We start from the raw sequence: 144179 nt of genomic DNA, 5'->3' as shown, positions 1-144179 counted from the left end.
AACTCATTACTTCTTAAACATTTTCTATCCTAAACATTAATCAGCTAGATCTCATCAACTTTGAACACAACGCTTTCACAAATACAACCTCATTTCAACTACAATAATAACAGTAAACTGGTTCATTTCAAGAGAAACTCTCAACAGTGGTATAACTGTATGAAACATTAAACACAAGATGCATGAAACATCAAACAATTTCAATGATCGGCCACCTGAAAAAAATCATTCAATTGATGTAACAATGATAACAATGAAAATTTATCAAATACTCCACCAAATTTAAAAAAGCAAATTGGCAGGAAAATCAAGTGGTCCAAATCTTGAATATAATTTTCCGCATTTCTCTAAAACTCCCCTGCACATATACTTGTTTTTTCAAAGAAAAAAAAACATTAATCAAAAAGACTAAAATATACCTGATCTTCCTTTAGATAGAGGATAATTTTGGTCCCCCTTCCAAGATTTTCACCAGAGACATCCCTGGTAACCATAAATGAGCCACCCGCTTGAGACTCCCAAATATACTGCTCATCATCATTATGTTTGGTGATGACAATCACCTTCTCAGCAACCAAGTAAGCAGAGTAGAAACCGACACCAAATTGACCAATCATGCTGACATCAGCTCCAGCCTGCAGTGCTTCCATAAACTCTTTTGTCCCCGACCTTGCAATTGTTCCCAAATTGTTTACCAAGTCTGAAATAATTAAATTTATGTCAATGAAAAGGAAACAAAATTAAAAAATTATGCAAGACCGCTAAAATAAAGAAAATAAACCAAATGGATTTTTACCAGATTTTGTCATGCCAATTCCACTATCAATTATGGTTAGGGTCTTGTTGACCTTGTCAGGAACCAGCCGGATGAACAGTTCAGGCTGACCATCCAGCTTGCTCTTATCTGTCAGGCTCTCGAATCTGATCTTATCCAACGCCTAAAATAATATAAGATCACATCAGCTACTTGAAGATTATACCACTATCTTCATCAAGTCACGTGATGCATGTGTAGCAACCAAAGTAGTGGAGGTTGAATATTTAATATTGCAAAATCAATATGAACAAACTACCAGGATCATACAAAATCAGTAGAAAAAAATGATAGAAACTGTTCAATAGATATTATACATATGGAATGATGTTCAATGGAGGATATACAACACGGACAAAACTTTGTATTCACAAAAATGTGGACAGTTCCTAGAACACAAAAGAATTCTATTAAAAGAATAAGTATGGTAAACATCATTTACGAGAAACACATAATTGAAGCCAAGAAACATGTTCAGAACTCGGTTGGATACTCATGTGAGAGCAACTTAACATGGATAAAATGGGTATTTTACAACATTACACAAATTAAGATTTTTCAAAAAGAAATAAAAAGAATAACACGATAGTAGAAACCATTTAAGGAAAACTTGAGGGTTAGTAAACATACCACAGCAAATTAGAGGTTACACAAAATTAGAGGTATACTTCCATTAGAGGATAGACAATCTCAAAACACAGTAACGGTAACACTATACCTGTATCATACATATTTTATATTTTGGGATCTCAATTTTGTGTAACCTCTAATTTATGGGGGTGACAAATAATCTATAGTTGAGATCCCAAAATATAAAATATGTATGGGTATTTTTCAACAAGTTACATCAGTTGCCTAGAAAGAAAGAAAACCACCCAGGAAGGAGAAGGAGCGGAAAATCAGTTTCTCCAAACCTTATTACTTCTGGAATAGACAAAACCAACCAAACTCGAAAAACGACCAATCCAAAAACAAGTTTTAGAATATGGGTACGGAAAGACACTCGATAACAACGAGGATCTCACATCATACAACAATGCAGTTCAAGTCCAGCACAGAGGGAAAGGACTAAAACCAAGAAACTCAAACACTTGGCCAGCACGGAAACAATTTCATTGTCGTTAACCTATTCCGATCGTCCAGAATATGAAACAAAGTATTCAACAACATAAGAGACGATTCCTTCAACGAAGAGACTCAAATAACATCTAAGAATCAATTTCAAGATCGCTAACGCATTCCGGTTGTTGAGAACATAAAACAAAGTACCCAAACATCACAAAAAACCGTATCTTCAATATGCGTAGAAATAGAAACATTAAAAAAAAAAAAACATATATTCACCATCAAAAAAGAAAAAAGTTCAACCCTTTAAGAACACAAGATCAAACGTTCCGATGTTGGACGATCAAGCCAGGATGTTGGTAACAACCAAAATAGAGGAAAAGCATACACCTAACACTGAACAAACATAGACTCTTTCCTTAAAAGAAACATAGGCTTTCAAGTTTCGCGTTGCGGGTAGCGACTAAAATCAAAGATCCAAAACGAAACAGCACAGAGTGAAAGGTAGGTGTTGATTGAAACAGCAAAAGAAGGGAGGCGCTCACATCGGAGGAGTTGCTGATGAGTTCACGAAGGAAGATCTCCTTGTTGCTGTAGAATGTGTTGATGATGAGGCTGAGAAGCTGGTTGATCTCCGCCTGGAAAGCGAACGTCTCGGCCTCACCAGCTCCAATCTGAACGTCCGCCATTGATGAAATCCACCAACAAAGAAGAAGAAAGATGGGCTTCGGAATCGCAGAAAGGAAGCGACGCCAGAGCCTTTTTCTTAACGTGCTAGGTTAGGGTTTGCGCGAGAAGGGTATTTATATTCAAAAGGGAACTTCTAGAGACTTCTATAACAAATTTCCACCTCTCTCTCTCTCTCTCTCTCTTCAGTCTCTTGCGTTCCCCATTTTCGTTACCTGTTTTTCCCCGTAACATAACATAAGAATGGCAATTTTCTTTTTTCTTTTTGAGCAAAACAAAAATGGCAATTACCGCACCCATTATAAAGTCCAATTTATTATATCGCCCTTACAAAAATATATACATAATTTTTATTACCTTCAATAAAATTTATTTTAAATTTAAAAGTACCAAATATTCATTATTCTTGAGGGTCCAAGATTGCTAGAGCGAAACAAGATTTGTATGAAATTTAAAAGTTGTGAGTGTTTATTTTGAATATTTTTTTATGCTCTGTCGTCTATCCTCGGCCACGAACCCCTCAATTACGCTCTTCTTATTGTTCAGCAATCGCATTATTTACTTTTTGAAAAAACAAAACAAAAAAACACCCGCAACTTTTTTGTTTATTTACAAACACGAACATAATTTTTAAGATATTATAAACACACGCCTAACTTTTGAGAATTGTCTTGTTAACTTGTAAGTAGGCCAAAAGTTAGGCACATAGTTGCCAGAAAGAAACAAGCACGAAACTGGTAAAGACATGACTTCAATATGTATAACACGCTAAGGATGTGACTGTCCAGAACAGAGAGCAGGTCACGAAACTAACAACCAGTGTTGTGAGATCGTACTCCTCAGAGCACGCTCAAGGTACTGAGGCATTGCTGTGATGCCCTCCTCATCAACCTCCGACCAGTTGTGACCAGTGACCACCGGATTTGCTGTGCTGCAGCTGCTGCTCAGTCTTCTCTGACCACCGGACGACCGGCATATCCCTCACTTCCGTACCAGCTGGGCGTGTGGTCCTTCTCTTACTGCCTCTCCTCCCACCGCGTACGCCTCAGTACTTGAGGCGTACGCCTCAGAGGCGAAGCGCAGGCTCAACGCCTCGCTTCGCCTCATCGCATTTAACAACCTTGCTAACAAGGAATCAAGATTCTAAGCATGCAATATCGGTTCTTAAACATGTTACTTGTCACAAGCTTCACCAAGGCTCATAAGTTTAGTTTTATATTGTAGAGGAGACAAAGAAGTGTCCTCAAGGGAGGCCACCCCTTGAGGCCAATAAGAAGCCTTCATTTAAAAGGCTTGTCCTATTCTTCTCTTGGTTAGCTAACGAAGAGCCACAAAAGAAGAATGGACCGATAGTCTCGGGCGGCACCTCTACTACGTCTCAATGAGCCTTGAGGGAAGGTGGCCAGCCATGGTTGGGGGCAAGGTGTCTAGCTATGGTTGCCACCTTCCTCAAGAACCAATCACATATATCCATTTGTTAAGTATCTCTCTCATAATTCAATTCAGATCTATATTTCAAAAAAATAAAATATACCCTTAGACCCATTTGAAAGTTTATTGGATACTAAAACTATCTGGATTGGATTCGACTCTTATCAAAAAATAAAAATAAAATAAAAATAATACAATATTATTTGAGGTTTCAAAACTCAAAAAATAAGAACCAAATATCAAAAATAATTTTTTTAGGATATATTACACAAAATTTATCATATGTAAAAGTATCAAAATACCCTTAAATCTCGAATTGGCCCAAATGAATCGGATCTATGTTTTGAATTAGAATTTTGAATTTGGATTTTGCTCCCACTTCTCGCATACAACTCCCTGATACACCTAAATCAAGGAGTTTCTAAACCATTGATATGAAGTATATATTTTTATAATGAAAATTTGTGGATCTTAATCGAGTCGTACTAAGGTCGTATGAAATTTCATAAACCATATTTGAATCCATATATTAATCAAACTCTTTGAGTCTGACCATATTCTAATTGAACCCTCGTGTTTATCGTCAAACCCTGGTATGGTACCGGTCGGGTCCAGGTCAAACCCAACTCATTGACAACCCTACCCTTGGGGCATGGCTTCTAGATGGTTCTAAGAAAATGAGTTTTTTTTTTTTCAGTTTTTTTAGAGAAAGTTTTAGGAAGTTTATTTTGGGTGAAGGTCATTGATTTAAAAAAAAAAACTTTGAAATTTGACTTGCCATGTTTACAGCTTTACTAATATTTTTTTTTTAGAACACCTTAAGACAATTCTCCAACCGCTACTTGGTTGTGTGAATGGTTTAGGCCTTGACAACGTCTCGGAGGTTCTTTTCAACAAGTTTTGAGACTACACAGTCTTCCCTCCAACCAGCTTTAGACTCTCCTGTCTACCGATTGGATTTTATCCCGGATCAGACCAAATCCAAATCTCTTTAGTCGAATTAACGTACGTAAACTAAAACCATTTCCAAATATAACCAATTTTGGACATGGTTTTGATATTTGCTACCAAATCAGGTGGATATCCAATTGCATGGTTTTTTTTAATCGGATTTTAATCTGGTTTGGATGTTTGCTCCCAAACCTTATCGATATCCAAATTTAATGGATAATATTCTAATCCAATTGCAGTTAATTTTCTTCATCCAAATTTGTTTAGCTAATGTCTAATTACTCAGATCTAGTATCAGTTACATAACCCAAACTTTGGCATCCTTGCTTGCTGCTAGGGATGCACACTAGCCAAGCTTGGCATGTACAAACTCAGCTTGCCCAAGGTCCTGCATGTACAGGCTCAGTTCGAGTTTTACCCGAGCTTGAGCCACTACTGCTCAGGCTCAACTCGTGCCGAGTCCGGCTCGTTTAGCTCATCCTGAGTGAAACGGGCTGAGCCAAGCCTGGCTCATTTAGCTCATCCTGAGTGAAACGGGCCAAGCTGGCCCGGGCTCAGCCCAGACTCAGTCTGTTTAGAATGTTGTATACCATTTCACTTAAATGTGTTTCATCCTTTCTAAAAAATGAGAGAGGGAGGGAGTCAACATGCCCGGGCTCGAGCCATACTAGAAACTTCAAAAATAAAGAATTACTGTAATCAAGCTCAATTGAAACCTCAGTTAGAAACTCTGTAATGCAGCTAACCTTTTACTCTAAAAATAAAAAAATGAAACAACAGGACGGATATGATAAATCCAAGCTCAAATGGACACCTTCAACAACTACAGGTTCGATTTGATAAGTCATCCTCCATATCAGACCATGAATCTCGTGTTTTTGGGCCACTCATCAAAGAAAGGGCCAGAGAGGCTGGGTTTTAGGCTCTCTGATTACTTTTACAGATTCTACAGGTCCAAAATTGAGATTTCCTTTCAACAGGTTTATTAAGACATGGGTCCCTCCAGATTCTAATTGGTGCCCAGCACAACAAAATGGCTTGACTCAAGTGAAGCGTAAGCCTCAAGCAGGTTTGCAACCAATCTTGTTGAAATTTAAGTCGAAGCCACCATTGTAACCCATCGATAACCGAATATTATAGCCTTTGGGATCGACCAATTTTTTTTCAAAATGTTGGTCCATAATATGCAAGTAACATGGCACAAGAGAAGTAAATGCATGTTACTTTCTTCCCCAACGCAACAAAGAGGACACCTATTAACCAGAGGAATGCCATTACTCGAGGTCGCTCGAGCTCCAATGTTCCAATCTAACATTCCAAAATTTTTCTGGAATGAGGCCATAGCTTCAGCGTGTCACTTGATCAATCGTATACCTAGTCGGAGGTTAGAAAAATCAGCACCATTGGAAGTTCTTCATGGGCAAAAATTCAGTCTTGAGCACCTGTGTGTATTTGGTTGCATTGTACATGTTTGGGTTGTGCCCTTCAAGCGTGATAAACTAAGCCCAAGAGCACTCAGGTGTGTGTTTCTTGGGTACAACACTAAGAGCAAAGGATATCGTTGTTATCATCTTGAAACTGATAAATTCTACGTTTCTCGTGATGTTAATTTTAATGAAAAGGCATATTTTTACAGTGAAATGCAGGGACGTGCAGGTCAGGGGGAGAATGCTCAATCAACTGCCGATATTCTTGACACATTCTTTCAAATCCGAATACATGATGATCAGTTGATCAATAACAAAATAGAAAATTTGAGAAATGATGACTTGATGATTGAGAATGAAGCCCAAGAAAATTGTGAACCTCAACCAATTTAAAATGAAGAGATCCCGGTAAGAATATCAAGGAGAGTCCTTCATCCACCTGTTCAACTACAGGACTATATTACTTATAATACTTTGGTCTATCCCATAGAAAAGTATGTTAACTACTTACAGGTTTCTCTCAAGCATGCACTCTTTGTTAGAAGTGTTGATAAACATCATGAGCCAACCTCTTATAAAGAAGCCAAAGAGCTGACTTAGTGGAGGGAAGCCATGCGTGAGGAACTGGAGGCCTTGAGAAGAAATCATACGTGGGAAGTTGTTTTCCTTCCTAAGGGGCAGCGTGTAGGGTGTAAATGGCACTATAAAATAAAGTTCAAAAGTAATGGTGACTTTGAGAGATATAAAGCCTGGCTGGTTACTAAAGGATTTACACAGACACATGGAGTGGACTATTATGAAACCTTTGCCCCTGTTGCATAGATGAATACCTTAAGAATTGTCACTACAAGAAAATTGACAATTAGCGACGGATATTGGCGACGATTTTTTTTTTGTCTCAACGTTGCGGCAGATTAGCGAGAGAAACTAATTTGTCGCTAAGTCGCAACACACGGGACTGTTAGCGACGGATTTGGAGACGAAAGTTTTTTCGTCGCTACGTAGCGACGACGTTAGTGATGGAAATATTTTGTCGCTAACTGGTCATGTAAATTTACGATGGAGTTGCGTCGGGATGAGGCCGTCGCCAAATTCGTCGCTAATTTTCCTATAAATCCCTAATCAGAGACCTTTTTTATCTTTCTTGTTTCGTCTCTTACACCCGCGCGATGCACTTCTCCGCCACTCGACGCACTTTCTGGATCGCCGCCCGCCGCCCGACCCGTCGCCCCCCGATCCGCCGCCCCCCGCCTACCGCCCGGCATCTCCCAGGTAAATCCCTCTTCTTCTTCTTTTCGGCAGGGGAGGCGCCTGCCCCTTTTATTTTTTCTGGCAGGGGGGGCGACCCCCTACCGCGTTTTGTTTTTTCCGGTAGGGGGTGACTCCTCTGCCTTGTTGTTTTATTCGGGTTGGGGGTCGCCCCCTGCTTTTCCGACAGGGGTCCCCCCCTGCCTCGTTTGTTTTTTCTGGCAGGGGGGGGGACCCCTGTCGCGTTTTGTTTTTTCCGACAAGGGGGCGACCCCCCTACCTCGTTGTTTTATTCGGGCAGGGGGTCGCCCCCCCTGCCACTTTTTTTTTTCAGGGGGGGGACCCCTGCCTCGTTGTTTTATTCGGGCAGGGGGTCCCCCCCCCCCCCACCCTACCTCGTTTGTTTTTTCCGACAGGGGGGCGACCCCCTGCCTCATTTTTTTTTCGATAGGGGGTCGCCCCCCTGCCTCATTTTTTTATTCGGGCAGGGGGTCGCCTCCCTACTTTTCTGGCAGAGGATCGCCCCCGTGCCTCTCTTTTTTCGGCAAGGGGGGCGACCCCTGCCTCATTTGTTTTTTCTGGCAGGGGGTCACCCCCTGCCTCGTTTTTTTATTCGGGCAGGGGGTCGCCTCCCTACTTTTCTGGCAGAGGATCGCCCCCGTGCCTCTCTTTTTTCGGCAAGGGGGGCGACCCCTGCCTCATTTGTTTTTTCTGGCAAGGGGTCACCCCCTGCCTCGTTTTTTTATTCGGGCAGGGGGTCGCCCCCCTGCTTTTTCGGTAGGGGGAGGGGGGCGACCCTGCCTCATTTTTTTTTCGGCACGGGGGCCGACAACTCGGGTGGCGCCCGGCGATCGTCGGGTTCATGAACCATGACATCACCCCGTGCCTGCCGCTCTGGGGGACTATCACTGCCTCTGGAGATCTTATGTTGTTGTCGTACATCGTTGGCCTACTGACTGGCTGGCTGCACTCGAGGGCGGTTTGGCCGAACGAAGAGGTGGTCGACGCCCAAGAGGCATTCCGCCTCACCAAAATCCCGACCGACTTCGATATTTATTCTAAATTTTTTCCTTTCGGCAGAGAGTGACTTCATTTTAACACAGTGTCTCTTGCAGATTTCTCAACGGATCTCGCTTGTGCCCTGCCACCCGTGATAAGTAAGTGACAAAATCAATGCAAATCGGGTAAATACTTGTGGCGAGTAAGTGATGCAAGCGCATCACATGTTATTTAATTTATTGGATGCAATACTTTACTGTTCACACACTCACTTAGTTGTTAATATCTAGGACTGCTTTTTTCGAGTTTGGAGATCATGCTGAGGATGATTTTAATGTATGAGAATAAAAGTGTTCTTATTTTTGGAGTACGGATTTCATGCTAGGCATGATAGTAGTTAGCGGGATATTGGAGTGTGTTTGTTGCAGGTACATGTTTGATATTTTTTTTATATGAATGATTTCGATGTATTGCAATATTTGATGTGATTGTATCCATGCTTGCATCTAGTTACTTGCAATTTGATTATGACTTATATGTGAAATTGTATAATGAAAACATGATTCAAATGAATGTATTGTGTTATGAATAGTTTGCACATGAAAATATTAAGTTATCAATGCATGCGTCATAATTCTTGTGCTTGTATGACATTATATATTGCATGATAAATTTGATATTTTCTTCATCATAGCATTCTGATGATTCTCTTTTAACTGGTTAGGATACTATTTGTAACATCATACGACAAAATGACTGCAAACTGTGAATGGATGTATCGTAGGATACTTGACAATGAGTTATCGCATGAATATATGGATGGTGTTGAAAGTTTTATTGAATGTATTGCAATACTTGATGTGATTGATTTGAATTATTTGAATGTATTGCAATACTTGATGTAAATGATTTGAATGTATTACAATGCTTGATGTGAATGATTTGAATATATTGTAATAATGTGAATGATTTGTAGGTATTCCAATGATTTGAATGTATTGCAATACTTGATTTGAATTATTTGAATGTATTGAAATGTATTGCATTGATGTGAATAATTTAAAACAATTTGAATGTATTGCATGACATTTTTTATTTGTTAGAATATGGTTCATGGAGCTTACAGTGGTCGTTCATCCAGTAGTAGTCAGGCTCAGCCTTCGTCTTCACGGGTTACTTTGATAGGTATATCATTTAACTAATTGGATGCTTGATTAGTTGAAATGCGCATTGTGAGAATTTCTAATGTATTTTTTTACAGATGATGTATCACCTGTACATGACCCACCTACACCAGTTGGTCATACAAGTCAAGAGCCAACAGAGGATGCAGAGTCTTCTCAGTCTGGCACAAGAAGACTCATTCGAATAATGTATATCGATAATCGACCGTAAGTATTTCATTTTCACTTATTTCATATCTTATAAATATTGTATATTGATATTTACTGTGTACCAATTCATGTGCAGCACGAGGTTTGAGTCACAAGAAGTAGTATGCGATATTAGGAATCCACTACTTCAACATCTACCAGGATCGGTCGCTCAATGGAAAGAGTATCCAAAAGAGGTGATAGACAGATTATGGTCGTCATTCATGGTATACGGTTGTTTGTCATAGTTAATGTGTTTCATATTTAATTTTTTTTATAGTCATGTCTACTAACTTTCTGAAAATATATATAGGCTTTGAATCGCTCCGCGACTATGATGGAGGAACATGATGCATGGAGGGTGTGACAGAAAGTGGTTGTCAATCGATTTGCAAACATGCTGATAATATGATGACTGCAGCAAAAAAAATATCTGACGGAATAAATGATCCAGTACAGTGGAAGGGCCATGTCCCTATTATTATCAGAAGAGATTATTGGGAGGGAATGTGCGATAAGTGGGCGGGGGATGCATTTTGAAACTGCTCAGCAAAAGCTGCACAAAATCGAGAGAAAATGCCTGAAGCCCATCTACACACAGGTGGATCTTGGACTTTTGGGAGCCACTTGAAGAAAATGGTAACTCATCAATATATATATATATATATATATATATATATATATATATATATATATATATATATATATATATATATATATATTGTCAATTTTATAAGTATTGTTGTAAACCAGTTAACTAAATCATTTATCATTTCACTTTGCAGGAAGCAGAAAAAGGAGGCATTGTGTCATACAAGGATATGTTTGTTGAAACACATAAATGTGAGACCACAGGAGAGTTCGTATCAGAGAAAGTGAGAACGACAACGATATATATTTATTGTATTAATAATCATTGTAATATATAAGTTATCATAAATATTATAATTCTTAATTATTAATGCATACTGTAAACATCATTTTGTAGGAGGCATATAAGCAACAGATGGTAGAGCGATATGTCGATGACTCTCTTCAGCATCCATCATTTTATCATGCAATATGGGTGACTGCAGCAGGTGAACCCAAAATGGGTCGTGTGTTCGGGTTTGTGAGTAATATGAACACCTCATCAGTCGTTGCTTCCTCCAGTCACGACTCACAGACTTCTCCCGTCAACATCAGCTCCAAGCATCATATTTTTTCTGATGATGATGTACGCCAGATCGTTAAGGACACAATGTGTGACTACTTCTATGAAACAATTGCCGACGTTCTCTAGGATGAGATCAACAGTTTTTTGCAGAATAGGGGAGCTTCGATTGCAGGTGCCTCTCAGGTATGAAAGTTTCATGTGATATATTGCATGTCATTACATTTCATATAACTTTGATTGCCTTAACTTAGGTGCATTGGATATAATTTATTTCAGTATATTTTGTTTATCAATACTGACCTTTTATATAATAACTTTGATTGTTTTTTTACTGCCTTAGAGCACATATGAGCATGGTAGAATCACATATACAGTTTCTTGACTACCTTAGAGCACATATGAGCACGATAAAATCACATATACAGTTTTTTAACTGCCTTAGAACATATATGAGCATGGTAGAATCACATATACAGCTTTTTGACTGCCTTAGAGCACATATGAGCATGGTAGAATTACATATACAGTTTTTTTACTGCCTTAAAGCACATATGAGCATGATAGAATCACATATAAAGTTTTTTTACTGCCTTTGAGCACATATGAGCATAATAGAATCACAAAAACATTTTTTTTACTGCCTTTAGAATACATATGAGCATGATTGAATCACATATAAAGATTTTTAACTGCCTTACATGGTAGAATCACATATACATTTTTTTGACTGCCTTAGAGCACATATGAGCATGGTAGAATCACATATACATTTTTTTGACTGCCTTAGAGCACATATGAACATGATAAAATCACATATACAATTTTTTGACTACCTTAGAACACATATGAGCATGATAGAATCACATATACAGTTATTTTGACTACTTTAGAGCACATATGTGTATGATATAATCACATATACAGTTTTTTTCCTGCCTTAGAACACATATGAGCATGATAGAATCATATATACAATTTTTTGACTGCCTTAGACTATATATGAGCATGATAGAATCACATATGCAGTTTTTTTTATTGCCTTAGAACACATATGAGCATGATATAATCACAAGTACAGTTTTTTGCCTGCCTTAGAACACATATGAGCATGATAGAATCACATATAAAGCTTTTTGACTGGCTTAGAGCACATATGAGCATGATAGAATCACATATAAAGTTTTTTTGATTGCCTTAGAACATATATGAGCATGATATAATCACATATACAGTTTTTTGTCTGCCTTAAAACATATATGAGCATGATAGAATCACATATACAGTTTTTTGACTGCCTTAGAGCACCTATGAGCATGGTAGAATCACATATAGAGTTTTTTTGACTGCCTTAGAACACATATGAGCATGATATAATCACATATATAGTTTTTTGTCTGCCTTAGAACACATATGAGCATGATAGAATCACATATAAATTTTTTTGACTACCTTAGAGCACATATGAGCATGATAGAATCACATATATAGTTTTTTTGACTGCCTTACAACACATATGAGCATGATATAATCACATATATAGTTTTTTGCCTACCTTAGAACACATATGAGCATGATAGAATCACATTTAAAGTTTTTTTACTGCCTTAGAACACATATGAGCATTGTAGAATCACATATATAGTTTTTTTACAGCACATATGAGCATGGTAGAATCTCATATAAAGTTTTTTTACTGCCTTTAGAACACATATGAGCATGATTGAATCACATATAAAGTTTTTTTACTGCCTTAGAACACATATAAGCATGATAGAATCACATATACATTTTTTTTACAGCCTTAGAGCACATATGAGCATGATTGAATCACATACAAGTTTTTTTTACTACCTTAAGAACACATATGAGCATGATAGAATCGCATATACAGTTTTTTTACTGCCTTAGAACACATATGAGCATGATACAATCACATATACAGTTTGTTTACTGCCTTAGAACACATATGAGCATGATAGAATCACATATAGAGTATAATTTATTTCAGTATATTTTGTTTATCAATACTGACCTTTCTTTTCTCGTGTAGGTTGCTGGCGATAATCAGCGTAGTGGAGCTGAAGGGACAAATCAAGACAATAAACAAGAGGATGCACGAAATCTTGGCGATGATTAGATTCATGTGGTGAATTTGTTTTACCTTCTTTTTGTTTCAAAAATGTAAATGTTGAATTGTAAATAATTAGAACTTGTGATTTTTACCGTGGATCGATTAATTGTTTTAGTTTCCTTTTATATGTATTTTGATGTGTATTTTGTTTTTTATTCATAGGAAATATAAATTTTATCACGAGAATTTTTTTCTCGATATTTAATGTAATAACCACAATTTCTCCATTAAAATTTTTAATATTTTAGGCGTAATATGGGCGGATTTGGGAACGGATCCAAGTTTCGGATCCAGAACCCATGCCTAAGTACTACCTCTTATACATATAAACCTATTAAATATATGTATATATATACATAAATAGAAAATAAATAAAATATATATATCATTAGGTAGGGTTTTGGATCCAACTATGGATCCACATTTTTAAATAAGACCCGGATCCAACACATTGTTGGATCCCGAGTGCGGGTCGCGGGTTTCGGCCCTCAAACTGGGTCGCGTGATGAGTAGCGATAAAGAAGAAAAAAATTGGGGTTCGGGTTCTGAAAGAACCCTAACACGATTTTGGCAAAAAAGGGGGGGGGGGGGGGGTGAAGCCGCCAAGAGAAAAAAAAATAGGTTCTCCCTCCTTCCTTTTTGGAAGGAGGGGGAAGGGGTCGCTCATCTTCAAAAGGGGGGGGGGGGGTCTTGCCTCTCGTCGGCCCTTTGCATCTCTCACAGCCTCTCATCTCGTTGCACCTCTCCCGCTCGGTCTTCACCTCCCCCTCGACTCCTCTTTACCCTTCGGATCGATCTCCAAGCTCCGGCCTGCAACTCGAAGCCTTGCCGGAGACGCCGATCTTCCCTCGTGGTTGCCGCAACCTCTTCGCCGGAAAATGGTAGGATTCTGTACCTTTGCTTTCGGGTGATTGAGTGGGCACGTATGGGTGTGGGAGTCCAAGAACCTCAAATCAGATGAAAGTCCTTTTTCTTTCTATTCTTCAGATTGAGATACCGATGAAGGGTGCCGGTAAACCCTAAACCGAAAACCCCAGACCCATGATTTGGGGGTTTAGGATTTTTAATACACCCTAAATTGAAAACCCCAAACCCATGATTTGGGGGTTTCAGATTCTTAATACAGTGTTGTCAAACCCTAAACCGAAAACCCCAAGTTCATGATTTGGGGGTTTCAGATCTTTGATATGGAGAGGGGGGGGGGGGGTAAGTTCTTCTTTTCATGTTGTAGGTCTTACTGCCATTTTTATTTGTTTTGTGTATTAAGTGTGTTCGAGTAGTCGATGTGGGTTTGCCGAAAATCCCAGACCTTCGATTTGGGGATTTCAGACTTCGGTTAGTAGGGTTAACCTTTGAATTAGTTGGCGTTAATGATGTTTGAAAAAAAACAAAACAAAAGGGGGTCTTGGGCAAGCTAATCCTACCTAGCAGAGCCTTTAGGGCTTAAGTTACAACCAATTTGAATGATGATTAGTCTTAATGATATTGGTGCTAACATCACTTGTAATATGGTGGTTAACTCTCATTTAATTTCCTTTAGAATTATAGCAGTGTTTAAGGATGTCCTTGACCAGTCGTTCTGTTCTGTTAGCCCTGGTGGTCATACAGTGAAGTCAGGAATCCTATTACTGCTTTCAAAATGTTTTGCTATTATTTGAGATGCACTAGAAACCTTTGTATTTTATTTATTAATATGGTTAGCAATTGATATTGTATCCAATTTGATGGTAGAAAGTAGAACGTTGATAACAATAGTTACTTGCTCTGGAATGCATCAAAAAAAATTGTGTCCAATCTTCAATTGTATCCATATTGTATTGCTGCAGTACACACTTAGTTGGTATGCATTTTGTTGCACACATTATTGTGCACCCACAAAAATATGTATATGTTTTCTGTTGCGACATTAGTAACAGAATGGACTCCCTCTTTGATATGTTCTGCTACATATACATAGATAATTAAATATGTGCTTTCCCATTGTTGTCATGACTATACATGTGCCCATACCATGCGCATGGGAGCCGAACCCTTTCTCAGGAAGCTGACCCATAGTGCATTATGTCATACCTGAAAGACCAGAGAGTCGACCTTGGCATAACATGAGTCAGTCCTTGGTTGCCCGTGTTTTGGCATTGTGCTTATAGCTGAAACTGGGTGATATTATACATCAGTGAAAAACTGTGTTTAGATCTTTACTGCCATTAAGAATTTTGATTCACTATGAAAATTGCATATGAGCATTCTACTCGTAGTTACAAATACGTGATGCTACCCATTTGTGAAACACTATGTTTTAATTGTAACTTGATATAGAAATGGGTGTAGGTGCAATTTGGTTATATCTAAAATTTTGTCATGTAAACTGCTGACATTCAAATCTGGAAATGTCTGAGTTTTGACTGCTTTCTATAGAAGAGCTATAAGACATATTATTGAAATGTCATTTATTGAAATTGTTTGTTGCATGCAGTCAAGTTATGTGAATTGCTTTCCTTTGTCCACTGTGAATTCAAAATGAATGATAGGGAGTTTGGTAATCTGGCCTAATTGGGCAATATAAATTGGGTACCTCATGCAGGTACTTTGGTTAATGAGCTTGCACTCAATGTCAATAACACTGGTGAGAAAATTTAAGGTTAATTTTGTGTATTTGACTGGTTTAAAGGCACCGGAGCACTCTGAGTGGGTTTATGCAATAAATATGAAAAAAAAATGGATGTATGTGTACCTTGGCAAAATGACTAAGGTTGAGAACTTACTACTATGGTAGTAGGAGGTAGATGGGGAAACGCCCTATACTTCGGGAAAATAATTAAATGAAAGAATTAACTCACTCAGATTCGGGCTTACCTTGGAGAGGGTAGGTGGTACAAAACTCTGGGGACGTGTTTTCCTGATTCGAGCTAAAATGACTGTTGATCCCCAGTCCTCGGAGTTGGGGGGGACTCGGACTACCAATATGTCCTAGGTGATAGCTCTTTGTTCTTCTGCAGAAGTTAGGGATGCATCTTGTTTTGGTTTTGGCCTTTGGTAGGTTCTCTCGGTCACTGGCCGCTCTCTTGGGATTTCAGTCTCAGTTAGAATGTTTGAGTTAATAAAACACCCTTGAATAATATACCCCCGAACGTTCTCTTCTGTGATGGTCACCTTGGCCCGCGAGTACCCGCGGGATAAATAAAGATAAACATTAATTAACACAATTTAGGTATCACACTAAGTAGTATGATTGAAACTTGTAGTTACAGTTCAATATCTCTTCCTGAATGTAGTTCTTTACCTGCAATATACTTTAGAAATTGTAATATGTGAGATGTTTGAATCTTGTTGATGTGTAGCTAAATGTTATCCCTGCAAATGTTGTAGTTGTTGGTTAAATGAAATACATGTTGCTATTGTTGTATAATTTCTTTATTTGATCCTGTATATGCTGAAAAATCACTCACAACACCACATCACATACTTGACACATGATATATCTGAAAGAAAAGTTATAAGAATTCCTACTTAGACGTGGTAGTCTATTTCCTATAATTTTTATCATTTTCAGGAGAAGAGTAGAGTTTATGAGCGACTGCGGGATGAGGCATCGATCGAGGCTTGATTTACTTGTTCTTGGGAGGTCCTACTTACTTTTCGATGTGATTTTGTTTGAGACTTATAATGTGGAAACTCTGATGATTGATTCTATTATTACTGAAATAATAATAAATGATGTGGTTTGCTTTTTACCTTCCTGTATCGTTCCGAAATGTTTAACCTTGGAATTATTATTTTTCGCGGTTATATATATATATAAAAGTTCTCAAAATTTGGGTTAAAATTTCGGGGCGTTATATTTAATTTTTAAATATTTTTTAAAATTTTTTTACTTGTCAGTGTAGGATTAGCGACGGATATATCCGTCGCTAATTACTATTAGCATTGAATATAGCGATGAATTAGCGACGACTATACATTCGTCGCAAAACCAAAGTCGTCGTATTGTAACGACGACCTTGCTATGGATGTTGACATTCGTTATTCCGTCGCAACTTAGCGACAGAACTGGCGACAAATACAGTTCGTCGTTACTTAGCGACGGAATGGGCGACAGATATATTCCGTCGCTAATTAGCATCGAAAAATTCGTGATAAAATGCTAAGCTGTTTAGCGACGGATTAGCATCAGATTAGTGATGGATTTAGGTCATCGCTAATCCATAGGTTTCTTGTGGTGTGTTCTATCTATGGCATGCAATTTCAAGTGGTCTCTCCATCAACTTGATGTCAAAAATGTTTTCTTACAAGGAGAATTGAATGAGGAGGTGTACTTGGAATTGTCTCCTGGTCATTCTGATGAAGGAAAAGGAAGTGTTTGTAGACTTAATAAGGCTATTTATGGGCTTAAGCAGTCTCTAAGAGCCTGTTATGCCAAACTAAGTCAAGCTCTTGAAAAATGGTACTTCATAAGGTGTAAGTCTGACAATACTCTGTTTGTAAAGAAAAATGGTAAAGATATTACCATTGTGCTTGTCTATGTGGATGACTTAGTTATTACAGGCAATAGTTCACATGAAATTGATAGGTTAAAAAGACATTTATATGCCACCTTGATATAAAAGATCTTGGTCATCTGAAATACTTTTTAGGTATAGAGATTGCTCAATCCTATAAAGGTCTCTACTTAAGCCAAAGGAAGTATGCTCTCGATTTGTTAAAAGAGACTGAAAAGTTGGCATTTAAACCTGTTGAAACTCCTCTTGAAGCCAACCATAAAACCGATGCATCAGAAGAAAATCCTAAGGTTGACAAGGGCAGATTTCAAAGGTTAGTAGGAAAACTCATATATCTTACTGTCACTCGTCCTGACATTGCTTTTGCTGTTAGCTTGGTAAGCAGATACATGAATGAACCCAAGGAATCTCATTTAAGGATGGTGGATCGAATTCTCAGATATATTAAAGGTCATTTCAGTCAAGGTATATGGTTTAAAAGCCATAGAAATATCAAAATTGAAGGATATTGTGATGCTGATTGGGCTGGGGATATTAGTGACAGAAGATCTACATCGGGATATTATATATTTGTAGGAGGTAATCTTGTGGCTTGGAAAAGTAAGAAGCAGGGAGTTGTGGCTCGATCCCGTGCTGAGGCAGAGTATAGAGCAATGGCGTCTGCAATCAACGAATTAGTATGGACAAGGAGTGTACTTTGCGAGTTGGGCTTTGAGACTCAAAATGACATTAATCTTCACTGCGACAACAAAGCTGCAATATATATTGCTGCTAATCCTGTTTTTTATGAGAGGACAAAACATATAGAGATTTATCTCCATTATGTCCGAGAAAAAGTCACTGCTGGTGAAATCTGCACTCCTTACATCAAGAGTGATATTCAAATAGTAGACGGATTTATAAAGGGAATCTCCAAAGCACAACTTCAATCATCTCTATCCAAGTGGGAATGTCTTGATCTGTATACCCCACTTAAGGAGGAGTGTTGAAAAGGAAATCTCAAGTTTTTAGGAAAACACGGGTGTCTTTCCTATTCATGCTTATCCATTGCTCTCGCTTATCCTTGTTATATCTTCCCTATATCTTTTGGATAGAGTTACCCTCTTTATCAAGGATATCATTGGAGATCTGTTATGATTATCTTCTTATGCCTATATAAGGCCCTGATCATGTTGTTTAGAAAGTAGAAAATATGTGTGCTGAATAAGAATTGCTCCCTTTGTTTTCCCGTGGATGTAGACCCTCATGGTTGAACCACGTTAATCATTGTTTTTCTTATCTTCTTGCTGTGCAAAATTCATCAAAACCCTTCTTCTTGCGTATATGCTTCAGTTGATTCATGATGCAGGGTTCTGAATCGGGGTGCACTCCACCAACAAATCTTGTCTTGATCATATGAAGGGCATTTAGAAGGCCAAATCAGGCTTTAGGGCAATGCTTCTCAATTGAAATCCAAATTAGATCATTGCAAGTTTAGATTTAGGGATCCTGATTTAATGGTGTGTTTGCTTTTGAATTTTATTTTGAAAGATAGGGACTATGTTATATGGAAAGATAAGCCACCTTATTGGTACTTTGTTTCTCAACCACTGTAGGTCATGTCTACTAGGTACAGGAGGGAAGCTTTAATCTCCCATCTTGATTATAAAATAATACCTATGAGATCGTCATCGTTGCGTGTAGGCCAACTAAAGGAAAACCCTTGACTTACATTTCTCAATCTGAGAGGTACGGCGATAAGGAGAGATCGTTAACTTCATTGTCTTTTTATTTCCCTTCTTCATTTCCCTTGCATATATCATTGACCTACTTTGCAGCAAGCACGGTGAAAAACGCACTAGGGATGAAGTCCTTCAATAGGAGCCTCCTCAAGGATGAAAGCTCATATGAGAGGAAGGTAACACCATCCGTGATGCTCCCACTGAGCCCGAGACCATGGACATGTGTGATCGACCTACCTGTCCCTCACACACACACACACACATTTGTCTAGCATTTTCTCACTATGTTATTCTCATAATACACAAACATGCAGAAAATTTTCATTTGGAAAGGTTATTATATCAAAACTTATAATACTCAAACTTTTCTTTTCTTATGAGATTTTTTCTTGCTTCCAAACCTGCTCTTTAGTTTGTTATAACATGGTATCCTTTGTCACTTTCCTTGGAGAATCAATACAAAGCGACGTGATTAAAACACGACAATAATGCCCACATTTTTCTCAAGCCATTTAATCTTTTCTTGCCTTTTCACCAGCAAAATATCACTAATAAAAAATAAAAAACAATTTTAATAAATTACAATTGAAATGTTTCTATAAAATAATCTTTGTTGACATTTAAATTTTTATAACCTAGATGAAGTATTGTGTTTCTTTATTAAAAAAAGGCTTGAAAACATCTCACAAAAAAAAATTAAAGTTTGTTTCAAATATATAGAATATATATATGAAAAAATATATGGTGGTTTTTTACCATGATACCATTCTGTGGTGCACACTCTTATTTTGTATAGACCTATCTACAGAATGGTAAATCTAACTGTATGTATGCGTTTAGTATAGATTATTTACTATATCAAAATGTTATATCACGTCTAATACACCATAGGATTCTATTTTTGAGATGGTGAAATCAAACGTTCACAATTCATAAAAGGGTGGTTTAAATTAAGCCAATATTAACACATGAACATTATACATAAAACATGTTAAACAATATTCAATAGTTAGATTTTGTATTTGAAGCGTAGATCTATGTAAATCAAGTGGGGACCACTATAGGCTATGACATTATAGTACCACCATAAAAGTACTATATATACGTAGTAGTAGGACTGAGAGTGTTTTTTAGTTTCATTAGGGGTCTTTATGTGTGATGACTTGTAAATCAAATAATATAAATGAAGGCAATGGTGAGAGTGAGAAAGAGAGGAAAATTTTTCTCATGTCCATTTTAGTTTGTTATAACATGGAATCCTATGCCACTTTCCTTGGAGAATCAATACAGAGTGACATATTCTTAAAACACGGCAATAATGCCCACCTTTTCTCAAGTCATTGATTTTTTTTTCTCAATTTTTCATCAGCAAAATATTGCAATAAAATTAATAAAAAAATACAAATTATATAAAAAGAATTCTGAGATATAATATTTGTCGATGTTTACATTTTTATAACCTAGATAAAGGATTGTGTTTCTTTACCTAAAAAAAAACTTGAAAACATCTCACAATAAATTTAAATCTTGTTCTAAAAATTTAGAATATATATGGAAAAATATATGGTGGTTTTCTATCATGATACCATACGGTGGTACACTCTTATTTGTATAAATCTGGCTACCGAATGGTAAATCTGACTATACATATATGATTACCATGGTTTATTTACTATATCAAAATATTGTTATATCATGTCTAATACACTATAAGATTCTATTTTTGAGATAGTGAAAATCAACGGTTCACAATTCATGAAAGTCAACTTTGAACATAATAAATAAAACGTGCTAAACAAGATCCGATGGCTATATTATATGTTTGGAGCTTATATTTATGTAAATCAAGTAGGTATCATTATAAGCTATGCATTACAATACCACCATAAAAGCACTATATATGGGAGCAGAAAGTGGGTGTTTTTTGGTTTCTTTGAGGGTCTTTATGTGTGATGGATTGTAAATCAAATAATATAAATGAAGACAATGACAAACAAGAAAGTGAGAAATTCTTGTCATATCCATTTTAGTCTCTTATAACATGGTATCCTTTGCCACTTCCACCGGAGAATCAATGCATAGTGACATGTTTAAAGCACGACAATAATGCTCATCATTTTCTCAAGTCACTGATTTTTTTTCACCTTTTCACCAATACAATATCACCAATAAATTTAATAAAAAATAAAAATGTATTTTTTTAAAATAAAAATAAAATGTTTTTGGAAAATAATCATTTTTGATGTTTAAATTTTTATAACCTAAATGAAGTATCGTGTTTCTTTGTTAAAAAAAACTTGAAAACATCTCACAATAAATTTAAATTTGTTTCAAAAATCTAAAGTATATATATGGAAAATTATATAGTGGTTTTGTACCATGATAACATAAGGTGTAAATACTCTTATTTATATAGATCTAGTTATGGAATGATAAATCTAACTGTATAGATGTGTTTAGCATGGCTTATTTAGTATATTAAAATGTTATATCATGTCTCATACACCATAATATTCTATTTTGAGATAGTGAAAATCAACGGTTCACAATTCATGAAAATAAGGGTGGTTTAAAAATGATATAAAACATCATATTCAAGTCAACTTTAACTAACGGATGAACATCATAAATAGAACATGTTAAACAATATCCAATGGTTATATTTTGTGTTTGGATCTTAGATCTATGTAAATCAAGTGGATACCACTATAAGTTATTGTTGTACAGTACCATCATAGAAACACTATATATATATATATATATATATATGAGAGAGTGTTTTCCGGTTTCTTCAGAGTTCTTTATGCATGATGGCTCTTAAATCAAATAATATGAATGGAGACAATGGCGAGCAATAAAGATAGAGAGGGAACTTCTTTTCATGTCCATTTTAATTTGTCATAACATGGTATGCTTTGCCACTTCCCTCAGAGAATCAATGTAGAGTGACATATGGTTAAAATGTGACAATAATGGCCACATTTTTCTCAAGCCATTGATTTGTTTTCTCGCCTTTTTATCATTAAAATTTTGCCAGTAAAATTAATAAAAAAATTGACATAAATATTTTAAAAAATTAGAATGTTTGTGGAAAACAATCTTTGTTGACGTTTAAATTTTTATAACCTAAATAAAGTATCATGTTTATTTATTTAAAAAGAGGGCTTAAAAACATCTCCTAATAAATTTAAATTTTGTTTGAAAAAATTAGAATATATATGTGGGAAAATATATGGTGGTTCTATACCATGATAAGTTGCAGTGGTACGCACTCTTATTTGTATAGATCTAGCAACAGAATAAGGGTCCTTACGTGTGATGGATCGCAAATCAAGTAATATAAATGAAGACAATGACGAGCATGAAAGAGAGAGAGAAATTTGTCTCATGTCCATTTTATTTTGTTATAACATGGTATACTATTCCATTTCCCTGGAGAATGAATGCAAAGTTGTTATAACATGGTATATTATCTTAAAACATGATAATAATGGCCACCTTTTCCTCAAGTCGTTGATTTTTTTTCTCACTTTTCATCAACAAACTATCTCCAATAAAATCAATAAATTTTTTTTTTTAAATAAAAATATTATTTTTTTGAAAAATAGCCTTTTTTAATGTTTAAATTTTTATAATCTAAATAAATTATTGTGTTTCTTTGTTTAAAACAAATCTTGAAAACATCTCACAATAAAAAAAAAATTGTTTAAACAATTTAGAATATATATGGATGGTGGTCCACACTCTTATTTGTATCGATTTAGCTACCAAATGATAAATCTGACAATACAAATGTGTTTATCATGGTTTATTTACTTTATCATGTCTAATACACCATGAGATTCTATTTTATAGATATTGCAAATCAACGGTTCATAATTCATGAAAATAAGGGTGGTTTAAAAATAATATAAAACATCATGCTCAAGTCAACTTTAACTCATCAACATAATAAATGAAACATGCTAAACAAGATCTAATGATTATTTTCTATGTTTGGAGCTTAGATCAATGTAAATCAAATAGGTACCACTATAAACTATGACATTACATTACCATAGGAGCAAGAGTCAGTGTTTTTGGGTTTCTTTAGGGGTCTTTATGTGTGATAACTCGTAAATCAAATAATATAAACTAAGGCAATGACAAGCAGGAAAGAGAGAGAGAGGGAAATTTTTGTCATGCCATTTTAGTTTGTTGTAACATGTTATCCTTTGTTGTTTGTGCAAAATAATAAAAAATAAAAATAGATATTTTAAAATAAAAAATAAGTTGTTCATGGAAATAATCTTTGTTGACATTTAAATGTTTATAAACAAAATAAAGTATTGTGTTTCTTTATTTAAAAAAAAAATAAAAACATATCACAATAAATTTAAATGTTGTTAAAAAAAATTAGAATATAAATGTGGGAAAATATATGATGGTTTTGTGCCATGATACCATAGGATGGTACATACTCTTATTTGTATAGATCTAGTACATTTGTGTTTAGCATAATTTATTTATTATATCAAAATGTTATATCATGTCTAATACAATATACATTTATATTTTTGAGATAGTGAAAATCGACAGTTCATAATTCATGAAAAATAGTCATGGTTTAAAAATGGTATAAACATCATATTCAAGTCAACTTTAACACATGAACATAATATATAGAATAAACAAGATCCAATGGTTAGATTTTGTGTTTGGAGCTTAGATCTATGAGAATCAAGTGGGTACCACTGTAACCTATAGTAGCACATTATTACCATACAAGCACTATATATATAGAAATAGAAACCAACAAAATGGGCATGATGCTAAATGAAATATTCTATTTATTTTTCAATGTTTTTTTTTAAATTTCAATCCTATAGATGCATTATGCATAATTCATTTACAAGAAACCAACACTTGGATCTTGCATTTTGAATAAAAAAAAGGTATTTGGAGTCTCACAAATTTATGAAAATTGTAGGCCATTGATTTTTGAAACCTTATAAAAACCTATTCATGCCTCATAATCAAATACTCCAATAAGTGATTCATATAAAAACAAGCATACAGATGCAGTCAAAATTTATAAAAAACACCAAAATTTCAATAGCATGTTTTATTTAGCACCATGCCCATTTTGTAGTTTTTCACACACACACACACATATATATATATATATATATATATATACACACACAAAGAGTATTAGCTGTGAACCCTTAGATCCACAACTACCAATGGACTCACATTGGCCGTCCATCACGGTCTTGATGGATGGTTACTGGGAAAAAATGCGAAACATCCTGAAAAACAAGGTTTTTTTGCTTTTTTAGTCTCTAGGTTTTTTTACCATCACTAAAGATGCTAAAACATGCAAAAACATGTTTTAGCTTTTTTTTTAAACTTTTTGTGTTGGTCGTCCATCAAGGCTGCGATGGATGGCTAGCTTGAGTCCGCTAGTAGTTCCACACCTAAAGGTTGCGTAGCTACCACTTTTTCTCTCTTTCTATATATAAATAGCGAGAAATGGATGTGTGCTAAGTGAAACATGCTAAATGGGTTTTTCTGCTCTTTCAATATATTTTTTTGCAGTTTTGACCCCATAAATGTGTTGGGCATGGTCCATTTACGTGGAATCCACACCTGGATTATGTGTTTTCGATGAAAAAAATATATTTGTTGCCTCAAAATTTTACAGAGATTTTGGACCATTGATTTTTTGAATGTTATAAAAACCCACCCATGTGTCACAATCAAACACTTCAAGAGCTGATCCCTATAAAATCAAGCACATAGATCACGTCTGTATAGTTAGAATTTAAAAATAAAACAAAAAACCCCTGAAAAACACATTTACCATGTTTCAGTTAACATATTTCATTTATCACTAACCCATATAGAGAAATGGGTCCGTGTGAAATGACATGCTAAATTAAACGTGATAAATGGGTTTTCTACTTTTTCACTATTTTTTTCAGTTCTGACCCGGTAAATGTGGTGGGCATGGTCGATTTACGAGGAATCCACACTTGGATCATGTGTTTTTGATGAAAAAAATTATATTTAGAGCCTAAAAATTTTACCAACGTTATAAAAACTCACCCATGTGTTGGAATCAAAGAGTCCCTATAATATCAAGTACATATATCACATCTGTACGGTTGAAATTTAAAAATAGAATGAAAAAAACTTGAAAACTAATTTAGCATGTTTTATTTAACACAAACTCATTACTCCCCCCATTAGTCTCTCTAAAGAGAGAGTGATGCGGAGCTGCTTACTTAGGTGCTCAAAAGGAACTCACTCATGATGACCATCTATTGCATGACATGATGGGCACTCAATGGCTTTTTTGCATAAAAAGACTTACTGATGCTAAAATAATGACAGTAAAAGTCTAAAAGTGTCTTGCTTAGACTTTTACTATTTTAGTGTCAGTAAAAGTGTTTTTTCACAAAAAAAGATGTTAAGCGTCTCAACGCATGATGAATGCTCAAAGTGACTGACCTTCTTTTGAGCACCTTACAAGTGAGCAGCACATGCTCTCTCTCTCTCTCTCTCTCTCTATATATATATATATATATATATATATATATATATATATATATATAGAGAGAGAGAGAGAGAGAGTAATCGGTATCTGCTAAATGAAATATGCTAAATGGGTTTTTTCTGCTCTTTTGGTATTTTTTCATAGTTCTGACCCCATAAATGTGTCGTGCATGATCAATTTACAAGGAATCCACACTTGGATCATGTGTTTTTTATGAAAAATGATATTTGGAGCCCAAAAATTTTACAAACATTTTGAACCGTAGATTTTTTAAATGTTATAAAAACTCACCTGTGTGTCAAAATCAAACACTTCTACAGCTGATCCCTATAAAATCAAATACATATATCACATCTGTACGATCATAATTTAAAAATAAAATGAAAAAACCTAAAAAATTCATTTAGCATGTTTCATTTAAATTATTTCATTTAACATGTACCCATTTATATATATATATATAGAGAGAGAGAGAGAGAGGAATGGGTAGGTGTCTGGTGCTTTTTATGCTACTGCATGCCTACCGATAGGGGTTTTCAGGTTGTTTTTCAAAAATCTGAACCTATAAATGTGTTCAAAATGATTAATTTGCTAGGAAATCACAATCACACTTGGAACATGTATTTTTACAAAAAAGGATGTTTTTTAAGCAATGGATTTTTTTTAAAATTTTAAACCACTAATTTTTGAATCTTATAAAAACCTAACTTGGTGTTGGAATCAGACAATCCATAAGTCAATTCCCACAAAATCACGCATGTAGATCACATCTGTATGGTCAAATTTTAGACAAGATAGAAATAATATTTCCAAAGTTTGATAGGCATGCGATAGGCACAAAAAGCATCAAGCACCTACCCATTTCCCTCTCTCTCTATATATAGAGAAAAAGTGGAAGCTGCCTACTTTTGAGCCTGATCGTCAGCCTACTATCAATGAATAGGGATGTCTTGAGCATGATTGATTTACTAAGAAATGACACTTAGATCATGTTTTTTTGATAAAAAAGGATGATTTTTTAAGCATTAAATATTTTTGAAACTGGTAGGCCGTTGATTTCTAGATCTTATAAAAACTTAACTAGGTGTCGTAATTGGATGATCCAAGAGTGGATTCGTATAGAATCAAGAATGTAAATCACATTTGTATGGTTAGATTTTAGACTAAATAAGAAAAATCCTTCCAAAGCTTATAGTCTCAAAAGTGATCAAGTAGCTACCACTCACTATATATATACAAATACGAAAATGTGTACGTGCATGATCACTTTCGAACAAGACCAGAATGAACTCACGTTGCACGCAATGGATGTTCAATGTGAGTTTACGTCAAATAACACCTTTATCAATGACTTTTGTCACTGCTAAAGGTCTTTGTTGAGACTTTTAGTGGTGACAAAAGTCGTTGCTAAAGGCCCCAGACCTTTAGCGTTGACTTTTGTCACAACAAAAGGTCTTTTTGTGGACACAGTGTCACGCAAGTTTGTTTTGGTCATGTTCGAAAGTGATCATGCACCTACGCACTACTCTCTCTCTCTCTCTCTCTCTATATATATATATATATATATATATATATATATATATATATATATATATATATATATATTTGAGAGAGAGAGAAATGTGTCTATGCTAAATAAAATATGTTAAACATGTTTTTAGATTTTTTCTCATTTTATTTTAAAATTATAACCATACAGATGTGATATATGTACTTGATTTTATAGAGATCAGCTCTTATAGTGTTTGATTCTGACACATGGGTGGGTTTTTATAACGTTCAAAAAATCAATGGTCTGACATCTTTGTAACATTTAGAGGCTCCAAATATCATTTTTTTATCGAAAACACATGATCCAAGTGTGGATTCCTCATAAATCGACCATGTCAGACACATTTATGGGTCAAAACTGCAAAAAAAAAATATCAAAAGGGCAAAAAACCATTTAGTACGTGTATCACTTGTAATTAAAAAAAAAGGGTTTGGATCCAGGTTGGAACCGAGTCCAGCAAACACCCCCCCCCATTCTATTTAAACCTCGGGGGGGGGGGGGCTCTATTTATCGCAAACTCGCATCCCCCTACGATATCTCTCCCCCGACGCACTCTCCTCCCCCAACACTCTCTCTCGTCTCTCAACCCTTCTATCTCCCTTTGCTCGTCGAACCCCCTACACCCCCCCCCCCCACAGGATCCTCCCTCTCTTTGCCCAACCTCTGACCCCTGACTTTCTCGCTGGAGGCCCTGCTCGACGTCGACGGTACCTGAACCCACAGGTACGTGCTGCCTCTCCCCGCTCTTTTTCTCTGTTTGCTTAGCAGTGGAGGGGTGCCGCCCCTCTCTGCTCTCTTTTCTCTCTGGGGATCTCAGGCAAGAGTGTTGACACTCATGCCCTCCCCCTCATCTCGTTGTTAGCTTGGGCAGGAGCGTCGACGTTCATGCCCTCTCTCTTGTCTCCCAGTAGCGCTCCTGCCTCCCCCCCTCTCTCTTACTGGTTACGCAAACTGGGTTTTCATAGTGGGTCTGAATATGAATAAGATCTAGATTCAGTCTTATTGATCAAGAAAAAATTTTGATTCTGTTAGGTTTAAACTATAGTTTAGTTGTAGTTAGGTACTAACTAATTTCTAACTAACCCTATTGCCTTTTCTAAAATGCCATTTACCTTAAATGAATACTTTTAAGTTTAAGAAATGAGGTTTTTCAGAAGTAGATATTGCCAAAAATAATTTTATAAAGTTAACTAGGCTTGGTCAACAAGGGCATGGATGAAGTTGACCCTCAGGTCACTACGATTCCTGAAAACCACTGGAATTATCTATGCCCTTGGAACTTGTTGAGCATGTTTCAAATGCATTTCAACTCTGATTTTGATGAAATTAAAATCATTTTTCTTGGATTTTTGATACAAATGCAATCATGTGTTCAAGAATTATAAAATAGACTTTCAAAATTATGATTTTGCCCTTGGTATTGTTGGGCATGATTTGAGTTTGTATAAAATCCGATTTCAACAAAATAGCTTTTGTTTTCTTTAAACTTTCAATGTGAATGCTATTGTATTCTTGAATAACATAAATTATGGTTTTGCCTTTACTCAAGAATATGAAAAATAATAATTTAGTAGTTCCTTCGATACTTAGATTTCTCTTGAAAAATTTTAGATAAAAATAAATGTTGTCATATATATGAGATTTAATGATCCAATAACTTTAGTAAATACCAAAATATTATTGATAAATAATTCGATAATAATAGTTAATCATAATTAATATTATTAATTTAATTATGCTAAAATAGTTTATTTATAATCCTAAAACATTTATGGGCATTACACTCTCTCCTTTTTTTCTTTTTGTTCTTTTCTCCGATTGATTCATGTGAGGACCAAACCCCAAGGGTTGGTCGGTCACCTTGTCCAAAGAGTCCAAGCTCTTGATGATGAGGTCATAAAGTCTTGCTTCTTTGACGAACTGACTAATGTTTTCTTACTGCGGGTCATGTGTCAGCACTCCAGAACATGTGAGACACCTTCTCAACCTAGTACATACATGTAAGTGCACCATAACACTTGATCTCAGCCATAGCCTAGCCCTTACCAACTTTTTGGGTCTGAAAACCCGAAATTGCACTCTACCATTAGATCGGCCTACCCGATTGGACAGATCCAATAACTCTAGATTGTCAATAGCATTCTCAACATCTAAGCACCTATCAAGACCCTCTATACACATCTCTAGACCTACCTAAACCCCTTAGACTAAGTCCTATAAGTTTTGGACTTATATCATAACCAAACCTCTCACTGAATCCCAAACCGCACCTACTCAACTAACTGTTTGACCTAACCTTTCTGTATCTCCTCTCCTACAACCACGAGAAACCTACAACCTCTTTCCCATCGTGTCAACAAGGGTGTTGATCCTAAGACATGTAACCCATAGGCTCCAAGGCCTAAGACCCACATGTTTGATCTGCTTAAGCCTGTAGGACTCTAATTGAAGTACATGTCTATTGCAAACTTGGATCTCCCAATCGGTGCATCTAACACGAGCCCAAAAAATTTAGAGGGTACAACTGAAGACCACAATAGGGACTAAGTTCAAAACTTTGCTGCATAGTTTTTTAGATTGTCTAAATCTTGCTCACACTAAGTAAAAGTTTAAACCAAAAAGGCAACTTCATTTACACATATGAGCTTCACGTGCAACTTCAAGTTTTCCTTGCTATAATATTGACTCATGTAGGGTTGTCATTGTTTTGACTCGAAATTATTTGCTTTTGGACCAAGCATATGGGCCAAAAACTCTTCTTTTTTCCTAAGTTTTTGAGAAATGATTTTTAGAGGGAAAAGTTTACTTTATAAAAGTTCTTTACTCCCACATTGGTCTTTTTTGAGAGATCCCTTTGGGAGCATATCAATTGAACATTGAAATTTGGAGTTTGGTCTTTGGACTAAGATTTGACTTTGGACATAGATTTGTATTTGGTTTTGGCCTCAGACTTCGACCTGGACTTTGATTTGGCTTTGGACGTGGATTTAGCCCGACTCCACCTAGCCTGACTCCACCTGTTAGGTTGGGTCTTGGTCTTGATTTGACTTTAACTATTATTTTTTTCAATCTCTTTTTTAACTGCTTTAAACCTCATAAACTATTTTACATAACCAAAATGTTTTTAGTGTTTGACCAAAAGAGTCAAGGGACATATTTGACCTTTCTAGGGTGTGGTGCCTAGTCTAATGATTAGCTTCAATGTCCTTAGTATGGTGGGATAGTTAGTGGGTGCATTAGCCCATTTTAAGTGGCTGTTTGAGCCTTCATGGATGCATGCTATCCGATTGAGCCTTAATGGGTGCAAGCCAAATGGACCTATTGACTATTCAGCTAGGGTCTATATAAACCCTAACTGTCTTTGGTCTCTCATTAGTCAAATGCAGTCGTCTTCCTCTCTCTCATATTTTTGAAGTTGATCAAGGTTGTATTGTGGTGGCCGGCCTTTTTAGTGCTAGGAGTCGTCAACTTTGCTGCATAGTCAAATGCAGTCCCCATGCTTATCTTTTGCTAGTCATCGAGCAAACTAGAAAAATACAAGAAATTCAAACTATCAACTAACTCACTTTCGTAGGAATTACGGTTGCATTTAGCACATGCAACAAGCCCTTTCAATCTCTGGGTTACCCCAGTGGACGAGTGAGGTCTCGTGAGGGTTTGCAGTGATGCTACCCACAAACATGAGGACTTGGCTGTATCTCAAAAGTGAAGTTGTATACAACTCTTTTACACCTTTACACCTAAGTTCATACAGCAGAACAACTATTATTTTTAAGAATGCACCATTATTGTGCACCTCCAAGATCCTAAGGTTCCACTTAACATGAATTTTGAACATGTTCATTTGTTCTCAATAAACTAAAATTTCATATCAATGTCATTTGGTGGAAGATGATATTGTAAAAAGAAAGATTATGTGAAGAATAATTCCAACGAAAGTTGACAAATTTCTAACAATTTTTTATTATAAAAAAGTATTATTGCTACAAATATAATGTAGATGTCATTATTTTATTCATTTTTTTACATTTTCACTATTTATTGACTTGTAGTATGGCATAATGCTCATGGTTTGATGGACAACTCAAGTTGAAACATGAGGCACTGCAAAAGATTTGCACAACCATCATCATCATGGCCAAGGCGGTCCACACGTTTCTTTTTATGGTCCTTAAGAAGTGCACGACAAATTATGTTATTTATGCGATCTTCTCTGTTAATCATAAAATCGTAAATACCTTAGTAAAATCATATATTTTATACCAAAGTCATGAAAAACCATACAAACATCTTTTCTCTTTTCTTTAATTGTCACTTAAATATATGTTCATACCGATTTTTTGCGATCTTCACCAAGCGTGCAAAAAAATGTTTTGCAAACCTGCTTATGATCATAACTTTGCAAATACCTTAAGAAATTCATATATTTTATACCAAAGTCACTAGAGACCGTGAAAACCTCCTTTCTCTTTTCTTTAACCATCACTTAAACACATATTCACACTTTTTTTTACAGTCTTCAGGAAGAGCACAAATATAACTTATGTGAACCTTATTTAATCGTAACTTCATAAATAATGGAGTAAAATTGCATCTTTTATAAGAAGATTACATATCTAATTGTGCGAAGAGGAACACATATGTTACTAACTATACAAATATTGTAATTCTAAATATGCAATGTTCTTTCATGTTTGTTGTTTTCCTACTAGAATAAATGTCTCTTTGAGGATATAAAAAGTGATTGTCGGCATCCTAAGGCTATTTTCACACATTCCAGGGTTTTTTTGTGGTCACCAACTTTCTTGATCTTTCCCAAAAAAATCTGACAACTTTTTCAACAACTATTTTCAACCAATTTTTTGTTGATTCATCAATGATACTTAGTCGTTGAGTTTTTCAGATTCATCGACGACAAGTTTTTTGGTAAGTATATTCTTAACGATAGGTTTTTTCGGTAAGCACAATATTTTTGATGAGTTTTTCAGTAACCTTTTTCTCAATGTTTATAAAATATTGAGAACGTCGAGCCTACATGTTTCAACCTTTTTCTATATTGTTGCATCTTTGCTCTTGTACCTTTCTTTATCCTTTACATAAAAAATATAATCAATATATTGAAAAATGTAAGAAACTATACCTTCCTAAACGTTGGGTTTTATTGACACAATTGAATAGTGGTTTGACTGCTTGGTTTAATAATTTGAGGTTCTTGCTTTTAAGTGAGACTACGAGTTAAGTACACCTTGGTTTAAAGACTTGAGGCATTGCAAATATTTTTCTTGTTATTTGATACAATTAAACATTATTTGATGCTTTTTAAGCATGATTTTTAGTTTAGCTTTTTTGAAATGCTTAATTTTCTTTTAGTTGTTTTTGTATGCAGTGGTGTTGTTGCTAGTGTAGTAATGGAAGCTACAACTAATAATTTATTTTCATTGATGAATAAATTTTGTGCTTCTTAGTGTTGTGTATACTTTAATATCAAAGGTTAAATTTTGTGTTTCTTAGTGTTGAGTTTGCAGAGTTTGACACAATATGATGATTAAAAAGTCTTTTTCTGAGGAGCCCACACCCATATCGTCTGCTAGTGTTGGAGCATAACAAAGACTGCTAAAGAATAAAAACTCTATACTTGGTCATTCTATGTATTATGATGTATGCAATAAGCTTGACATGTGGATGGAGAGGGAGCTTGCATTGTAGCAAAAATACTAGTTATGCAACAATTACCACAAAAAATGCAAGCTCAATTATCAGTCACCCCAAAGGAGTAGCAAAAAATACTTGAAATATTTTTCAAATTACAATTAACAACTCTTGCATGGTGCAAAACTGAAACAAAATATGCAAAAATGGATGAAGAGTTTGTTTTCACAATCATCTCCCATTCTGAAAGTATCTAAGGAAGGGGAGGTAGAGGGGGACTCAATGAACAAGAACTTTGACTCATACACTCACTCTGACATTATTGCTAACCTCAATGAGTAGATAGATGAAGTTGGAGATATGACTAGGAATAATGTGGATGATAAGAGGGGCGGAGGAGGCACCTCAACAAGGAGAATGAGATGACGCATTGTTATTCTGTATATAATGTTTGTAAGATGTTTGCAATAATTTTTTATTTTACATTTTATTATTTATTAAATTATCACATGTATATTATAGGAGTCGTAAGGCGAGGAGAGTGATCGTACAAGCCGCATGCACATGTTCTATTGATTCTAGGCACAATAATGATTCCTATCTCTATTAGAGGATGCAAATGACATACTTGATTATATGTATTTTAAAAAATTCTTGGATCTCACACCATGAAACATCAATAGCCCCCTCATAGAGGCCATTGTGCAGTTTTGGAATGTGTCAACCAACACATTCCAGTTCAGAGATATTGAGATAACTATAACGTTGGAGGTCATGACACGAATCACTAGATTTAAGTGTCATAGGGAGCTAGTGAGTGGACACCAGTGGTAAAATTTGAAGCACGTGTGTGATATTTATTTGAGAGCGAAGGATGATGCGTTCTTATGAGAAAGGTTGCAATTATCATGGTTGAGGAATCACTTTGACCCCAGCAGGGTGAGGAGAATAAAGAAAAAACTATCACGTATTGGAGGAAAGGCTAGTAATATCTTGAAAAGGGATCTAAGAGAATTCTTGCTCTAATTCTTGGGCACATACTTATCCATTGATAGTGACGGAAATATTGAATTGGTGAGAGACTTGGATTGCGTCAAGCAATACACATGGGAAGCAATCACACTTGCACACCTCTACGCATGTCTGAGTAGCGTGAGAACTCTAAGAATGAACATCATCGACATGGTGTTGTTGGAGGTAGTTATTCCTTCGTTCATACCTAAATTATTGATTTAAACTAAAATATTTTTTACATTTTTTATGAAATATATTTGTATTAATATGTGTTAATTTGTGTATAAATCTTTGCAAGTTTGGATATGAGAGTACATATTTATTAAAATGCCTCCACGAGGTCACATTATTGAATTTTCACGTGTTGCAATGTGGAATCGGTTAAGCATAAAAAAGAGGACCAATCAAAGAGAGTCTGGTCATCACATGGCCAATGATCATTTCTTAAATTTATTGCGAACAATAACTAGGGCAATTGTAAGTATTTTTTATAATATTTAATAGTTGTTTGTGAAAGCTAATGTTTTTTAGGACTACTAAAGATATCTAGCTACGATCATCAGTAGTAGTATAGTTTAACAAATATTGAAGGCATCTTTAACTACCTACACATAAAACAAATATGCATTACACCAACACAGTCAACCCTAACCCTATTACACCAACACATAAACACTAGAAATTAAATAAAGGATAAGCAAAAATAGATAAATCATATACAACACAATATATATATATATATATATATATATATATATATATATATATATATATATATATATAAAGCCTTAAAAGTAGTAAACCTTAAACTATAAATCATGAGAAAAAGATTAAATAAAACACAGGACAAGAAAACAATCAGACACAAGTATGCGTGAGCCTAGATGGTACTCATTTCTATAAAAAATGAAAAAGTTTAGAATGAAAATAAAACAATATACATATATAGATTGTTTGTATGAAACTTACTTTCGACCTAGAATAATGCTGCAACCTTGTCAAAATGCAACGATGAAGTGTCATTGATGAATCACTAAAAAAGAGTGGATGAAAAAGTCACCATTCTTTTTGTGAAAGATCAACCAAGTTGGGGGCCACAAAGAAACCCTAGAAAATAGCATTGAGGTGCAAGCAATCACTTTTTATACCACAAAAAAGTGCAAACATAAAAAGAATATCACATTCGATAGGTAAAAGATATATGCAAATTTCCTAAGGTATTTGTGATGTTACGATCAAAAGGAGATTCACAAAACTTGTTTTTACAAGCTTCATGAAGACCACAAAAAAACATATACAAACATACATTTAAGTGATGGTTACATAAAGGAGTAGGGATGTTCACACGGTTTCTCGTGACTTCAGTACAAAATATGCGATTTTACTAAGTTATTTGCGGTTTTATGATTAATAGAGAAGATATCATAAAGAACATAACTTTTTGTGCACTTCTTGAAGACTCCAAAAAGATGTGTGAACATCCTCTTAAGCGAAAGTTTGCGATACCTGACAAGTGGAGCGCTATATCACACGAACTTCGTGAGTTTCACACATATGAAGTGTAAAAAGGTTCTAACGTAATTGGCTACTTGTGGTTTTGATCATTGAATTTTTTTTGACAAATTGTGGGTTTTTTTAGAGAATTGTGTGAGCATTCCATGAGCAACAAATGGTGTTTGATGACCAGGGCAGACTGGTTAACATATTATTTTTATGGTACAACATAGTCATTTCGTAAATTTATTCTGTCCGGTATGATCCATTTAAAAAATGAGTCTATGTATGAATGATCCAATGTATCATATTGGATTGTATATATATGCATGGACCCAAGTGGAGCACATATATTCAGTTAACTAAAGTAGATCAGCAAAAAATATGTGGGAAGATACATTTAAGTGATGGTTAAATAGAGGAGAAAGAATGTTCACACTGATTCTCTTAACTTTAGTATAAAATATGCGATTTTACCATTAACAGAGAAGATCTCATAACAAACATAATTTTTTGTTCACTTCTTGATGACCGCAAAAAGAAGTTTCTATTAAGCGAGAGTGTGCGATACTTGCCACGCAATGGTAAAAAGGTTTTAATACACTGGCTATTTGTAGTTTTGATCATCAAACAAATTTTGGCAAATTGTGGGGTTTTTTAGAGAATTATGTGAGCACTCATGAGCAACAAATGGCGTCTGATGATCATTAGGTTAGGCTTGTTAACACATTCTTTTTACCGTACAACACAGTCTTTCCGTATATTTATTCTGTCCGGTATGATCCGTTTAAAAAATGAGTCTGTATGAAAGATCCAATGTATTATATTGGACTGCATAGAACTGAATGGACCCAAGTGGAACACATGTATTCAGACTAAAATAGATTCAGTCAATCATATTGGACTTAGTAGACGTAAAATAACCTTGTCGGCCCGTAATGGATTCAGCAAAGCAAATTAGTTATTGAATCAAGTTAACCAAATTAGATACAGTAGATCATATCAAACTCCTAAATGGACTGGTTTGAATTACAGTGGATTTGCTTGGATCCACTCAACTAAACAGATCCAGTCAATATATATTGGAATAAGTAGACCTGAATTGGCCCAACTGAACCAGATTAGATCCAGTTAACAAAACTTGATTCAGTCAATCATATTAGATTCCTAATTGAACCAGTTTGACAAAATAAGATACACTTACTCATAGTGGACTCCTGAATGGACCCAACCGAACTATATTGGATACAAATGGATCCAGTTAACCAATGAGATTCAGTGAAACATATTTGACTCAATAAACTTGCATGGACCCGTATCAATCATATTGGACTCTTGAATGGATCCAGTTAAACTACAATGAATAAGATTGGATCCAGCAAACCGTTCCCCAACTCCAATTTGAGGAATGCAATATCCGCCCATTCTTATATAGTTTTATCTGCCCCCCTCTCTCTCTCTCTCTTGCTTTTTAGTGCAACGGACCGGCACATTACTTAGTTGGTTTTCAAGTCTAAACCTAATTTCTCAAACGATGCCAAGCCCCATGACGTACGAGGAGATTTTAGGAAGAAGCTGTCTATAGAATCATAGAAGGCATCAAAAGACAGAAGTGCTTACTTTTTAAGTGTTTTTGAGGTTCATGGAGCATAGCCAGCAAAACAGCCGTGCCGTTGCTGACGTTCTGCAGGTGGAGGGCAACGCCCATTTCGTCGGGGCTGCGACCCTTCGCTCTCGGAGCAGTTATTGCCGTTAGGCAGGAGAGCTCCACTCTCCGCCCTTTCGCTTGCCGCTAAAGCCGTTCCCGGAGAATTAATTAAAAAAAAAGGGAAACCCACTATTTGAGCTCTCGTCTCGCACACTGTACGACGCCATGAATATCTCAGGTTCGTTCTGGCAGATACCTGAGAAAGATGACCCCAATTCCTTTTCTTCTCTCTGAATTCTTTGATTGATTCTTTTTTGTTTTTCCGCTCTTTTCTTGCGTCCTCTTCTTTGTGTTATTATACTCGCAGCGTTGAGGAGGATGGCGGATGCTTGTTGGCTGAAGCACGGCATCTCACTCAGGTGCCCTCAGCATCAGTTTCGCGGCGGGTTATCCAAGCAGGGGACGTCTTTGGGGTTTGAGAGGCCCGCAAGGACGTTTTCCGTTTCGGCGTCCTTCGCCAACGAGAATCGTGAGTGAGTGTTTTCGATCGACTCTTAAATATGTGCTGTTGTTGTTGTTCTGTTTCTTCTTCTTCTTCTTCTCATTTTGTGGGTTTGGTGATTCGTTCGAATTGCGCCGTGGATTTAGGTTTGTGATCGTCGGAGGCGGTAACTCAGCGGGCTACGCTGCTCGGACGTTTGTGGAGCATGGAATGGCCGATGGGAGACTATGCATTGTCTCCAAGGAGGTATATAACACCTCTCTCTCTCTCTCTCTTCCATTAAACCTCAATATTGATTTGATGTATTGCACCTCACTTTTATTAGTTATTCTTATAGCCAAATCTGTGCTTCTTGAATGCTTAATGTTTTTTTCCCTTCCTTTTTAAGCCTTAATTACCCATATTGATGATCTTGGTTGTTTATTTATTGACCACAAACAAGTTTTTATGGTTCTGATTGTCTCTTGTACTGAACTTAGTTATTGAAATTGATGATTAGTTTTAAACATATCAGATATTATAAGCTACCCATTTTGATTCTTTTATCTAGTTAAGCCCATCAGTACCTCCTCTTCTTATTTATTAACCATAAGCTACCAACTTTACTTATTGGATAACAAATCATGGCTACTAGAAGCTCCTACATATTCGTACAAGTTCTTATGCTAACGATCCACTTCAGAAATTGGAAGCTAAATGCTCATGAAGCTCGTTTCTTGCATCACATGAAGCATACTTCTAAAGGCATGGGAATTATGCTTATTAAAAGGCATTGTGATCATAAAATTAACAACATATGATATCTATAGGAACAGAATCCCAGTTTACTTAGGCTCTGTTGGGTAACTGGTACTGGGATTGGAGTTTATGCATTTGGTAAGAGCCTTAGTCAAACTACCCTGATGATGGCTGTTTGGGAGAATGACCTTAAGGAGAAAGTTTATGCATCTGGGAAAAGAGGTGAAGTGGCCTCCCCTCTCTATTTGCACTAAAAACTGTATTTGGTAACTAACACCTATTAGAGGTGGTAGCTGCCAAATCCAGGAACTTGCCACTGCTACTTTTCCAAATGCATAAATTCCCTCCAACTACCAGTTCTCAATAGAGCCTTATTTATACTAGTACTATGCTGATGCTATGCACCAAAACAAAGGAATGGCAGTGGTTAATAAATTTATTCCTCAACAGAAATGATATGATAGCCTAAAATCACATAATAACCTTGCTTTGGTTCTATGCTAGTTTAGATAACACCAGAGATGAAGGTATTGTCACCACAGTAGAGTTTAACCACCAAGTTCGGGATGGATTGGTGTGGTTCCTCTACACCTAGGGCACGAAAATATCGAACCATGAACGAAGAAAGGCTGATTCAGTTGATAATAATGGCATTTGAGTTCTTTGTACAATACTATACATAATAACGGATTTGGTCCCTTTTTTTCTAACTATCTTTTATCGCGGTTGAGAGTGACTTGCCTATTCATCTCTCAAGTGGTTGCTGTAGCTCACTGATTTTGAAGCATCAACTGTATAATAGTTTTCTGGAAAGGTGCTAATTACCTATCATGTCTTCCTTTTAGCCATTAAACTATGTCTAACACTATCTAAGCTATTATTATACTAAAAAGAGCAAAAACATGGTGATGACTCGAGTGTGTCCAATGAAACCATTCTCATGGCTGAGTATACCTGTTGTTTCCACACTCCAGTTGGTTGCAAGCTAAGGTGATAAATCCATCAGTCTCTTGTTTACTTAGATCCTCCTTCATGAAACAAACTGGCCTATCTGACCACTGAACATCAAGTGACTTTCATATTAGGCGTTCCATTTCCTGAAAGTAAAAAAAGTTTATGCATCTTCTATTGTCAGTTGGTTTCTTGACAAACTCTGATTTGTTTTTCTGTTTCTCTGCAGGCAGTTGCACCCTATGAGCGCCCAGCACTGACAAAAGGTTATTTGTTTCCTTTGGATAAAAAACCAGCACGACTTCCTGTAAGAACTGTGAATTTTGTGTGCATAATTAGTTTAAAAATTTCTTTATGTATAATTGTCATTGGTTAAGACTATTGAGATATGTATTTAAACAATTTCCATGTGTCTATGTTGCACTAAAGTCCCCTTTCACTGCATATCCATTCTATTGACCCATGTTTGACACACGAGTTTTTTTTTTTAAAAGGGCATGAGGACATGAAGTTTTAAAAATTTAATCAATAAAAACTATTTTGTGACATTTTAATATATAAAATGCATTTCTTATTGATGTAATGCAATGCGTTGTCCATGTTGGAACACACACACACACATATATATATATAAAGAGAGAGAGAGAGAGAGAGAGAGAGAGAGAGAGAGAGAGAGTAACGGTGGACGCCCACGTCAGACGAAAGGGCCTTTAGTGGTGGTCGTGACCACCGCTAAAGGCCTTTTGAGTGGACGTGCGGTGCACAACTGTGGCCCTCTCATTTGATGTTTACACTTCGTGTATATATATATATATACTAATCAGTCCTAAGTAGCTTCAAAGGGACATAGTTTTGCTGTTTGCTTAATCCATACTCATCAATGTATTCTCTATAGCTTAGTAGAAAACAAAGATTAGATTAGGCATTTTTTGTGTTTAGATGCTTATTTGGAGCGATTGAAAATTGGCAACTCATATTGCACCAAAACTTGGTGAAATAGATATCGAGTTTTCTCATCAATTCAATTCGATCCAAAGCATGGTTTTCAGTGAATAAGCAATGATGAATGCATCTACAGGTTAGCATTAAGGAAAAAATGCGCGCAACTATGTTCTTTGAAAGCTTTAAGGACATGAACCGTTTAGGAGCTATTCTGTAATCAAATACAAAAAAGAGTAATATAGTGCCTCTTATGGGTTTTACAAACTGTAAAATCCGTGATTTTTTTGGGTTTTCAGAAATGATACAAGATTATTCTTAGTACTTTTATGAAAAAATCATCGACCGTGATTGGATTGATGAACTTTTGCATGTTTGTCAGGTTTTATCGCTTAGACAACACCATCCGGATCTGGATCTCGATGGGGGATCCAATCGAGGCCCAAAATGGGTCTCACATAAGATAACTGGGGGTTTGGGTCCATTTGGACCCAACCCAACCAAGAACACAACCTAATTCCATTAAGACTAGATTTGGATCCAATCCAATCTTAATCCCTCACAATCTACCTTAAAATAAGGTTTTTGTGAAGAATTTGGATCTTTGAGATTCAAATGCAAACCCAATATATATATATATATATATATATATATTTGGATCAGTGTTATCAAAAACGCGCCTAAAGGTGCAAAAGGCGTGCCTCAAGGTGCCAGCCTGAGGCACACAAAAAATAAAAACAGAGAAGAAGAAGAAGAAGAAGATATACTTTTTATGAGTTAGTTTCTTTATTTATTTACTTTTTATTAGTTTCTTTATTTATTTACTTTTTATTAGTTTCTTTACTTTTATATATTATATTTATTAGTTTCTTTTAGTTTCTTTACTTTTTATATGTTAATCTCATATGTTTTAACTTCTATTAATCACTTTCAGTTTCTTAGTTACTTTTATATGTTATATTTATTAGTTTTTTTTTTATTTACTTTTTATTAGTTTCTTTACTTTTATATGTTTTATTTATTAGTTTCTTTATTCATTTACTTTTTAGAGGTTAATCTCATACTTTTTAGTGCTTATTTGAGCTTTTCTATTGCTTATTGGTTGTTGCTTTACAAGACATTATATTTTTCAATTATATAATTAGTTTTCTAGTTATGTAATCAGTTTCTTAGTTAGTTTTATATGTTAATCTCATATTTTTTAATACTTATTTGAGATTTTCTATTTCTTATTGGTTGTTACTTCATCAATAAAGCATTTCTTTATTTATTTGTATTTTAAATTTTTTTTTATAATTTTTTTAAAGTTTTTAATTTTTTTTTATAACTTACGCTTTATGCCTCGCCTCGGTTTTTGGTGGAGCGCCTCGCTATGCCTCAATGCTTTTTACAACACAGGTATCTCTCATTTTTTATCCACTATCTCCTAAATAGGATTATATCGTGTTTCCTCGTGCTTCAAGTTTACCTATCAAGTAATATGAGTCAGAATCACAAATCAATGCATAAAAAAATCAATGAAATTGATTCAATAAATTCAATAACTTATAAATTGCAACATACCTTTATCTGCTCTTTTGCACGGTCCATCTTCTCATATATATATATATATATATCCCATGGCCGGCCTTTCATTGGTATCAACCAAGCGAAACACCTAAACTAAAGGACCCATTATTCTGCAAGCTGACTTCTCTTTTTTTGATTCATGCAAGCTTTGAAGAATAAAAAATCTAGTAGCAAAACGCGTTATGACTGACCTATATAGCTCTCTTTTTTATACATTCTCATCAAATGCAATGATTGGCCATGAGCATATATAAATAGCACGAACTCCTTTGCTTTTTTGAAAACACCTTTTAGTTTAGGTAATTCTCCTATATCCTTTAGCATCAAATCAATGCAATGTGCTGCGCATGAAGTCCAATACAAATGAGGGAACTCATTCATCAACATCTTATCTGCCTTAACATAATTCGAGGCATTGTCTGTAATGACTTGAACTATATCATACAATAACTTGTATACTAAGTTTGCATCTTTTACATGTTTAGATGCATCCACTAACCTCAAAAACATCATCCCTTAAGGACAATGAACAAGAAAATTGATGCGTGTCCTTTCCTTTGTGTCGGTCCACCCATCTGACATTATGGAACACCCATATTTAGCCCAATGTTGCTTGTATGATGTTAAAAAATCATTTGTTCTTATTACTTCCTTCTCTAATAATGGCTCTCATAGCTCATGATATGTTGTTGCCTTCATTTTAGGGCCAAATTGCCCTATTGCTTGAACCATTGTCTGAAAATTTGACAATCTTGCAGCATTGAATGCAATCCCAGCTTGGTAAAACCACCTACTGATGTACTCACATGTATGTTCTCTTTCTTCCGTATACCGATTTTCTATCATCGTTTGCTTTGTCCCTGTAATCCTTGTTGATTGCTTTTTCTTCTCTAGATCGGTTCAAAAATATCCATCTAGTGGTCCTTTAGTGTAATATCTCATAATTTTTTCATAATTTTTAAGCTTAATAATTTAATTTTAAATTAAATATTTATATTTATTATGACAAAATTATGAAAAATGTTTAAATATGGGCTGACGTCAACATGGGCCTAGACATAGTCCAAGGCTCACTGACAAGATCTATAAATGTTAAGAAAAAATCTGTGAATTTATTTATTTTTAACCTTTAAATTTGAACGAAATTCAGGTTAAATTTAGGAAAAATTTAGGAGCGAAACAGATTTAAGACCATAGTTAGATCCGTTTCGGAACGTAGATCTCGTAGGGGATCTATTTTATCAAATTCGGATATCGGCTGTTTCAAAAATGCATTTTTCTAAATTGACCAGCCTCTATTTTTTTAGTCTTTTTCAATTTGGATCATACTCGACCCGATCCATTGGATCGATGTTAATATGGATTTGGACCCAGTTCAGGATCTATATTAACTAGTACCTTGTCTTTGAGTTCCAATTGGAATTAGATATGGATTTGGATCATGGGTCTAACCTAAACCTATAATTCATCCATGCTCTTTTTAAAGCCAATATAAATTTAAAAATTTAAAAACATGAATTTAAAGAGAAAGGATGAGGTAGAGTTCAACCTGGGGTAGACCTCTGTTAAATTATGTAATCGAATCTTGTAATCCAATATATATTATATATATAAGGTAATACATATACATATATATAATATATGTATATTTATCTACCTATTATATATATAAAATATATTATTTATTATTAGCCGTAGGGGTAGTTCTGTCTTTTCACACATTTTACGTATATTCAATTCTTGTATATGCTTTTTGTAATTTCCTTTTTCTTTTCTTTATTTTTCCCATTTTTCTTTTTTCTTTTCAATGTATTCAAGTACCTTCGGGGGCCCACCACTAGACGTAGGCCCGACTCCAACGACTATGTGGGAGCCCCTTCAAGGGTCTTCCCTTGCCCTATATAAAAGGCCTCCCTCTATTATATTCAGGAATGCTTTGGGTCAAAGCCCAAATGATTAAGAGTTCTTATTGTGCATGTCTGCACGTGTTTATCATCAAGAATATTAAGGTCTTGATCATAGTATCTTGTTGAAGATACTTTTACATGGTATCAAAGCGAGGTTGGAGAAAGAAAGATCGTGTGGATTCTCACATTTATTCGGTGCTTCGAAAAACATGCCCTCAAATATTTGGTGATTGGGGTGGATCCTTTCGTTCATCCAATACTTTAGAAGATTCTTCCACCAAGAAAGATCTAAAAATCTCTTAAGGTACATATCTTTTTTCCTCATTTCTCCTCTCCAATGGGTGAAAAAGACTCCCATTTCTCTCTCGGCTTTAAACTTAATGGCTCCAACTATCACGTTTGGGCCAGAAATATGGAGGCGCATATTAAAGGAAAAGGGTTTTGGGGCTATATCCAAGGTTCGATTCCCGAACCGGAGCCTAAGATCACCTTAATGGAGAGAGGAGAAATAAAAATTCTTGAAGGAGAAGAAAGAGCCAAGACTCTTGAAGATTATAGCAAAAAACATGAAGAATGGGAGATGAAAAACTTCAAAATTTTCTCATGGATTTTCTCGTTCGTGGAGACAAGAATCAATGCCAACATTATAAAGTTCAAGAAAGCTTCTCAAGCGTGGGAATACCTTGAAAAAATGTACACTTCAAGGGATTTGTCTCACAAATACTATCTTCAAAAAAGGGCCTTGACCCTTCAACAAAACAAAATGACTATTAGAGAGTATTTCACGGAGTTGTCTTCCATTTGGGATGATCTTGCCATGTTTGAACCCAAATGGAGCGGAGATGCTATTGAGCTTAGGCACGAGCAATTAGAAGATTGTTTTTTCAATTTTTTGAATGGGCTTAGGCCCGAATTTGAACAAATCTGATCGTCTCTCCTATCTGCCTTCACTTCCCCTCTCTTGAAGATGTAATTACTAAACTAAGTGGGAAAGAGACACATATGGGTATAAGTAAGAATAATCCAAGTGTTCTAGCAACACCTTTCAATAATGAAGAAAATGAAGGTGTTAATGTCGTTTCAAGACCAATGAGTAATTTAAGGACCTACAAGCCTCCTCATTTCAAGAATCAAAACCAAAGTTCAAGCTGTCAAGGAGGAAAGAGGGATTATAGCAAGCTCTTGTGCCACTTTTGTAAGGAACCGGGGCAAATCAAGCCAATATGTCAAAAATGAAAGAAGTTAGCCATGACTACCACATCCCAACCTCAAAATCAAAAGGAAGAGTGCTCATCATCTTCAAATGGAGCTCTCTCATTGCAACAAATTGTGGATGCTCTTCAACCTTTTCTCAAAGGGGCTATTTCCGAAGCCGCCATGTCAACCTCTTCTCTTCCTGGTAAGACATCGTGGCTTTTAGATTCGGGTGCTTCATTTCACATGACCCCAAGTATGAGTTTTTTTTTTCGATTGCAATAATCGCTCCCCATCCTTTGTTTCAACCGCGGATGAAACATCTTTTGAAGTAAAAAGAATTGAAAATTTTGAAAAACAAGGGTTTTTTATTCCAAAAATTAGATTTATACCTAAATTAAACTTAAATTTACTTTCGGTTTCTCAACTCTCGGATCATGGGTGTGATATAAAATTTTCATCTAACAAATGTTGGATACAGGATCGCTGGTTCGGGAGGTTGATTGAGGAAGGCTCTAGGAAGGGTGATCTTTACTACGTCGATTCTCTTCAAATTCCAAAGAACCCATTTTGTAATGTTGTCCAACAAAAAGATATTAATGTGTGACACAAAAGACTTGGACATCCAAATATTATAAAGATTTCACATTTACCTTTTGTTAAAAGTCTATGTAAAAGTGATTTCAATTGTAACGATTGGATACTTGGAAAAATTAAAAAATTACCTTTTTGTCAAAGATCTATGTTTATAACAAGACCTTTCGAAATTGTCCATTCGGATGTATGGGGATCGACACCTGTTTTGTCAAAAGGAGGTTTTGCATATTATGTCATTTTTATTGACGACTATACGAGATATTGTTGGATTTATTTTCTTAAACACAAATATGAAGTTTTTTTGACTTTTAAATCCTATCATATGATGATTAAAAATCAATTCAATGGGGATCTAAAATTTTTTAGAATCGACTCTGGTAGAGAATACCTTTTAAGTGAATTAAAAAATTATCTTGAAAGTCATGGTATTCTTCTCCAAAGATCTTGTCTGAAAACCCCTCAACAAAATGGATTAGCCGAAAGAAAGCATAGACACATAATAGAGATAACTCGAACTCTACTTATTTCTTAAAACATTTCAAAAGGTTTTTGGGTTGAAGCTGCTTTAGCGTCTGTCTATCTAATAAATCGGCCTTCGAAAAACTTAAACAATATCTCGCATTTTGAAATGTTGTATACCAAAGAACCCGACTATAGTCGGTTGAGAATTTTCGGTTGCAAATGCTTTGTTCTTACTGACAAGAACAACAAGCTTTCACCGAAAGCCATTGTCCGCGCCTTTCTTGGATATTTGGAAACCCAAAAAGGGTTTCGTTGTTATGATATTAAGAATGATAAATTATATGTTTCCAGAAGTGTGAGTTTTCTGAAAAATGTTAATGGTTTTGAAAGAAGTAAACATTTTAAAGAAAACATGGATTACTCATTTTTATTTGAATTATTAGCTCATGATGATGATAGTGATGATGAACTCATTCCTAATGACGCCAATGATAAAGAAGACAAAGAAGATATTCCCTTCTATTCTCCTATCTCCCAACATAGTGATGAAGGGGCATCAAGAGACCCTATAACATATACCCATAGAGACAAAAACAATTTTAGGAGTGCGATTGAAAAATACACCTAGTGGTTCCAATTCAACAAATGATGAAAATCTACGAAGAACTGAGAGAAATAGAAAGATGCCTTCTAGGTTTATCTCATATGATTCCTTTACTCCTAAACATAGAGCCTGTCTTAGCGCCATTCATTCCTATATAGAACCCAAAAACTTCAAAGAAGCCAAAAAGAATGATAAGTGGCTGAAAGCAATGGAATGTGAGCTTTCAGCTTTCAACAGGGCAAAAACTTGGGAATTTCAAGTTCTTCCCAAGGGTAAGAAAACAATAGGGTGCAGATGGGTATTTAAGGTAAAGACTAAGAGCGATAGATCTCTTGAGAGATATAAAGCTCGGTTAGTTGTAAAGAGATATAGTCAAAAACACGGGATTGACTATGAAGAAACGTTTGCCCCTGTGGCCTGAATGGTCATTGTCCGATGCCTCATCACCGTTGCCTCAACTAACAAATAAAACATCTATCAAATGGATGTAAAAGACAAATTCTTCCATTCATTAAAAGTCAAGGTCTTTCTGGACATTTAAATGGATCAATTTCAGCCCCTCCAGAATTTGTCATACAAGAAACTAAGGATGGAAACGAGGCTGATCCTATACAACGAATACCAAATCCCCAATATGAAAATTGGATGAAACGTGATCAAGCTGCAGTTGCTTTCCTTATCTCCACTATCTCTCAAGAAGTATTGGTGGGAATTCCAGATGAGTGCTCAACAAAAGAATTATGGGACCGGCTAGTGAAGACATATTCTCAGATTTCAGAGGCTAGGATTTCCTTTCTTCAGCGTGAATTTCAACTCCTCGCTAAGGGTTCCATCTCTGTCATGGAATACTTGAACAAGGTCAAGAACATAAGCGATCAACTGGCTGTTGTCGGATATGAAGTTACAGACAAAGATAAAGTCAGGCAAGCCTTGAATGGATTAGGATCGGAATTCCATGTTCTTTCGACCTCATTGTTATGTCTACCCAGCTTACCATCGTTTGAAGACTTGCAAGCGAAACTCCTTCAATATGAGATGACCTTAAAGGGGATGTCACATGACACTGGTGGCCAGGTTCTTGCTACTAGTGTTTCCTTTGGCCAGGGACGCGGTGATAGTCATTTTGGTGCAGGCAGAGGACGAGGACGAGGTACCCCAGGGGGGCGTGGGTTACTACCCACTCCGAATGCCTCTCCTTATAATCTGAAAAACGTGCCCACCTGTTACCTCTGTAACAAGCGAGGTCACGTCAAAGCCAACTGTTGGCACAATCCACAGAACAAAGGAAAGTTCCAAAAGGGTGAGAGTTCGTCAGGACGAAAGGAGAACCCTTCAAAGTTTGGTGGCGATGTGAAAGAGCTTCTTTTGGCTGCATTGTCTGAACTTGATCTGAAACGCGATGATAAAGGCGTCTGGTACATTGATTCGGGGGCAGCTACTCATGTCACAGGTAATGCGGGTAAATTCTCTACTTTAACTCCTTATTTTGGAAAAAGTAACATCGTCACTGGAGACGGGTCACACCACCCCATCACCCACATTGGAAATGTTTCTATCCCCTTGCCTAAATCCCCACTTCATCTTTCCAATGTTCTTCATGCCCCAAATATTACAAAAAATATTGTTTCTGTTTCTAAGCTTGTTGATCATACCAATTCTTCTGTTGAATTTACTCCGTCTTTTGTTTATGTCAAGGATCTACAAACGAAGAAGACATTCGCTAGAGGGGAACGCCAGGGAAATATGTATGTCTTCCAGGAGGACCCTTCTACTTGTGTTCGACCTACCTTGAAGTCATCTCCTCAGTCCATGTCGTCCAAGCATATTCATGTGTTCAATTTGCAATCTTCAAATAAATGTAATAAGCCTGATTTTTGGCATTTGCATCTTGGTCATTGTGGTCGAGTCTTCGTTGAGCGACTCGTATCTGATGGTCTTATTCCTGAGTCTGGCCTGATTCCTAGACCAGATAATAAAATGTGTTCAAGTTGTCAAATGTGTAAGAGTCATGTTCTTCCTTTTCATTCAATAAATGAGAGAGCTTCAAGGCCTTTTGAAATCGTCTGTTCCGATGTATGGGGACCGGCTCCTAATCCTTCTAATTCTGGCAGCAAATATTATGTTACTTTTATTGATAATTTCTCTCGCTTCACTTGGATATATTTCATGAAGAATAAATCGGAAGTTTTCTCTATTTTTCGTTGTTTCCATACATTTGTCAAAACTTAGTTTTCTTTTAATATTCTACATTTCCAATGTGATGGTGGGGGGAATACTCATCCAGGGATTTTATCAATTATCTCCAAGATAATGGGATAAATCGTAGAGTATCTTGCCCGCATACACCCCAACAGAATGGAATTGCAGAACGGAAACACCGTCACATTGTGGAAAGCGCTATGAGCATGATGCACGGAAGTCATACTCCCATAGGACTCTGGACAGAGGCTTTTCACTCTACTGTTTACATTATTAATCGTCTGCCCATGAAGCTTTTAGAAGATAAATCACCTTTTTTTGTCCTATTTGGGAAGCATCCTGATTATGATGAACTAAAAATTTTTGGCTGCACGTGTTATGTTCATATTGACTCTTCTCTGCGAAACAAGTTTCAGGTTAAGGCATCCAAGTGTAGATTTGTCGGATATGCAGATCACCACAAAGGGTACAGGTGTTATGATCCTGACAATAGACGAATTAAGATATCTAGTAATGTAGTTTTTGATGAGAATGATTTTGGAGATGGAGAATATGCTTCTGCCCAAACCAATATGAATACTCTATTTTATGATCCATGGCTCAGTGCAGAGCTCTTTCCTGCAACCAATGATGAGTGTCCTTCCTCCTGTGCTCAAAGAACATCCTCTTAAGATGGATACAATGGCATACAGGAACTTGAAATAGAACATCCTCCAGAGATTAACAAGTTTGCTGGGCAAGTTTATAGGAGAAGAGAAAGGGACTCACTCTTGACTGCGGACGATATTGAATAAGAAGATCCTATGCTTGATCCATCCAATGACATTACTTCTTCAATTTCTAATACAGTAGCTATTCCGATCAGACGATCTGAAAGAGCTCGGCATCCTATTGAAAGGTGGGTCAGTTATGAGAATTTCACCATGGATTTTCAGTTATTTTTGTCACAGATTGAGAAAGAGACTGAGCCTAGACATTTTCATCAAGCCATTAATTCCAAAAAATGGATTCAAGCCATGAATGAAGAGATGGAAGCTTTGTACCAGTGTCAAACATGGACTGTCGTTCCTCGACCTCCAGATAGAAATGTTGTTGGCTCACAATGGGTCTACAAGATCAAATACAAACCGAATGGAAGTGTTGAACAATACAAAGCTTGTCTCGTAGCCAAGGGATTCACTCAAGAGTTTGGACAAGACTATGATGAAACATTTAGTCTAGTTGTGAAAATGGGTACAATTCGCATTGTTCTTTCATTAGCTGTCGATTATGGTTGGAAAATAAGTCAGCTAGATGTGAAGAATGCCTTTCTTCATGGCGATTTGAAGGAAGAAGTATACATGGAACAACCGCCAGGCTATACAGAAGTAGATTCAAAGGAATATGTATGCAAATTAAATTGAGCTCTCTATGGACTGAAACAAGCATCACGATCTTGGTTTGATAGTTTCTCTCTAGAAATTCAAAAACATGGTTTCTATCGATCGCAATTGGATCACTCCCTCTTTATTCTTCGAGGTAAGGAGTTTACTACCTTCTTGTTAATATATGTTGATGATATAATTATTACAGGAAGTAGTGAGAACCATGTTCAAGAAACTAAAGACCTTCTGAGTCAAAGGTTCAAAATGAAGGACCTTGGAAACCTTCGGTACTTTCTTGGAGTAGAAGTGGATAGTCAAGAAAATAAACTTACTTTGACCCAACATAAATACACCCTGGATCTGTTAGAAAAGGGTGGAATGAAAGATTGCAAGCCTCTTGCTACTCCTAGTGTGCTTAACCAGAAACTAAGTGTGCAAAACGGAGACTTGTATCATGATCCCACCAAATATCGGAGTCTAGTGGGAATGCTTCAATATCTTACTTTTACCAGGCCCGATATTACATATTCAGTCAATCAAGTTTCTCAATTCATGCATGAGCCAAGGATGGGACACATGGATGCAGTAAAGAGGATACTGAGGTACTTGAAGAGTACTGTTGGAGATGGACTTTTGTACACCAAAAGCAGATCCATGAATACTGCTCATGACATAATTGCTTGTTCAGATGCAGACTGGGCAGGAGATCCTGATGATCGAAAGTCAGTTTCAGGGTATGGGGTTTTCATTGGTGCCAATCTTGTTTTATGGAGTAGTAGAAAACAGAATACAGTGGCTAGATCTAGCACAGAAGCAGAATACAAGGCGATGGCTGCTGCTACGGCAGAAGTAACATGGACTAGACATTTGTTAACAGAGCTCAAAGAGTCGATTGCTAGTTGCTCTCTCTTTTGTGATAACCAAAGTGCTATTCAAATATCTCTTAATCCCATTCATCACAGCAAAACCAAGCACATTGAGATTGATCAGCATTTTATCAGGCAGAAGATTGAAGAAAAAGAGATTGAGCTCCATTATATTAAAACAGAAGACCAAGTGGCTGATTTGTTTACTAAAGGACTCACAAAGTGCCGTTTTTGGTTTCTAAAGAGCAAGTTGTCCATGATTCAAAATCATGCACAACTTGAGGGAGACTATTAGACAGTTTTGTATTTACAGTTTGGATCCGGATCCGGATCCAAACTACTTGTATATAGCATAATGGTATACTTGTAAATAACCCCAGCTTATCAGGGTTATTGTAAAGGCTATGTATTAGGGCTTTTGCCTATTTATTAATGAAATAGGTCACGATTTCTGTTGTTGAGAAATCGTGACTCATTGCAGCCTCCACCTTTTCCCTCTCTTAACTTCTCGTTCGCAGGTTCTCGAGAAATCTCACAAAAAATGCCTTCCTAAATGGCGATTTAAATAAAGAGGTATATATCAGTGTTTTAAAACTCGCCGAGTCAACTCGTTGACTCGGCCCTCCAGCGAGTCAACCCAGCAAGGCAAACTCGGTTAGCCAAAACTCGAGCTTGACTCGGCCTGACTCGGGCGAGTTTTGGGATGTTTGAAATTTGTTTTTTGGGTTTCAAATTACAGTTTCGAAATATATAAGTACATATATTTTAATAAGGGTTACCCCTAGATTTTGTATAAAAAAGAAAATAAAAATCATTTAAAGATAAAAAAGCATTTAAATCCATAGAATAAAATCGCCATGTTGTTCGAACTACTGTTCACCCTGTGTTATCAACTTATTCTAGCAAAATATTTTAAAGAAATGATTCTCACTATATATGGAGGGTCAACTGTGCCTATGGGAAGTCACATTTAGGTTTCATCATCCATTTGTTATGTGAACAAGCATTGTACATATTCAAATATTAGTAGTCTTATTATAGTTATGCCATTAATATATTTCCTGCATAGTTTTATACATGAGAAAATTGCTTATTTATGTTGATATTGGGCATTCTGTAAACTTTCAATATGCACATATATCCCTATTTTACATTTATGGATTTGTTAGAGAGGGAATTAAAACTTTTAAAACAAGCTAGCATATATGATTGGCCATTTTAGGAACCTTAGGTAGTAGCAGACTGAACTCATGGTGACCAAATCCTCTAATTCAAGTCATGAATTAGTCAAAGTGCTTGTATAGATGTCAAATTCAATTATTCAAGCAAACCTCTATAGCTCTTTGCAGTTGTTTTTATATTCTTACAGACATTTGAAGACCATGTTTACTCAAAAACATGGTTTCAGACAAATTATATATTGTTTTTCTTTTAAAATCAAAAGTTAACAAAACCCGGACCGAGTCATCGAGTTGACCCGCCGAGTCACGAGTCAATAAAGAACGAATCGAGTTCCGACTTCCGAGTCACGGGTTTTAAAATCTTGGTATATATGGATGCTCCACTAGGAATGGAGATTCCCAAAGGGAAAGTGCTTCGTCTTCGAAAAACACTTTATGGTTTAAAACAAGCCCCCAAGGCTTGGTATGATAGGTTTAACTCCATAATGTTAGAAAATGAGTTTTCATCCTGTTTCACTAATACTGCTTTGTTTGTTAGAAAAAACAATGCAGGGATTGTCATTCTGCTTTTGTATGTAGATGATATACTAATAATCGAAAGTGATACTAAAGGGGTTAAAAGCATAAAATCAATTTTAAAGGATAGATTTGAAATGTCTGATTTGGGATTTCTAACTTATTTTTTGAGTATTGAAGTGACATACTCTCATAGAGGGTATTTTTTGTCTCAAACTAAGCTTGCATATGAGGTTATTGACAGGTCAGATATTACGGATGATAAAGTTTGTGAAACTCCTGCTATAGTAGGAGCTAAAATGAAGATTGATGATGGCATTCCTCTCTTCGATCCCACCCCCTATAGGCACTTTGTGAGATCATTGATGTATCTGAGTATTACTAGACCAAATATTTCTCATGAAGTTCATATTGTAAGTCAGTTCCAACATGCACCAACATCAGTTCACATGAGTGACATCTTGCGGATTGTGAGATACATAAAAGGTACACTAAATAAGGGAATTTTCTTATCCTCTTCTTCTGAATTAAAATTAATTACTTATACTGACTCTGATTGGGGAAGTGACCTAAATAACCGTCACTCCACCACTAGTTTTTGTGTGTTTTTAGGAGACTCACTGATCTCATGGAGATGTAAGAAGCTGCAAAAAGTATCTTTATCCTCAACATAAGCTGAATATCGTGTCATGACGACTACTACCATGAAAATTGTATGGATTCATCAGCTATTAGAAGACATGAGAATACAATAGAAGAGCCCACCAAGCTATGCTGTGATAACAAGAGTGCAATATACATTGCCAAAAATCATACTTTTCATGAGCGAACTCAATACATTAAGATGGACTGTCACTATATTCGGGAAGCGTATCTGAAAGGAGTTATAGATCTTCCATATGTAACTTTAGAATATCAGTTGACAGATTTCTTCACCAAAGCTTTGTGTGCTCCGCGGTTCAATTTTCTCCTTGACAAACTTTCGGTCATCTTACCCTAAGTTTGAGGGGGGTGTTAAATTATGTAATCGAATCTTGTAATCCAATATATATTTTATATATATAAGGTAATACATATATATATATATATAATATGTATCTACCTATTATATATATAAAATATATATTTATTATTAACCGTAGGGGTAGTTCTATCTTTTCACACATTTTACGCATATTCAATTATTGAATATGGTTTTTGTAATTTTCTTTTTCTTTTCTTTATTTTTCCCATTTTTCTTTTTTCTTTTCAATGTACTCAAGTACCTTGGGGGGCCCACCACTAGTCGTTGGGCCCCTCCAACGACTATGTGGGAGCCCCTCCAAGGGTCTTCCCTTGCCCTATATAAAGGGCCTCCCTCTATTATATTCAGGTATGCTTTGGGTCAAAGCCCAAGTGATTAATAAAGTGTTTTTTTATTCTTTTTATGCCTTTGTGCATTTGTAAGATTTAGTGGGTTATGCTTTTGTTCACAAGTGTTCTAAGAGTTCTTATTGTGCATGTGTGGACGTGTTTATCATCAAGAATATTAAGGTCTTGATCATAGTATCTTGTTGAAGATACTTTTACAACCTCTACCCTACTTGATCTTTTGGAAGGGGGCATCCCCCCTCGTGTGGAATATTCCACAGGATATAGTTAAACAAAAACAAACAAATAAATAAATAATAAAATAATAGATAAAAGATAGAGATAGAGTTCTACCATGGATAGAACTCTACCCCTTTTATTTAGAAGGGGGCGTCACCCCCTTTAGAGTCTCTCTAAATATAAAAAGGGGAAAAGAGCCTCTCTCTCTCGGAACCGTCCCCTAGCGAGAGAGAGAGAGAGAGAGAGAGAGAGAGAGAGAGAGAGAGAGAGAGAGAGAGAGAGAGATCATTCTCTCTAGATTTATTTTTACTAATCTTCGAATCAAGGTAGAGGTTTCTCTCTCTTTTTCCGATAAAATAAGGGTTGAACATGTCTTAAATCATGTAGGTGTAAGGGTAAATCATGTATAAAATTTTTTGCATGCATATTTCATATATTTTTGATGTTCTTGATGCTTAAATCCATGATTTCAGATCCATGAACGTGTCTGAAAATATTTGCATGCATATTCTATGTATTTTTTATGTTCTTGATGCTTAAATCCATATTTTTGCATCCATGAACATGTCTGAAATTTTTTGCATGCATATTCTATGTATTTTTTATGTTCTCGATGCTTAAATCCATGTTTTCACATCCATGAACATGTCTGAAAATTTATGCATGCATATTCTATGTATTTTTGATGTTCTTGATGCTTAAATCCATGTTTTCTCATTTGTGAACATGTTTGAAATTTTCTGCATGCATATCTCATGTATCTTTTATGTTTTTGATGCTTAAATCCATGTTTTCACATCCATAAATATGTCTAAAAATTTCTGCATGCATATTCTATGTATTTTTTATGTTCTTGATGCTTAAATCCATGTTTTCGCATCCATGAACATGTCTGAAATTTTCGGTATGTATATTTCCTGTATTTTTTATGTTCTTGATGCTTAAATCCGTGTTTTCACATCTCTAATTATGTCTGCAAATTTTTATCATGTATGTGGTTTATATTCATGATATCTTGATGTTTAAAAATCATATTTTTATGCATCTCTAATCATGCCCACGTTTTCGGGCTGATTATGTGGTTCACATGTGTTGTATTTGGATTTTGGTTTTTTGCTTTCCTTATTGGTTACTCAACTTATTGACTCTGGAGTCTGATGACAACTATAAAGTATAAACATGAAACAATCAACAGTGTAAAACGGGGTATGCAATTTATCGTAAAACAGGACATGCAAGTTATCATATAAAGTATAAACATGAAACAATGTAAAATAGGGCATGCAAAACAATTATCAAGTCAAATAACTGTTGAGCATATTTTAACATATCTCTGTCAGCATCATACTATCATGTATAAAACAATTGCATTATGCAAGCATGGGTATTTAGGTCTCTTCATCTGAATTTTGTTGTATTGTGGTTGTCTTTGAATGTCATTAATGCCATGTTTTGTGTTTTCACAATGATTTATATGCAACTGAATTTACCAAATCGGCTATAGTGACCCCTACACAGTAGTCGCAACAAGGAAATTGACTCCCAGTTATTGTTATATTCAGGCGACTTCTATGTTGGCCTGATCATGTATCTAAAGCAGAAAATACACCAAAAATGTCAATTCCCTCTTGAAGAAAAAAAGAAGAGAGGTGGAAGAAGGGTGTGAAGAAGAAGAGTCGAAAGAGAGAAAAGACAAAGAAGAAGAATAATAATAACAATAATAATTTAAATACCTATCTACATCCTATTGTCTTCTTTCCATGAGGAAGATTTTTGATATCTTAGGGTTTGGACTTTTCTAACGCCCATATTTTATCATTCATGACACTCATCAATTTAGGATAATTCTTAGCTTGGTCGTATGATGAGGGTTCAAAGTAAGAAACTATCTTGGCTAGACATGCTCTATTATATTGAGGAGCACAATTTTTATAGGATACAAATCTATTTGGAGGCCTATGTATTTTTGATTTCCTAATAGTGCTTGGTTCTTGATTTTCTATTCTAGAATATTGTTCTAGTGCATTGAGATGTCTAACACCAGTTCTTCTTCTATACCGGATAACTAGAGGTCCACCTTCAATGTCATGCAATTCACCGCACTAGATGTTGTATTGAGGTTCATCATTAACAACATCATTGTTTAACACAGAGTTACCGAAAGCGCCTAGGTAAAAGGGGAAGCGTGAAACGTCACACTTCTGAAGCGTGAGGGGAAGCGTCCCCCTTTTTTGGGAAGTGTGCTTCCCTTTTATAGGAAGCGCGCTTCCCCCAAGTTTCCCCCGCGCTTCCCCCTCGCTTCCCCCATTTTTTCATTTTTTCGCTTCCCCCTCGCTTCCGGTTTGCTTCCTAGGTCGCTTCCGAGACGGTTCAAAATTTTCTTCTAAGTGGTCCCCCGCTTCCTAAATTTTTGAAAATGCCTCGCTTCCCGCTCCCGCTTCCCGCTCCCGCTTCCTCGACTGGTAACTCTGGTTTAACATCTCATTATTACATTTACGAACTAATTCTAGAAAAGAGTAATCACTAGTTTCTTTGATAGGCACATTTAAATCAAAGAAAATTTCTTGCTCTATAAAGGTAACATTCTTTGATATATAGACTTTATCATGTTTAAAATCATAACATCTAAATCCTTTTTGGCTTTTTCCATAACCAAGAAAAACATAAGGAATGACTCTTGGTGAAAGTTTCATTTTTATTTGTAAGAACAAAACATTTACATCCATAGGCCTTAATATGAAATAACCAGGGGTAGTTTTATAAAGTTTCTTATAGGGAGAAATATTTTGAAGTTTGGTTGAAGGAAGTCTGTTTATAAGGTATACTGAAGTAAGCACCAACTTTGGCCAAAAAATGTTTTGGAACATATTTGGAAATAAGGTCTAGTAGTTTCTATTATATGCATGTGTTTCCTTTCAGCCAAACCATGTTGTTGAGGCGTGTTTGCACAAAATCTTTGATGTAAAATGCTATGATTTTTCAAATAATTTTTGAAGTCATTTGACATATATTCTCCCCATAAATCAAAGCAAAATATAGATATATTGGTTTTAAGGAGATTTCTAACAAGGTTATAAAAAAATTTTAACGTTTTAAAAACTTCATATTTGTATCTAAAAAAATGAATCCAAGTGAAATAAGAATAGTCATCCACACAAATCACATAATAAGTAAATCCTTCTTTAGAGGCAACAGGAGCAAGACCCCACACATTCGAGTATATTAATTCAAGTGGTTTGAAAACAAAAAAGTTTTATCTTGATAAGGAATGACTTTAGTTTTCCCAAGACTACAATCAATACATTGGATTCTTTCATTACAAAATTTTCTCAAATGAGATACATTAGATAACTTAGAAATGCTAGGATGACCTAGTCTTTGATGCTACAAAAAAATATCCAATTTTTACATATTGAAACAAAAAGTATCTTTGGGAATGATCTACCGGTCCATGTAGTAGAGATCTCCTTCTCTATGACCTTCCCCAATTTGCTTGCCAGACTAGAGATCTTATATTAAGTATCAGTCAGATGTGAAGGAGATGCTACAACCATGATCAATTATTTGAGAAACTGAAAAAAAAATTTAAATTAAGTTTTAGAACAATTCTGACTTTTTTGGAATAAAGAGTGAAAAATTTATAAATTTTTCAATTCCTTTAATTTCAAGAGAGGATCCATCTTATGTAAAAACATTAGTTCCACTTGAATTAATACTACAATCGGAAAACATAGTACTATTAGGGATCATATGAAATAAAACATCGGAATCTAGGAGCCAAGAAATATTACCGGGAGGTGAGGAAGAGGAGGATGAGCTTTTGAGGAGTGGTTGTAGAGTTTCTGCAAGTTGGGACAAAGATATGTTTTTGTAACCGGGCTTGGTGATATCTTTGTCTTCCTGAGGAGCTTGTAAGGTAGCTACTCTTTTTTCATCATTTTTGAATTCAGAACAATATGGTTTGATGTGTCCTGATACTCCACAATTATGACATAATTTTCTTTCTCTCATCTTATCTTTTATCATTGTTCCTTGGCCTCCCAAAATTATTCTTGTTAAAATGAGAAGACTTATAGGAATAAATATTGGCACCGAGTCTAGATACCGTCAATACATTGTCCTTGGTCTCCTTAGATTCGGTTATAGATTTTAACTTTGTTTTTTTAATGAATACTTGGGCTAAAATCTCATGCAAAGAAGGACGCTCCTCTTGCTTACGGTGGATGATGGAAACCCGAACATGTTCAAATTCGGGCCTAACCCCTCTCATAAATTAAAAAAATTGTTCACCAAGGATTTGATTTTTTCTACGACGGGTATCATCAAGGGTATCCTAAATGGGCTCTATCTTAGCCATTTGATCCCATAGTCTTTTGAGAGTTCCATAGTACTCTGTAACACTTTTTTCTCCATGTAATGAATCTTATCTTGCAATTCCCATTTATGGGCGGCCTCATTTTGGGTGTATGTTTGTTTAATAGGCGCTTTATAGGCCTTTTCAAATTCTAATATGTTTTCGCAAGGTTCTTCACACATACTTCCCATAAATAGGGATAATACTTTGACATGTCCAATATCTCGTGCTTTAATGACTTTTTTGTAGTCTAAAAGGGCATTTTCTCTCTCGTTGTCTTTAAAAGATTCCTCTTTGGTTACTCTATCTTCCCTACAAATAGATTTAGTAAGAATATGTTGAGGTTTCGATAGAGAACCATCAACATAGTCCCACAAATCTTTTCTAACCAAATTTCTTTTCATTGCGGTGACTCACATGTTATAGCTTTTTCCATCAAACCTGACGGGAACAACCATAATTACTTCTTTTTCAGCCATCATACTAAGAGAAGACAAACAAAGAAGAGAAGAGATAGAGAGAAGAGAAAAAATGTGTTGTCCTTCACACACTTTGAAATGAATGTTCCTTCACTTCAATGACACCTCTCGCTGTGATACCATGTAATCAAATACAAAAAAGAGTAATAGAGTGCCTCTTATGGGCTTTATAAACACACAAAAGTGTGTATACTCAAGGATCACTTATGGTTCAAATACAAGTACACGATCACAACCCACAAATGGGCAAGAAATAGAGAGCAAAAAATAAAGACTTATTGGGATTATTGATTGAGACAAGCCTTTTTACATCTAAGGAGAAGCACCCATATATATATAAACAAAGGCGAGCTAATATAGCTGTTGGGAGCATCTCAACAGCTATATTTGGGCAATGACAATATTGCCCATAACAAAAACAGAAATTTACAAAACAAAATAAATAAATAAATAAAGAAAACAAAAAATCTATAAAGAAACTAGTGCCCTTAGTGGTTATAGCCTATACAGTGAAAAGACTGAAATGCCCCTATTGGATAATACCTATTACAATGATATGAACATATGTATCATATGTATATTTATATGTATATACTATGTATGTGTATACATATATGATCACACACACACACACACATATATATATATATATATATGTGTGTGTGTGTGTGTGTGTGTGTGTGTGTGTGTGTGTGTTTGTATGTATCTATGTATGTATATTCTTTTAATTGATTATCTATGTAATGCAATGCATGGTGTATGAAGACTAAATCTTTTGGGCAGTTATTCTGTAGCTACATTTTGGCTGAATATTTTCTTTCTTTTACATAGGGTTTCCATACATGTGTTGGATCTGGTGCTGAAAGGCAAACACCTGAGTGGTACAAGGACCATGGCATTGAGGTATTGTTTTCGGATGGGTTCTTACTTGTTGTGGAAGTGCTCTTTTATGAATTGGAGTAACTTTTTAGTAAATCATTCTATGACAATCTTAAATCCATTTTTGTGAAGGTACTATATGAAAATTCGGTGATTGGTCTTGATGCAAAAGATCAAACTTTGGCTACATCTACAGGAAAGCTTCTGAAGTATGGATCTCTTATTATTGCTGCAGGGTGTACAGCTGCAAGGTACATTGCTATTGTATATGTTGTCTTTTTGTGTTAGAATAAGACTGTTCTCTTGTTAGAAGCAATTTTGAGTGTCTTATATATAATCTGTTGATCATGTCTAATACAAAGTACAACCTATGCAAGGATCAGTAAGACATCTGGACAAGGTACAACCTGCATAGCCAATGCTAGCGGTCATCCTTGATTCTAAGGATGAAATGATTGATGAAGGCCCATATATATATATCTTTGCCAGCCGATCATGTACATGAATATGTTCATAAATATGTATTTTTGCAGTCAGTTGATCATGTGCATGAATATGATCTTAAATATATATTTTTTGCAGTCAATTGATTATGTGCATGAATCTGATAATAAGTAGTTAATCTTTGCTGTCAGCCGATCATATGCATGAACCTGATCATAAGTAGCTATGGTTGCCGTCAGCTGCTCATATGCATAAATTTGAGCTTGATAGGCTAAGCAACCGAAAGGGAGGGGGTGGACTCAGTGGTCAGGCCAAGCCCGACCTCTTGTGACAGGACCGAGCCTTGCTCGGTCCTTTAACAAGGGGGGGAGGGGGGGGGGGGGGGAGCAATAGGGGAGTGGCCTCAGCCACCACTCGTCGGTTGTCCCAACATAGCAGACTGCAGCCTAAGGCTGCTGTTGGAATCAAGAAGGAAGACGGTGCAAGGCACCCTCTTTCCTGGCGAGCCAGAGCCACCACCTGCTGGTGGCTCTAGTCAGCCAGCACAAACAAGGAAAAACAACAAGGGGGTGGGGGTTGTGGCTTCAGCCGCCCCACCTAGTCAGCAAGGGAAGGAGGAGAGGAGAGGGTGCTCGACACCCTTCCTCCTGGCGAGATAGAGCCACCATTGCTGGTGGCTCTGGTCTGCCGGCGACAGACAGGAAAGAAGAGGGAGGAGAGGGTGCTCGACACCCTCCCTCCTAGCGAGCTCAGGGAGAAGTTGGGAGGGGTCTCGGGTTGTGTCGACGTGACTCAGGCGAGGGCCGGGAGGGGCTCGGGTTGTGCCAACGTGACTCAGGCGAGAGTTGGGAGGGGTGAGGCGTCGGGTGGGCTCGGGGTTCGCACGAAAGAGTCAGGGGCTTTGGGTGTTTTAAAAAGAACCCCCCCCTCGGGGGGGCGGGGGGGGGGGGGGGGGTTAAATAGAACACGAGAAGGGGTGTCGACTCGGATCCAACCTGGATCCATTTTTTTTTGTTTTAAAGCACGGGTATTACAATAAGCCTGATCATAAATCGATTGTTTTCATATCTGCTGATCCTATGCATAGATCTGATCATAAATAGACAGTTTGCATGGTTGCTGATCATATGCATAAACCTCATCATAGTCCGTTGATCATATGCATAAATCTGATCTTAACTAGATCGTTTGCATGTTTGTTGATCATATGCATAAACTTGATCATAAGTAGAAAGTTTGCAGTCTGCTGATCATATGCATAAATCGGATCATAAATAGATAAGTCTGCAAGTTTTCTATATACATGTGTATGTGCTTGGTCAAATGCATGTTCTTTTTTTGTATTGTGAACGTGCATTGTGAACATAAATTTGTGGATCTGTGTTCACTGAAATTTTGCAATGGATGAATTATTTTGGAGATTTATTAGTGGTTGTATGTGAACCACTATGGGGCCTATGTAGGCCATGAGTATTTATTGCTAATGCGCTATTGAAATTGTTTATTTTAAAATTAATTACGTTGTTCAATTGTTAGGGTAAGGGCTCAAAATTATTATTGCATTTGCATAACTATTTTTGTATGAATAACTTGTAATTGAGTAAAATGGTTAAATAGACCAAAATAGTGTAATAATGCTCTTTCTTGATGTCCCTTTTATAGTATAAGAATCTTAGATAACAGTCTCAGGGGACCGTGAGGATACTAAAACTCCATGTGTAATTGTTGTTCAAAGAACCTGATATGAGGTTCATGTTCCCGACCACTGTTTTAGGGAGCTTTCAAGCACTTTGCCTGGGGGTGGTGGTGTTTACTCAACTGTAGTTATTTGTGTACCAACAAAGTGGTGTCAATGGTTGTGGAATTTCATTGATGTTCCGACATTAGGTGAGAATTCCTAATGTTCCGATGAAAGGTGAGGATTCTTGATTTCCTAGATAACTATGTTTTATCTAGTTAAATCTACCCTCTCCTATAAGGCCAAAAACAATCTAGAAACCTTTTAGAAAACCCTATCCCCTCTAAGATTAACCCAAGTATGGGATTAAGATAGAGAAAGTGATGTCCAAAATTTTAGAGATTTTTTTTAAAAAACAACCGAAGCTAAAACAATTTGGGCCCACCACAGATCTCAAGCCAATTCCATAAGATAAGACACTTGTTTAAAATTCCAAAATATTTTATTCTTATCATTTCAAATAAACATCAAAGTTTTTCCACAAAATTCCAATATACAGGATCACACAGAAGCTGTCAGATCCAAATTTTAGATGTCTATGAGTTCCCCACGTACTGCACCTTTCGTTCGCCTACTGAGAGCCTAAAGGAAACATAAGAGTAAAGAAAAAGGGGTGAGAACTAAATGTCTCAGTATAATCCTACATACCCGACCCTAGTCTCTAGTGTGTGTTGTATTTAAGGCAAACAAAAGCTAAAACTTATGCAAATGTCATGACTTACTTGGATGCATGAATATTTTATATCTTTCCATTTTCTTCGCTCTTGATTATATGGCATGCTTGCAACCATTCACACAATTAAGTTATCATCCTGATTACCTCCATGAGGGCACCAATCATCGGGCCACTATGGGCATCTTTGGCCTGCTTAGGGGGTGTTCATTCAACCATTTCATTGTACATTTTAACTCTCTCGGGGAACACCGAGACACTTGCATCAGAGTCTGGGATCCTTCATGAAAACATCTCTTTTCCTAGGATCTAGAGTCCAGAATACCTTGTTCATCTTCCTGTAGTCAACGTAGTGTACTACTAGGCATACGGTCACAACTCCACCTCCGCCTCAAGTATCGGAGTCCAGTGTCCCCTAAGCCCCATGGTGGGGGACGAGTTCACATTTGATCTTTGACGAGACTACCGAAGCACGTCTACCGTCAACAAGTGTAGGCGCTTGTTTAAATGTGACAAGCTAACTCGTTTACATCTGATGAGTAATATGTTACCTTAGGTGACAAACTTTAGTGTAACTTATTATTAATTTTAATGCCAGTGCATCACAATGTCTCCTCTCAGAACCACATGTCAACACTCATCATCTTATGCAATAAGTCACACTTAGGGTCAACACTCATCAAATCCAAGCTATTCGATCTCATGCATCATGCATCTCAACACATATTTCCATAATTGCAATTCTAACACAGTAAAAGTAGGATTCCATGCATACACACATGCATCATATCACACATCATGTATCATGCCGTTCATGCATACAATGCAATCTTTGTAGGGTGTTTGTGATTATACCTCTTTGTGGGTTTGTGAGCGAATCCCATAGTGGGTTCCTTATGGATGTTTGTCCACTTGTGTATCAATTTGGTGGACTTTGTTGGTGACATTTAAAGTCTTCCATATCTTTACTTGTTATTTATGAAATTTTTTACATTATGTTCTTTGGTGTGTTTTCTTAGTGGCCTTTGTGATCATCCCTTGGTTGATAGTTATGCCTGTGTCATATGTTACCTCTTATATATATCATGCATTGGATTAATCTATCAATTGCATATATGCTTAAATGTATTCCTATGCATATCTTATGTGATTCTTCATAGCTTTTGTATAGGATGTGGTTTTATAGTTATTAGATTATTGCATATACATGAATTTTGATATCTTTGTGAGTATCCGTGATTAGTTGTACTTGGGTATTTTCTTGGTTTTTTATATGGTTCTTTGAGAATCTATATATATGTTTTTGCCCCTTTAGTATGCCATTGTTGTCTCATAATAGACTTAATAATCTAGATTGAGCTATCTCTCTGTATAGTTTTCTTATATTGGCCATGCTCATTCTTCATTGTTATTGATGTAACCTTGATTGCCTTGCAGTTTGTCTCTTTTATGATTATTTAAATCTAGTGAAATTTCCATTCTTCTCTATACAAAGTAAATTGCTAGGGAAATTAACCAATATTAGAAACAAAACCTGGTGAGCTATCATTTCTTTGCATTGACCCATTTTGCTAATCATGTAACTATTGAGTAACAACAAAAAGAAAGAAATATGCAAAAAAGAAAGGCATAAAGTTCTATTTTTGTGTAACGCCCCAAAATCACAGACTTGTAACTTTTTAGGAAAACGTTGAAAGCCTTGTAATCATTTCTTTATCAAAGTTTAAAATAGTAGTTCAGCAAAAAATGATATTTGAAACAACAAGTTTACGGACCTTGGGCGCATTACGGGTGAACCTTTTTCATTACACAACGGATTTGTAACTCCATACATACATTAAAACCAAATAGATTCAAAACAAGGTTTTGAAATTTATACGAAAAATGAAATTTCCAAGAAACCTTATACCAAGTTATAAAAAAAAATTGTCCTCATGAGCGAAACGTCAGGGAAAGGGTCTCATCTTGATATCATCACGCCATGCTGCCATCACTTGCCGTACCGACCTAATCATCATATGTACCCATGAAATGTAGTTCGATCAATAAAAATTTGGTAGGTGCATATATATAACAATTTAGAACAAAACTAACACATGCGTTGATCCATACGTGATATGCAATTCAACATAAGTAAAATGAGCATGATAATCTTGTTTCGATATTAACTGTCCTGAGGGTACGCATAGGAGAAACGTAGAAACAACTAAGATTACCCAGAAGTTTGTTATGCTATGTATTTTGAAGGGGACGACCAATGACCGAAAGAGAATTTTTCAGAGGTTACTTGTTCAAGGGGATGCATCCATACTTCTGCAGAAGTCATTGGGACCTATCACCTAGGATAATTTTTGGTAGCCTAGTCCCCTAACTCCGATGACTTGGGACACCGAGTCATTTGCTCGAGAAGTATAGTTGTTAACAACCTATCCATCAGAGTTTTTGTACTATTCCATCCTCTCCCTTGACGGAACCAAAGATACAAATGGGTATGTCAGGTTCTATTTTAACTGACAATTCATTCTATATGTTCTGGTCTTTCAAACCAACTCGAGCATCTTGCCTGTGAAGGCGATCATCATTATTTATGTGATTTCTCTTTCATCATTGTGCATTTGCACGTTACGAGGTTACCATAAACCTCTCATCCAATCATCGTAGTATTAACATGCCGTGCATGTTTGATAGTATCACTACGATGAGAGGGGTATCAGTTTCTCAGAAAGAAACCTCAATTTTATTGTGTTGTGAAAGAAACGATGTAACCATTTTAGTTTAATTTAACATGCTTTGGTCTTTCAAATCAACTCGATCATCTTGCCTGTGAAGGCGATCATCACCATTTATGTGATTACCATTTTTATATCATTGTGCAATTTGCATGTTATAAGGTCGCCATGAACCTCTCATCCAATCATCGTAGTACTAACATGCTACGCATGTTTGATAGTATTCCTACGATGAAAGGGGTATTGGTTTCTCAGAAAGAAACCTCAACTTCCCGTCCTCTTGGCTGAGGAGATCCGGGTCATTTTCGGATATCAAACAAAAGATCGTACGTACCTCTTAGAGCTACGCAGGTTTAAGGAAAAGACTTTGTTGCGAATGAGCAACCATCAGATATTCGTTTCTTGCTTTTGGAAATAACGAATATTTCAAATATCGAAATTTTGCATGAAATCACTTTTTTTTAAAGACTTGGTGGTCATGCCCAAATATGCGTCTTTAAAAACAGGCGTAATGCAAGGTAGGCAGGAGTATGTAAAACTGCGTACCTTACAAGGTTATATATATGTATATATAATACATATGTAACAAAGCATAAGCCTGTGCACATTACAACACAGTGGCATAATATATATATATATATATATATATATATATATATATATTTGTAAATGACATAAAGCAAGACTCGATGTGCGAAACCACACATCGAGCTAAATAAACTGCGTAAGTGATGCACGACGTATGTAACTGTACATCGGCTAAATAAATTGCGTAAGCAATAGCCTGTGCACGTAACAGTGCGGCGGCAAAGTAAATGTCAAATTTAAGTTAAAAGCATATATATATGTTAGAAGTGTTCTGCCATTGTCCTTTTATGCAACTTTCCCCTACTTCAGAGATGGTTGGATTTGCTGACAATTCCGAACATAGGTTTTCAAGGGCTCGTGCTTTGGTGCACGTGCCCCATCCATTGCACCGATGAGGTGCGCAAAAAGGTATTTTGTCGTGCTGCGAAGAAAATGATGGAATCTTTTTACGTTATTGGACAAAGAAATGCGTGAGGTTTTAAGTTGAGTAAGAGTAAGACTGAATATATGGAATGTCGGTTTAGTAAGCAACGAAGTAGTGATGGGAGTGTAGTGAAGCTTGGTGAGCAAGATATACCGGTGAATGATTATTTCAAATATTTGGGATCCATCATTCAAAAGTATGGAGAAATTGATGGAGATGTAAATCATAGGATAAAGGTTGGGTGGATGAAATGGAAAAGTGCTACTGGAGTGCTGTGCGATCGTAGAATGCCATTGCGGTTGAAGGGAAAGTTTTATAGGACGACTATTAGACCCGCTTTACTATATGGTACGGAATGTTGGGCTGCCAAGAGACATCATATTCAAAAAATGAGTGTAGCTGAGATGCGGATGCTTAGATGGATGTGTGGAAATACAATAAAAGATAAGATTCGGAATGAAGAGATACGTAAGAAGGTAGGTGTTGCACCCATTGAAAATAAGATGCGAGAGAATCGTTTACGGTGGTTTGGACATATTCGGCGAAGGCCTAATGATGCTCCAGTTAGAAGGTTGGAGAAATGGGAAAATATATTAGTTAAAAGAGGTCGGGGTAGGCCTAGGAAGACTTGGATGGAGATGATAGGAAAGGATATGAATGCTTTGAACCTCACCGAGGACATGGCGTTGGATAGAAATGATTGGAGGAAAAGGATTAATGTGGAAGACCCAAAATGAATTTCTTTTTTGGTTCATATCGCTGACCCCAATTGTTTTGGGATGAAGGCGTAGTTGTTGTTGTTGTTGGACAAAGAAATGCGTGCGTCGCAGGGGCCGAACCTGGTTCGAGCCGACTGGGCTGAGCTGGGCTCATGCCGTGAGTGAACCGAGCTGGGCTCGATGCTAGCCGGTCTCAGCTAGGCTACGTCTGTCCAGCAGAAAGCAGGGAAGAGAAGGAGGCAAGGGGTGTCACCCTTGCCTGGTGACCGAAAAGACGAGGCAAGGGGAGGGAGTGTCGGGGAGAGAGAGAGAGAGAGAGCAGGGGGAAGGGTTTTTCTCTTTTCGTAAAGAGGACCCCCCCACCCCCCCCTCGGAGTTTAAATAGAAACACAGGGGGGGTGTATGAGTGGAACCGGATCCGGTCGGATCCAACCTGGATCTGATTTTTTGGATCCGATTTTTTTTTTGAAAAAACCGTGTGTTTACATTTTGTCTGGCTGGGAAATGGTTAAATGAACCCATGAGCACAGACAATGAACAACTAGCGACAATTGGATCTTGTAAGGGGAAGACAGATGGCAGACCTTTAGGTGCACATGAAACTCTTGGTTCAGGAAGCCAAAACCAGTGTCTCCTATGCCCTGATTCAGAACTAATTGATCCAGTCAAAGAGGCAGAAGAGCTGGAGGGTCACTTATTTGAAAATAGTTCGCATAATCTTAAAAGTTAAAACTCTTCAAGTTCGATTAATTGAACTAAATTTAACATTTTACTGCTAGTTCTAATTAATCATTATATACTCTGTGTTTAATGACACTAGATAAGATGTTCTCTCATAGTTGACTGTAATTATTTTCCCTCTTCAGGTTACCAGAAAAAATTGGTGGGAGCTTGCCTGGTGTTCATTATATCCGTGATATTGCTGATGCGGATCGACTGGTATCTTCAATGGTAAATATTATTTCACCTTACCTTCCTATTTTCATGTCAATGTTAGGCGTGCTATATGTATCTCTGTTTGTATATATGATGGAACCATTTTTTCACATGCCAACTAGAAGAAGTATTACGTTTTTTGGGAAATGGTTGATCATATGTTCCTAAAAAAAAAACAATAGCTTGAACTTCTGAACCACTGGGCCGTTCTTATGTTAAGATTCTGCATCCAATCTTTCCTATTTTTTCATTGTAACTGGATTAACCATAGTGTATTCACTGTGGACAAGGCCCTATCACTAAACAACCTCCTAGGATTCGTTTTATAGGATTTGACAAAGTCCTGTTTCAGCCAACCAACTGGGGCCACCTGCCACCTATGCTTGCTTATGTCCCATGGTTTTGCTTTGTAATAGTTGACAATGCCAAGGGTATTTGAATAAAATGGTGCCCAAAAATTGTTTTTTACTAATGAAATTACGTGATAATTTTGAAATTACCAAAATGTCTACAGGACAGTGCGATCCTTTAGCTGCTATGAAGATTTCTGTGTTTGTCATGGTCTCAGTTGGATGCTTGAGTTATAATATTTGATATAGTGCCTGGTTCTAGGTTTTCAATTTTGCTTATGTTAAAATAGGACTGCAGCTTAGCACCAATGAGCTCATAATATGTGGTTTATGTCAACATACTGGAACATCTTTTCATTTGTGATAAACTTTTCCACTTATTTTTGCTTATTATTGTTGAACCACCATGCAAAAAATTGCAGTATTTATGTGTCCATGATGTTTTTCTCATTATCGTTCATCCTATTGTCTTGTATGGTACATCAGGAGAAAGCAAACAAGGTAGTAATTATTGGGGGTGGTTATATTGGCATGGAGGTCGCTGCAGCAACTGCAGGTTGGAAACTTGATACCACGGTAAGTTTGACAATGTTTCATTTATGGAATCTGTTTTCTGCTAGGTAGTAACTTCACTTCCAAGATTTCTTTTGATCAGATAATTTTTTTCACATTATTATGAATAAGAATCCATTTTCTCTTCTGCATGTGTGGCATACAAGCTAAAATAAGGTTAAAAAATCCCTATAGTGTCAAAGCAAAAAGAGCAAAAGCAAGTAGAAGAAAAAGTTAATGCACAAAAGAAAGCCTGTATTTGGCAACAAAAGACAGATGTTTTCCAGTAAAAGAAAGACATATAAGCATATTTATAGATGTTTTCGTTTATGCTACTCAAGTGTGTGCGCGCATGTGTGTGTGTGTGTGCTCGTGCATGTGTGTACACGCACATGCATATTTATGCGCGTGTGCATGTGTATGTGTGAGTGTGTGCACATGTGCATCCTGCATTTGCTCATGCATGCATGTTTGTGTGTGTGCCAGTATGCTTGTGGTTTGCATGTGTGTGTGTGATGTGCCATGTAAAAGTTCTTTAAGTGATTCAAACTTTTTGACCTCGCACTTCCATAATCTCTATCTTCCTCCCCTGGCTAGTATATTTCATATTTGATAGTAAAAGTCTTAACTTGAAAGTTTAGTATTGTAAGAAGTTCTAATAGGGTTGATAGTATTAAACTTAGAGAAAACAAGAAACACACTTAGAGACTTATTTCATGTGCTAAATGATTCTGTTTAATGCAGGGATGGTGATGATGTCAATGCCATAGGACTTGTAGGGCTTTTTGATCTTTTCCTTAAAGAGTTCACTACAATGTTATGTCAAGCTAAATTTTTGTCTGATAATTTCTGTAGTGAATATTGCTAGTTGCTCAGTCCGATGTAACCAGTGTCCATTCTTGTTGCTACCAGTCTTCTCATGCAGTAGCTGAAAAAGTATGTTGCTTAGATTTTCATTTTTTTTAACAAAGAAATTATCGAGTGAATGTAATCTTTCCTATGGAAATGACATGGAAAATGTCACTAGCAGTAGGAGAAACTTGATTATGTTCCTTATTCTTGTTAAAATAGTGTTAGAATGATATTGATATTCATGGGTTTTGGATCCATATCCAGACCTGATATGCATTATGGCATTATTGTAATTATTGTAAACTGTAACAGAGCAATATAGAAATCTAAAGACGCCACCCAGTTAGGGTGAGACGTTCTGTTATCTTTCACTGCTCTCTCTTGTGCTTTTCTTCTTCTTGTCTGTGTTGTGTAGGGACAGCTCTTCAAGAAATCTCACATGGTATCAGAGCAGCCATAAGAGGTAACCCTCATCGATCTGGACTGCAGATCTGTCTACTTATTTAGATCTCTCTTCTTTTCTTCCTCAAATCTGCAGATCTTCTTTCTTTCCTTTTATCAGATCTGCTGTCAATCAGATTCGAGATTTCAAATTAAAATTTTCGCTAGATCTGATATTAATAAAATCGATCTAAAAAAAATCGATTTGATATCTTCTTTCATATTCTTTTTTTGTCAAATCCCAAAAAAAAGGGTTTTTTCTGTCAGATCACGTTAGATCTAATTTTCTTTCAGATCATGTTAGATCTGATTTTATCTTCTTGCAAACTTTTCTTTTCTTTCTTCCTAATTAGACTTATTTTTTCCTTTCTCATTTTTCCAGTTTCTTGATTCTAAAAATCTTTTCTTTTCTTTTATTGCATCTTTTCTCGATTTTTAGACAGATCAGATATGACGTGATTCTGGGTTTCATCATCACGTTAGATCTGATTTTCATCATCTCACGTCAGACCAGAACTAGTTGTCTCTCTCTCTCTATATCTCACGTGAGACCAGATCTGACGTGATTCTGGTTTTCACCATCATGTTAGATAAGCTCTGACGTGTATCTTCCCTAAAAAAAGGGCTGATAGTCTTAAAATATACATATAGACTTTATCGTTATATGCATATGTCATTAGTTATTAGCTATGTCACATGGGTGCGGGTGCGACACGGGTGCGGCACAATTTTAAAATTTTTGGACACGGGGACTCAGCTATATATATATATATTATTTTTTTAAAAAGTGCACAGACACAACACAGTCTGTGACTGTGCACAGTCACAATTAATATAATTATTTTTTAAAAAAGTGCACAGACACAACGCAGTCTGTGACTGTGCACATCACTGTGACTCTTTATATATTTTTTTAAATAAAAAATATAAAAAATTCATTTTTTTAGGGACAAATGGACATTTTTTGACTCGGTCAAAGTTGACCGAGTCCAAAATGTGGACGGACTCGGCCTCGACTCGTTGACCGAGTCTGACTCGGCGTTGACCGAGTCTAGGCCGAGTCCGAAGTCGCACCCGTGTCGGGGCGTGTCGACTCGGGTGCGGCACCTCCCTAGCCGAATCCGTGTGACTTAGGTTATTAGACTCTTCTGCCCATCAATATTACCAGAGATTATTCCCTGATTTCTTTCTGATTTACCGTCCAAAAAAAAAGGTTTCACACATAGCGCATACTATCTATTTTGTGAGTCAATCATATATTCCTTTTGTTACTCATTTATTTTCTTTCTTTTATTCTTCTGATGGCCGCAATCAATGTGTAACACATGCGATTTTTTTTTAGTTTTAACTTTTAAATTTAGGTTAAAACTAGTTTTATATTCAGCCGAAATTCGAGAGTCTTAGTTAACCAGACTGTGTTTTAGACTCAAACCAGGTTCCATGAGAGACTCAGAGGGGTCACACCTAGCCCAGTGGGGTGCCAGGTGTGACCAGGGTGGCCCACAGGGGTTCAGAGGTGACTCAGGGTTAATTGGATCTTGGATGAGTTAGGTTCGGATACAAACCTGAGTTTGAATCCAATGTGGATTTGGATCTTATGTTTAGATATGGATCTTTAAATAAATTTTGGATTTGTATTTCTTTGTTTAGTTCCTAGATCCAACCCAAATGGGGATTGGATCTGATCAAATTTTTGGATCCAGATTGAGTTTTGGATCTGGATCATTTTGGATCTAGACTCAAGTGGGATCTACTCCAGGTTCTAGAGACTTCATTAGGAGGGTCTTTAAAACTCTAGAGGGCTCTAGAGAGGGTGGGGTGCCCCTCTAGTGGACCCCATAACTAATTAGGTTAATTAGTTAGTTAATTAAGATAAAATATTAGTTAATTAAATTAATTATTTATTTAATTAAATAGTTAGTTAGGGAAATTCTTGAATAGGACTCTTAGGGATGAGATTATGTTAGAATATAAAAGGGATTAGGACTCTAAGGAGGGGACGCCCGCCCCTCGGTGGAATTTTAATATAAAAAAATAAGAGAGAAGCCTCTCTCTTATCCTTTTCTTCTTCTTCCTTAGAGTTTTTTCAACAGCCTGAAGCTACTCCAAGGTGCTAGGACGGGGGACGAAGGTGTTGGTGGTTCTAAAAACATGTTTCAGGTATGATTCATCTTACTCGTAGCATAGATTGGATGCAAACGCATAAACCGTGCATTTTGCCGATTCTACGAGTTGATTCATGGTGGATCAGATCTAGAATAAGTTTCAAAATGGTTTTAAAAGTGTTTTAAATTCAATATTATGTTTTAAAACGTATTTACAAAATCATTTTTGGTAAATCTATGCCCGGACGACTAAACCGGGAAATCAGGTAACCTGAAACATATAGTTTCGTGTTCTTACGTAATTTTTGTAAAACCCGTAAACAAAAAAAAATTATAACTTGGATTCGTGTCGGATTTGGACCCGGATCCGACCCAAACCCAATGAAGGCACCGCCTCCCTCGCGCCTTCTGAAGACAGCGAGGCAAGGGGGGTTTCAAATACGAAACCCCTCTCCTGCTCTCTCGTTCTCTCTGCACTCTCCCCCGACCGCCTCTCCCCTTCTCTCTCTCTCTCTCTCTCTCTCTCTCTCTCTCTCTCTCTCTCTCTCTCTCCTCTGCACCGCCTCCCGTCTCCATCCCCTGTGCTTCAACCACCGGCGACCAACGAGCTTCGGTGAGCCACCCTTCCCTGGCACCGTCTCTCTCCGACCTCGTTCGTCGGCACCCACCTGGGCAACCCCCGACGACCCCCCAGACTCACTGTCGGCTGTGCCTCGCCAACCTTTGTTGCCTCCGTCCCGAGGGCTCGCCGATGGCCTCTCAGCCGGCACCCTCCGTTCTCACCCTGCGTTCGGCCACCTACTGCTGGCAGCCCAATGTGAAATTGTCTACGAAGAGACAATACACATACAAGCATAAATACTTTATAAAAGAAGTGCACGAAAGCACTCTCACAACACTTAACAAAATACGCAAAAAGCGTATAAATAATAAACATGCAATAATGCATGTATTTCATAAAAATGGAAGCAAATGCTTGAGACTCTCAAGCTTATTTTACAACAAGGGGGAACACCCCTATTTATACCAGAGAAAAGGGGTGCAAGAGGGGGCTCCCCAAAGGAGTCGTTGGGGAGCCCCCAACGGTCACAATTGTGACCGTTGGGGCCCCCCCAATGACTCTATTGGGGGGACCCCCAATGCACCTTTTTGTTATGCAAAAAGGAAAAATAAAAAAGATAAATAATTTAAAAAAAATAAAAGAAGAAATACAGCATATTCCAAATGGAATATGCGCAAAATGTAAAAAGACAGAAATACCCTTTTTGGGTAAAAGAGAAAAAGGGAAAAAATATATAAATATATATACTTATATATAGAGATACGTATACATATAATATATGTATACGTATCTCTATGTATATAAGTATATATATTTATACTTACAATAATGTTTTTGAGTATACATTTAAACACCCCCCTTCAAACTTACGGTGTGATAACCGCAAGTTTGTCAAGAAGGAAATGAAATCTAGGCGAACAAAGAGCTTTTGTGAAGAAGTCCGCAAGTTGATATTCAGACGTCACGTATGGTAAATCAATGACCTTCTTCAAGTATTCTTCCCTGAAATAATGGCAGTCCATCTCTATATGCTTTGTTTCCTCGTGAAAGGTGTGGTTTTTGGCAATATAGATTGCACTTTTATTGTCATAGCACAACTTTGTTGGTTCTCTGATAAACACTCCCATATCTTCCAAAAGGCGTCAAATCCATACAATTTCCATGGTAGTGGATGCCATGGCTCTATATTCGGCTTCAGTGGATGACAGATAGACCTTCTGTTGCTTCTTACATCGCCATGAGATCAAAGACTCACCTAAGAACACACAAAAACCAGTGGTGGAGTGACGGTTACTAGGGTCACCTCTCCAATCTGAGTCAGTATAAGCAAGTAATTTCAATTCAGAAGAAGAAGATAGAAATACTCCATTATTCACAGTTCCCTTCAAATATCTGATGATGCGAAGCACAACACTCATATGAACGGTTGTAGGAGCGTGCTGAAACTGACTGGCGATGTGTATAGCATGTGACAAATCAGGTCGAATAATGCTAAGATACATTAAAGAACCTACCAACTGCCTATAAGGAGTAGGATCGGTTAAAGGAACACCATCGTCAATCTTCATTTTTGCTCCCACAACTTCAGGAGTTTCACATACTTTGTCATCAGAAATCCCTGATCTGTAAATAATCTCACAAGCAAGTTTAGACTGGGATAGAAAATAACCACGTTGCGAATAGGCAATCTCAATTCCAAGAAAATATGTCAGAAAACCCAAGTCTGACATCTCAAATTTTGAAATCAAGACGGATTTAATACCCTTGACTCCTTGAACATCATCACCTGTAATTAACATGTCATCAACATAGAGTAATAATATTACAATCCCTGCATTAGATTTTCTAGTAAATAGAACAATGTCAGTAGAACACGAGGAGAAACCATTTTCCAACATTACACTGGTAAATTTGTCATACCAGGCTTTGGGAGCCTGTTTCAAGCCATAGAGGGCCTTTCGAAGACGAAGAACTTTATCTTTAGGAATCTTCATGCCTGGTGGAGCATCCATATACACCTCTTCGTTAAGATCACCATTTAAAAAAGCATTTTTCACATCCATTTGAAAAATGTTTCAATTTTTAATAGATGCAATAGTAATAAGACATCTAACTGTAACCATTCGGGCTACAAGAGCAAAAGTTTCTTCATAATCAATCCCATACTTCTCTGCCCATACCCTTTTGCAACTAAGCGAGCTTTATACCTTTCCAGGGATCCGTCGCTCTTAGTTTTAACCTTAAAAACCCATCGACAACCTATAGTTTTCTTTCTTATGGGTAGAGTTTGGAAATCCCAAGTTTCAGCCCTTTTAAGAGCATTAAGTTCATTTTGCATGGCTTCTTGCCATTCTATACATTTTTTAGCTTCTTCAAAATTCCTTGGCTCAAAGTAAGAGTGAATGGCACTAAGACAAGCCCTATACCGGGGTGAAAAGGAATCAAAAGAGACAAAACGAGTTGGAGGTCTCCTATTCCTCTCAGATCTTCGGTGATCGAGAGCAGGGACAAACTCACTATATTGGTCAATGGAACTTCTAAAGGTGTCTTGGTTTCTACGTTGAGTAGGTTATGGGGTCACTTGAAATTCAGTTTTCTTGTTCATTGAGAGGGTTATGTTCTTCAACATCACCATCATTTTCCTCATCATGGTTTGATGATACATCATCATCACTAGATATATCATCATTACTAGTCAATAAGTCAAAAAGGAATGAGTAGTCAAAATTTTCTTGTTGAGAAACATTTTTTTCAAACCCACTTTCATTTTCTAAAAACGTTATATTTCTAGAAACATATAACTTATCATCTCGAAGATCATAGCAACGAAACCCTTTTTGAGTTTCGGAATACCCAAGAAAGGCGCAGGGGATAGCTTTGGGAGAGAGCTTGTCCTTTTTATCCGTAAGTATAAAGCACTTGCTCCCAAAAACTCGTAACCTATTATAATCAGGTTCAAGCTTATATAAGATCTCAAAGGGGGATATTTTCCCTAATATCCTAGATGGTAAACGATTTATCAGATAAACAGAAGCAAAAGCTGCTTCAGCCCAAAAATTTTGAGGAATGTTTTGGGAAATAAGAAGTGTCCTAGTGGTCTCAATGATGTGCCTGGGTTTTCTTTCGGCCAACCCATTCTGTTGAGGGGTTTTAGGACAAGACCTTTGGTGAATAATTCTGTGATCTTCAAGATATACTTTAAATTGGTTGGAGAGATATTCTCCTCCAAAATCACTTCTAAAAATATTTATATTACTGTTGAATTGATTCTTGATCATTGAATGGAAGGTTTTAAAACACGTAAAAACTTCATGTTTGAACTTAAGAGAATAGATCCATGAATATCTGGAGAAATCATCTACAAAAATAACATAATAAGAAAAGCCTCCTTTTGAAACAACAACTGCGGGTCCCCAAACATCGCAATGAACAATTTCGAAGGTTTTAGATGAGAACATAGTTCTTTGCTCAAAAGGTAAACTTTGCATTTTTCCGAGAATACAATCATTACAAGAAAAAAACTTTTACAAAGATCCTTTGCAAAATGTAAATAAGATAACTTGGTGATATTAGGATAACCAAGTCTCTTGTGCCACATATTTATATCTTTGTTCCGGGCAACATTACAAAAAAGATTTTGGAACTTTGAGAGATTCCATATAGTATAGGTCTCCTTTTCTAAAGGCTTCCCCAATCAATTTCCCGGACCGGCGATCCTGTATTAAACATTTATCACATGAAAATTTAATATCGCAACCATGGTCCGAGAGTTGAGAAACAAAGAGAAGGTTTAAGTTTAGTTTAGGTATAAATCTAATTTTTGGAATGAAAAAATTTTGAGTTTCAAAATTACCTATTCCTTTAATTTCAAGAGAGGTTCCATCCGCAGTGGAAACAAAGGATGGAGAAACATTTTTTGAGTAATCGGAAAGTGAAAATATGTTTGGGGACATATGAAAAGATGCACCTGAGTCCAAAAGCCAAGAGACTTTACCTGGGATGGAAGAAGTAGACACGGTGACACCGGATGTAGCTTCCTTGAGAAGAGATTGAAGGGCTTCCACTATTTGATTTAAAGAGAGTGACCCACTTGATGATGCATCTTCCTTTTGTGGTACACCGGTGGTAGCCATGGCGAGAAGCTTCTTCCATTTGGGACATATGGGCTTGATATGCCCCGGTTCTTTACAAAAATGACAAATAATCTTGCTATAGTCCCTCTTTCCTCTTTGTCCACCATCTCCTCTTTGATTTTGTGATTTGAAATGAGGAGGATGATAGGTTTTTACATTATTTCCGGGTCTTGATACGACATTGACCTCATTGTTTTCTTCATAATTACAAGGAACCGCAAGAACATTTGGTCCTTGTTTACATAAACTCACACGAGTCTCCTCATCACTTAATTTGGTGAGAACATCTTCAAGAGAGGGATGAGTAAATGAGGATAGAAGTGACGACCTTATTTGCTCAAATTCCGGTCTTAACCCATTCAAAAAATTGAAGAACCGATCTTCTTCAAGTTGCTTGTGGCGGAGTTCAATTGCCTCTCCACTCCATTTTGGTTCAAGCATGGAAAGCTCATCCCAAATGGAGGAAAGGTCGGCAAAATATTCCCTAATAGATATTTCACCTTGAGTAAGGGAGAGGGCCTTCTTTTGAAGGTAATACTTATGGGATAGATCTCTTGATATATACATTTTCTCGAGATAATGCCAAGCTTCCGATGCTTTTTTGAACTTGATAATGTTGGCATTAATCTTTGTTTCGACGGATGCGAAGAACCAAGAAAGAATCTTGAAGTTCTTCATTTCCCATTTGTCGTGCTTCTTGGAGTATTCTTCAAGAGCTTTGATCCTTTCCTCTCCCTCGAGAATCTTGATTTCACTTCCGTCCATCACGGTTATTTTGGGTTTCGGTTTCGGAATTCTGCCTTGCACATAACCCCATAATCCTTTACCTTTTATGCGAGCCTCCATGTTCCCGGCCCAAATATGATAGTTGGACCCATTCAACTTGAAGCCAAGAGCGAAGTGAGACTCTTTTTCACCCATTAAGGAGTAAAGAAAAGGAGAAGAGGGCGTACCAACACAATGCTTCAACTTTAGCTTGCACAAGATCCTTCTAAAATATTTGAGAAGCAAGATCCACCACTTCAACTTCTAAGGATCCGAAGGCACGATTTTCGAGGCACTCAAAAAAAGGAGAATCCCACGATCCTTAGTCACCAACCGTGCTCTGATACCATGTGAAATTGTCTACGAAGAGACAATACGCATACAAGCATAAATACTTTATAAAAGAAGTGCACGAAAGCACTCTCACAACACTTGAACAAAATACGCAAAAAGCGTATAAATAATAAACATGCAATAATGCATGTATTTCATAAAAATGGAAGCAAATGCTTGAGACTCTCAAGCTTATTTTACAACAAGGGGGAACACCCCTATTTATACAAGAGGAAAGGGGTGCAAGAAGGGGCTCCCCAAAGGAGTCATTGGGGAGCCCCCAACGACTCTATTGGGGGGGACCCCCAATGCACCTTTTTGTTATGCAAAAAGGAAAAATAAAAAAGATAAATAATTACAAAAAAATAAAAGAAGAAATACAGCATATTCCAAATGGAATATGCGCAAAATGTAAAAAGACATAAATACCCTTTTCGGGTAAAAGAGAAAAAGGAAAAAATATATAAATATATATACTTATATATAGAGATACGTACACATATAAAATATGTATACGTATCATGTATATAAGTATATATATTTATACTTACAATAATGTTTTTGAGTATACATTTTAACACCCAGGTGCGTACCCCTCTGCCGCCTTCTCTTCCCCTTTTCTTTTCTTCCTTCCGTCAAACGACAGGGGCAAAAGCCCCTGCCTGTCGGTCTTTTACGGCAAGGAATGGTCGTCCGGAGCCCCTGCCACTTTGCCGATAAGTCAGCAGGGGTAAAACCCCTGCCTCCTGTGAGAAGGGTTCTGGCAGGGGGTTTTGGGGCCCCTGCCTGCCCTTTTGTGTTCACAGGGAGGGTCGAGACCCCTCCCTGCCTCTGTTTGTTGCGGGGAAGGGCTCGAGTGGGCTCGAGTCCTCCCTGCCTACGTGCTATGCAGGGGAGGGTTCAACCCTCCCTGCCTTCGTAGTATGCAAGAGGAGGGGTCGAGCCCCCTCCTCGGTCCCTTGATGTTAGGGGAGGGGTCGAGCCCCTCCCTGCTTGTCTTTTATACAGGGGGAGGGGTCGAGCCCCTCCCTGCTTGTCTATTGCGCAGAGAAGGGGTCAACCCCCTCCCTGCTTCCGTGTTGCCCAAGGAAGGGGTCAACCCCCTCCCTGCTTTCGTGTTTCGCTGGGAAGGGGCCGAGACCCCCTTCCTCCCTTTATTGTTCAGGGGAGGGGTCGAGCCCCCTCCCTGTACCCTCGTTTTTAAGTGAAATAGTATGCCTTATTTCCTGTTTCCTAAGGAGACAATTCGACTTGCCATTCTACACAAGTGCAAGGACTGATTTTAAATTTACTATTTGGTGTGCAGTTCTTGTTTAAAAATAACCATTTGCAAAATCGCACCACCCTCAGTTTAGGAGACCCAGAGCCACCCTTGCAGGTGGCTTTGGCCTGCTTGCCAAAAAGGTAGGAGAGAAGTGGAGGGAAGCGAGAGGGAGCAACAACCGTTTGGCTGCTGCTGTCTTCGTAGAAACAAAGGAGGAAGAGGGGCACAGTGGCACCCGCGTGGTGCCGCTGCTTATGGCAGGGTGACGACACTAGGCAGTGCCACCACCACCGAGAGCTTGCCGGCAATAGAGACGAGAGAAAGAGGGGCAGGAGGGCGACGCCCTCCTGTCGGCAATAGAAGTGAGAGAGAGGGTCAGGAGGGCAGCACCCTCCTGTTGGCAACAGTCGTGAGAGAGAGAGAGGGGTAGGAGGGCGGTGCCCTCCTGCTGGCAACAAAAGTGAGAGAGGGGTAGGAGGGCGGCAGCGCCCTCCAACCAGCAACAGTCATGAGAGAGAGAGAGAGGGGCAAGAGGGCGACGCCCTCTTGTCGACAACAGACGAGAGAGAGCGAGGGGGGCAAGAGGCTGCGTACCTGAGGGAGGTGGCACTGGTTCAGATGTGCCGGTGACAGGAAGAGGAGGACAAAGGGGGGGAAAGAAGAGGGAGGAGAGAGGTGGGAGTCATCAGAGTTCGAGGTTCTCCAGTGAGGGTTGGTCGGCGTGAGGAAGAAGGGGAAGCATCGGGGATTTCGGGTGCGCTGGTGTGCGAAAGAGGGAGACGAGGGGAGAGTCGAGAGAGGGGGGGGGGGGGGTAAAGACCCAGATCTGGGTTGGATCAAAAACATTTTTTTCTTTCTAAAAAGCACAAGTCTTACATAGGTATTCCTTAAGTTGGGTACGTACCTTGAGATACTCTTGGGTACTCCTTAATGTGAGTACATACCTTGAGATACTCTTGGGTGCTCCTTAAATTGAGTATATACCTTGAGTGGATCAAATGAGTTATCTTTAGTACACCTCAGTGACTTCGCGGGGGGGGGGGAGGGGTGTGGGTTTATGCCTTGCGAGACAATGGTTTGAGCTGCCCATAGTGGAGCTTGGGGCTATTAAGCCTGGTGTTGAGTGCACCCAGTATTGTAGTTGGAACCAATTTAAATAACACCTAATTGCCCATTTGGTTCTACGGTCTACTTTGGAGAGGGTAGGTGGTACACACGTCGATTGACATGTTTTGAGGGCATAGGCACCTCTTGGGCCCCCAATCGTCGGTGTAAGGGGCTGGGATTGTCAATTTATCCTAGGTAGACAGTCAAGATCTACAAAGCAAAAATCGATTCCCTGGACCATTGTTAAGTTTCTCTCAGTTAAAGACCGTTTCAGTGGATGTTTGGACTGACTCTTTGAATCAATGGGTTAATTAAAATGCATAACATAATAAATCTCCATTTGATTGCTGAGTCAGGATTAGGTCTTAGGCGTGTGCCCCCTAATTAAGAAAAAAGAAACAATGCATTAGATTAGGTTCACAAGTGGTTAAATGATTCATTGAATGTTGGTATAAAATTCTATGCATGTCATTTAAAATTTTTAGTTCATGCATATGTTGGCATATATGGATCTGTTTGATTATTATATTGATTACTAATGATATGATACAAGTACGTTACATGATGATAAGAATGAATTATTGAGTAATCCTGTATAATTAAATTATTATAACTTTGTTGAGTTTATATGCTATGACATGCTATGATTTGTTTGCATGGGAAAAATGTATGCTTTGTATATTTGCGTTATTTTCATGATTATGTGCAGGGTGTTTTATTACTGGGGCTATTGTTGATGCCCCTATATTTTAATATTTCAGGTAACAAATTAGCTAAATGGCAATGACAGGAGGCTCGAGGTGGCGTCAAGAGGGTCATATTCGTTTAGGCTGTTGGTTAGACAAAATCATTTTATTTACTTTATTATTTTCGTTTAGTCTTGTAAACTCTGATATTTGGAAGACTAGTATTTGATTTATTGCAATTTAATTGATGGTTTAATTCAATTATTCTAGTCTTTCAAGTGTGTGTTGGTAACTATAACCCGCTCAAGGGTTGAATTGTTCTTAAAAAGAGTTTTCGATGTTTTTTTAAAAAATCATGAAAAAGGGATTTGAAAAAAAAATTCCCTAAAATTTTCAGTTTAAAAAATTGGGGGAAACTCGATTCTTCCAATTTCATTACTTGGAAAAAACAAATCATCCCATTCCTCAGCCGTCATGATATGATGGGGCACCTTGATGGGTCAATCTTGGTACCCTTGGAGTTCGCTCCCAAAACAATCTCATAACAAGATAAAAGCTCATGTAAAGCCTCCAAAGACATGGTAAAAAGTTCAGATTTTATCATGTGGCACAGGAATGACCAGTCAACCATAGCTTTCATCATAGCCACTCTTTCTCGTGAAGTTCTTCTTCACATTCTATCTAGAGTTTCAACAAGAGTTATGTGATACTTTGCATAAATGGTATGAAGAGATTTCTACTCTCAGGATTTATCAGTTGAAGGCAGAATTCACAAATCTAAAAAGGAGAGATTTACATATTGCTGAATATCTTAACAAGATCAAGGTTTGGTGGATCAGCTTGTCGCCATTACCCGCTCAAAAGGACAGATTGTGAACATCAAGATGAGAGACAGACCTTTTTCTCACAATCTCCGGCCCCTTCGAACTCCATATCTATTTTGACTCTATATATGTGGGCACCTGATATCTATGAGGGTTCACCCACCCCAGTTACATCATTCCTTTCTATTGCGCCTAAAATCTCTATTTCTGCAAATATGTCGCGTCTTTCTTCTTTCAACACCTCTCGAGGAAGAGGATGTGACCGTGAACACAATTCTGGTGGTCGTGGTATACTCCCTATTCCCTCTTCTTCTACTAATCAAGCGAATTTGGTATGTCAGATGTGTAGAAGAAAAGGTCATACATGTTTCAACTATTATTGGCGATATGTTCCTACTTATCGGCCGCCCACGGTACCGATTCCCGCTCGCTTTAGGGCTCTTGTAGCTGTTGCTCCAACATTTGCACCATTTGGATCAGCTCCACATGCTCCAACGAATTTTGTTTAAGCTCCTCAAGCTCCTTCCATTATTTATCCTTCTTCAGTCGCAAGTTCTCATGATTTAGATGCACGTATTGCTGGTTTTGGTCAGTTGAACTTTCAACATAACCATAATCCTATTGAGAATCTATGGGCTGTCAACATGCACTTTCCACCTTCAGCTGAACCTTCTTCAGACACTCCCTCACAAGGCTGAGTTATGGACTCAGGGGCTGCACACCACGTAATGGGAGATTCAGGTAAACTCTCATGCTGAGCCTTATCATGGTAATAGGAGTGCGATTACGTAATATGAAAAACACCACCATATTACTCACATAGGTATCACTGTCGTTCCTACTAGTAAAGGGCCTCTTCCTTTGTCCAATACTTTTCTTATACCAAGCATAAAAAAAATCTTGTATTTGTCTTTCAACTTTGTCGTGATACTAATTCCTATAGTTTCTTTTTTCCGTTTTCTGTTTCTGTGAAGGTCATTCACACGAATCAGACACTTGTTGAGGGAAGATAGTGCAAAAACTTATATGTCCTGAATGAAGCTCTTAAGTCTTTTCCGTCATTAGCCAGTCATTCGTTTTATGCATCGTCGTCGTCAAGTCCAGGAGTTCACCTGCAAGTTAATGTTTGGCATCGTAGATTAGGTCATTGCAATTCAAGTTTCCTTGATATTTTATATAATAAAGATTTTATTGATGTTCGAGGAAGAAATTCTTTTTCTTGTGTTAGTTGTCATATTTGTAAAAGTCATGAACTTTCATTCTCAAGATCACGAACTTCTTTTCCTTTTGAATTGATTCACTCTGAAGTTTGAAGACCTTTCTCGGTTATGTCCTTATCAAGGACCTCCCAATAAAATGGTGTGGCTAAACGAAAACATCGCCATATTGTGGAGACTGCCTTGACCATGATGTATGATGCTAATCTCAAGTCTTACCTTTGGTCGGAGGCCTTCCACACAACAATTTATTTGATAAACAAAATGCCTCTATCCAACCTTGAAGGTGAGTTATCCTATTCTTTGTTGTACGGATCATACCCTAATTATTCTTAGTTACGTGTGTATGGATGTCGGTGCTTTGTCCATATTGATGGCACGATGCGAAACAAATTATCTCCCAGAGCCACCATGTGTCAATTCATTGGGTATGACGAAGAATACATGAGATATAGATGCTTTGATTATGCTGCCAACAAGGTTCTTATCTCTCGTTATGTTGTTTTTAATGAAGATGTTTGTGGGGTTGCCTCATTTGAAATCATTAATAGTTTGTTGCATTCGTTTTGGCCATCATCCACACCATAAGCTCAACATATTTTAACTGACAAAGTTGTTGCTGATAATACTCAGCCAACACATGGACAATAGCCTCGTTTTCAATTTTTTAAAAAGGTTTACAACAGACAAGGTGGATAATAGCCTGAAAAATATAGCAAATCAACTGCCGAACCATTTTAGCTGACTACTTTCATTGCTGATCAGATTGTAAAACCTAGCTCATTGGTTGACAATAGTACCTCCGATCAACTTACTATCTGTTTCCCATCCCAACTATCCAATAATGCAGCAGAAGTTGGTTCTGTTCAGCAGCAACCTCACCCTACTCGCATGTCCAATAAGGTTCGACATCCTCCTGATAAATGGGTGAGTTATGAGTCCTTCTCTCTGGACTTTCAGGTATACGCTGCATCACTTAATGATTTTCAAGAGTCCCGGTCTTTTGTTGAAGCTAGTCGTCATTCACAATAGACTGATGCTATGAATGAAGAAATCACAACCCTTCATAAGTGCAATACATGGGAAATAGTTCCTCGACCAACAAATAAAAATATGGTAGGTTGTCGTTGGGTGTACAAAATTAAACGCAAATATGATGATAGCATCCAGCGCTTTAAAGTAGCTAAAGGTTATACTCATAAACATGAACTCGATTTTGATGAAACCTTTAGTCCAGTTGTTCGCATGTGAGCGATTAGTATTGTTTTGCCGTTGGCCGTATCTAATGGATGAGATTTATTCCATGGTGATTTGTGTGAAGTATATGTGGAGCATCCTCCTGGCTACACTGAGGGAGATGCTCACAACACTGTTCTCACACTAAAAAAGGCTATATATGGCCTAAATCAGGCTTCACGGGCATGGTTTGATACATTCAACAATGTTTTTCGTTATCTTGGTTTTGAGTGCAGTCATTGTGATTACTCCCTCTTTGTGCATCATGACAAATCTATGATCACAATCATCTTGGTTTATGTGCATGATATAATCATCAAAGTCAGCAATCATGCCAAGATTAGTTAGTTGAAATCTATTCTTCATAGTCAATTTCACATGACGGATGACGGATCTGGGTCCTCTTCGGCTCTTCTTGGGTGTGCAGGTGGATCAACAATCAGATCATCTTATTCTTTCGCCGCAAAAGTATGTTAGAGACATACTACATCATAGTGGAATGCTGGGATGCATGTACTCACTCCCATGGCTATTCCAACTCAGTTGGGTCATAGTTTTTCGGATGATGCTGATTTTTCTGAACCTGAAAAATATCGAAGCATTGTTGGTGCCTTACAGTACCTTACTTTCACGTGTCCAGATTTATCTTTTTTAGTGAATCGAGTTTCTCAATTTATGCATAAACGTCAGATGCGTCATATGGAAGCTGTAAAGCGGATTCTTAGATATATTAAAGGCACTCTTTCAGATGGTCTCATATATCTCTGACCTTCTTCGGTGAGTCCTCATGTCTCCATCAAGGTTGTAGCCTATTCTGATGCAGATTGGGCCCACGCGGTTGCTCTCTCTACTAATCCAGTTCAGCATGGTAAGATTAAACATGTTGACATTGATCAACATTTTTGTTTAAGAAAAGGTTGAAGCCAAAGAAATTCAGCCAATCTTTATTCGAGGAGAGGACCAGGTGGCTGATCTTTTCACCAAGGCTCTTACAGTTCGCCGTCATTCTGAAATCCAAACTGTCCATGGTCGTCGGCCATGCTTGGTTTGAAGGGGCGTGTTAGAATAGTGTTAGAATGATATTGATATTCATGGGGTTTGAATCTATATCCAGACCCGATATGCATTATGGCATTATTGTAATTATTGTAAACTGTAACAGAGCAATATATATCTAAAGGCAGGTGAGGCGTCCTATTATCTTGTCAATTCAAAATTCATTTCACATCTTTACAAAAGCATGCTTGGCAAAAGGGGTGGGAACCATGGGATAGCTCTATTTATCAGGTGTTTGTTATGTAGGTTATTGCATCTTTTAGTGCGCTGGACAAATTTTTATCTGTTGTTTGCAAAAGAAAAATAAACTGTTTGATTTAACTTGGTTTGGTATTTCTGCATTATGCGACAACAATTTTCAATCGAAACAAAGGGGTGCTGTAGCATGATTTTTTTGTTTTGATTATGGAATTTCAAAGACAAAATTATTGCTTATGTATGCCTTGTATTTTTAATTTATGAATGCAAATTTACTTTTTTAAGATATTTGACTGCAAAGGTTGTTATATAGTATCCTGAATACATTATTCATGATTATGATTCTGAAATCTTGCAATCTTCTTGGGAATTTATTTTACTTTTCCCTCTAGGTAAGCAATTCTGTTACTTGCTGGTTATGACATGTTACATTTCACCTAGATTGTGTTTCCAGAGGATCATCTTATGCCGAGATTGTTTACACCATCTCTAGCACAGAGATATGAGGATCTTTACAAAGCCAATGGTGTCAAATTCATGAAGGTCAATCTTATTTTCAATAAATTTATGCTTGATATTACTTTCCTTTATTCTTTAACTAATGAGTCAGTTGAATTTGTCATGATTTTTTTCATTTCTGTTGATCAGGGCAAGTCTATAAGCAAATTAGAAGCTGGTTCCAATGGTCAGGTTGCTTCTATGAAGCTTGATGATGGATCAAGTATTGATGCTGACATGGTTTGTATATCTTGAGACTTTAGTTCATGCTGGCTTAAATTTAAAAGGTGCCTTTGAATTGTTACATCTTCCAGGTAATTTATTACTATTATGATCTAACATGCTTTCTGATGAAAAGACCATCTTCATCCTCGTTCTAGCCTGTTGCATGAAAATTGCATTTATTTTGATATCATTGATCATATTTGATTGTTGGATATTATTCTTTAATGTGTTAATGCTTTAATTTTTTTGTCTTATTGCACTTCAGAAATGAAAACATGTCTCATTTTCTTGTAAATCTTGAGGGAGATGATTTAAATAGGCACCTATGATGCTTATGCATGCAAGTATTCTAAATAGCAGAATGTGTTCGCCTTACACACTCTTGACATGGAACGTGGTGCATGAACGTATACTGTGTGTGTATTGTGGGGGTCTGGCACAGCTTACAAACACAGATACGTAAGTGCAATAAAAATGTGTTAACAATGTGTTGTACAGGGGATTTATCATAGTATCAGAATATGTGGCTTGTGTTGTATCTATCATAGTATCAGAATATGTGGCTTGTGCTGTATCTGTGTCATAGTTCTCTTGCACTATTGGCCTTTCTCTTCTAGACACTTGGACATCATGGTTGGTTAGCACATTTTATATTACTTTGTGAAAATGTCATCATAAATGCTTTTTCCTTTCCTTTTTGAATTGCAGGTTATTGTTGGAATAGGAGCAAAGCCGGCTATCAGCCCATTTGAGATGGTAGGACTGAACAGTAAGCTTGGAGGGATAGAGGTACACAAAATAATCTTCAAACTTATTTATGTCAATTAGGATGCCACATTGCAAGTGATCACTATTATTTTTTTAAAGATGTATATAATTAAATAGGAAACTGTTTGCTTCTGTGCTTCACTTTTATAAAGACATGGATTTTAGGAATAATTAAATGGATATATTGTTGTGTAGTGAAGTAGGACCCAAAATGCACAAAACCATAATAGCCCACAAGCACAAGGTGATTGAGGGCACAAACACAACCACTAAGGCCACAAAAGAGAGTATACTTAAAAAATAAGTGTTTTTTTTATTTCTAAATAATGCATATAAAATACATAGCTATAAATGAGGGCTAATCCCTAGTATATACAAAAGAGAAAGAAAGCTAGCTGTTAGAGTTAGAACCCGAACTCCCACGGAGGTCGGTTCTACGGATTCTGGCACGCGGAGCAGAGGAGGGCTCGGAAGTGAGAGACGGATGGCGAAGGTGGGTGGCTAGAGCGTCAGTTGGGAGGGAGAATATCAATCCCGATTGGCTGGCGATGGCGGGGGTGGATAGACAAGAGAGGGCGAAGAATCGTTCCTTCAAGGAGCAAGCACACACACGAACAAGAACGAAGAAAAGAGGAAACACTCAATAATCTTCATTGAAAAATAACAAAGCTATGCATGCCTATTTATATCCCACAGAAGAAGAAGAAGAAGAAGAAGAAGAAGAAGAAGAAGAAGAAGAAGAACTAAACTAAAATACTGGAGAAGAGCAGATGGCCTGTGTAAGCTCAATCCCACCCTGGGTTGAATATCTAATAAATTTAGTAAAGTCCTAATATAATAAATTCAGTAAATTCCTAATCTAATAAATCCAGTAGAATCCCAGTCTAATAAATTCAGTAGAATTTGAAAAGGGTTGGCGGCTTCCATTGGGGCAGATCCAGGGTTGTAATGGATCCTGCTGAGGCAGATTTGGTGGGTCAGATTCAGGGTGGTTCTCCTCTGGACCAGATCCTTGGGTGTTGGGGCAGCTTCTCTGGATCATATTCGGGATGGTTCATAACAAACCACCCCCCTCAAACTCGCCTTGCACTCAATGTGAGAACTCTGGGTACTGAAACCAGGAACACTCTTTCTAAACCAACCAAAGTCATGTAAAAGGCCTCCAAAGTAGAACGAGCCAAATAGAACTGGAGCGGCTGGTTGAGACAAAATATGGATCCATTTTGAATCTAACTGTTGCACCGGATTCACTTGATTCATATATGAAGGGAGGACAAATCTGTTTATTCTGGGATCCAGATCCGAATCCTGCTCGGATGCTTTTGGGTCCTTGTATCTGCAACTTTTCTTCTGTCAAACGTGCATGCTGAAAACACTCGAGGGTGATAGTGGTACCGCTGGCCTGCGCCTCGATTTGGGGCTTGGGACGAAGGCCCGCAATGAGAGTGTAAAGAAATGGCTTTGAATACCTTAGGTTCAATAATGAACCAATACACATGCACATGAAGTGCGAATATACCCACTAAAGGGAACAACATAAGCACATAATGTGCTAACACGTAAACCCACAAAAGGGGCAAAATGCCTATAAGGCATAAGTTAATATCATTGAAGAAAATAAGGGTGTAACACCCATTACATGGAGCAAAAGCTCCTCCAACTAATGAGAAATACAAAGGGGAAATCCCCTATTTATAAGCACAAAAAGGGACCACCTTGGGGGCTCCCAAAGGAGACGTTGGAGAGCCCCCAACGGTCACATTTGTGACCGTTGGAGGCTCCCAACGTCTCTATTGGGAGGCCCCCAATATGGTACGAAAAAAAAAATAAAAAAACAGAAAATAAAAAATAAAAGAAATATTACAATGCATATTCCAATTGGAATATGCGTAAAATGACAAATTACAAGAATACCCTTGAGGGTATTTTAGGAAGAGAAAATATATATATTTATATATATATATAAATAGAGATACGTATACATATATATGTATATGTATCTTTATATATATATATAAATATATATATGTACATTTAAGGATTATATTTCAACATACATATATGAGTACACATATTTTAACACCCCCCTCAATCTTTGCGGGGAAACGAAAAGATTGAAACAAGTCACAAGACACCAGGAGGCTCCGGTAAAGATGCAATTGAAACTTGAAAATGCCTTCCCCCAATTGCCTTCTAATGGTGAACACATTTCTCGATTCATCCAGTGTACTTCTCTTTATCCTATCTCCAAAATCCTGTGGAATAACAACAAAGAACAAGTAAAAAATATCTTTGCACTTTACTCAAATGGAACATTCCTAACAAGGTGCAAAATTATAACTTATGCATAAAAATTTGAAGCACATGATAGGATAATTACTTTAGCATGAAAATTTTTTTTAGAAAAACCAAAGTTTCAAAAACATATATCATGTTAAAGAGTGAGCAAAAACGAATTGCAAGAATGCATAATGCATTCATAAGGTCCAACACAACCCCATAATGGGGACTAACAAAATGGTCCATTAAGGGACACCACAATAAGCCTACGAAGAAGCATAAGCTACATATGCTTTATTGAATGAGGGCCTAAAAGGCCATAATGAGCATATGCATATACTATTATAAAATGAATTAACACTTAAAGAAATCATTAATGAACATGCTCCAAACATACTTTAGTAAAAATGAACACAAGAGTTCAAAAAGTTTTAAAAGAACACGGATACAAATGTCCAAAGGCATGACGAATATGAACTTCAATAAGAGGGGCTTTATAAAAATATATTTAACACGCATAGATCAACACTAGAGTTTTTTCACATCTTTAGGGAGAAGATCTATGTCAAACAAATGCCATAAATAAGAAACATGATTTGACTAAGTACATTAAAACATCCACCCAAGATTCAAGAATGAATATCATTTGCGACAAAAAGACTCATTTTGCATATCAAATACAAAAGTGGCCGAAAAACTGTAAGCACTTAATATATAGATTAAATGCTAAAATATCAATTTGATTTAAAAGCATATCATAGATATGATTCACTTGTATCTAAAAATACAAGTTATGAATGAAATTTTGCAATTTTCAATAGTAGTTCATTCACTACAAGCAACTACCTCATTAGTCCTCCAAAAATCTACAAATCAAGTGTATAAGCTACTAGAACAAAAACATAACCATAATGCCATTAAAGGCCAAAAGACACACACAAAGGTGTGTAAACATACCTCTTGTCTACATGTAATAATACTTGAAATGAGTGTATCAACGGCAAGAACAAGAGAATACACGCCAACATGGACCAAAAGCATCTCTTGTCTACATAAAAAGACACTAAAAAACAAGTATGTTCAGCTACTAGAACAAGAGTATCAAGCCAACCATGGGCTAAAACACAATACATCTCTTGTCTACATAAAATGACACTTGAAATGAGTGAAAGAAGCCAACCATGGGCATACATTGCAGCGACTAGAACAAGGACACAAATGCCAACATGGACTAAAATCACACACCATGGTGTGAATCAACGTGCCTTGTTTACATATAATAACACTCAAGACAAGTGTGTTCAACTACTAGACCAAGAGAATAATGCCAACAAAGGGCTACCAACACACAAAGGTGTAATAAAATTCTTGTCTACATATGATGACACTTAGATAAGAGTTATAAAAGGAGAAGACTATTGAGGCAATAAAACTTGTAATGACAAACATATAAATAAAACCTTGAATCAATAGAATAATATTCTTCAAAAAGAATACCCATAACAACAATATTTTGGAATAAATGTGTGAATATACACACACCAAGAACACTTGTGCACAAAAGCACAAAACACAAATGTGCAAATGCACTCATAAGACTCATAAACAATAAAAGGTTGGGCAATAATCCCAAAAACCTTGATTTTAATATACCTTAAAACATTTAAGGTTTCAAACATCATATATCCATCACATTTATATATAAATAAGAGCATCCATAAGATCAATGGCCAAAATCAAACGAGTGACACACTCATAATTAGAGATCATATACCAAATCATTCTAGAGTCCCAAGGTGCCCATAACTCACCTCAACCACCATCTATAATATGGCAAGTGAACAATCTAAAATGACATAACAACGAGTGACACACTCATAATTAGAGATCATATACCAAATCATTCTAGAGTCCCAAGGTGCCCATAACTCACCTCAACCACCATCTATAATATGGCAAGTGGACAATCTAAAATGACATAACACAAGGTGCCCATAACTCACATTAACAACCATCTCTAATATAACAATAAGGTCATAAAAAAAGAATTTGATGCATCATATAACATGTGATGGATAGAAGATAAAATGCCATAAAAAGGCAATGAATTCTTAGGGAAAACATTTTCCAAATATGTGATTTTACAAAGAGGGCCGATTCAAAGGTCCAACATAATCAATCACAACAATATGCCAAATAACAATAATGTTGTATATATACGAAATTATGTTCAATCATGATCATTATAAAAAGACTTAATAAACACAATATGAAATATTTAAGCTATGTCATGTATGAGAAAGGATTTGAAATAATCCAAGAAACAAATCAAGCCTTTATAATTTGCAATTATATGTATACCAAGATGCAAAATGACAATAATCTTAAATGTGCAAATTTAGGACATGTACTAAGATATTGCGGAAGCATTTATAATGATAAAAGAAACAATCTTACAAGTCCTATTAAGGGATAAAAACAAACACAAGCCCTAAAGAAGGCAATAAAAACATCTCTTTATTTACAAGAGAGTACCATGTGAAAATGTCTATGAATAGACAATACACATACAAGCATAAATATTTTATAAAAGAAGTGTACGAAGACACTCTCACAATCACTTGAACAAAATACACAAAAAGCGTAATAAAGGCAAACATGCAATAATGCATGTATTTTATAAAAGGAACAAATGCTTGAGACTCTCAAGCTTTAATTATGCAATTATATGCTTGATAAATGCAATTTAAGACAAAGAAGACCATATAATGGCCAATATAGGCATCCTTAGAGATACAATCAAGAGGTTTGGAAACCTTATGTGAAAAACATGTTTAAAAAGTTGCATCATTAGAAGAAAAATAAAAAATTAATGAAAATCTTTTATACCAAAGGATGCAATAGATACACTATGCACTCTATATAGTGTGAGAAGATTTTAAAAGATCTTTCCTAATGAACACAATGGTTCATACTGTAAAATTGTCTATGGAAAGACAATACGCATACAAGCATGAATACTTTATAAAAGAAGTGTTCACAAACACTCTCACAACACTTGAACACAATACGCAAAAAGCGTAAAAATAGTAAACATGCAATAATGCATGTATTGAATAAAAGAACAAATGCTTGAGACTTTCAAGCTTGAGAAATACAAGGGGGAACACCCCTATTTATACAAATGCAAGAAAGTGCAAAGGGGGGGCTCCCAAAGGAGTCGTTGGGAGCCCCCAACGGTCACATTTGTGACCGTTGGGGGCCCCCAACGACTCTATTGGGGGACCCCCAATGCACATTAAAAAATGTCAAAAATAAAAAGAAAAAAGAATTACAAAAAATAAAAAAAGAAAGTTACAACATATTCCAAAAGGGAATATGCGCAAAACAGGAAATGACAAAAATACCCTTTCGGGTAAATATATATAAATATATATATTTATATATATAGAGATATATGTACATATAATATATTATATGTAAATATATCTCTATGTATATATATATATATTTATATTTACAATAATGATCTTTAGGAGATACATTTTAACACATACAACATATTTGTCATAAACAAATTTTCAAAACTCTTTAAATAAACCAAAAACCATTGAGAGACTTTTAGGAGTTCATAAATATTTATCATTAACAAAAGCTACTTAGGGTTCATAAAAAAGTAAACAACAAAGATTTAGATGTGAGAAATTCTCATACAAGAATTATATCAAAATATTTTTTTTTTGTTTTTCACAAAAATGCACTAAAAATCATACACAAGAGTTTTTAAGCAAAGATCATTAATTTAGCAAGAAATCATATATAAAAAGTTAACTTATAGGTTAATCACAAAATTCTTATGGAAGAATCATAAATCTCACATAATTGAAAACAATTTTGAAAAAATAAATTACTATTATATGTGATGAGGAATCGATAAATATATAAACAAGAATTATATATTTGGACAATAAACATGTTTACCAAATTTAAAAGGAGATATTTTAAAATATACGAACACGCGAAAAGGAAATGATTCAACTATCAAAAACGCTAAATGTGCAAGAAAAAATAGTTTCATAATGCATAATATGTTAAGAAAAGAGATACATACCGAAAACTTCTAAAAAAAGAGAGGAACAATGAATACTTCACCATTTCTTGTGCACCACGCTTTCCGTTGCACCAAGAGACAACCCCATCGTGACCTTGCTCTGATACCATGTAAAGAAATGACTTTGAATACCTTAGGTTTAATAATGAACCAATACACATGCATATGAAGTGCGAATATACCCACTAAAGGGAACAACATAAGCACATAATGTGCTAACACGTAAACCCACAAAAGGGGCAAAATGCCTATAAGGCATAAGTTAATATCATTGAAGAAAATAAGGGTGTAACACGCATTACATGGAGCAAAAGCTCCTCCAACTAATGAGAAATACAAAGGGGAAATCCCCTATTTATAAGCACAAAAAGGGACCACCTTGGGGGCTCCCAAAGGAGACGTAGGAGAGCCCCCAACGGTCACATTTGTGACCATTGGGGGTTCCCAACGTCTCTATTGGGAGGCCCCCAATATGGTACGAAAACAAAAAATAAAAAAACAGAAAATAAAAAATAAAAGAAATATTACAATGCATATTCCAATTGGAATATGCGTAAAATGACAAATTACAAGAATACCCTTGAGGGTATTTTAGGAAGAGAAAATATATATATTTATATATATATAAATAGAGATACGTATACATATATATGTATATGTATCTTTATATATATATATATAAATATATATATGTACATTTAAGGATTATATTTCAACATACATATATGTGTATGAGTACACATATTTTAACAGAGAGCTTCTTGTGACCGATCAACCCTAAATTGCTGAGCCCTTCAAACTCGGCCGTGTACTCCATTATGCTGCCAGATTGCCTCAGTTTGGACAATGTTTGGCACAATGGTAGATTTGCAGAGTGTTAAATATATATATATATATATATATATATATATATATATATATATATATATATATATATATAAATCTGTATATATATATATAAATCTGTATTGTAACAGTTTGCTCGATAGGGGTATTTTTGTTCTTTTACATGTAATAATAGTTGTTTATTAGAAACAACTATTTTCTTCTTTTTATTTTTATTTTTCCTTTTTTATTTTGTCCTTTTCTTATCATTGGGTTCCCACTCCATAGAGTCGTTGGGGCCCCATGAATCATAAATATGACCTTTGGGAGCTCCCAATGGACTCTCCCCTCTTGTGTTTATATATAAATAGGGGAGTGATCCCCCCAATTTCAATTATTCCTTTTACATTCTCTTTAATAATATATTTTTTTATTAGCTTTTGGTATTGTCCCTTAGTGGACTTTTGTTTATGCACTTGTGTGCTTGTCTGTCTTCTTTGTAGTTGTCTATTCTTGGACTTATATGTGCTTTTGCACTTTGTTTTTGTAATTCCACATACTTTATTATATGGTATCAGAGCTCATTGGGTTCTCTTGATCTTGGAAGTATTACTTGTGGTGATTGAAGATCATGACAAAGGTGTATATCACTTTCTTCGTATTTATCTATCTATTTTCATCATGGAGTATGAATCAAGAGTGGAGTTCTCTTTCAAACTCAATGAATTCAACTACTTGATGTGGGCGTCGGCCATGGAAAATCATCTTAGAGGAAAGAAACTTTGGGGCTTTGTCATGTGAACTTCTCTTGAACCATTGTTAAAGTTCACCAAGGTTGAAGAAGGTGCTAAGAAAGCTCTTGTTGGAGATGAACAAGTTAAAGCCATCAATGAACATCAAATAAAGGTATAGGATTGGAAAAAAATCCATGCCAAAAATTTGGCATGGTTTATGAACAATGTTGACATAAAATTTGTTAAAATATAAAGTCCATATATATATATTTGTAATACCCGATAAGGGTAAATAAGTCATTTTCAGTTTTTACGCATATTCACTTTAAGAATATGATTGTAAATTATTTTTTATTTTTCTTTATTTTTTCCTTTTTTTATTCATTTTAACCATTGGGGAGCCCACACAATAGATGTTGGGCCCCTCCAACGGTCACAATTGTGACTGTTGGAGGGGCTCCAACATCTATATGTGGAGCCCCTCCAAGGTCTCCATGTATTATAAATAGGGGTTGAACCCCATTGTATTCCTTAAGCTTTGAGTCAAAGCTTTCTCACTTCTTCAATAAAGATTTATATTTTTTATGCCTTTGTGCACATTTGTTCCAAGTGTTCTTATTGTGCCTTTATCCACGTGTTTCTCACTAAAAACTTAGTGTTTTTATGTTCGTTGTCTCTTTGAAGACATTTTCACATGGTATCAAAGCTTAGTCTCTAGAAGAAGAGCTTCGGTATTGCGTCATCTTGGTGGTCTCCTCAAAGAATGTGCTCTATCATTTTTTTGGCACAAGAAGCTCTTGCAAATCATTTCAAGTAAAGCGCAATACATCAAGTAAGCTCAAAGAAGACCCGTTGTGGTAAGATTTCAACTCTTGAAGACTCTTTCCTTCTTATTACAGGCACTTCCATGGAGGAAAATGATTCTCTCTTTTCCTTAGGATTTAAACTCAATGGGTCCAACTATCATGTTTGAGCCGACAACATGAAAGCCCATATTAAGGGAAAAAGTCTTTGGGGCTATGTCAAAGGCACCATTCCTGAACCCGAACCAAAAATCACCATTATTGTAAAAATGTGAAATTAAGGTTCTTGATGGGGAAGAAAGAGAAAAAGCTTTTGAAGAATATAATAAGAAGCAAAAAGAGTGGGAAATGAAGAATTATAAAATCCTTTCATGGATTTTTTTCCACGATGGAAACAAGAATAAATGCCAATATTTTGAAATTTAAAAAAACATTTCAAGTTTGGGATTATCTTGAGAGGATGCATACCTCAAGAGATTTATCTCATAAATACTGTCTAAAAAAAAAAGACATTGACCCTCCAATAAGAGGAAATGTCCGTTAGAGAGTACTTTGTCGAATTATCATCCATTTGGGATGAACTTGCTCTTCAAGAACCCAAATGGAGTGGAAAAGCTATTGAACTAAGGCATAAGCAATTGGAAGAGAATCACTTTTTTCAATTTTTTGAATGGGCTTAGGCCCAAATTTGAACAAACTAGATCCTCGCTTTTATCTTCTTTTACATCTCCACCTGTAGAAGATTGGGAATGAATAAAAACTAATCAAAGTGTGTTGGCCGCTCCTTCACAAGATGAAGATGAAGGAACTTATGCCGTTTCTAGACCGGGGAATAATATGAAAGCATATAAACCCCTTCATTTTAACAAGTTCCAAAATCAAAATCAAGGAACAAGAGAGAATGGTGGTCAAAATGGGAGAAGAGACTATAGCAAAATTATGTCATTTTTGCAAAGAATCAGGACATATTAAACCGGTGTGTCCTAAGTGGAAGAAGATGGTGGCCATGTCGACTACATTTCAACCACATAAGGAGGAGGGTCCATCTACTTCAAACAATGGAGCATTGTCTCTAAGCCAAATCATGGAAGCTCTCTAACCTCTTCTCAAGGGGTCAGTCTTTGGGGCCACCGTGTCAACCTTTTTTCCTCCCGATAAGATTTCTTGGCTTTTAGATTCGGATGCCTCATTTCATATGACTCCAAATATTTTTGTTCTTTCTGAATACATAAAAAATTTATCTCTCTCTTGTCTCAACCGCGGATGGTGTTTCTCTTGAAATTAAAGGAATTAAATTTTTTGAAAAATAAGGCTTTTTTATTCTTAAAGTTAGATTTATCCCTAAATTAAATTTAAATTTACTTTCGGTTTCTCAACTATCGGATCATGGGTGTGATATCAAATTCTCATCAAATAAATGTTGGATACAGGATCACCAGTCCGGAAAGTTGATTGGGGAAAGCTCTAGGAAATGAGATCTATATTACATGGAATTTCTTCAAATTTTAAAACACTCTTTTTGTAATATGGCCCAACATAAAGATATAAATGTTTGGCATAAGCGCCTTGGCCATCCCAATATCATCAAGCTTTCTTATTTACATTTTGTCAAAAATCTATGTAAAGACAACTTCGCTTATAATGATTGCATTCTTTGAAAAATGAGAAGCTTACCTTTTGGACAAAGAACCATGTTTACAGCTAAACCTTTTGAAATTATGCATTCGGACGTATGGGGACCGGCACCCGTTATATCTAAAGGAGGATTTTCTTACTATGTTATTTTTGTGGATGATTATTCTAGATTTTGTTGGATATACTTTCTCAAGCATAAACATGAGGTCTTTTTGACATTCAATACATATCACATGATGATAAGAAATCAATTTAATGGTAAGTTAAAAATTCTTAGGACCGATTCCGGAGGAGAATATCTCTCAAATGATTTTAAGAATTATCTTGAAACTAATGGAATTATTCATCAAAAATCATGTCCCAAAACACCCCAACAAAATAGCTTAGCCGAGAGAAAACATAGAAATATAGTTGAGACCACTAGGACTTTACTTATCTCTCAAAAGATCCCCAAAAGATTTAGGCCGAGGCGGCTCTTGCATTCGTCTATCTTATAAATCACATTCCTTCAAAAAAATTGAATAAAATATTACCTTTTGAAATTTTATATAAAAAAGAACCCGATTATAATAGCCTAAGAATTTTTGGATGCAAATGTTTTGTTCTTACCGATAAAAATGCTAAACTTTCACCCAAAGCCATCCCTTGTGCATTTGTTGGTTATTCGGAAACTCAAAAGGGATTTAAGTGTTATGATGTTAAGAATGACAAACTATATGTTTCTAGAAATGTAACTTTCTTAGAAAACTCAAGTGATTTTGAAGAATATAAACCTAACGAGGATAATGCCGATTATTCCTTGTTTGAATTATTATCTAGAAATGAGGATATTTCTAGTGACGATGACATGATATATGATGCCCCTAATAGTGATTTTCAAGAAAATGAGAGTTCTCCACTTCTTGAGCAAACTATCGAAGAAGGAATATCTAATGAACCAATCACGTATTCACATAGAGATAGAAATACTTTTAGAAGTGCAATTGAAAAATATAGTGAATCCAATGAATCTTCTTTAATAAACAATCCTTGTAGAACCGAGAGAATTAGGAGAAACCCTTCTAGATTTGTATCCCTATGAATCCTTCTCACCTAAACATAGAACATGTCTTAGCGCTATTCATTCTTATGTAGAACCTAAGAATTTTGAAGAAGCTAAGAAAATGATAGAATAGACGAATGCAATGGATAATGAACTTGAAGCTCCTAGGAAAGCTAAAACTTGAGAATTCCAAAATTTACCTAAAGGTAAGAAAACTATAGGATGTAGATGGGTTTTTAAGGTAAAAACCAAGAGTGATGGATCACTTGAAGGATATAAGGCTCGTCTCGTTGCCAAGGGATATAGTTAAGAGTGTAGTATAGATTACGATGAAATATTTGGTCTTGTTGCAAGAATGGTTACTGTTAGGTATTTAATTACCGTTGCCTCTATTAAAAAATAGAACATATATTAAATGGATGTCAAAAATGTATTCTTAAATGGAGATTTAAACGAAGAAGTCTATATAGATGCTCCTCCAAGTATGGATGTGCCCAAGGGTAAAGTTCTTTGTCTTCGAAAAGCCTTCTATGGTTTGAAACAAGCCCCCAAAGCTTGGTATGATCGATTTAACAACTCAACGATAGAAAATTATTTTATTTCATGTTATACCGACACTGCTTTGTTTGACAAGAAATCAGATGCAGGAATTGTAATTTTGTTATTATATGTTGATGACATGTTGATTACAGATAATGATATGAAAGGAATCAAGGGTACCAAGTCTGCATTAACAGAAAAATTTAAAATGTCAGACTTAGGTTTTCTGACATATTTTTTACGCATTGAAGTTGCCTTTTCTCACTGGAGATATTTTTTGTCTCAAACTAAACTTGCTTGTGAGGTCATTGACAGGTCAGGCATTAGAGATGATAAAATATGTGAAACTCTTAAAGTAGTAGGAACAAGAATGAAGATTGATGATGGGATTCCTCTGGAAGATCCTACTCTTTACATGCAACTCTTTGGATCTTTGATGTATCTTAGCATTATGATGCCAGATATCTCTCATGCAATCCATGTTGCAAGTCAATTTCAACATGCCCCTACATCAGTCCATATGAATGCCATTCTTCAAATTATCAGATACATAAAGGGGACCATAATTAAGGAAGTATTTATCTTCTTCTTCTGATTTAAATTTAATTGCATATACTGACTTTGATTGGGGAGGTGGCCCCAATAACCGTCACTCCACCACTGGCTTTTGTATCTTTTTAGGTGAATCGTTGGTTTCTTGGAGATGCAAGAAACAACAGAAGGTCTCTCTGTCTTCTACTGAGGCTGAGTACCGATCCATGACAACTACAACTATGAAAATTGTTTGGCTGTGGTGGTTGTTGGAAGATATGAGAGTTCGTGTTCAAGGGCCTACAAGCTGTACTGTGACAACAAAAGTGCAATATATATTGCCAAGAATCATATATTTCATGAACGAACAAAACATATCGAAATGGACTGCCATTATGTTAGAGAAAAATATCTGAAGAAAGTCATTGATCTCCCCTATGTAACATCATAATATTAACTGACTGACTTCTTTTCTAAGACATTCTATTCCCCTAGATTCAATTTTCTTCTTGGCAAACTTTCGGTCATCACACCGTAAGTTTGAAGGGGGATGCTAAAATATAAAGTCCATATATATATATAGATATATACACATATATATATTCTATATATATATAAATATATATTTTTCTAATACCCGATAAGGGTAAATAGGTCATTTCCAGTTTTTATGCATATTCACTTTAAGAATATGATTGCAAATTATTTTTCTTTTTTATTCTTTTTAACCATTGGGGGGCCTACACAATAGACGTTGGGCCCCTCCAACAGTCACAATTGTGATCGTTGGAGGGGCTCCAACGTCTATATGTGGAGCCTCTCAAAGGTCTCCATGTATTATAAATAAGGGTTGAACCCCATTGTATTTCTTAAGCTTTGAGTCAAAGCTCTCTCACTTCTTCAATAAAGATTTATATTTTTTATGCCTTTGTGCATTTGGGTTCTCTTGAATGTGTGCCTTTGTGAACATTTGTTCTAAGTATTCTTATTGTGCCTTTGTGCACGTGTTTCTCACTAAGAACTTAGTGTTCTTATGTTCGTTGTCTCTTTGAAGACATTTTCACAAAAATATATGCCAACATTGCTTAGAAAAACCAACGAAGCTTGGTTCTTTCTTAAGGGTATATACCAGAACATACGTGATTTTCAGTTTAAGATTTTTGAAAAACAAGGAACACTGATTTGACATCAAAATATTTAGGGTTTTAGATTGAAGACTTGACGTCAAAAGAGGGTTTGATGCTATTTTGAAAGAAGCAATCCAAAGGAGAACAAAACGTGAGGTAAGGGGAAGAAAAGAAAGGTTTAGATTGAGTAAGAATAAGAAGGGAGAGAGTTTTTGAATGAAAGATCAAATTTCAGATCTCCATGGGCATACCTTTTGGAAGAAATCCACAGCCTTGCTCTGGTACCATGAAAATATTTTGTATATTAGATATTTGGAAGCCGCCACAATCTCCTTTCAGCAGGAAATAGAGAGAAGGAGAAAGAGACAAAGAGAGATGCACAGAAAACGACAACCACACCACAAGAGGCGTGCCCTAATCCTTTTATATATAACCTGATACACATTAGGCTTAAGCCATTAAAATATAAGCAAATTACAAACATGGCATTACACATATGTAAAACATAATTACAATATCAGACCGGATTTGGATCCAATCCAGATCCATTATATTTTTTCTCAAAGTAGGGAGGTTTATAAGTTTTTACAAAACTTTTCTTCCTTGATAAAGCAAGCACCTCATCACTTGACTTGTGTATTCCAAGTCTAGTTTCTTCTTGACATATTTGGGCAAGAACATCACTTATAGAAGGAGCAAAGGTCCTATGAAGTAAAAATGACCGAACTTGCTCAAAATTCCGGTCGAAGACCGTATAAGAAAGAAAAAAGATTTTTTCTTTCAACTTGTTTTCTCATTTCAATAGCCGAATCTTCCCATTTTGGTTCCAACATAGCCAACTCATCCCAAATAGGAGATAAGAGACCATGAAAATCTCTTATGCGCTTATCTCTTTGTTTGGTAGTATGTACCTTGTCTTGGAGATAATATAGTTTCACTATATCTTTTGGATGAATGTGCTCCTTAAGAAGATTCATGCATCACAAGCCTTTTTGAACTTGATGATGTTAGTTGCAATCTTGAACTCCATGGTATTCATAAACTATGAGAGTATTTGAGTATTATTGGCCTCCCAATCCTCTATTTTTCCTTGATATTATTGCAAGGCCTTCTCCTTTTCTTCTTCGGAGAGGACTTTGACTTGATCTCCTTCTCTTCTCGTTACTTTTAGTTGAGGTTTGTTAGTAGTTCAATTAACAAAACCCCAAAGCTTTTTCCCCTTGATATGGTTTTCCATTGCGGTAGCTCACACCAAGTAGTTGTTCTCGTTGAGCTTGTAGGAGATGATGGAGGCAGATTCTCTTTCACCCATGTTGAAGAATAAAACTTGTGGTTGTAGAATAAAGTTTGAAAAAGACGACCACCACAAAACGAGTACACTTAAGACAATTTTCAATACTACAAGATCTCAAGGCTCTGATGCCATGTAATGAAATAATAAGTGCACAATCACAATGCCAACAAAGGGCTACACAAGTACACGATCACAATATGTCCTCTAATGGACCGAATACATTCTCACAAAGAGAATAAATCTCACAAGAATACAATAGAAATAAGAGCCTTTTTATATTCACAACTCATATGCTAAAAAGCATTACTTAACTCTTTGAAATGGGCTCTATTTATAGAGCAACACACACAACAAAAGGGAGGTAGTCCAATAGTCGTTGGACTGCTTCTCAACAATCAAATACAATCAACATATCCACTTTCTTGTCATTTGAAATATCTGTTTTAGCTATAATATCTGTAACCAACTTCATTTAAGATAGGAGATCTCCTGTGGGTGAGTATGCCACCTTTATACCTAAAGATATCTTAAATAAACAAGGTCAGACATATTAAAATGATTTTTGAGAATAATTTTTTTCTTTCTCCCTTTTTATCACTTTCAGTAATAATCATATCCTCCACGTACAATAGAAAGATGACAATGTCAGAACCTGTATCTTTGACAAAAAAAGCAATGCCAATATAACAAGATCTATAACTCAAGCTTATTATAACCTTGTTGAACCTATCGTACTAAGTTTTAGGGGTTTGCTTAAGTCCATACAATGCTTTTCTCAAGTAAAGAACTTTCATCTTCTCGATTTCAAGACTAGGAGGATCCATGTACAATTCGTCATTTAGGTCATTTAAAAAGACATTCTTAACATCTAAATGATAGACAAGCCATTTCCAAAAAGATGCTAGGGCAATGAGGGTCTTAACACTAGTCATATGTGTTACGGGTGCAAATGTTTCTTTATAGTCAATAGCATACTCTTAAGAGTAATCACATTTTACTAATCTAGCCTTATATCTTTTTAAAGATCCATCTTCTTTAGTCTTAACTTTAAAACCCATCTATTGTGACTGTTGGAGGCTCCCCAACGACTCCTTTGGGGAGCCCCCTCTTGCACCCCTTTCCTCTTGTATAAATAGGTGTGTTCCCCCTTGTTGTAAAATAAGCTTGAGAGTCTCAAGCATTTGCTTCCATTTTATGAAATACATGCATTATTGCATGTTTATTATTTATACGCTTTTTGCGTATTGTGTTCAAGTGTTGTGAGAGTGCTTTCGTGCACTTCTTTAATAAAGTATTTATGCTTGTATGCGTATTGTCTCTTCGTAGACAATTTCACAGTTATGGTATATCATTATGATGTAAAATGTCATCACAAGTATTATCGCAAATAATTGCATTAGGGGACTCAATTCTAGGAGCTAAGTCAAATAGGAAGGAATAATCAATGTCTTCTCTAGATGTGTGAATATCAAAACCATTTTGTTCTTCAAGAAAGTTTATATTTCTTGATACATAGAGTTTATTGTTTCGAATATCATAGCATCTATAACCTTTTTTATTTTCACCATAGCCAATGAACACACATTCAAGAACTTTAGGTGATAATTTATCTTGTCCTTGAACAAGCACAAAGCATTTACATCCAAAGATCCTTAGTTTATTAAAATCTGAAGTAATTTTAAATAATTTTTCAAAAGGTGATACATTTTTTAAAGAAGAAGAGGGCATACGATTGATAAGATATGTTGCAGCAAGAAGAGCTTCGGCTCAAAAGTTTTTAGGAACATTTTTAGAGACAAGAAGTGTTCTTGTAGTTTCAATTAAATGTCTATGTTTCCTTTCCGTAAGACCATTTTGTTGCGGAGTTTTAGGACAAAATTGTTGGTGCAAAATTCTATTTATTTTGAAATAATTTTGAAAATCTTTAAACATTTATTTAGCTCCAGAATCGGATCTAAATATAGCTATATTGTTTTGAAATTGATTTTGAGTAAGAACATAAAATTCTTTAAAATTAGTGAAGACATCAAATTTGTTTTTAATAATGTATACCCATGTATATCTAGTAAAGTCATCAATAAAAGTAACATAGTAGGAATATCCCCCTTTGGACATAACGGGTGCCGGCCCCTATACATCAGAATGCACAAGTTCAAAAGGTCTTTTTGATACAAAATTACTATGTGAATACGGAAGCGAATGAATTTTTCCAAGAATACAATCATTGCATGTAAATGTATTTGTATTACAATTTTTTTTTTAAAAAGGAAAGAGATAAAACTTGGAAATACTAGGATGTCCAAGCCTCTTATGCCAAGTCTCAATATCTTTGGATTGAACATGATTACAAAATGATTTGGATGAAAAGGACAAAAAATCCATATAATAAAGATCCCCTCTTCTATGGCCTTGCCCAATCCGCTTCCCGGATCGGAGATCCTGCACATAGCAATGGGTAAGTGAAAAGTGACATCATATTCAAAATCGGTAATTTGAGAAACGAAAAAAAGATTTAAATTAAGTTTTGGAATAATTCGGATTTTGGGAACAAAAAAATCTTTGTTTTGGTGATAAGTTTTCTCAAGGTTTCCAATGCCTTCAACATCCAAGGATGTTCCATCGGCAGTGGAAACATATGATTTGAATTTATTGAGACTTGGTTTTGATAAAAGTGATGCTTTTGGAGTCATATGAAAGGAGACACCCGAGTCAAGAATCCAAGAGGTCATACCTAAAAAAGAGGAGATGGCGACACCGAAAGTGGAGGGTGAGGATGATGATGTAGAGGAATTCATCTTTATAAATTGTTGAAGAGTTTCAGTAAGATGAGCGACGGACTCCTTTATGTCTCTATCCTTCTTTGAATCTTCATTTGTGTTTGGAGGAATTTCACCAACGAAATCCACCTTCTTCTTGAATTTGGGGCAATCTGGACGAATATGGCCCGATTCATTATAATTATGACAAATAATTTTTCTTCCTCCGTCACCATTACTCTTTCAAAAATGGGGTGGTTTATATGATCTTACATTGTTGCCGCGTCTAGACACGACATGAACTTCATCAACATCTCTTTTTAAGGCCAAACGAGTTTCTTCTTGACATAAGTCGGCCAAAATGTCACTTAGAGGAGTAGAAGCCCTATGAAGAAGGGATCCTCTAAGTTGCTCAAATTCGGGACGAAGTCCATAAATAAATTGGAAAAACCTCTCTTTTTCCATTTGCTCTTGCCTCATGGCAATAGCACTACCTTCCCATTGAGGTTCAAGAAGAACAAATTCATCCCATAAAGAAGATATGGCACTATAATAGTCCCTAATACTCATATCACCTTGCTTGGTAGCTCTTACCTTTTCTTGTAGAAAGAAATGCCTAGCAAGGTCTCTTTGAGTGTACATGCCTTTCATAAAGAACTAAGCGTCATTAGCCTTTTTAAACTTTGCAAGATTTGCACAAATATTTAATTCGATATTATTCATGAACCATCCTAGAATTTTAGCATGCTCACATTCCCAATCTTCCATTTTTGAAGAGAAGTCAAGAATAACCTTCTCTTTTTCCTCTTCGTTTAATGATCTTTCCTCATTTCCTTCAAACTTAGTTTAACTTCAATTGTGGTTCCGGAATGATTCCACACACATAACTCCAAAGTTTTTTACCTTTGAGGTTATTTTTCATAGCGGCCGCCCACATTCGGTAATTGGTCCCATTCAATTTGAATGAGAGGTTGATTTTTGCATCATTGTTGGTCATTTATAGAAAAAGAGTTTGAAACAAGAAAGATGAGTGATATTACTTGTCAAGAGAAGATCCGATGAAGCTTTCTCAACCAAGGCTCTGATACCATGTAATGAAGTGCCAAATGAGTGAGGCGATATCTCCAAGAGCAAGCACACACATACACAAGAAGCCACTAATGGGCAAGATTGCAATAAATCACAAAAGTAGTAAAACACACAAAATAAAGTGAACAATATATTTCACTCACATAAGACTTCACAAGAAGCTTAAAGAATACATGGGGCCAAGCCCCTTATTTATACACACTAAGGGACCCAAGGAGGGGCTCCCATAGAGTCGTTGGAGCCCCTCCAACGGTCATATTTATGACCGTTGGATGGGTCCAACGACTCTTTGTGGACCCCTCACAACCAATGAAGAAAGAAAAGAAGCTAAAAAGAAAAGAGAAAAAGAGCATATCTTTTAGGATATGCGTGTACAATGTGAAAAGACTAATTTTCCCCTATTGGGTATTACAAAAGAAATATATATATTTATATATGTAGATAGACACATAGACATATATATGTAATATATATATAGATATGTGTATATGTCATAATCTCTCTCTCTCTCTCTCTCTCTCTCTATATATATATATATATATATATATATGTGTGTGTGTGTGTGTGTGTGTGTGTGTGTGTGTGTGTGTGTGTATAACATATTTTAACAACTTTCTGCATCTTGACAATAAAGGTTGGTTGCTTTGGAGTCATATATGATGTTTCTGATGGTAGGAGATAAGAAATAGTTCACAAGGTTGTTCAGTGTATATTTATTTCATAATTATTAACATAAAAAGCAATTGGCATTTTATGTCCACACTTCTTTATCTATTGTGGAGTATTATTTTAAGTGTGCATACTTTGTCTCATTCCAAATATGGTATTTTAAGCATCCAAATCCCTCTAATATCTGTGAAGTTAATTGTGTATACTTCTGCTTATGAATTGTGTGATTCCTTCACTTCTGTTGTGTCTGGCATGCTGGTACTTTGATGCTGCCATTTAGATGAATCCTTTCAGACTAATTTATTGGTATAAATCTCAAGAATAGCTCTATGGAAGTGTTATACATAGTGACATAATGTTCCATGGAATGTCCAGATTATCCATATTATCGTATGACCAAATGAGAATGTCTCTTTTTCGATGATGATCAAATGAGAAAATGTCATATGTATCTTTCGTATAACTTGAGTGTTGAAATCTTACTGACATAGAACTACATACTTCATATTTGTTACACTGAAAACATTATAAAATTTCATCCGAGTTTAGATTGATTCAGAGGTTAATTTCATCAGGTTGATAGTCTTTTCCGAACAAGCTTACCTGGTATTTTTGCTATTGGTGATGTAGCAGCATTCCCATTGAAGGTACACATCCCAGTTAAAAAGTTATCTTTTATGAACAAACCACCAAAATAAAATTTTCATGAGCTTTTTCTCAACAGATTTATGATCGTATTGCACGAGTTGAACATGTTGATCATGCTCGTAAGTCTGCTGTACACTGTGTTAAATCAATACTGAGCATACATAATCATCCGTGAGTATTGCACATTAATTTCTCACTTAGTGTTCTTAAGCTGGCCACTCAGGTGGCTATATGGACAATATTTTCTACTAATGAATAAATCGTATGTAATCTCCAGATATGATTACTTGCCTTACTTCTATTCAAGAGTTTTTGAATATGAAGGGAGTTCAAGAAAAGTCTGGTGGCAGTTCTTTGGAGATAAAGGTATCTATCCATGCCTTAGGTTTTTATTTTGTTTCAGATAATATTGTATATATTTCTCAATTGCCTTTCTCGGTGATTGTTGAACCTTTTCCCCCATTTTTTTGTGCTTAGTTGGTGAAACAGTGGAAATTGGAAGCTTTGATCCTAAAATAGCCACTTTCTGGCTTGACTCTGGTGTGTAAATCTTCTTTGACCTTTATGATTCAATATTGTAATCTGATTGCAAATTGGTTTTGTCTCCATAATCTGCCACAGGAAGATTGAAGGGAATTTTCCTTGAAAGTGGAAGTCCTGAGGTATTTAACTTTACAACCTTCACACTGGTGAACTTAATATTTGCTCTGATCCAGAATAATTTGTTAATAATTTAGTATTCTTGACTAAAAATCTTGCAAATTGGATCATTTTCCTTTAGAGAATGTGATCAACAACTTTCCATTAACTTTAAGATAATGATTTTGATGTTCCTTCTCAAGTTTGCTGTTTGGTATGCTATGTCACATGGGTGCGGGTGCGACACGGGTGCGGCGCAATTTCAAAAATTTTGGACACTGGGACTCGGCTTTATATATATATATTTTAAAATATATATAATTATATATGTAATAATAAATTAATAAGATAGCACTGGGAATGATCAAAGTTGTTAAAATGTATCTCCTAAATTCGTTGATGTAAATATAAATATATATACTTATATACATAGAGATACATATACATATAAATATTTATATGTATATGTATCTCTATTTATATAAATATATAAATATATATATTTATATATTTTTCTTTTTTGATTACTCGATAAGGGTATAATTGTAATTTCACCTCTTGCGCATATTCCATTTGGAATATGTTGTATCTTTTTTTTTTCTTTTTTCTTTTTTGTATCTTTTTTATTTTTTATTCTTTTTTCTTTTTTCAAAAAAGGTGCATTGGGGGTCCCCCCAATAGAGTCGTTGGGGGCTCCCCAACGACTCCTTTGGGAGCCCCCTTGCACCTCCTCCTTCTTGAATTTAATAAGTGGTGGATCTTTCTTCTCAAATATTTTAGAAGAATCTTGTGCAAAGTTGGTGTTGAAAATATTGTGTTGGTATGCTTTTTCCTCTACCTCTTTACTCTCTAATGGGCGAAAAAGAGTCCCATTTTGCTCTTGGTTTCAAATTAAATGGGTCCAACTATCATGTTTGGGCCGGAAATATGGAGGCTCATATAAAAGGGAAGGGCCTATGGTGATATGTACTTGGCACAAGTCCGGAACCCGAACCCAAGATTATCATGGTAAATGGAAGTGAAATCAAGATTCTTGAGGGAGAAGAAAGAACCAAAGCCCTTGAAGAATACTCCAAGAAACACGATGAATGGGAAATGAAGAATTTCAAGATTCTTTCATGGTTTTTCTCATCCGTGAAAACCAAGATTAATGCCAACATTATTAAATTCAAAAAGGCATCGGAAGCTTGGCATTATCTTGAAAAAATGTACACATCAAGGGATCTCTCTCATAAGTATTACCTTCAAAAGAAGGCTATCTCCTTTACTCAAGGTGAAATGACGATTAGGGAATACTTTGCCGATCTTTCCTCTATTTGGGATGAGCTTGCAATGCTTGAACCAAAATGGAGTGGAGAGGCAATTGAGCTCCGTCACAAGCAACTTGAAGAAGATCGGTTCTTCAACTTTTTGAATGGGCTAAGGCCCAAATTTGAGCAAATAAGGTCATCTCTTCTCTCCTCCTTTTCTCCCCATTCTCTTGAAGATGTTCTCACCAAATTAAGTGGTGAAGAGACTCGTATGAATTTATGTAAACAAGGACCAAATGTTCTTGCGGTTCCTTGTAGTATTGAAGAAAATAGTGAGGTTAATGCCGTATCAAGACCCGGAAACAATGTAAGAACCTATCGTCCCCCTCACTTTAAATTTCAAAATCAAGGAGAAAATGGTGGACAAAGAGGGAAAAGGGACTATAGCAAAACTATTTGTCATTTTTGTAAAGAACCGAGGCATATCAAACCCGTTTGTCCCAAATGGAAGAAGCTCCTAGCCATGGCTACCACTGGTGTACCACAGAAAGAGGAGGCATCTTCAAGTGGGACCCTCTCTATAAATCAAATTGTGGAAGCTCTCCAACATCTCCTCAAGGGATCTACCTCCGGTGCGGCCGTATCCACTTCTTCTTCTCCAGGTAAAATCTCTTGGCTTTTGGACTCTGGTGTATCCTTTCATATGTCCCCAAACATTTTTTCACTCTGCGATTACTCAAAAATTCCCCATCTTTTGTCTCCACTGCGGATGGAACCTCTCTTGAAATTAAAGGAATAGGTAATTTTGAAACTCAAGAGTTTTTTATTCCAAAAATCAGATTTATACCTAAACTAAACTTAAATCTCCTCTTTGTGTCTCAACTCACGGACCATGGCTGCGATATTAAATTCTCTTGTGATAAATGTTTAATACAGGATCGCCAGTCCGGGAAATTGATTGAGGAAGGCTTTAGAAGATGAGATTTATATTATATGGAATCTCTTCAAGTTCCAAAAGTTTTGTGTAATGTTGCCCGACATAAAGATATAAATGTATGACACAAAAGACTTGGTCATCCTAATATCACCAAGTTATCATATTTACATTTTGCAAAAGACCTATGTAAAAGCTCTTTTTCTTGTAATGACTGTATTCTTAGAAAAATGCGAAGTTTACCTTTTGAGCAAAGAACTATATTCTATTCTAAAACTTTCAAAATTGTTCATTCGGATGTTTGGGGACTTGCACCTGTTGTTTCAAAAGGAGACTTTTCCTATTACATAATATTTGTGGATGATTTCTCCAGATATTCGTGGATATATTTTCTTAAGTTTAAACATGAAGTGTTTTCATGTTTTAAAAATTTTCATTCAATGATTAAGAACCAATTCAGCAGTAACATAAAGATTTTTAGAAGTGACTCTGGAGGAGAATATCTCTCTAATCAATTTAAGGTATATCTCGAGGATCATGGTATTATTCACCAAAGGTCTTGTCCTAAAACACCTCAACAGAATGGGTTGTCTGAAAGAAAACATAGACACATTATCGAGACCACTAGGACTCTCCTTATATCTCAAAATATTCTTAAATTTTTTTGGGCTGAAGCAGCTCTTGCTTCTGTTTATTTGATAAATTGCTTACCATCTAGGTTATTAGGTAAAATATCTCCCTTTGAGGTATTACATAAGCTCGAACCTGATTATAATAGGTTAAGAGTCTTTGGATGTAAGTGTTTCATACTTACGGATAAGAATGACAAGCTTTCTCCCAAGGCTATTCTTTGTGCTTTTCTTGGTTATTCTGAAACTCAAAAAGGTTTTCGTTGTTACGACCTTCGAGATAATAAGCTATATGTCTCTAGAAATGTAACTTTTTTAGAAAATAAGAGTGGTTTTGAAAAAAATGTTTCTCAACAAGAAAATTTTGATTACTCCTTATTCGACTTATTGTCTAGTAATGATGACATATCTAGTGATGATGATGTATCATTAAACCATGATGAGGAAAATGATGAAGATATTGGTGAACATAATTCACTCAATGATCCAGAAAGTAGAGTTCCAAGTGAGCCTATAACCTACTCTCGTAGAAACCAAGACACCTTTAGAAGTGCTATTGATCAATATAGTGAGCTTTCCACCCCTCTTGACCATAGAAGATTTGAAAGGAATAGAAGACCTCCAACTCGTTTTGTCTCTTTTGATTCTTTTTCACCCCGATATAGGGCTTGTCTAAGTGCCATTCACTCTTATTTTGAACCAAGAAATTTTGAAGAAGCTAAAAAATGTATAGAATGGCAAGAAGCCATGCAAAGTGAACTTGATGCTCTTAAAAGGGCAGAAACTTGGGATTTCCAAATTCTACCTATAGGAAAGAAAACTATAGGCTGTCGATGGGTCTTTAAAGTTAAAACTAAGAGCAACGGTTCTCTAGAAAGGTATAAAGCTCGCTTAGTTGCTAAAGGGTATGGGCAAGAGTATGAAATTGATTACGAAGAAACCTTTGCCCCTGTAGCTCGAATGGTTACGGTTAGGTGTCTTATTACTATTGCATCTATTAAAAATTGGAACATTTTTCAAATGGATATTAAAAATGCCTTCTTAAATGGTGATCTCAATGAAGAAGTATATATGGATGCCCCACCAAGCATGATAATTCCTAAAGATAAAGTTCTTCGTCTTCGAAAGACTCTCTATGGTTTAAAGCAGGCTCCCAAAGCCTGGTATGATAGGTTTACCAGTGTAATGCTGGAAAATGGTTTTTCCTCATGCTATACTGACACTGCTTTGTTTACTAGAAAATCTAATGCAGGGATTGTAATTTTGTTGCTCTACGTTGATGATATGTTAATTACAGGAGATGATGTTCAAGGAGTCAAGGGTATTAAGTCTGTCTTGACTTCAAAATTTGAGATGTCAGACTTAGGTTTTCTGACATATTTTCTTGGAATTGAGGTTGCCTATTCGCAACGTGGTTATTTTCTATCTCAGTCTAAACTTGCCTGCGAGATTATTGACAGGTCAGGTATTTCTGATGACAAAGTATGTGAAACTCTTGAAGTTGTGGGAGCAAAAATGAAGATTGACGACAGTGTTCCTCTAACTGATCCTACTCCTTACAGGCAGTTGGTAGGTTCTTTAATGTATCTTAGCATTACTCGACCCGATTTGTCACATGCTATACACATCGCCAGCCAGTTTCAGCACGCTCCTACAACCGTTCATATGAGTGTTGTGCTTCGCATCATCAGATACTTAAAGGGAACCGTGACTAAGGGAGTATTCCTATCTTCTTCTTCTGAATTAAAATTGCTTGCTTATACTGACTCAGATTGGGGAGGTGACCCTAGTAACCGTCACTCCACCACTGGTTTCTGTGTTTTCTTAGGTGAGTCTTTGATCTCATGGCGATGTAAAAAACAACAGAAGGTCTCCCTGTCATCCACTGAAGCCGAATATAGAGCCATGGCATCTACCACCATGGAAATTGTATGCATTCGACACCTTTTGGAAGATATGAGAGTATTTATCAAAGAACCAACAAAGTTGTGCTGTGACAACAAAAGTGCAATTTATATTGCCAAGAATCACACCTTTCACGAGCGAACAAAGCATATAGAGATGGATTGTCATTATGTCAGAGAAGAATACTTGAAGAAGGTCATTGATCTACCATACGTAACGTTTGAGTATCAGCTTGCCGACTTCTTCACCAAAGCTCTATGTTTGCCCAGATTTCATTTCCTCCTTGGCAAGCTTGCGGTTATCACACCATAAGTTTGAGGGGGGGTGTTAAAATGTATCTCCTAAATTCGTTGATGGAAATATAAATATATATACTTATATACATAGAAATACATATACATATAAATATTTATATGTATATGTATCTCTATTTATATAAATATATATATTTATATAATTTTCTTTTTTGATTACCCGATAAGGGTATAATTGTAATTTCACCTCTTGCGCATATTCCATTTGGAATATGTTGTATCTTTTTTTTTTTCTTTTTTGTATCTTTTTTCTTTTTTCAAAAAAGGTGCATTGGGGGTCCCCCAATAGAGTCATTGGGGGCCCCCAATGGTCACAAATGTGACCGTTGGGGGCTCCCCAACGACTCCTTTGGGAGCCCCCTTGCACCTCCTCCTTCTTGTATAAATAGGGGTGTTCCCCTCTTGTTTTCCCTAAGCTTGAGAGTCTTAAGCATTTGGTTCTTTCTATAAAATACATGCCATTGTGCATGCTTATTATTTTTACGCTTTTGCGTACTTTGTTCAAGTGTTGTGAGAGTGCCTTCGTGCACATCTTTTCTATATTATTTGTGCTCGTATGCGTATTGTCTTTTCATAGACAATTTTACAAAAGTAATAAGATAACACATTCTGTGACTGACTGTGCACACAGTTTGTGACCGTGCACACAGTCTGGCTATATATATATATATATATATATATATATATATTTTGAAAAAAACATATAAAAAATTATTTTTTTTTAGTTTTTTGTCCTAAAAAATGGACGAATATAGACTCGATCAAAGTTGACCGAGTCTATAAAGTGGACGGACTCGGCCCAGGTGCATTGACCAAGTCCGACACCTGTTGACCAAGTCTGCCCCGTGTCCGAAGCCGCACCCGTGTCCGCACCCATGTCGGGGCGTGTCGACGCGGGTGCGTCGACCCCCTAGCCTAGTCCGTGTGACATAGTTGGTATGACAATAATGAGTGTTATACTTTGTTAATTTATGCTAAACATTGTTAAGTTGTAACATATATATATACTATTGTAATAGGTAATACCCATTAAGGGTATTTTAGTCTTTTCTCTGATATGTAATAGGTTGTGCTCATTAGGGGCACATATGTTAATGTATATTTTTTATTTTCTTCATTTTTCTTTTTTGTATTTTACATATTGTTGGGCATTATTGTAAAAGCCCAAATATAGTCGTTGAGAGCTACCAATGGCTATATATATAGCCATTGGGATGCTCCTAAGGGCTCTCTAGGGTCTCCTTTGTGTATATATTAGGGGTGCCTCCCCTTGGAGGGTTTATGCTTTTCTCAAGCACCCTCTCAATAATATTGATTATTTTTTACTTGTGTTTGAGCCCGTAAGTGGCTTATTTGTATGTGTTTTGTATTGACTCGTTAGCTGTCATTGTGTTCTTGTAAGTCCACAAGAGACATCTACTAGTGTCTTTTGTCTTTCATTACATGGTATCAAAGCTTTGGAGCTCTTTGATTGTAATTTGTAATTAAATACCGCGTGGTGGACCATGAGACCGGGGAGCATTGGATAATTGTTTCGGGAAATATGCCATCATTTCGACTTCCTCTATTGTCATCTTCTTCTTCCTCTCTTCTTCTTTTCTTTCTCTCTTCTTTTCTCTTTGCTTCCATGGCCGACAAAGAGGTTGTGATCGTTCCCATCAAATTCGATGGGACCACTCTATGAAGAGAATGTGGGCTACCGCGGTGAAGAGAATTTTGTTAGGGAAAAAATTATGGCACTTGGTTGATGGTTTCACTCTGGAACTTCAACCTATTCTTACTATGGTTGTTGTGGGAGAAGATGGTGTATCTAAAGAGGAAAGGAAAAGAGAGAGAAAGCCCTCTTGGAATAGAAAAATACTATAAGGAATGGGAAGTATGCCATGCTAAGGTACTTTCTCTCTTTATTGGTTGCATGTGCGAGGAGCCATGCAAAAATATCTTGGAATTTGAAATAGCGGATGAGGCTTAGACTTCTATCAAGCAAACATATACTCTAAAAGATGTCACTCACAAATGGAAAATTCGTAACAAAATCCATAAGTGTACGCAAGACAGAAGTGTGTGAGAATATTATGGATCTCTAAAGAGACTTTGGGACCAAATGGTTAAATTTGAGCCCATTTAGGATACACCTAATGATGCTCATCTAAGGAGAAACAAATTTTGGAAGACCAATTTTTTCAATTTATGCAAGGCCTTAGATATGAATTCGAAAATGTGAGGATCACCATTACTCATCATGAGAAGGATGAGCCTTCACCTCTTCATGAAGTATTGGCCGAAGTGTGTATGGAGGAAACTAGGTTAAAGACCACGTCTGAGCCTAGAAACCCAAAGACAATGTATTAGCCGTACGAAGACCCGGAGCCAAAGCCTTAATCAAATTTAAGAAAGAGATAAGCAATGAACGATCTACATTCACCATTACAAGGGGATAAGAATGAGACCAATGGGGATTCAAAATCTATTGGAAACATGTCCTTGTTCCAACTAATGAATGCTTTACAACCGCTTCTCAAAGGTTCATCCTCCTCTATCTCGGGTGTTGCAGTCTCCTCTTTTTGTCCTCCAGGTAAGATTTCTTGGCTTTTGGACTCCAGTGTTTCATTTCACATGACCCTCAATATTTCTTTACTCTTCAAATGCAGAAATAATTAAAGTCGAACTAATGTTTTTACTGCGGATGGTTCTTTTCATATCGAAAGGATTAATAATTTAAAAAATTCTTCAAAATTTTCTATACCCAAAATTAGATTTGTTCCTAAACTTAATTTAAATCTTCTTTCCATTTCTCAAATAGCCGATCAATGGTTGTAAAATCTCATTTTCATCGAACCAATGTTTGGTGCAAGATCTCGAGTCCGAGATACAGATTGGGGAAGGCCATAAAGAAGATCTTTACTACATGGATCGGTTGATAATGCTTCAAAATACTTTTTGTTATAATGTACAAGATTTGGATATGTTTTTGTAGCATCAAAGGCTAAGTCATCCTAGCATATCAAAATTATCCAATGTACCACTTTTGAGAAAATTTTGATTGCATTCTTGGTAAACTGAAGGCCATTCCCTTTGAAGAAAGAACTTTTTTTGCTTCCAAACCACTTAAATTAATATATTCGGATGTATGAGACTCACACCAATTGTATCTAAGGATGGTTATGCAATATCTTTAAGAAAATACATTCTCTTAAGGTAGTCCCATGCCTTGACTAGAGCGTTTCTCTATATCGACACTACTAATGAGCCAAGACATAATTTTGGCATTCCCCATTCTCTATTCTTTCTATTTTTTCTAATAGGTGACTATAGTATTGATCTTTTCAACCTTCGTAAGCGGTACTTCTTTTTCACCTTCTATCTTAGTAATAATTAGTTTGCATTCCGGATTGAACCCATCAACTAATCCCCACAACCCTTTTCTCCACATGAGGTGCTTCATGATTGAAGCCCGTGTTACATAATTTGTGTCATTGAGCTTGATGGGTTTTATGGTGACATTTTCATTGTCATCCATTTGTACAAGGGCTAAAGAGAATAGAAAAAAGTTAGAGAGAGAAAAAGAAGAGAGAGAGAAAGAAAAGAGAAAAACAAAGAGAAGATCACGAGTGCTCCACCACCAAGCAAGTACCACAATAAACTAGCACGGACACTCCACAAAGTGAGCACCACCAATCCTTTTCTTGAAACACAATCACGTTCTCACAAGTACTTGAATATATTTGCAGAAAGAGGCTTCAACTGTTTCAATTTTTGAGTAGCATGCTTCCCAATGCACCGAAAGCACCAAAAATAAAATCAGTTTGATCACCAAGCTCTGATACCATGTAAGAAAATGAGTTCTTCCAAAAGATGTTTGCCAAATCATCTAAAGTGGTCACGAGCCCACAAAACCCACCGAAGGTGGCTAACACAAGACTTAAAAAGTAATATTTTATTGATAATGAATCATCTATGTCACATGGGTGCGGGTGCGGGTGCGGCGATGAGGCACTTTAAAAAAACTTGGGTGCGAGGGTGCGGGAGGTTATATATATATATATAGTTTTTAAGTTTTAACAGTTAACAACAATAACACTAATGAAATAAAAAACAGTTATCATAATATCATCAAATCAATTCATCATCATGAATGCAATAAATCAAATTAATAATCTACAATTTTATTCTATATCATAAAAACTAACACCACAATTAAATCAACCTAACTATTTTATAGAAACAATCAAATAAGTAAAGCAGAAAAGAAGTAAATTATACAGTATACTAATAAAAGAAGCAAACAATGCATAATTACATATCAAAAGTATATCGTACACAATGTATATGACGATGAGGTAATGAATCCTAATCATTTTCTGCTTTATCATCAATTGCATTATAAAAAGGAAGACTGAGCTCAGATAAATTCATGTTTATAATGTTGAAATCATGCTCTCCCTCTAAGTCACACTCTTTTGGGTTTACATCCCAAAATTTGGATGATCCTTATCTGCATTACAAACTCAATTTGAAAATGTTAAATACAAGTATATTTAAATGAAAAAACTAAGAAATAGTCAAATAACTAAGAGAGCAATTAGTACCTGTATTTATCATTGGTTCGCGAAAGTAGTCGAAGATTAGAATGAACATATACTAAATCCTCTGCACGCTTGCTGGTGAGTTTGTTTCGCTTTATGTTGTGGATTTGAGAATATGTGCTCCAATTTCTTTCACAACAGGATGAACTAGCAGGATGAGATAGCAATATCAATGCAAGACATTGGAGAATAGGTGTTTTTTATCTAAATATTAACCACCATGTGATAGTATCTATATTCTCCTCCTCTCTTACTAGTAATGCCTGTCCATATAATCTCGAAGATGCAAATTTTTCAAACTCTTGTGTGACTTAATTTAGAATATGTGATTCTGGATAAAGTCTTGTTATACACATATTTCTATGCCTTTATAGTTTTGGGTCTAAATTTGGAGGGACACAACCAATACCAACTTTCTACCATACAATAGTAGACTAGTAGTAGTACTGTACGTATAAATAAATACCGAAAGGTAGGAGAAAAATATATAACAATAACATTAATGCAACTTGATCTATCTAAGTATTTAACTAATAATAAAATTTTAACAAATTTTAGGCAGTAGACTAGTATGTTACTAAAATTTTAACTAGTAACAATGACAAATTTTAAAAATATCTAAGTATTTAACAATAACAATAGTAGACTAGTAGTAAGTTGGTAATAAAAATATGAGCATTCAACCAAATTTTAAGTAACAAAATCAGTAATAACAATTAAATTACCCAACATCAAGTCATCAACAAATAATACACATTATAAGCAACCATATGTCACAGGGAAAACTCAATTCGGCTTGGCTGGGCTTGTGAAAACTCAGTTCTGGCTTAGTTGGGCTTATGAAAACTCAGTTCGGCTCATTAATTGGGTTCAGTGAGCTGAGTCAACCGGCATGTTTTGCAAAATGGTTGCTTAAGGTAACAAAATATTTTTTGACGGACCCCCGTACTGGCCATATCATTAGGATTCGAACCTCAACGGTGTTTAGTCGAGATTGAGAGAGAGAGATGTACACAGTAAGGGGAAAGAGATTGAGTTGAGAGAGAGAGGCACACAGTACCAGATGAAAAATGAGAATATAGAGAGAGAAGTAGCTGAAAGATTGAGAGACGAGTGGAGAGAGAGATTAAGAGAGAGATTGAAGGCGAGAATGAGAGAGAGAATGCGTACCTTGGAGATGGAGAGGAGGCGTCGCCGGCGTCGGGAGACAAGTGTAGACTTGCAGCGTCGGGGTCGGGAGACAGAGGAGAGGGCAAAAATGTTTTGCCCTAATCCTCCTCAACCCATTTCATCGGGCTCTTTTTTTTTTAAAGTTCAAAATTTGAACATATATGACCCTGGGTGTGTTGACCGCACCCGCACGCGCACCCACGTCGCATCGCGTCGCGTCGACGAGGGTGCGGCACCTGGTTGGCCGAATCCCTATGACATAGTGAACCATGCAAGACGCATAGTTTATGAGTGGGTTTCACCCTTATTTACACACAGCAAAAGGGGTCTCCAAAGAGACTATGGGAGAGCCCCAACGACTCTAAATAGAGTCGTTGAGCCTCCCCAACGTCTCTCTAGTTTGACTAGTCAACAAAGTTGACTAGTTCAGTTTGAACAAAAAAAATAAAAAAAGTAAAAAGTAAACTAATCCTATATATATATGTATATATTTACATTTTTAGCACCACTAAACTGCTATCTCTGTTTATATTTAACTCAAGTTATTATTCCCTGATGAGCTCTTTCATCAGAATTCGTAATTTTGCAGTCCGTCGACAAATGTCGCAAATTGTTATGTTACATCAGAGATTTCATAACATGTTCTCTTTTAGTATGTGGACATTGTGATGCCAAAAATTTCTCAAATCTGGATTAGCGTGTTAATGCTATTTCAAATACTAAAACCGTTAATTTGATAATGAACCATGCAGGAAGCTTAGTTTATGAGTGGGTTTCACCCTTATTTACACACAGCAAAAGGGGTCTCCAAAGAGACGTTGGGAGAGCCCCAACGACTCTAAATAGAGTCGTTGAGCCTCCCCAACGTCTCTCTAGTTTGACTAGTCAACAAAGTTGACTAGTTCAGTTTGAACAAAAAAAATAAAAAAAGTAAAAAGTAAACTAATCCTATATATATATGTATATATTTACATTTTTAACACCACTAAACTGCTATCTCTGTTTATATTTAACTCGAGTTATTATTCCCTGATGAGCTCTTTCATCAGAATTCGTAATTTTGCACTCCGTGGACAAATGTTGCAAATTGTTATGTTACATCAGAGATTTCGTAACATGTTCTCTTTTTGTATGTGGACATTGTGATGCCAAAAATTTCTTAAATCTGGATTAGCGTGTTAATGCTCTTTCAAATTCTAAAACCGTTACATTTTCCTTTATCTACTTTTGAATGTTTTCCTCCAGGAGTTTGAGCTCCTTCCAAGGTTAGCTCGAAACCAACCAGTTGTCAGCAAATCAAAGCTTCAGAGTGCATCATCTGTAGAAGCTGCTTTGGACGTTGTTAGGATGGCCCTTGAGAATAAGGCTGCATAGTTCAATTTGAGATATGGCTCTTCCTACCCTGTAAATGGAGCAGCCTTAGACAGAATTTTGCATTTAGAAGGTCAATAAGTTGTCCTGTTGTGGTGGAGCCAGATTGGCATGTGGTGCAGCTGCTCCTAGGTTCCTAATCAGTGAATTGTGAGTTTTATGTCTTATGTTTGCCAATCTAAAAGAATAAAATACCATTTTCTGTAATTGTGAATCTTCTTTGTTTACTTGTCTGGATACCTGCACCCACTGTGTCAAATCTATAGAATCTTTTGTTTGAACTATGGTTTCCATTGCCCCTACACAATCTATAGAATTGTTAACTATTCTTATGAGTTCTTTCAATGCAAGAGGTGAAGGAGAAAAAAAGAAATTCTGTCCAGAAATAAATAGACCATCGATTATAGATTATATTTTTCGTCGTTCATAAATATCCCTTTGGTCTTCCGTAAGGGTGTGTTTTAAAATTTGTATTGCCTCGTGCGCATGCAACATACGTGCATACAAATAATTGTGCCAGAAAACTGTGGATTTATGTTGTTTTAGGTACTCAGATCCGAGGATCCAAGATCTGTTTGCATGGCCCGGTCAAACCTTGAGTGGTGTGTCCATGAATCTCAATGCCTATAAAATTTCAAATGAGACGAATACCTAAACCTCAGTACTGTAATATAAAGAAAAGGTCATCTACAACTGGCTTTTGTAGAACAGGGATCAGATAGATATCCGACATTTATAGGTTTAATACCTACGTTCAATGTATGTTAGGTCCAGATATATTCAGACGGAATATCATGTTGTCATTGGCATGGAGAAAAAAAATGGACAGTCCATTTACTGAAGCTGAGGAGGAAAGATTGTATATCATTTCATTGAGTTGTAAAACTATCATGTAAAGTAAGAGTGTGAGCCTATATATGGATGCATAACTCGATGAAATGATATTCAGATTTGCAGACATGATTTCAAGATCCAATGCAGCAGATTGGATAGCCTTTATCCTTTTCGAGCTGGCTTAGAGATACGATTGTAACTGATTCATTGGAATTCATTTTGGCGTCCTTACATTTCTCTGGCTGCTTTGGATCTTTGGTGTTGATTTCAACCATCTGGTATAACAGCCCCCCTCAAGCTCAAGGGGCCGGGTTAAATGTTGAGCTTGCTCGGGAGAAGCTGAAAGTTATTATTGCTGAGTGGTTTCGTTGGTATATCTGTTGTTTGCTCATTTGAAAAGATACGTTCCATGACCGGCTGATGCTTTGCAACTACATCTTTGGGGCATTGTCACACCAGATAGTTGGTGGGGAGTCTAGATACCAAGTTCAGTGAGGAGGTATTGCACCCAAGTTATTTCAGCGGCAGCAGCGATGTCGACAACAACATAATATTTGGCTTGGTTCTTTAAAAAAAACATAATATTCTGCTTCAGTATTGGAAGGAGCAACTACATGTTTGCAGGAGCTCCATAAGATAAGATTCCGACCAAGATAACCGGCAGATTCGGATGTGGATTTCCAACTGTCAAGGTACCTGGCCCAATCTGCATCTGAGTATCCATGAATATGGAATTTTGGTATGAGCTACAGTAGGAGTCCAAAGTGAAGTGCATGTTCGAAGTGTCTGGGTCATTTTTACTGCAGTGATCCAATTTAGGGCACTGTGTATATTAACAGTCCTTATTTACTGCATAGTATAAATCTGGTAGTGTAAGTGTAACGCCCCAAAATTTCAAACTTGCGAACCTTTCAGAAAACAGGCAAGAGACTAGGAAAAATCACTTTCCTTCAGAGTTTGTTTATGAAATCAACGGAAGACTATTTTTTTGTTAAATTCAGAAAGGCAAGTTAATAACTTTGGGCACGTTAGCTAAAAGAATCAAACTCACAAAATTCAGATATCCCAAGGAAAATCTGTTACAAAACCCAAAATGTCTAGGACGCGAGCTAAGAGCAAAAAGAAGAAGTCTTGAAGTCATCTTGCAATCGCGCTATCGCCCGGGGTGTACCTAATCATCACCTGTATCCATAGAATGAGTTAGTTTCATGAAAAACTAGTAGATGCACAAGAGAGACTACAGAAAACCGAATTAAGTACATTTAATTCAATATGCTAAGCAGTTTAAAACAGATATGCAATTAAACAGGTAAACCGTGCAAGCAGTAAGAAGTTCAAAGCAAGTAAGCAGTGCAAAAAGTAAGCAATTCAAAGCAAGTAAGCAGTGCAACTGACAAACGCAACATACGATTCAATTGATCGTAGGTTGTGAACCACCACGCAACTAGCTTGTTCTTGTTCCTTGAACGGGGTTTCTACATCTAATCCAGGTCATCGTTTATCGCTCTCACTACTTCTAACAAACGCTTTGTTCTGAACAACCTTTATCTATTCCCATTTCTCAAAGACTTACGCGGTCAACTGTCACCTGTTATGACTCACCTAAGACGTCATACTTCTCAAAAAAGCCCACCCTTCCATAGAAGGTCCAAGACACGATCACTATCTAAAATCGCTAATGATCTGATTCTCACATCTGAGTCCTCATTGTAATCATGCTAAAACAGAAAGCCAAAACTATAGATTTATACATGGCTATCTCAAACAAACTTAGAAGATCATCACAACTCACCATAACTTTTTATGGTAAGCAAAAACACAAGATCCACGTCGGAATGCTCAGTCTGGGAGATATACGACATGACAAGGAATTACCGCCCTAGTGGGTATACCAGGTCTTGGACCATACACTTCCTCACAGGAGTTCACTGTCTTAACGACTACCCGTTCGTGGACAGTGTACATCCTCACAGAGATTCTATCGCTCTAGCCGGATTACCCGATCTGGAAAATGTACAACCTCACAAGGAATTACCGCCCTAGATGGAATACCTGGTCTTGGACCATACACTTCCTCACAGGAGTTCACCGTCTATGCGGCTACCCGTTTGTGGATAGTGTACATCCTCACAGAGAATCTACCACTCTAGTCGGGTCACCTAGTCTTGATCATACATACCCTCACAGCGAAACCTTTAAGAAGTCGGTCCCCAACAAATGTCATATACAATGAAAACCATTGCAATACACGCATCAACACAAATGACCGCTCTTAGGGTCCATAACCACTATTACAATCAACAAGATCAACGTCGGATCACCTGGTCTGGAAAATGTATAACCTCACAAGAAATTCCGCCCTAGATGGTATACCTGGTCTTGGACCATACACTTTCTCACAGGAGTTCACCATCTTTGCGGCTACCTGTTCGTGGACAATGTACATCCTCATAGAGAATCTACCACTCTAGCCGGTTACCTGGTCTTGATTATACACTCCCTCGTAGATAATCCTATGGAGATCAGGTCCTCAACAGATACCACACTCAGTGATACATGCATCAATACAATCGACTGCTCTAAACAATTGACCGCTCTTGGGGTCAGTAGCTACAATATGGGCACAAACAGGTATATCAGCAATATGCATCATATCACTTCATATGGTAAAACAAAACACAAGATCACCCATTTTTCCAATACAGTTTCATGAACCAAGAACATATCATCGCATACTTCCAACATTTCTTATCACGTGGCATATCAATCACATCACACAAAAACATATAATACTATGTATCATGTTATTGCTACAAGGAACATTGCAATCCTCAAATAAGACCTCAAAGATGCGTAAATGACACATGAGAACACGCAGATATGGCAATCCAACTGATTCTATAGGCGAAGAGTAATTAACTCTATCCGACAACCAAACAAAACAACTGAATAAGACAAGCACTCATAACAATGCTCGCGATACATACAATTACTATCAAATGACTCAGTCCATCAGTAAGTAATTAAATTAATCATAAGGCATAAACCATTGCATCGCAAGCCATTCATAAGCTATACATGATAAGCAATCATACGGCAGCAGTTATATCACAATATGTAAGCAGCTTATAAGACAAACGGCCACATCAATCCTAGTTGCCACCAGTTTGTATATTACGAGCTGTATGCAATCACGAGATGCAAGCCAACAAGTGCTACGTTACAATAAGCACCAAACAGTTCGACCAAGGGATAAAGCAAGTCACATGCTAATATGTAGCAACAAGAATAATGCAATTATTATAAGCATTTAACTAGTATGAGAAGCTAGATGTTACTTAGCAAAGAACTGCGTAAGCAGTTTAACAAACTAGAGTAACACTTCAACAAGCTCAACGACTAGCATATTGAACTACCGAGCAAGCAAGCAATCGACCAGTGTGAACAAACTTTATGTTTTGATATTACTGGCCTGCGGGTACGCGCAGGCAAAACGTAGAAACAACTGAGACTAGTTCAGGCATCTCTTATTCTATGTATTTTCAATAACCCGAATAGCTAGTTGAGTTCGCTCCTAAAGGGACAATTTTAGTCGAGAGAGGATTCCCCAAAGGCAGGTAAGCAGTGCCACAGATGCATCCAACTTCTGCAGAAGTGTTGAGCTAACTATTATAGCCCATTTCCCCTAACTCTAATGACTGGGGAGGCTGGATCATTGCCCGTAGGGTGGTTGTTAACAACCTGTTCATTGGAGTTTTGTACCGCTCTGTCATCTCTCTTGACAGACAACAAGAAACGAATGGATGCATTAGGGGTTGCTTAACTAACGACCCATTCTATGTTGTGGTCTTTAAACCACTTGAGCATCTTGCCTGTGAGGGCAAATGCGAGGCCATTTCATGTGATTACAGCATTGTGCATTTAGCATTATTCGAGGCCGCACGACCATCTCATCCGATCATCGCAGTACTGACATGTAGTGCTCGACTACAAGTACTCTAGAATGAAAGGGGTATAGCTCCTCAATAAGAGCCTCATCAAAAGTGTTTCATAAAGATGTAATGCTTCTCAAACTATACTTTGACATTCTTTGTTTTTTGAAATAGCCAGCAGCTTGTGCCAACATTTGGCATGTGATTATCTCGAATCTCATCCGCTATCGGGGTATCTACATGCCTCGCATGACTCGATACCGGCCTCGATAGATAGGATACAAGTTTCTCAACAGAACCAGCCAATCACCTCCATCCAAATGCTTCAATTTGGGCAGTCTTTGATGCTTTTGTGGAGCTCCCTAAAATCTCAAGTTGACTCTACAGGACTGCGTACACGAAGAGCCAGGATCCTTGTGAGGTATCGCTCTCCTAGAACGAGGATGTATCGCTCGCTCCCGACTGAACTCTTGTCGCAAGAGGGAGTGTGATAGATGTCTCTTGCATCCTCCACGAGGATGCCTCAAACGCGTATGCAATGAGCGAAAACCTGAGCGTCATCTATAATAGCAAGGCAGTAACACATATGCAAAAGCAAAAGCCTGGGTGCAAAGTGTGACGACAAAGTAAAGGCTGTAAGCAGGAGTGCAACACAAAACCTTTACGCGATGCACGACGGCAAAGTAAAGGACTGTAAGCAGGAGTGCAACGCAAAACCTTTGCATGATGCGTGATGGCAAAGTAAGGGACTGTAAGCAGGAGTGCAACGCAAAACCTTTGCGCGATGCACGACAACAAAGTAAATGACTGTAATCAGGAGTGCAACACAAAACCTTTACGCGATGCGCCATGACAAAGTAAAGACTGTAACAAGGAGTGAAACACAAAACCTTTGCGCGATGTGCGACATCAAAGTAAAGGACTATAAGCAGGAGTGTAACACAAAACCTTTGCGCGATACACGACAACAAAGTAAAGGATAATGATCGTGAAACCGTGTCTTTGAGTTAAATGTGTACTCATATAAATATATATACATATATATATATATATATATATATATATATATATATATATATATATATATATAAAGGTCTTTTTTAGTTAATTGAACTTAATTCAATTGTCCAAGTCTTCCGTGCAATCTTTCCTTACCTTGAGGGGTTGCGGTCCTCGTATGCCAGCGACGTAGGTAAGCACGAGCTCAAGCCACGAAGGGCGAGCAGGATCCACTATTCAACCTATGATGCTAAAAAGGTTAGCATGACAAAATACAAATGAGAAGTGGGTCTGGTAAGACCTGCAGTAGTATCGGGCCGCGATACGAGGGTAGGCACAGAGCTCAACTCCCTGCATAATACAAAAGAGCAACATAGACAACAAGGCTTCCTGCCTGCAGGCTGCAGAGGCAAGAACTCTGCACTCTACTGACCAGGGTGCCAGAGGCAGGGAGGCCTGCTCCCATACGCCAGAGATGCAGAGGCACGAGCAGAGGCACTGCACCATGCCTGCAAGGGTGCAGGAGGAAGGGGCCTCACCATTGCCGACAAAAATCCATAGAGGCAGGTGGCTCATGCTCCCAGCCTACTAGGACAGAAAAGGCAGGGCAAGGAGTAGAGGCTCCCTACCGAACCTGCCTCAACCGGAAACAGGACAGGGGGCGCAACCTCCTGCTGGAAATAAGACAGGCAGGGGCTATGCCTCTGCCGACCACTAGATCAAGGCAGGGGGTGAAGCCCTCTGGCTGAAAACAAAGGAGATGCAGGGGGCTTCGCCCCTGCCGGAGAGCATAAGAAGGCAGTGGGGCGCCCTGCAAAAAAAATGAAATGAAGGCAGGGGGCTTGCCCCCTGCCGAGAAACATAAGAAGGTAGGGGAGGCAAATCCCTCTGCCGAAGACAAAACAATGGCAGGGGGGCCTCGCCCCCTGCCTGGAACAAGATGGGGGCACGGGGGCAAAGCCCCTTCCCTGAAAACCACATAAGGCAGGGGGCAGAACCCTCTACGGAAAAATAGCAGAAGGCAGGGGCTTTGTCCCCTACCGGAAGAACCACGAAGAGGTAGAGGCTCTGCCCCTGCAAGAAAATCGACAAGAGGCAGGGGGCGGAAGCCCCTGCCGGAAAGGTTGGCCGACACAGGGAGCTCTGCTCCCTGCTGGCAAAACAAGAGGAACAGGGGAGCAGAGCCTCCTGTCGACACAACAAGCGATAGGGGGGCGGAGCCCTCTGCCAACAAAAAGAAAGGAAAAGGAGAAGGGGAAACGAAGAAGAAGAAAGATGAAAGAAGAAGAGGAGCATACCTGGAGATCGTCGACGGCGACAGCGTCGACGATGAAGGGAGGTCACAGGTGGCAGCGGGTTGATAGGGGCCTCCAGCAAGAGAGAGGGTGCAGAGACGAGTCGATCGAGAGAGCGAGAGGCGATGAGGGGAAGAGAGTGAGTGTCGGGGAGAGAGAACGAGAGAGCAGGAGAGGGGAAGGGGTTTCATATTTGAAACCCCTATGTCTCGCTGTCTTTAGAAAACTCGAGGGAGGCGGTGAGGCTATGCCAGACCACCTCACCTTTTGTATCCGGGTCGGGTGTAAATCTGGATCCGACCCGGGTTCAACATTTTTTTTGTGGTATTACATCCTACCCCCCTTAAAAGAATTTCATCCACGAAAGTTGTATTGCATTCATTGGTCAAAATACAAGTCAGGGTACTATTCCTTGATATTTGACCATTCGCCAGCAGAATCTTCGTTCGAGTTTCTTACCATCCTTGAAGTAGACAAGGGATACCAAAGATCAAAAATCTCAGAAACTTGAGATAAAAGCCAAAAACATAAGTACTATTTATGCTTAACACAAGTAGTTTACAAAAAACCCAGCAATGCTGGTGCATAAGCAGAACGTGTCAAGCCACTTAGCTCAATAAGGCAAAAATATGCCCACAAGGCAAGAGGAAAAATATACTCACAGTGCGATGCGGATGCTCAATGGTCAAGAATCCTTACTAACCTTGCTCTGATACCAATCTGTAACACCTCAAAATTTTAAACTTGTGCACCTTTCAGAAAATAGGCAAGAGACTAGGAAAAATCTTTTTCCTTCAGAGTTTGTTTATGAAATCAACAGAAGACTATTCTTTTGTTAAATTCAGAAAGGCAAGTTGACAACTTTGGGCACGTTAGCTAAAAGAACCAAACTCACAAAATTTGGATATCCCAAGGAAAATCCGTTACAAAACCCAAAACGTCCAAGATGTGAGCTAAGAGCAGAAAGAATAAGTCTTGAAGTCATCTTGCAATCGCGTCAGCGCCCGAGTTGTACCTAATCATCACTTGTACCCATAAAATGGGTTAGTTTCGCGAAAAACTAGTAGGTGCACAAGAGAGGCTACAAAAAATTGAATTAAGTACATTTAATTCAGTATGCTAAGCAATTTAAAGCAGATATGCAATTAAACAGGTAAACCGTGCAAGCAGTAAGCAGTTCAAAGCAAGTAAGCAGTGCAAGCAGTAAGCAATTCAAAGCAAGTAATCAGTGCAAGTAGTAAGCAGTTTAAAGGAAGTAAGCAATGCAACTGACAAACACAACCTACGATTCAATTGATTGTAGGTTGTGAACCACCACACAACTAGCTTGTTCTCATTCCTTGAACAGGGTGTCTGCATCTAATCTAGGTCATCGTTTATCTCTCTCACGTATCCTAAACAACCTTTATCTATTTCCATCTCTCAAAGCCTTACGCGGCCAACTGTCACCTATTATGACTCACCTAAGGCATCATACTTCTCAGAAAAACCCACCCTTCCATATAAGGTCTAAGACACGATCACTATCTAAAATTGCTAACGATCTGATTCTCACATCTGAGTCCTGCATGTAATCATTCTAAAACTGAAAGCCAAAACTATAGATTTACAACTGGTTATCTCAAACAATCTTAGAAGATCATCACAACTCACCATAACTTTTTATGGTAAGCAAAAACACAAGATCCACGTCAGATCGCTCGGTTCGGGAGATATACGACCTGACAAGAAATTACCGCCCTAGAGGGTATACCTGGTCTTGGACCATACACTTCCTCACAGGAGTTTACCGTCTTTGCGGCTACCCGTTCGTGGACAATGTACATCCTCATAAAGAATCTACCACTCTATCCGGGTCACCTAGTCTTGATCATACATACCCTCAAAGTGAAACCTTTGGGAAGCCGGTCTCCAACAAATGTCATATACAATGAAAACCATTATAATACACGCATCAACACAAATGACCGCTCTCAGGGTCGATAGCCACTATTACAATGAACAAGATCAACGCCAGATCACCTGGTCTGGGAAATGTATAACCTCACAAGGAATTTTGCCCTAGATTGTATACCTGGTCTTGGACCATACACTTTCTCACAGGAGTTCACCGTCTTTGCGGCTACCCGTTCGTCGACAGTGTACATCCTCACAAAGAATCTACCACTCTAGCTGGTTACCTGGTCTTGATCATACACGCTGTCACAGATAATCCTTTGGAGATCAGGTCCTCAACAGATACCACACTCAGTGATACATGCATCAATACAATCTACTGCTCCGAACAATTGACCTCTCTTGGGGTCAGTAGCCACAATATGGGCACAAGCAGGTATATCAGCAATATGCATCGTATCACTTCACATGGTAAAACAAAATACAAGATCACCCATTCCTCCAATAAGGTTCCTTGAACCATGAACATATCATCGCATACTTCCAACATTTCTTATCACATGGCATATCAATCACATCACACAAAAACATATAATACTATGCATCGTGTTATTGCCACAAAGAACATTGCAATCCTCAAATAGGACCTCAAAGCATGCATAAACGACACATGAGAAAATGCAGATATGGCAATCCAGCTGATTCTATAGGCGAAGAGTAACTAACTCTATCCAACAGCTAAACAAAACAACTGAGTAAGACAAGCACTCATAACAATGCTCGTGATACATACAATTACCATCAAATGACTCAATCCATCAGCAAGTAATTAAATTAATTGTAAGGCATAAACCATTGCATCACAAGCCATTCATAAGTTATACATGATAAGCAATCATACAGCAACAGTTATATCACAATATGTAAGCAGCTTATAAGACAAGCGGCCACGTCAATCCTAGTTGCCACCAGTTTGTAGATTACGAGTTGTATGCAATCACATCAATCATAAGCGTTGCAAGCCAACAAGTGCTACGTTACAATAAGCACCAAACAATTCGACCAAGGGGTAAAGCAAGTCACATGCTAATATGTAGTAACTGGCATAATGCTATTATTATAAGCATTTAACTAGTATGAGAAGCTAGATGTTACTTAGCAAAGAACTGTGTAAGCAGTTTAACAAACTAGAGTAACGCCTCAACAAGGGGGTACAAATCAACGAGTAACATACTAAACTACCGAGCAAGCAAGCAATCGACCAGTGTGAACAGACTTTATGTTTCGATATTACTGGCCTGCGGGTACGTGCAGGCAAAATGTAAAAACAACTAAAACTAGTTCAGGCGTCTCTTATTCTATGTATTTTCAATAACCCGAATAGCTAGTTGAGTTCGCTCCTAAAGGGACAATTTTAGTCGAGAGAGGATTCCCCAAAGGCAGGTAAGCAGTGCCACAGATGTATCCAACTTCTGCAGAAGTGTTGAGCTAACTATTATAGCCCATTTCCCCTAACTCTAATGACTGGGGAGGCTGGATCATTGCCCGTAGGGTGGTTGTTAACAACCTGTTCATTGGAGTTTTGTACCGCTCTGTCATCTCTCTTGACAGACAACAAGAAACGAATGGATGCATTAGGGGTTGCTTAACTAACGACCCATTCTATGTTGTGGTCTTTAAACCACTTGAGCATCTTGCCTGTGAGGGCAAATGCGAGGCCATTTCATGTGATTACAACATTGTGCATTTAGCACTGTTCAAGGTCGCACGATCGTCTCATTCGATCATTATAGTACTAGCGTGTAGTGCTCGACTATAAGTACTCTAGGATGAAAGGGGTATAGCTCCTCAATAACAGCCTCATCAGAAGTGTTTCATAAAGATATAATGCTTCTCAAACAATACTTTGACATTCTTTGTCTTTTGAAACAACCAGCTGTTTGTGTCAACATTTGGCATGTGATTATCTCGAATCTCATCCGCTATCGGGGTATCTACATGCCTCGCATGACTCGATACCGGCCTCGATAGATGGGATACGGGTTTCTCAACAGAACCAGCCAATCACCTCCTTCCAAATGCTTCGATTTGGGCAGTCTTTGATGCTTTTGCGCAACTCTCTAAAATCTCAAGTCGACTCTGCAAGGTTGCGTACACGAAGAGCCATGATCCTTGCGAGGCATCCCTCTCCTTAGACGAGGATGTATCGCTCGCTCCCAACTGAATCTTGTCGCTAGAGGGAGTGTGATAGATGTCTCTTGCATCCTCTTTGAGGATGCCTCAAACACATATGGAATGAGCGAAAACCTAAGCATCATCTGCAATAGCAAGGTAGTAACACATATGCAAAAGCAAAAGCCTGGGCGCAAAGCACGATGGCAAAGTAAAGGCTGTAAGCAGGAGTGCAACATGAAACCTTTGCGCGATGCACGATGGCAAAGTAAAGGACTGTAAGCAGGAGTGCAACGCAAAACCTTTGCGCAATGCGCAACGACAAAGTAAGGGACTGTAAGCAGGAGTGCAACGCAAAACCTTTGCATGATACACGATGACAAAGTAAAGGACTGTAAGCGGGAGTGCAACGCAAAACCTTTGCGCGATGCACAACAAAAAAGTAAAGACTGTAAGCAGAAGTGCAATGCAAAACCTTTGCGCGATGCACGATGGCAAAGTAAATGACAAGAATCGCAAAACCGCGTCCTTGAGTTAAATGCGTACTCGTATAAATATATATATTTCTCTATATATATTTATTTAAAGGTCCTTTTTAGTTAATTGAACTTAATTCAATTGTCCAAGTCTTCCGTGCAATCTTTCCTTACCTTAAGGGGTTGCGGTTCTCGTATGCCAGTGGCGTAGGTAACCATGAGCTCAAGCCACGAAGGGTGAGCAGGATCCACTGTTCAACCTATGATGCTAAAAAGGTTAGCATGCTAAAATACAAATGAGAAGTGGGTCTGGTAAGACCTGCAGCAGTACCAGACCCCGATACGAGGGTAGGCACAAAGCTCAACTCCCTGTAGAATACAAAAGAGCAATAGAGACAGCAAGGCTTCCTGCCTGCAGGCAGTAGAGGCAAGAACTTTGCACTCTGTTGGCTAGGGTGCCAGAGGTAGGGAGGCCTGCTCCCAGACGCCAGAGATGCAGAGGCACGGGCAGAGGCACTACACCCTGCCTGCAAGGGTGCAGTACCTCTGCCTCACCCTTGCTGACAAAAAGTCACAGAGGCAGGATGCTCATGCTCTCTACTTGCTAGGACAGAAAAGGCAGAGGTGGGCGCAAAGGCTCCCTGTCGAACCTGCCTCAACTGAAAACAGGACAGGGGGCACAACCCCCTCCTGAAAATGAGATAAGCAGGGGCTCTGCCCCTGTCGGCCTCTAGATCAAGGCAGGGGGGCGAAGCCCCTTGCCTGAAAACAAAGGAGATGTAGGGGGCTTTGCCCCTGTTAAGGAGTATAAGAAGGCAGGGGGCGAAGTCTCCTGCCGAAAAATGAAATGAAGGCAAGGGGGGCCTCGCCCCCTGCCGAGAAACATAAGAAGGCAGGGGAGGCGGAGCTCCCTGCCGAAGACAAAACAAAGGCATAGGAGCCTCGCCCTTTGCCGGAAAACACAAGGCCCGGGGGTGAAGCCCCCTGCCTGGAACAAGATGGGGGCTCGGGGGCAAAGCCCCCTGCCGGAAAACCACAGGAGGCAGGGGGCAGAATCTCCTCCCGAAAAATAGCAGAAGGCAGAGGGATTTGTCCCCTGCCGAAAGAACCACAAAGAGGTAGGGGCTCTGCCCCTGTCAGAAAGGTGGGCCGACACAGGGAGCTCCGCTCCCTGCCGGCAAAACAAGAGGGATAAGGGGAGCGAAGCCCCTTGTCGACATAGCAAGCGACAGGGGAGCAGAGCCCCCTGCCGACAAAAAGAAAGGAAAAGGAGAAGGGGAAACGAAGAAGAAGAAGAAAGATGAAAGAAGAAGAGGAGCGTACCTGGCCATCGTCGACGGCGACAACGGCAGTGTCGGAGGGAGGTCGCAGGTGGCAGCGAGTTGACAAGGGTCTCCAGCAAGAGAGAGGGTGCATAGACGAGTCGGTCGAGAGAGCAAGAGGCGGTGAGGGGAAGAGAGTGAGTGTCGAGGAGAGAGAACGAGAGAGCAGGAGAGGGGGAGGGGTTTCGTATTTGACCCCCCCCCCCCCCGTCTCGCTCTCTTTAGAAGACTCAAGGGAGGCGGTGAGGCTATGCCCAACCGCCTCACCTTTTGTATCCAGGTCGGGTCCAAATCTGGATCTGACCTGGGTTCAACAAATTTTATTTTTATTTTTTTTATGGTTTTACAGTAAGAGTGATATATTTGAGGGCACAGACTACATTAAAGTATAATGTTAGATTTTTGAAGGTTGGGCTTGAGTCTGCTGATAGCTGTTTAGATCACGCCATAGCATTGTTCAAGCAACAAACATGGTTCACATTTGAATGTTGAGTATATATTTGCACTAGGATAAAATAGACCCTACGACAATGACATAGCCTCGATGCCAAGGAAAAAGTGTGGAGGATCAAGGTCTTTAACAGAAAATGCCTATCCAAGATGAGAGATGAGAAGGTCAATATCTTTGTTCTTCCGATGGCCAATATGTGGTCTACATATACCAAGACATGTGAAAAGATCAGGTGCAATATGATTGCACAAAAATTTGTGCATTAAGCACCTGATCACCCTCCATCTTGGGGATAGGGCTTGTCAGGTGTAGGGTACCTGATGGAGGGTGATCATGTGCTTAATGCACAATTTTTTGTGCAATCATATTTCACCCTATCCAGACTTGACATACATGGTGACATTTTTCCCTTTCTTTATATATAAGTAGGCATCAATCTGAGATCCAATGAATCCATAAGTAAATAGGCTGGATCTGAGCTCTTGAACACACTAGGGGCTTGCTTGAGGCTAGATAAGACCTTTTCAGCTTACACATGCATTGAGTATTGAGGATCTTTAAAGCTAAGTGGTTGGCACATATATACATTTTTTGCAAAAGGACCATGTAGGAAAACATTGTGAACATAACTACCAGACATTTCAATGTACCTAGTGGCAATGGAGAGGACCATGTGAATTGGAGTTGCCTTCACAATTGAGCTGAATGTGTAAAAAAATAAACAATGCATTTTTCCTGATGAAAGCCTTGGCAACAAGTCATGCCTTGTAACTTTGAAGTGTGGCATTAACTTTGCCCTTAATTTTGAACAACCATTTACATATGACTAGGTTTAGAAATGGATATTAGGCACATGTCCATCTTTGATCTTTTTGCAAGGCATTGGTTGTTGGAGAATTTCATGAATCGAATGGTAAGAAACTGGGTGCTAAAAGTTGAATTGCAACTTCACTTCTATAATACAACTAAGCCCACACCTACTTGTGCTTTGTCAGACATCTTTCGCACTAAGATGATCATCTACCACAACATGGCTACCTAAGCAGCCTTGAAGAGAGAAAGAGAAGTCCAGAAATGCAAATGAAGAAGAGAGAAAGCAGAGAGTTTGCAATAGCCAAGAGAGAGTGAAGAGACCATAGATTGTCCAAGGTATATAAATGGATCTAGCCAAACAACCGGTCAATAGTACCTCAATGGTCCGTTGACTACAACATTTTGCATACACCCATCATGGCTCTTAAAGCCTTCCATGCACCTACTAATGTCTAGAATGGTGGGTTAGCCATTAAGGAGGTGGCACAATCAAAATAGGTCATATATAGCCCTCGACTAACCAGTCAAACCTATCAAAAAGTTTTAGTAATAAATCTCATTTTAAAATATTTTAAAGACTTTTTTCAGTGAGTACAAAATGGTCCAAATTGGTAAACAAAAAAGTCAATGGTCAAATTCAAACCAAACCCGATCAAGACCAAGATCAAGACTGAACTAAACCAAGTTGAGTCGCGCTGAATCTGAATTCAAATATAAGTCCAAATCCAAAGTTCAAAGTTCAATTGACAAGCCCCGCATGACCTTTCCCTTGAAAGACAACTATACACATTTCAAACCCTTAGATTTCTTAAGAATAATCAATATAGTCTAATTAAATTTCATAAATTAAATTTTTTGCCCCAAAAATCATTTCTCATAATTTAGGCAAAAGATATGAGCTTTTGTCCAAAAAATGCAAGGTTTCACATATATATAATTTTGAGCCAAAATGACAACAATCCCCATGTAGATCAAAATTCTAAAAAAATAACGTAAAAGTCATGCATATAAAACAATGTACCATTTGAATTCGAACCTTCATTTAGTGTAAACAAGATTTAGATGGTCTCAGAAACTAGGTAGCTAGGCTTTGAACTTAGTACTTATTGTAGAGATCAATAGACTTATTCAAGCACAAACATTCTTTTGAGGTAACCATTTGTGTCATTAATATATACATGTTGCATATATTTAGGGTTGTATGTAGTATCTCATTTCATGAGTGCTCTAAAGACAACCTAAATATCATAAAAGATTACTAACACCTCCACACTCATACAAGTGAGTATCAAAAGTGAAACTCAAATCACTTTAGCCAATTTGGCTTATGGATCTAATTGAAAGTCTTGAAACTTATCCTTATGTTACATGTTTAACATGATTGATTTACTAGAATTTGACAATTGATCATGCATTTTAGATGAAAAAAATGGTATTTGAAGCCTCAAAAAATTATGAACATTGTAGACTGTTGATTTTTGAACCTTATAAAAACCTATCCATGCATCAGAATCAAATTATCTAAGTATTAATTTCTAGTAAATCAATCATCTTGAACACATCTGTAAGGTCAAAATTTTGAAAAAAAACAATGAAAATTGATGGTCCCAAGCAATCTGGTACCATCTGGTAGGGATGCAATGAGGTATCTTCCTATATATATATATATATATATATTAGTGCTCGTCCCATTACTCCAGTGATTTTTTTTCTATTGAACCAAAAACTAAAGCTGCTCGAGTCACTCGGTTGGGTTACCGACATGAGTAAATTCTTTGATAGGTTTTAAACCCATTCTCTTAGATGTTTTTTATAAAAGAACTTTTTCGTTAAAGATCTTTTATAATTATATCTGCTCAATTTTAGAGTGATTTCTCATAATCAATTAAAATTACGCATTGCTTGAGTAATGATTTACATGATTGTGCTTTAGATTTCAAAGGTCTAGATTTTCAAAAGATAATTTTTTTCTCCAATCAGCATTTAGGTTTATAATGAGATGAATATTAATTAGTTGTTTTTTTGTTTTTTAATCAACATTATACATGATCCACATGCTTGATTTTAGTTAAAAATTTAGGCTTTTGTTACTTTTTGTTTTAATTGACTTATGTATGAAAACTATGAATAATGTTTAATAGGATTGAGGTTTTTAACATTTATATTTTTATTTTATTTTTAAATAAGATGAATATTTAATTTTGGTATTTTTATGTTTTTTAATTAACATTAAACATGATTCTACATGCTTGATTAGCATAAATGATGATGTAAGAATTAGGGTTTTGATTTTGTATTTGTTTAAATAACAAACATTTTGGATTATGCTTTTAGGGTGTTATGTATTTTCTCTTTTTAATTAGCATTAAATATAAATAATGAATACATGACTTTGGTGAGAACATATAATTTTAGGTTTTTTTTCAATTAGCATAGATGAGAATTTTAGGTTTATTTTGTTTCAATTAGCATATATTTATTTTAATTAATTTAGTTTTTATTCACTTATTAAATGCTTAATACTTATTAGTAATCATTAGTATATGGATTTTTTAGAAGTGATTTGAAAAACTTTGGTTGGTTAGTGATTTTATGAGAGAAATAATTAAATAGGTGCTTTCATTATCTTTTGTTCATTGGATTAGTGCATTCATTTATTGACCTTATGATAAAGATAAATTGGTGAAAGACATAAAATATATTAAATATGTTTGATGTTCCTTTTTATTTTTAGTGACTTGTACATTTTTTAATTATTTATAAAATATTTATGATGTTCTTTATAGATTTTTTTGAAATATTAACTAATTAATTGGCTATTTCTTCGTAGGATGTTTGTGTTCCTTTGTCACATCGTGATGAATGCATTTCAAGATTGAAAATTGAGCACAATCACATTATATTATTCATGAAAGATACTTTCTTTGGTTTTTATATCAAACAAAACTAAAGTTTTGAGTATGCATGTTATTATGGTACTTTGCTGTTCTTAAATAAATTTTTTATTACAGGAAACATGTTTAGTTTCAACCAAGGTTCCTAATTATTAATATGACACTTTGTAGTTAATTTTTTTTGTACTAACTAGTATAGTTTATTGTCATTGAAATTATTTTTCTCTTTTATGTGCATTTGTGACCAACACACCTTAAATTTTTGTCTTCCTGTGTAACACCCCAATTTTTATAACTCGGAAAATGGTTGATTTTTTTTTAAATACTTTAAAAAAATAAGGATTAACAACGAAAAACTCAGTGGGTCTAAAATTTGGCGTGCCACTTTACATAATCAATTGCAATCATACAAATGCAAAATTTAAAATTCAATGAATAATTAACCATGCATAAAATAAATCAAAGTCTACAATGTCTATAATTAATTACAATCATCCTTGAATTAAATTTAAATAATAAAAATCAGAGTCCAAAATTTATGAAGGCAAAGGAAAAGTAGGCTCAGTCCCTGTCGCAACCTTCTGCCTTTGCTTGTAGGGGTCTACTCACTTCTTGAAAAATATAAAATCATAGAGGAAAATATAACATGTCTCAGTAGGGTGAAATATACTAAACTTGTAAAACAAAAATACGAAACGAGAATTTCATCTAACTCTTCATAAGATAGTAAAGTAAATCTAAGAAATTAAACATGCATTCCAATTAAGCATATTAAAGATAAAATGAAACAAATATACATGATCAGATAGAATGCATGTACTTACCAAATGCAGAAGCCATTCAATCCATGAGTCGATTCATGTTTTTAATTATATTTTCTTTCTTAAATGATGCATGACATGCCTAACTAATGTGCATATATATTAGGTTTCACTTCTTAGCCCTATTAGTATGACACAAGCTTGAAAACCTAGATCAGGACCATGGTGCTAGGGTATTTTCATATATAAGGGTGACTTTAACCTGGCAAAATACCTTTCACCAGGGACAAGGTGAGAGCCAACAACTCAAGAGAGATTCTCAACACCTTTAATCACAATGCATCAGATTTTCACTCGTGAGTATCTTATCCTCTACGCTACAATCTATTGCAGAGATTTTCTCATAAAATCATGAGAGGGAAGGAGCAACCTTTCGTGCTCGAAACTTACTTAACCCACGAAGTTTTGTACCACTTGTCTTCTCCCAGCAAGTATCTTTTACTTGTGATGTTGCATTATTTTACTTGATTACTTAATGTTTTACATAAAATCATAATTGAATCCATCAAAGGATTCAACCCCTTATAGGGTAATGGATGCACTTATAAAGTATTGAAACATTCATTCATTCATGCTTTTAAATATAAACATATGCACATACATAAATGAAAATCTCATTCATTTTCATGCTTTGGCTAACAAGTGTGCATGTACATGAGTAATGCGATAAAGAAACACGTCTTCCATGCATTCATATAATTGCAACATCAATATCATCATCATCATCATATATAACATGCAGCTATAAACAACTTTTGAAATTAAACATTTGCACTTTGCATGTTGGACCCTTCGATCCCTTAATTAACACTTAGCCCCCTTTAGGCAACAAGTTTGGTCTTTTTAATATTTATTCATGCCATAAGATAGGTACATCATACACTGCATAAAATCAGACCTGTATATGCATACACATTCTGCATGCTAATCATAAAAAAATTTACACGAAACATAAACAACTATGCACATATCGGGGTTGGGTCCTTAGACCGACTCCAAATTGCAAAACTCACAACTTTGTCTGACTGTTACAGAATTGACAAAATTTTTTACAATTGATGAACAAAACTGAAATTTTCACAGATTGTCTAAAACTTCGTCAGTAGCCACAAACTGCTCGTAAAAAAATCTTAATATATATGAGGGAGTTACGAAAAAATTAAATCACAAACATGTAATTTTTTGTTCCAATTGTCATATAGTCGTTCTCAGTCCATGAAAAGAGCCCAAAATTTCACACTAGATAGAAAATTTTATTAGCTTTCCAACGCAATAAATTTATCAAAAATTCTACTAAAGAGAGAGTTACGAGCATTTTACTGGTCGGATGTCTGGTCGAAAAGCTGTAATTTTGAGTCTATGCATTCGAGTGGGGCCAAACCGGGTCACCCAAATCCATACATCCGTAACTTTTTTTGACATAAATTAATTTAAAACTTAATTAGAATTTCATATCTAAGGTTAATATATACTAATTTTGACAAATCATATTTTTCCTCAATCGTTCGGTTGGAAAGATAGACCCATCTCACACATGCCTTATTTTCTCAGAAATAAATTTGATAAAATACATAATTAAATAACTAAATCATAAAATTTCTTTATAACTAAAATTCAAAAAAAATAGACAAAAATCACAAAACATCCACATGCACACATTCTACCAACTACAATTAAAAGTTTTATGGTCTTAATTATGAAATTCATGATTTTTCCTAAATTACGAAAATCTTTTCTGAAAAACCTGTTATGACTAAAATTGCAATATCTCAAAATTTCGACCATAGAAATCTGCCAAATTTCTACATAATGTCTACAACAACATATACTACTGATCCAAATCAAAATTTGCATAAAAATATTAGCCTAATTTACGTATTGTAAAAATGAACGGTTTTATTTTTTGAGAAATCGATTTTTAAGGAAAAACATATTTTTAAGATGGTTTTTTCTCGAAAAACCATTTTTATTCATCTTTCAATAGCCTTAAGCCAAACCCACATATGAGGGGTTTGTTCAGTGTTTATACTTATAAAAAATCAGTAGAATTCATGTTACAAAGTCTATTTTGCAAGAGAAGTATAGATCCATACCTTTTGTCAAAAATTTGCTCCTACGTTAACCGATGGTTCCTTTTGCATGATCTGGTTGTTCCACACCCGCTATGAACTTGGAAATGGCCTTCCAAGCCTCCTCTCATGTAAGTAGGACTCCTCTCTTGTTGATTAAAGGGTGAAACACCACTACTTGGTGTAGGGGAAAGGAGAAGAAAAGAAGGGGTTTGAGAGAGAGAGGGATTTTGAGGGAAAAAAAAAGTAAAAGAGCCAAAATGAGGGTTGTGTGTGTGTGTGTATGTGTGTGCGTGAGCCCCTCCTTCATATTTATAACCTCTTGAATTAGGTCAAGGGCTGGGGCTAACCTCAAGCCTTGATCTAATCTTGAATTAATTTCCAAATTCCTTTGCATTCTTCTTACCTTTTTTTCTTTTGTATTTTCTTTATTTCTTTTTCATGTTCATTTTTTTAAGCATGACATATGATATATATATATATGCTATATTCATAAAATAGTATAATTATTATGTACTTAATATATTAATATGGAAGGGGGTAGGTCGACCCCCATGGGTTGGCCTCTCTTTCCAAAAATCAACTTGCTTGCTTGGCAAGCAAGTTGATCACTTTTTCAGCTTTTTTTTTCTAATTTATTTATTATTGTTTTTTTATTTCCTTAAGCCTTAGCTTCCTATTTTGTTCATGAGTCCGGCCCTTGCTGGACCCTTCTAGAACTCACTCAAAAAGGGTGTCACCCCTTATGGGGCCTTATTTTTAAAATTTGAAAACTTTTGACTTTTTCTACTTTAGTTTTAACTTTTGGTAACTTTTAATTTAACCCCAATTTAAAGTTTATTTTTATTTTTATAGTTTTATACTTTAAATTATGATGCCACATAGGATGGGATGACCCATCTATGGACTCCTACCATTTTATAAATCTCAATTAATTTTTGAAATCCATTCCACTAAATTACAACTTAATTTCATGTATATTCAAACAAGATTTTTCCTAAATGAACTTGTAATTCATATGAAATACAAATACATGAAATACAACTTGAATATATCCTAATTAAGTTTTAGTAATTATATTTCTAAAATCTTAAATTACTTATTTTAATTAATTTCTCCTAAGATAAATTTTGAATTTTAAAAGAAATGATTTAAGAAACTATATTTTAAATTTTTTAAAAACCCTAGGCGTGTAGGTGTTATTTTCATACCTAATTATTTTTTTTTCTAAACCCTACTAATCCTCCAATGCATTCTTTTTAACCAAAATTTAAGATTTTATTTTGGCACATAATAAGAAAATTCAAAAATTCAAGAAAAATCTCAAAAAAAATCTCGGATATTACACCCCACTCATTTGGGAAATTTATATGCTCATCATAAATAGGTCTTGCCCATGCTTATCTTCCTGGTAACCACACTTATCACAAGGAACACATATTGTAGGGGACGTTTTCAAAGAACTTGTAACTTGAGAATTGCCAGATTTATTGTATGGAGTCTATCATCTCAATGTCTTATTATTGCATTTCTAGAAAAGATGTACTAAATGATACCAAGGACCTATGCAGCTCCTGACTGCATATTGGCGGGTGTATGGGCTATTGCGACTGTCATGGATGCATCTTCGTCGAAGGTCATCATTGTTAATGTATCAGACCATGCACACAAATATCGAACGGTAAGGGAGAGCTCAAGATTTTACGTGGTCCGGCTACTGCAGAGCCTAAATCGACAAGGACCCTCACTCTCTCTCTATGCTTCAATGATTTCCAGAGAAAGAGAGATGTGCTGTTTATTTTATATGAAAGTCAAGCAGGTAGAATAGGAAACATTCTCTCTATTGGTTTACAATTATTACATCTTTATCTCAACAAGTTTCTTAACTTGATTAGATTACTTGGCTTCCAAGGAGTTGGATTTCTTAGCCATCAAGCCAACAACCGACCTAGAATCTTCCTCACCAACAACCTCTTCGTGGGCCCCAGGACTCAGCTTAACAATCATCTCCATAAATGAAAAATGTGTTAGCATGATCTTGTCCCTACGTATCGACACCAATTTAACTATTCAAATTGCTTCCACTAATTCAAGTTCTTAGGCGTTAATCTTCTTATTTACTACCATTTTTGTCCACCACTCAACTTATTGTACTTTTTAAAAAATTTATATTTAATCCTGACCGCTTATAAATTCAACATTCTTCTTGAAGCCTCTATGTATGTACTGATCAGTTGAATTGAGACATCATGCCAGCCATGATTCTATTGTAACCGACCTACTCATAAACAGACCATTTGACTGAGAAAAAAGAAACGTTTCACGTGCATAACCTATATTTACTTCCAATACTGAAGAGGAGGGTGTTGGGAAAGGAGAAAGGCTTCATTGACTAACTTGTAGATGGAAGGCTTCTCTTCACCCCTTCTGTTTCCCTCCTCTTGGCCTTCTTCTCTCTCTTCTGGATCTCCTACACTCTGCTCTCTTTGTCCTTTTTCCACCTCTGCGTCTCTTCTCAAAAGCTCAATGTTTATACTGCATCTCTGTTAGCACCAACCCTGTGCAACACCATGCACTTGTGCTGGACCCTGCATTCCAAGACACTCTACAAGCCTCGCACGTGACAATAATGGATATACAGGTCCAAATGCAGGAAGATCAAGGGTTCCAAAAGACCCTTAAGACATCGCACGTGGGAGATTCACAGGAGAGCTTGTGCCAGGTGAACATCGGAGTTGTGCATGTTGGAGGTTAGCACGTGGGATCAGCAGCATTGATCCTTGGTATGGTTCAGTCAACACACAACGGATCTCACGTGAGAAGTTCCTACTTTGGAACCACTCAAGGGTCCGAAAAGACCCTCCATGAGCCACGTGCGGAAGATTCCCACGTGCGAATTATCACGATGTATGACACGCGGGAAGAACTCATCACATTCAAAGTAGGGATGAAGAGATTGAGAATGCCATGAAAGTGGTAGAGGAGCAAATGAGAATTATATGGTCCTCTACAATGACTGATGGATATGAAGATGGTGACACATTTCAAGAATGTGTCGGTCAATGCCAATGACCAACTTGGTATAGAATTGGTGCAATGGCTCAAAACAAAGGAGTCATGGGCTAGAAACCAAGGTAAGGACCATTTCTTTGAGCTAGGCAAGATATCATGGGACTTCAGAAGAAACAAGGGCCTGTGGGGTACAAACTTGTTAGAGCTAGATGAGATGCAAAACCCAATTAAACTGCTCATAGAGCTCCAACCATGGCACGAAAGTGACATTGGTATTCCATACCCCCACAAACTTCCACCCTGTCCATGATGATGATATCATGGATCTTCAATCAAAACTATCCACCTCATTAATGAGGAAAAATCTCATTGGTTTTGCAGGCGGCGATAGGCCCAACACTAATCAAAGTGTTCAGTCAGTGCTAATTGGTAGTACTCCTACTAGGAAATCGTTATTTGATTCACTCATCTCAGGTTGCATTCCATTGTTGTTTGATCCATTCACAGCATACTACCAGTACCGCTGGCACTTGCCAGAGGATTATACACTGTATTCAACCTATATAGACCAAGAACAAGTAAAGCAGAAGAAAGTGAAGG

General features: G+C 36.8%; 2 protein-coding genes across 3 annotated transcripts in view; one reads left to right on the top strand and one right to left on the bottom strand.

Moving 5' to 3' along the window:
- The window catches only part of LOC149842445 (heat shock protein 83-like), a 4746-nt gene extending 1963 nt beyond the window's left edge, over positions 1-2783 (bottom strand). Inside the window, exons 1-3 of the mRNA XM_089999176.1 lie at positions 2425-2783; positions 797-938; positions 420-700 (exon numbers count right to left, since the gene is read on the bottom strand). Of these exons, the coding sequence (XP_089855302.1) occupies positions 420-700; positions 797-938; positions 2425-2568 (567 nt within the window). The 5' untranslated portion in view covers positions 2569-2783. The remainder of the gene's footprint in view (positions 1-419; positions 701-796; positions 939-2424) is intronic.
- A 34617-nt stretch (positions 2784-37400) lies between these two features.
- On the top strand, positions 37401-120920 carry MDAR6 (monodehydroascorbate reductase 6). Of its 2 annotated transcripts, XM_089999174.1 has the most exons (17): positions 37401-37635; positions 37765-37930; positions 38046-38145; positions 39818-39895; positions 60241-60312; positions 60421-60539; positions 68470-68554; positions 69376-69465; positions 86662-86763; positions 86869-86958; positions 87652-87732; positions 107723-107794; positions 107872-107966; positions 108073-108161; positions 108273-108335; positions 108417-108457; positions 120468-120920. In XM_089999174.1, exons 1-17 carry the CDS (start codon positions 37623-37625, stop codon positions 120594-120596), a joined length of 1485 nt encoding a protein of 494 aa, XP_089855300.1. In that variant the 5' UTR covers positions 37401-37622; the 3' UTR covers positions 120597-120920. The 2 variants fall into 2 exon arrangements, with proteins under 2 accessions (XP_089855300.1, XP_089855301.1); XM_089999175.1 differs by lacking the exon at positions 108273-108335.
- The last annotated feature ends 23259 nt before the right edge of the window (positions 120921-144179 follow it).

The sequence above is a fragment of the Nuphar pumila genome, chromosome 3, assembly GCF_984573655.1.
Source record: "Nuphar pumila chromosome 3, dmNupPumi1.hap1.1, whole genome shotgun sequence".
NCBI classification, from domain to species: Eukaryota; Viridiplantae; Streptophyta; class Magnoliopsida; order Nymphaeales; family Nymphaeaceae; genus Nuphar; species Nuphar pumila.
This window is presented reverse-complemented; position numbering and strand designations above follow the sequence as displayed.

Coding starts and splice junctions, on each gene's coding strand:
- MDAR6 (XM_089999174.1), top strand. Junction 39,896..60,240: donor AAAAACCAGCACGACTTCCT/GTAAGAACTGTG, acceptor TCTTTTACATAG/GGTTTCCATACATGTGTTGG. Junction 68,555..69,375: donor ATCGACTGGTATCTTCAATG/GTAAATATTATT, acceptor ATGGTACATCAG/GAGAAAGCAAACAAGGTAGT.